We start from the raw sequence: 129,355 nt of genomic DNA on the forward strand, positions 1-129,355 counted from the left end.
ATGTCATTTGGGGAATGAAGGTACAGGAAGCCAAGGAAGAGAACCAAGGACCATCCATATTTGAGAAGCAACATCTTAAGACAGGTCTGAGTGAAGGGCTCTGGGCACTGATCAGGAAACGAGGCCGAGAGCTGATCGGATGACGTGCGCTGGACAAGAGGGTGGATTCAGGGCAAAGAAGGCTCTGAAGGGTTTTAGGCTCCAAAGAGAGCCAGACCGCTTCACACCCTGATGCCCGCTGACACAGCTCAGTACCTCCTAAAACCCCGTCCTTACACCAGACATACTCACCTATCTGGGACTCCCACCAATTCTGCCGAAACGAAAAAGCTTCTGGAACATGTACAGGGTTAAAAAGGAGACAGCAGGCAAATGGAGGTTCACAAGAGCACTTCGAACTTCACGAACAATAAGATTAATCAGTGGAAGTAGGAACTTTTAAAGAAAAGAATCAGAACTTCTTCTCTTACAAACAAAGCTTGAACCTCTTAGCAATTACAACTCTGATTGTAATGATCTTACTCAAGTGCTTGAAGAGTCATTTACTGCCAAGAACCAGCGAACCACACTTCAAATGGTGAAATTACACAGAATTCAGCTCAGGTCTAAATCGGCCCCGACAAATGCCACACACAATTTTCAGACTGAAGTCAGAATCAGGTTTTTTGTTTCTTAGGGGGGGCTGCATGTTTTTATTAAGATGTAAAATTAATTCCTAGTCAGTGAAGAAAATCTGCCAAACACACAAAGTGTAAAGAATAAAACAAATATCCATATTGCGTAACCCAGAGATGGTTTACATTTGAAATATTTTTAGAACTTGTTTTTCAGTGGATACCTTTTTTTCCCTCACAATTCAAGATTATGTTAAATTAAAAATTGTTTCCAGCTTTTTCCATTTACTACATCAGGAACAGGTCTCCATTGCCTTCATTATTCCGTAAAACAGACTTCTTAATGTTATTTCATAATGCTACATTTTATGGATATGCCATCGTTTATCTTAATCATTGTTTAACTGATGCTCAGTTAGGTTGTTTCAATAGTTTGTCCTTTTAAATCCAATTCCAGTAAATATCTGGAGCTGTAATCCTTGTGCTTCTCTCTGATTATTTCCTTGGGAGAAATTCTCAGAATACTAAGATTTGAGAGCTGCTCCATACTCACTTTCAAATTACTTTTCAAAATGGTCACACTTCTTTTTACTCACAGGAACAATGTGTGAGCCCAGCACTGCACCGCACTACCATTAAAAAAGAGAGAAAACAAAAAACCTTTGTCCATTCGTTAATTGAAAAATGGGATCCAGCTGTTTGGTTTTGTATTTCTTTCCTTTTTAGTTGGACATTTCTTCATATGTGTATCGGATGTTTTTCTTCTATGAATTATCTTTTTGTGCCATTTACTGCTTTGCATATTTGGGGTAAGCAACTCGCTTTAATTTTGATGCAGTTTTGCCCTAGCAGGATCCACAGGGAATTCTAAAAAGAAGCTCAGGATGTTTAAAAAGCCTTTTGATTTTGAGGTCCAAGCTTTCCAAAGATCCCACTGAGGCAAAATGTGAAAGAAATAGGAGGGCTCTCTAGAGCACAGGCTCTCAAGGCATGGCCCTTGGACTCTGCACATCAGAACGAAGGGATGGGAGACAGGGGACCACATATTTGCAGATTCCAAAACCCCACCCCAGACAGACAGGGCATCTCTGACACTTAGACCCAAGGACCCACATTTCTGTAATCTCCGTGTATGTTTTATTGTTCTTGAACTTGATTAATGGATTATCATTCATCTACTCAGTCCCCCAAGTTAGAAAAATTATTGCCATCCCATTTCTTGCATCCCTTACCTCTTGTCATGAATACAGTAACTTAATTTTACCAACAAATGTCTTTAAATCTCTTTTCCTCTCCTCACCACCTTTTAGTTTAGTCCTTCATTATCTTCCTCTCTTCTTTCCCTTTTTCCTGTTTATTCTACCGGTAATCTCTATCATTCCACCCTCAGAGTGCACCAGATAAGGATAAGCATACATTCTAAGCAGTCCTGTGCCTGGGGGTTTCTGCTTTCTGTGCAAAAGGTTCTAGATAAAAGCCTCCCACTGCTCCCTTTCCCATTGTTTGCAGCCCCTGAACTGTACCTTGTTCTAGTAGAGGGGTGAGAAACTGGGGGTTTAAGAGGAGACTGGAGAACTCTAGGGAAGTTCAGACAAAACTGAGTAAATAGGCTTGAAAGTGCATGAGATAGCTGTGGCCAGTATAAGATCCTGGAGGTCAACCAAATGTGAGTGACAAGCCTAAGGGTGGAATGCTGAAGTGACTGAGAAGACAGGGCATGTGAGACCAATGTTGTTGAATGGGTCATCATCTGCAGGACCCTCAAACTGCTCACGTGTATGCTGTTATTCACAAGCAGAGAGCTAGGAATACCAGCGAAAAGCTCAAAGCTCGAGTAACCTTTCTCAGTCCCTGGAAAAACAACTTAGAGCAAAGAACAAAGGGTTACTGTGTTGTTCCTCCTATGTAAAAGGAAACAATAATTTTGATGGATTTGGTGGGACATTTTGGAGCCAAGTCAAACTGTGTGTGTGAGATTGTTTTGTAAAGGTGCTAGGACTTAATTTTCAGATCTGGAATAAGAACAGGTGGTGGCTGATGGCAGGAGTCACAATGGTTGCCATGACAACGGGATTGGGTTTTAGTCATCCTCCCATCCTCCACAAAACCTTCTGCAGCTTTTCTCATAAGGTGCTTATTAAATATTTGTTAAATGAATGATGAATCACGGAATGGTGTATGCACTTTGCAATTAAGGCTGCCGTTCTCTAGCTAGCTAAAAGCTTTTAAAGCAACCCTAATTACTGTATTTACACATGATATTTTGCATAATTTGCATATTAACTTAACCTGAAAATAATAAATTACAGATTCCCATCCCTACTGAACAATCCTATCCCATGTCTGTTCCCTATGGTGGAAAAGTAGTCCAGATGTTTAAAACACTCTTAAGGCGGTGGTGGGGTGATGGGGGGGTTGGTGTGTGTGTGTGTGTGTGTGTGCGCGCGCGCGCGCGCCCAGTACCGTATTTGTTTCACTACATCACTTGTTTTCCATATCACCACCACTATCCCCTCCCCACTTCGAGCCCCTCCCCCACTCGGATATCTGCGCAGCTGTCCTAGCGCAGGAGCCAGTCTACCCCTCCCCCGCGCCCCTCTTCCCGCGCTAACGCTGGAGCGGTTGGAGCCCTGCAAAGAGCACGAAAGGCCTCGGCCGCCAGCGTCTGGCGTTGCCCTTGGCAACCATTGAGCCGAATCTCGCTCTACGGTGACCTTACGAAGAAGTAGTAAACCCGGCTTGCATTGGCTGGCCGGGGACGGCTGACCAATGGGAGAAGAGTTTGTAGGGAGGCGGCTGAGCGAAGTAGTAGGGGGTAGGAAGCTAGGGTTAGAGGCAACTGGTGAGGCTAGAAACCCTGAGCGTGGTCGTTTGGAGCAAATATGTCTGTCCGGAGGCACATTGGGAATCCAGAGGTGAGGGTCAGGTCCGGATCGGAGAGGCGGAGGGGGCGGGCGCACCGGAAAAGGCTCCACGTGGGAAGGGAAGAGCAGCCGGCGACTTCCGCCGCCCGGAAGGCGGGAAGCGGCCGGCGTGAGGAGGGGTCTGGAGGGAGGCGGGGCTGGCTTGGGGGATGCCGGGGCCTTGTGCGACCTCCTACGCGGAGGGGGCCACCATCCAAAACGTGCGTAGTGAACACAGGTATTTGTCGCTCAGAGGAGCGAAGTGCATAAAGACACAGCCCCTTCCCTCAAAGGGCTTATAGTCTAGGAGCAGCAGATACAAAATAAGTTACATACGATGAAAGCCCTGGAACACTAAAGGAGCAAAATTAAACAGCCATCATTTCTTAGTATGAGGGTTCAGAAAGAACAGGAATACGCAGGCCAAGCCTTTGGTTAAGGATGCAAAATATGACATGTTTTACTCCCACCCCATAGGACTGTTTGCTTTGTTGTCTGTTCCATTCCTAGTGCCCTGCCGCATTTGTGTTCATTTAATTTCCACTAGTGCTTACTGCCCACCCGCCACCTTGCCATAGGTGCTAGAAACACAAAGAAAGTAAGTCAAGACTTTTGTCCTTAAGTAAATTCAGTCCAGTGGGGAAAGCTTGTAAACAGAATTTGAATGCAGTGTGCTTGAGGAACAAGGCATTGAGAGGCACAGATGAACAAGAACCCAGTTTGGGGGGGTGGGGGGTGGGGGGCGGTCCTGGAGATGGCCTGAAATGGCACAATTAGGAGCCACACGTTGTCCACGCTACAGACAGGACAACGTGAATCAAGTTGAGGCGTGAGCCATGGGAGGGGCAGTGCCCTGTGCAGCAGGCGGTGGGAGTGAAGTCTGCAAGGGCCTCCTGTGCCTTGTGAAAACTCCTAGCCGTTCTACAGAACAGGAGTTGCAAGCTGTTTCAGTCATGATGGATGCCTGTGAGCTCTGTTGAGAAAGTCGTGATGCCGAGTTTGGGATCTGCCGGAGAGTGCCATGATAGATTGTAATCTCTACCATGGAGGTGGGGGAGGCAGGTGCGGAGAGCGACAAACTGCCAAATATTTATCTTGTCTGCTGTTCAGAATTCGAAGCTTTTGAAGGGATTTAAGTAAAGAGCGATGTGGTCAGATTTGCCTTTTAGGCGCGTGGTTTTGACACGTTGTGGAGAACGGATTTGAGGAGCCCCAGACTGGAGATAGGGAAATGGATCTGGCGGTTATTATGTTACAAACCTAAAGGAAGGCCACAGAAGAAGGAACAGAATTGAGAAATATTTAGGAGGTAAAATCATCAGGACTTCATGATCAGCTTGGAGAATTGAAAGAGGGATGGATGACTTAGGTTCTCAGCGTGGGCCACGAGTCATTGGTGCTGATACCATGCTCATGAAATAAGGAATATGGGTGAAAGAGAACTGTAGGGAGGAGCAGGGATGTGTGATTATACATTTGCTTCCGAATGAAGATGTCCAGCTTACTGTCTTCATTTATTGGAGCCCGGTTTCCTGTAGTCTTGAGAAAGAGTGCATTAAAAATAAGTATTTTTATATATGTCTAAAAATATTACTCTACCTTCGTATTTATTTGCCTGAGAGTTTGGTTGAGGATAGAATTCTTGGTTGGAAATCATCAGCATTCTGAACAGTGTGGTCTTTTAGCATCCAGGGTTCTGTGGAGAAGTCCAAAGCCATTCTCTTCCTTTGTATGTGACTTGAGGCTTCCTTTCTGGAAGCTTGTAGAATCTTCTCTTTGTCCTAAGTGTTAGGATCTTTCATGAAGATATTCCTTGCTTTGGGTCTATTTTCACACCCTGTCGGTGGGCCCCAGAAACTCAAGTTTTTTTGTTCTCTGGTATTTTTTTGAATTACTGTTGAGTTTTCTCCCTCTCATTTTCTTCATCTTATCTCTCTTGAACTCATCATCCTGATGTTGCTTCTACATAACTGGCTCTCTGAGTTTTTAAAATCTTTTCCACATTCTGTTTTCCACATCTTTGTCATTTTGCCCTTTTTGGGATAGTTGTTTAACTTTATCTTCCAGTCCTTTTATTGAGTTTTTAATTTCCGCCATCAAGTTTTTCATTTGTAAGAGCTCTGTGTTTTAGACTCTGATGTCCTTTTTAGAAACTTTTATTTTGAAATAAATATAGATTCTCAGAAATTGACAAAAATAGTACAAAGTCATCCCATATGCCCTTTATCCAGATTCTCCCAGTCATAATTTTTTACATAAGTATAATACAATATCACACCAGAAAATTGGCATTTATACATTGCATGTATAGTTCTAGGCCTTTTTATCATGTGTAGTTTTAATATAATCAAGATTTGCATATGTGGAGATTTTGCAATCAAGATAGAGAACTATTCTGTCACTACAGTATCTCCTGGCAACCACTAATGTGTTCTCCATTTCTGCAGTTTTGTCATTCTGAGAATATTACATAAATGGAATCAAACAGTATGTGACCTTTTAAGACTGGCTTTTTCTCACCAGGATAATGCATCCAAGTTGTTGCCTGTAGCAACGGTTCATTCCTCTTTATTGCTGATTAGGATTCTGTGGTGTGCACGCATAACAGCTTGTTTAACCATTCAATGATTGTGGGACATTTGGTTGCTTTCAGTTTGGGGCTATTACAAATAAAGGTATGAACTTTGGGGTACCATTATTTGTGTGATGTTAATTTTCATTTCTCTGGGATAGATGCCTAGGAAAACAGTTGCTGGGTTGAATGGTAAGTTTACCTTTAGTTTTTTTAGAAATTGTCTGAATATCTACAACAATGGTATATACCGCATACCATGGTGTAGATAGGGAGTGGGCATCTAGTTTTGTGTAAGTACATTTTGCGATCAATGTCTACACAGTGCTAAAACCACCTAACTGCATTTCTCAGAACATACACTTGCCTTATAAGTGGCACACACCTGTACAAGGTTTTATATGGACATGTGTTTCCTTTTCTCTAATAGTGTTTTTAAATGTTTTTTCCCCTACATAGTCTGTTTTCCCCAAACTGCTGTTTTTCTTTGTTTTGTTGGAGATGTTTGTATTAGTAAGCTTGAGCTGTCATAGCAAAATACCACAGATTGGGTGGCTTACACAACAGACAGTTTTCTCTCATACTTTGGGCTGCTGGAAAGGTCAAGGTCAAAGTGCTTGCCTGTTTGGTTTCTGGCCAGAGCTCTCCCCTGGCTTACACGTGTGCTCACATAATGTTTCTGCACACGTGTGGAAAAGGAACAGGCTGTCTGATGTCTCTTTTTATAAGAACATCAACCCTGTTGGACTTGGGCCCCACCCGTGTGACCTCATTTAGAGGTCATTCAAGTTGCCTTTAAAGGCCCTGTCTCCAAATACAGTTCCATTGGGGACTGAGGCTTCAATGTATGACTTTGGGGGGCACAATTCAGTTTATCGCAATGTTCTTAGACTCCTTTTATTCCTCAATTGTTCATTTATGTTTTCATGTAGGAGACTTAAAAATGGGGTTGGGATCTTCATATTCTTGGGAGGGGCTTGGTGCTGATGAGCTTAATTGCAGGAAGATCTCACTGAGCCGTGATTGGGGGACTCCCTCTCCCAGTGTTCCTTCTCTGCATCTCTCCTCTCAGGCTATTCGTGTACCTCAGAGCACCCTACTCTCCTGAGAGTAAAAGCCTAGTTGAATTCCTGGAGGAATTAGGGCTGGGGCTAAATCTCAACACTGGTATGCATCGTTTACTTAATCCCCCTGTTTTCAGTAATGTATCTCCGCCTTTCCCTGAGTCTGGAGACCTCCCAGTCCAGAAATCCTTTTCAGGGGATAAAGCCCCAGATATGTGCTATGGTGGGGGAGAGGCAGCCACCCCATGGCACTGAGGGGAGGAGGTTTTGGAGATGCAGTTGCTTCTCAATCAGTCTTTGACCAGTCTCTCTCATTTCAGCTACTCCTTTTATGCCGTCCTTTGGAGGAGTCTGGTGCTCTCAATTCCTAAGCTTTTTAAGAAGTGTTCTTGGCTTTCCCTTTAAGTCCATCGAGCCATTTTCACTTGTTAGTGTGTTTAGTTCTAGATTTCAGGAATCTATCGCTATCACTTCTCCTGTTCTCTGTGTTTGGAGCATTATGTCCCTAAAATAATGTCCTTCCAATGGGGTTTTACTGAGGTTTTGAAAGGAAGTAAAATCAGATGCACTTGTTCAGTGTGCTGTCTTCAGTCAGTAGGTCATGGTCTGTAATTCTTTTTATTTGCTAATTTATTTCTGGCGCACTTACAGGAACAAAAGGTAGGGCCCTTGTCTGCATTGTCCCACTGCCTGGCACACGACAGTTGTTCCTCAAATATTTGTTGAATGAGTAAATGAATATATGTCCAAGCTGGGGGATGTCAAAGCTGGTGTTCTCTATGGAGAAATCAAAAGCTTATAAATGGAATTAAACCTAGATGTTTGGTCTGCAGAGAACCTATAGATTGTGAAGATAGAATCCAGGCAACCAAGAATCATGGGTCAACGGTATTATTTGAAATCAGTAGAATTGGACCAGATTAAAATTCCCATTAAAGAAAAATGTTCTCTTTTAAAAGACCTATTTTAAATGTGAGATTGCCTTACATGAAACTTTCAAAATTGACACCTACTCCCTTCATTTTATGGACTTCCTCTCTACAAAGGAAGTGAGTAGAAAAATTCTGAACAAAAATGTATAATGATATTTTTAAAATGTTTTAAGTGTAAATCTCCCATCCAAGTACTAACAAGGCCCGACCCTGCTTAGCTTCTGCGATCAGACGAGATTGGGCGCATTCAGGGTGGTATGGCCGTAGACTGTAAATCTTACTACATATGTTGTGATGGAGACGTGAACAACCTTGTGATGTCCATTTTAAGAGAGGTGGGAAGTCAGAAAATCACTTTCATTTTTTAGTAATTTGTGATTCAGACAGTCTCACTCAATTTTTTGGTGATTTTCTTTCAGAAAAATTCCCTTGTCAGCTTCCCGTTTTCTTTCTTCTTCTCCAGCATCCACGTATTTCACAAAACCCAGTTTTATTTGAGTATGTCAGTGATCTGCCAAACACTCCCGACTGTGTGGCCCACAGCTCAGTGTGTTTAGTTCCATCCATTGTCTTCAGGGCTTCGTCCATTCAGGGTTCTCCACTGGGGAGTCTTTCTATCCATGTCCAACCTTACACCACAGGATTCCATACACCCGTGGTTTTGAGGGGGTGGGGGGCGGAGGTTATAAACTCCTTTAAAACCTGCTGAAAGCCAAGGACACTTTCCCCAGAAGCTTGCATGACAGTTTCATGGGACTCATGAACCTCCTAAAACCCATCAGTGGACCCCCTATTCAGAACTCGTGCCACAATGGGGCTGCAGCAGGGTGTGGAAGTGCTGGGGCTCTAGGGCCAGACCGCCCAGCTCAAATCCAGCTTCCGCCCCTCCTAGAAGCGCAGTGAGCTCCGTGAGCCACTCTACCTCTCCGTTGCTCTGTGTCCTACTATGTAAGGTGAGGATAATAACATTCACCTCACGGGTGGTTGTTAAGAGTAAGTAAGACAATGAGGGTAGATGCTTAGGGAGTGCCCGACAACACAGTGGAGTGCTCGGCAAACGTTGGCAGCGATTACCTTTGCTGTTGTTGCTGTTGTTCTTGGACCTTCTCCAGCGAATCAAACAGCAAGTGTGCCGTTCTCCACCCGTGCTTTTAAAGATGGTTTGCTGTTAAAATTTTCTCCATGCGGAATACTTTTCCCATCCTTTTCCCCCTTCTTTTTATCCATAGAAGTTCAACCCTTAAAACACAGTCCCAGTGCCATTTCTTTCACAAACTTTCCCTTTCACCCTCAGTGTGGGAGCTGTTTCTTTGTTTCACACGCCAAGAGGCCTCGATGTCTGTGTTGCCCACGTGGCGTGAGCATGCGCACTGCATGTGGCTCAGGTCTCTGAACCGTCTCCTCATTTGGCAGTCCTTACTGCTGTCACACTAGGGCCAGGCCTTGTAACAGCCACAGAGATCTACAAGGTGGAGCTCAGGGCCCAAGTCCAAGGAGTGAGGAGTGCAAATGGTACCGGGCAAATAGTCGGGGCCAAGAAGAGACTTCTATAGGACCGCAGCCCCCAGAGTGGTCTTCCTGGAAGATGCGTTTGTGCTGGCTCTTGAAAGCTGAATGGAACTTAAGTAGCTAGGGTGGCACTGGTGGTCAGAGCATTATCTTTGACCATTCTAAAGTGTAAGCTAAGCTCTCAGAAGGGTCTCTGGCGGCCTGCAGTGATACCACCAACATGAACTCGCTCAGTGTCTCCTGATGAGAACTTCATCATGACTCCCTAGCTTCTGTCTTTATCTTAAATATCGTGTTTCCACAGCTGAGCCTTCCACCTGGGCTCTGGACCTCATCCTCTTCCCTGTTTCCATCCCTACCTTCCTGCTTCATTTTCAAACCTTTCTTATCTAGTCCATTAGCTGATAAATAATCATCAAATCTCTCCTTTCTTCCAAAACAAAATAACAGCAAAAACCATTCCCTGGCAACTCTCAAGGGGGGAAAAAAGACCATCTGGCTACTATTGACTTCTTCCCTGCCACGTCCCTTCTCCTACACCCAGCCTGCTGTTTTCGACTCTGCTCCCGTCAGTTTATCATCACCGCAGCCGGCAGGGTCGTCAGCAATGTCCCGGTTTACCCAATCCAAATCCACTTTCCTGTTGTTCTCTTATTTGACTAGCGTTCTCGTTTGCTGACTAGACAGTGCTTATCTCTCATGACCACTCCTTTCTTCTCGAAACTCGAATTTTCATGACCCACTTTCCTCTGGCCTCTTGTGAGTCTCATCCACGATGCTTTTCTCCACCTGGCCTTAAGTGGCGGGGTTTTTCTTCTCTAGCTACACACTCTCTGAAAGCGACCTGTTCGTCCCAATGGCTTCCCCTGCTGCCTCTATGCTGACAACCCCCAATTCTTGTGTTTTTGTTGCCCAGACCTCTCCTGACCTCCAGACTCAAACAGCCAGCTCGCCACTTCCATTTGGGATAACCCACAGACATCTGCTGTTCAACACGCCCCAAGTGGGACACATCGTGGTTTTCAGTGTTTGCTTCTTCCTGAAGTCCCTTGTTGGGGGAATGGTGTCACCGTCCTCCCCCAGTTGTGCCAGTGAGTTTTAAGTAATTTATTTTACATCTTAAACATTTCTTGACAGTGTCTCTTCCCCCTCATCTCTGCTGCGACTTCCTTAGGACACAGATCCTCTTAGCGCAACGCCTCTTAACTCATCTTTGTGTATCCATTTTTTAAACTCATTTGAGAGAGAGAGAGAGAGAGAAACATCAGTTCATTGCTCCACTTATTTGTGCATTTAGGCATTCATTGGTTGATTCTCATATGTGCCCTGACCCGTGATCAATCCAGTCTTGGCATATGGGAAGGACACTCCAAGCAATGAAGCTACGCAGCCAGGATGCGTGCGTTCGTCTTGACTGTGACCCGAAAAGCTCTCCAGAGTGCTGCCAGAGGGGTCCTTCTCAAACAGGAACATAATCCCATCACTCCTCAAACTGTCTTCCTCGACATCCCATCGTGCACACTAGGGTTTTTCAACCTCAGCGCAATTGACATTTGGGGCCAGCTACCTCCTTGTTAGGAGGACTTTCCTGTCATTGTAAGATGTGGAGTAGCATCCCTGGCCTCTGCTCACTAGGTGCCAGTGGCCCACCCACCACCCAGTTCTGACAACCCAAAATGTCTCCAAACATTGACAACTGCCCTTTGGGGAGGGGAGGGGGAAGACAGCCCCCGTTTGAGAACCAGGTATCTATAGGATAAAATCCAGAGTTCTTAGCATGGATACAACACTCTTAGGAGTTGCTCCTGTCGGTCTCTCCAAGCTCATTTGACCCCACGTTGCCCTCTTTGGGGGCAACTCAAAGAGCCTGCAGTGGTACCATAGACACGCCCCTTCTCAGCATCTCCGTCCACCAGTTCCCAGGAACGTGGTAGCTCCCACCCACCACACCTTTAGCTTGGCTGGCTAACCTGGCCCTCGATTTCAGCTGAGAAGTCACCCTCAGGGAATGGTCCTTGCCTCCTTGGGTCTGACTTAGGGGCCAATCTTACAGGCTCCTGTGGTGTCCCCTGCTTCCCTCTCTGTTTATCGATGTGTCACCTCTGTTCACTTGACTTTCTTTTCAGCATCAGCAAGAGCTAGACGGCTAAGACTTTTGTACCTCTGTGCCCTCAGCACGGTGGCCTGCTCCTAGAAGACACCAGTAAATGTCCCCTGAGTGAACAGTTGGCGCCCAGGAGGGCTTTGCTGAATGAACAGCTTTCCTTGAAATAGCTTCTTTCTCAGTTCTTTCACTTTCCACCATCCCATCCTGTTTATGTAATTGAAAAAAAAGAAAGCCAGTTGGTCAGTAGGTCAAGAAACAGTCACCCGAAAGCAAGAATTTTAATGAAAAAAGTATGGCAGCTCTATAAAACCTCCAGGGCTCTGCTTAGAGTGGAATACGAGTAATTTCACTTCACGGCTGGTACAGGAAAGTCAGGAATGAGAAGTTGAACCGAAACGGGAAAGAAACCCTCCATTTTCCTACGGCAGCATATGGATTTCTCGTTAGTCTGTGTAAGGGAAAACCAGGGGCGGGGTGGGCTCAGCGGCCGCAGCTGTCGGCACTCCCTCCCCCGCCCNGGCACCCCCCCCCCCCCCCCCCCCCCCCGAGGTTCTGCCGCCGCCACACCTGGTCCCCAGGGACACCCTCACTCCAGCTGTGTTGGCGTAGGTGCGGACAAATCCCCTCGGTTCAGCAGAGACTGGCCTGGAATTTCTCAAAAGAAGCTTTGCTAGGCAACTCTGAGAAAAACAAAACAAAAGTAAAAACAGGAAATAGCATATAGAAATGGTAAAAATACAGAGAGCAAAATAGAAAAGAGAACATTCCTAGTCTAAGATAACTGAATTCTAGTATTAGCTTCTCTTGACTCAATTTGCCAGGAACCTGTTTTTCCTGGTTTTTTTGTGTGTGCTTTTTGTTTTTTGTTTGATTTTTGCTGTGATATTGCCTTCCTCTGGGATATTTGAATATTTGAATATTGAATATTTTCTTTAATCTTTGAATATTTTCTTTCACTTAAGAATCTTCACCTACATCTAGGAAGGAGCTGAAATTGGCATTGGAGGCACTTCCCTGCTAGACGGCAGGTTGCTGATCAGGCAGAGAAACCCCTCTCTCAGGGTAGAACCGCCCCAGCCCCAGGTCCACCACCCCCCCGCACACACACACACATCTGAGGACCGGTGCTAAGTGTCCATGGCCAAGTTTTACTTACCTGGCATGAAATTAAAAAAACATCGGTAATGTCAGTGAGTTTTTAAACAATACTAAAGGGCCAACCTTTTTATTTTGAGATTTTTTTTCCTTTCATTTTAAACACTAAAATAGCAGATGGCAGTTGTGAACAGTTAACTAAATGCCACAGTTACCTGTGTTTTCCATGGCCAAGTAATGCGGGGTTCAAGTTTGACAGGCTCGTCTAAGGGGCCACCTGAGATGGCTGTGGCTGTAATGCAGTCCTCGTCCGAGGTATCCGCTTAATGATCGAATAGCAGTCCAGTGACCTACCCAGTGCTAAGTCCAGGGCGCATACAAATGATACAGATTTGAGTGAGCTATCGTTCCTGCCTTCGAGGAAATCCTAGACTAGAGAAGAAGGTTGAGATGTGAACACTGGTACGGGGTGTCCATATTCTGGAACCAAGCAAAAAAAGACAGTACCCAGTTCCACCTGGACAGTTACAGAGGAAGCGAAGTTTTGCCCAAGGACAGGTTGAGAAAAGGCACACGTTTTACTGTGACTGGTGGTCTGAATACATGTGGTACATTTGTGGGAACATCCGGGCAACTTGGACTTGGGAACCTGTGGGTGAGTGGCAGAAGATGAGGCTGGGAAGTGGTTACCCAGTTTTAATTTCATATTCCACAGCTACCTGTCACCGAACATAAGGTTTTCATACTTATAGGCCAGAAGAAGGCCTAACAAGAAATCTGTATTTTGTAATGTCTTTATTCATTAGCTTTCCCTCACTTAATGGCTTTTGAAAACGCCACTAAAATTGAATATGGGTAAATGTCCTGAGCTTGGATTCAGAGCTCATTGGGAGAGTCCAGGACAAGGAAGACCTAGATAGGCATTTTTGCTGACCATAAACTTACCCCAAGGAGCCCGTGATGTGCCCCAGCGGCCCCTTGAGCAGATGCCGTCCCGCCAACATCTGGGGGAGCCTTAGGCTTCAGGCGGCAGGAGAGGCCTGCCTCCGGGTCTCGGCCTCACATCACCTGCGCCCTGTGCTCAGGTCGGGCTGGATCACGTGCTACTTTTTTAGGGGAGACGTGGATAAAACCTAGAGGAGCTCTCGAGGAGATGGCCCGTAAACCGTCAAACAAAGCAAACCTGAAAGGGAGGATGAGAGAGCCACCCTAGTTGTCTCAGCTGGTTTCTTGAGGCAGCGTCGGGGGCGTATTCTGGGTTGCAGCCGTGGACTGGATGGAAACGAGTGCCCAGTTTTGGCTCAGTGTCAGCAATAATTCTTAGGAGCTTTCTTCCTAGTCCTTTTTTAACATACTGCTATGAGAGTATTTTGACAAACAAGATAACGCACTTTACCCGTAGAGATGGTGTGGCAAGCAGTCCTGTAGTCCTGTGTTGAAGGGGTTGCTGGACCTCCTGCGCTCTTCGCAGCTTTAAATTCATTGAAACTTTAGCATTTGTTCTACTTTTTTTAAGCATCTGACTCTTTCCCTACTTTGCTACCCTTATTCTTACATTAACCCAATTTATTGTGAATTTTTAAATTTTTTTTAGTATCTGACCAAAAGGATACCACAAAACCCAAAGTATCAGCATATCAAGTCAAGACTGGACACAGGTGAGTAAAGATTAGAATGTTAAAACTTTTTTAAAAATCCAGTAACTAATATTGATAAGAAGCAGCATGTCATAAGTGGTACAGCTCACAGGTGAAAGTTTTTCACTGTCTTGGGTGATGTTTTTCTGGGCTCAGAGACTAATCTTTGAAACCTGTTTCTCAGATTATTAGTTAAAGTATCCATTCACAGAATTAGCTTATTATAAATTGATAAATTGGCTAAATCATTGTTCAATAAGTTGCAGGACTAAAGCTAATAAGTAATAGGTGGTCAACTCTGTTTGGGGACACCTTGAGTATCGTCCTTTAAACAGGGACTAATAGATTATGGTTGTGTATCTTTGTTCAATTCGGTATTTGCCGAGCTCTGGCTACATGCAAAGTTATGGCCTGTGGGACTATAAAGATGAGTGTGACTCGTGATTTTTGCAATCAAAGTGCTTAGATTCAAGTGGAGGCAGACAGACTTGAATGAGTAACTGGAATACCAGACAAAATTAAATTAGTGCTGCAATTCAGGTAAAATGAAATTTGAGTGCTCACCGCTGATTTCCATGCTGTTAACATTTTTCACCAGGCCCCTAGTGTATTTGCAGCCTTATGAGGTTTGGGTTATTTATTTGTTCAGTTTTTTTTAAACTTTCAAAGCCTGCTGCGGAAAATCCATCCTGTTAAGATGGTTTCACTGGTAGATTGGGGTACGGCATGCCTTTAGCAATACTGAATAATCCACCAGTAACCTGAACACAACTGAGAAAATAAATTGGGATGTTGACTTTGTTTAAATCTCACTCATTTTGTCTTTGTCTTTCTCCAGGCTTCTTCAAAATCATAAGCTTCCACTCTACATGTTGTAAGACTATACTATAAAGTAGTCTTACAAATGTTTTAAATGCACCATATTTGCAGATACTGTTTCTGGGGACCTTTCTCTCAAACATTTCCATGCTGTTCAGAAATGTCCTGACAAATGTCCTGTTTAATGGCAGGTAAAAATATTATCTGTTTTGGAGGAGGAGGAAACTATGGCACAGAGAGAATAGGATTTACTTGAAATTCAGTAAAGGAGATAGAAGCAGGATTGGGATGGAGGATGAGCACGTCGATGTCAGAGACTTGGTACGAAGTCTTGTGTACGCGCATCTCTTACTTAGTGCTGTGTCCCGTCTCTCAGTCCTGTGTGGTGTCCTGACGCTTCCCAGCCCCAGCAACCACAAAAGCCTTCAACCCGTCCGACTCTACCTGTGCCCTCGCGACCATCACCCCCCCTTCTGAAATAAGCCGTTCTGTGAGGGAAGCACTTTGATGAAAAATGCCGTGTTTTCTCTGAGGAGTCCAGAGAGCATTTTTAGAACTATTAGAAAGGAGTACATTTCTTTGGGAACCTTCTGAATTTTTTTTAAAATATATAGATTTGTCTATAGCTTCATAGTTTTGTCTCCTGGAAGTTGAATTGGGATTTGTGAATGAAATTCCATTTCTCTTCAGTTTCTCAATTCATGAGCAAAGTTTGACTCAATATAATAGAACCTGAAATTAATTCCAGTTTTTCGAATTGAAATACCTATATCTTTTTTAACATAATCAGAGCAATAACCTGTATCCTTTTATATACTGAGGTTTTTAAGGTAGTATTTTGCTAATTACATTTTTTATTATTTTCATTTCATTTATTTTTTTAAAGATTTCATTTATTTATTTTTAGAGGGGAAGGGAGGTAGAGAGAATGAGAAACTTCAATGTGTAGGAGAAATATCGATCAGCTGTCTCTTGCCTGGACAAGGGACCAAACCCACACCCCAGTCATGTGCCCTGACTGGGAATCGGACCGGCGACCTTTCACTTTGTAGGATGACCCCCAGGCAGCTGAACCACACTGGCCAGAGCTAAACTTTTTATTTTGAGATAATTATAGATTCCTGTGGAATTGTAAGAAATGATACAGAGAGATTCCATGCACACTTCACCCAGTTTCCCACAGGAACATCTTACAAAACGATACTGCAAAAATCGCAGCCAGGCCGTGGACATTAATGCATGTGGTCTAAATACAGAACGTTTCCATCATCACAAGGACGTCCACTGCTGCGCTTCTAAAGCCACATCCTCTTTCCACCCTCACCCCTCCTAAACCCCGGCAACCACGAATCCGTTCTCCATTTCTATCACGGTGTCGTTTGGCAAATGCTGTATAAACGGAATCAGTCAGACAGTATGCAACTTTCTGGGTTGACTCTTCCCCTCAGCATAATTCTCTGGAGATCACCCCAAGTTGTCGCGTGTACTAGCGGCCTGTCCTTTGCGTTCCCGAGTGGTTATACCGCGGTGGGTACACTGCAGGTGCGCTCCGGTGGAACCAGTTGCCCGTTGAAGGACATCGGGATTGTTTCCACCTTTCCTTGGCTCTTACAAGTAAAACTGCTATATATACATTCGTGTACAGATTTGTGTGTGACTATAAGTCTTCATCTCTCTGGGATAAATGCCCAGAAGTACAATTGCTGGGTGGTGTGGTAGTTGTATTTGTGTTGTTTTAAGAAATTGCCGGACTCTTTCCCAGCGAGGCTGGAGCACATTGTGGTCCCACCAGCAACGGACCAGCGGTCCAGGGTCTCCACGTCCTCTCCAGCATCTGCTTGGTGGCGCGGCCACTTTTTATTTTAGCCACTCCGATAAATACCTAGTAGCATATCATGGCAACTGCGATTTGCGTTTCCCTGGGGCCAGTGATCTCCACTGTCTCTTCATGTGTTTATTTGCTGTGTGTGTCTTCAGTGAAATAACCTGTTCTTACCTTTTGCCTGTGTTCTAATAGAATTGTTTGCTTTTTTAAGTGTTGAGTGTTGAGCATTCCTTATATATCCCAGCCACTAGTCCTTTGTCGGATACGTGGCTTGCAAATATTTTCTCTCTCTCTATTCGTCCTCCTAGCAGGGTCTTTCTTAAAGCAAAACATTTTAATTTTGATTAAGTCCAGTGTTAGTGCTTCCTTTAATGGATTGTGCTTTGTCATCGGGTCTAAGAACTTCTTGCCTAGCCTGTGTCCCAAAGACTTTCTATCGTGATTTTTTCTAAAAGTTTTAAGTTTTACCTTTCAACCCATGATACATTTTGAAGTAGTTTCTGTGTAAGATGTGCGACTTAGGTTGAGATTAACTTTTTGCTTATGGGAGTTCAGTTGCTCCGGCCCCGTTGGGTACGGAAATGGTCTTTCCTCCACTGAACTGCTTATTCATCTTTGTCAGAAAGCAGCTGGGCATGTTTATGTGGGTCTGTTTCTGGGTTCTCCATTCCGTCCCATTCATCTGTGTGTCTGTCCCTCCGCCAGCACCACGCAGTCTTGATTACTGTAGCTATGTGGTGGATTCAATACTTGAACTTGGTTAGACTGGTAACTCCCACTGCACTTTTTTATCCATTTGGGGAGCAGTGACATCTTACTATGTTGACAACAGTCTTCTCATTCATTGACATACTGTGTCTCTCCATTTATTTAGATCTTCTTTGGTTTGTTTCATCAGCACTGTAGAGTTTTCAGGATAAAAGAACTGTACCTGTTCTGTTAGATTTACACCTAAGTATTTCAGTTTTTTGAGCAATTACAAATGGCACTATATTTTAAGTTTTGATGTCTATGTGTTTTTGCTGTTATATAGAAATTCAGCTTATTTTTCTATATTTTGTATCACAGACCTTGCCAAACTCACTCTGGAGACAAACATGCCATCTACAAAAAGGAACAGTTTATTTCTTCCTTTCCAGCCTGTATGCTTTTTCTTTTCTTCCACTGCCTTATTGCACTGGTTAGAACTGCCAGAAAATGATGTCAAATGAAAGTAGAGAGAGTGAACATCCTTATCTTTTTCCAGGCCTCAAGGGGAAAGTTTTTAGTCTTTCATCATTAAGTATAATGTTAGCTATTCTATCAGGTTGAGGAAGTTCCCTCCTTTTGCTATTTTCCTGAGCATTTCTAACACGAATAACTTTTGAATTTTATTAAATGCTTTTAATGCCTCAAAGAAAATAACCATGTGGTTTTTTTCTTTAACTTGTTAATATAGTGGATTTTCAAATATTGTACTAGTTTTGTATCTGTGGAATAAACCTCACTTAGTTATGGTATATAGTTCTTATTATATATCACTAAATTCCATTTATTTTTTATTTTTTGTTAAAGATTTTTGTGTCTGTATTCATGAGGGTCATTGGTTTGAGGGGTGTCCAACCTGGGGCCCACAGGCAGCTTGCGGCCCAGGAGGACTGTGAATGCGGCCCAACACAAAATCGTAAATTTACTTAAAACAGTATGAGATGTTTTTGTGATTACGTGTCGCAATGTATTTAACACGTGGCCCAAGACAACTCTCCTTCTTCCAGGGTGGCGCAGAGACACCAAAAGGCCCGACCGCCTGGGTAGTTTTTTTGTTTTGTTTTGTTTGTTTGATTGTCTTTGTCTGGTTTTTGTATTAGGGTAATACTGGCCTCGTAAAATTAGTTGGGAAGTGATTTTTCCTGTCGTGTTTTTTTCTGGAAGAGTTGTGTATTATTAGTGTTAATTCTTTCTTAAACACTTGGAAGAATTCTCCATTAAACCTACCTGAGCATGGAGAGCTCTTTTTTGAGAGTTTTGAAAGTTTGAATTCAATGTTTTAATAGTTATGGGGATAGTCTCATTATTTGTTTCATAATTGGGCAAGTTGTCATAGTTTGCGTCTTTTGAGGAATTAGTACATTTATGCAAGCTTTCAAATTTATGTGTGTAGTTTTTAGTGTTCTCTCGTTACCTTTCTGACGGCTGTAGTGTCCGAAGTGGCAGGCCCTTTCCTCCCTGATTTTGGTCATTTGTGCCCTTTCTCTCTCTTTTTTTTTTTCCCCTTCACTTCAGGTTTGTCCAGTTTATTGACCTTTTCAAAGAACCAGCTGTTTGTTTCATCAACTTTCTCTATTGCTTTTCTGTGTTAAATTTCATTGATTTTTGCTTTTATCTTTATTATTTCCTTCCTTCTGCTTACTTTGGTTTTATTTTGCTCTTCTGTTTCTAGATTCTTGGGGTGGGAGCTTAGATTATGGGATCAAAACTTTTCCTGTTGTTTTAATCCATGTAGTTATAAATTTCTTTCTGCACCGCTTAAGCAAATCCCACAAATTTTGACATGTCGTATTTTTATTTTCGTTCATGTGTCTTTATTTTCCTAAGACTTCTGTGGCCTATGGCTATTTAAAAGTATGTTATTTAGTTTGCAAGAATTTGGAGATTTTTCCTGTTAAGTTTCTGTTGTTGCTAAATTTCTATTATTGATTTCAAGTCTGATTTCATTGTGGTTGGAGAATGCACTCTGTGCATTTCAGTTTTAAAAATGTATTGATACTCATTTTATTATGCAAGACCGTATCTTGCGTAAGACCGTATCTTGGTATATGTTCAATGGGCATTTGAAAGAATGTATATACCCATACTTTTGATTACTGTGTCTTTCTTCCTTCCTAATGTTCTGAGGTTCCTTTTCTTTCTTTCCATTTCTAATTAGAGAACTTCTTTTAGGCTTGCTTTCTTTAGCTGATGACAGATTCTCTTATTTTTCCCTCATGGGAGAATGTCTTGATTGCCCTTCATTCCTGAAGGGCGTTTTCTCTGGGTGTAGGGTTCTGCGCTGGTCGTTCTTCCCTTTCAGCCCTCAAAAAGTATTGTGCCCACTCCCTCCCCGCCACCATGGTTTCTGATAAGAAATTTGCTGTTGCTCAGACTGTTTTTCCCACATGGGGAGGGTGTCAGTTTCTCCTCCTGCTGCTGTCAAGGTTTTTGTTATTGTTGTTGTTTAGTTTTCAGAAGTTTAATTTTGATGTGTCTTGGTTTGGGTTTCTTTGGGTTTGTGCTGTTGGCATTTACTCAGTTGCTATATAAATCAGTTAGGTTTGTATCAGCAGATTTGGGGAGTTCTCAGCCATTTTATCTTGGGGTGCTCTTCAGCCCCACCCTCCTTCCTCTCTTTCTGGTCCTTCCACGGCATCTCACCGTGGCCCAGCGAAGAGGCAGACCGAAGCTTCCCACTTGGGCTTTGCTGGGAGGCTGGGCTGCAGCAGCGTTCAGGTGGGATTTGGCTGAATGAGGCCATGAAAGGCCCACGGTCCTCTGTCTTTCCAGGTTGCTCCTTTCTTGGTTCTTTGGCTCGAGACAGTAGTAGGCCTTCATTGGGGATGTTTTTCTGTGTATTTATTGTTATTTGGGGCTGCTAGCTTCTTCAGCTCCAAGTCTAGGGTATATGAGGCTAAATAAACAAACAAACCGAAACCTAGGTAGCTCTGCTGTCCCCTCATTGGTTCCTCCGTCCCCACAGTTTCCAGCCCGTCTGTCTTCCTCCACCTGTCAGAGTCTCCTTATGGTTTTTTTTTTTTTTTACTATATAATGTTCAGGGTTTTTTCATTCAACCTTTCTTCTAACTGGTGTGTTATTTTCTTAAATTAAGATACAATGTGTATACCATAAAATTTACCCTTTACATTGTACAATTCAGAGTTTTTTACTCCATTCACTAGGCTGTGAAAACACCACCACTCTCTAATTGCAGAACATTTTTATCACCCCAGAAAGAAACTCCTTACCCAGTGACAAATCACTTCCCCTTCCTTCGTTTTATAAGTCCCTGATAGCCATTAATCCACTTCCAGGACCTACGAATGTACTGGAGATTTCCCCCAAATAGGATCGTACAGTGTGAGGTCTTTCTTGCCTGGCTTCTTTCACTCAGCGCAGGCTTTCCCGGCCCATTGTTGTAGGGGCCTGAGTCCCTGCTTCGTTACTTTCCACTGCCACATGGCATTCTTTTGTATGGATACTGCTCCTGTTGTTCATCCACTCGTGAGTTAGTGGACACGGGTTGTTTACACTGTTGGCCGTAGTGCTGCGATAAACATTAGTGTGCAAGTTTCCTGTGAACGTTCGCTTTCCGTCCTCTTGGTTGCATACAAGGAGTGGAATAGTCGTTCATATGTTAACTCTGTTTGGTTTTCGGAGGAACTGCCGAGCTGTTTTCTGCAGCTGCCACCGTGCATTCCCACCAGCAGGGAGAAGGGCTCCATTTCCTCCATGTCCTCACTGATACTTTTTATTGTCCATCATTTTGATTGTAGCCGTCTTTGTGGGTGTGAAGTGGTGTCTCAGTGCGGTTTGGGTTTGCATTTTCCTAATGCCTAACGATGCTGAGCGCCTTTTATGTGCTCGTTGGCATCTGTGTGTCTCCTCTGGAGAAGTGGCTTTTCAAACCTTTGGATTGTTTTTCTAATTGGGTTATTTTTCTCTTTATTGTTGAGTTATAAGGGTTCTTTTATATACTCCACATACTAGACACTTTTACCAGAAATATGATTTGCAACAGTTCCTCCCATTCTGTGGGTTTTCCGGGGTTTGTGTTGTACTTAGCTGGAGGAGTAGAGAAAACCACATCTACTCACCTTCCTGGAAGTAGGTGTCTTCCAACCTGATTTTTATTTGCTTTGGAAGAGCCAAAGTGTGGCGCGTTGTTTAAAGCGCAAAGTTTATTTTAAACTCATTGTGGGAGAGAAATCTTATTCTAGTGTTCAGTTTCTTTTGTTGTTTCAAATTAAATTCTTTTAAAGCCAATTTAGAGGAAAGATTTTACCTTAATTTTTCTGTGCGTTTTTATGACTCGCCTTCCTGTGTGTTCAGTCTGGTGGCCTGTGTGCCGTGTGCCAAGATACCAGTCCCCTCAGCCCTCTGGGCAGCCCCCAGGGCCCGAGACAGTGCAGGCCCGTGTTCTGTCCGGATATTATTGGTTGTACATGTGCCACCAGGTGAAAAGGGTGAGGAGTCCTGGTAAAAAAACGCAAGAGCAGTTTTACAGCCCGAGTGATGGTAAAGAGCTCCCGTATGTGGTGTGTTTTAAGCTCTGCTGTCAGAGCGGTGCAGGTAGGAACGGGGATCAGTGAGCAGTTCTCATTTCTACGCTACATAGATGGGTCTTAACCTCTTCCCTCTACACAGTGAGTAAGTCAGAGTTAACCTCAGAAAAATCAGAATTTCATGGTATCTCCTGTCTTCACCCAAGTCACCCTCTACTGGGTTCTTCAAAGGCCAAAGCCTTCTTCCTGGATAAAGATTATTTTTTATTTCTTTACTTCTGATTCTGCTTCTCTTACGAACTTCTCTTCTCAAATACCAATGCATAGCCATGACTGGAAATGCCGGAATTATTTGGATCTCCACGTATTTGTTTTGTTCCACAGGTGCCTGGGTGTGTCTCCCCAGCCCCGCAGCGTCGCCAGACTGTGCCCCGAAGGGATCACGCTGCCCGTGAAACCCTGGCGGCGTTTGGTTCGGGTCCCACCACAGGGTTCTCGCACTCCCTGCACCCTCTCTGGGTTTCTGTTCTGCTGCGACACAGGCTGATTAAGGAGCACTTTCCACACCACGCTCTCCCTTTGTTAGTCTCCCGCACTCTTTCATTGCCTGTATTATCCTCTCATTTCATTCTATTTTCAGTCTAATTTCAAATTTCTTTAGCTTTCTGAAATCCTGTAGACTCGCTCCCCTCAGTCTTTTCTAGCCTTATTTTTTTAATTCACCTTACTTTGATTGTCTCGACACAAACTAGTCATTTTCTTTTTTCTTTAGTCTTTACTTTCTCTGAATTTTTGTTAATAGCCTTGATCTTTAGCAGTCAAACTCATTACAGACTAGGTACTCTTCATCTTTTTTCAGTATTTAATTCTGTTTCTTATGTCAAAGGAAGAAATGTATGTGAAAGCCTTTTACAAACCAGAAAGCACTATACACTCGTATAACTTATTGAGATTAACAAAGGACCACTGTGCCTCTTTTCACGCTTTCTGCTCCTTCTGAGCCAAAAGAACTTCTCCATACAGGAGGGGAATATTGAAGAAAAATAAAGCAATGGAGCTGTCTCTTAGCAACCGAGTCCGTGCCTTATAAATCTCACGTTAGATTACTGCTGTTCAAAATCACTTGCTTTTCTTACTGGCTTAGTGCAAATAATGTTATTAAATTATAGGAAAACAAAGGGAAAATCTACTGAGTGAGTCTCTCAATTCATCAACTGTACTCTATCTTCGCGTAACACCATTTTTATAGTTGGGTTGTTGCTGTCTCTTCATTCAAATTGTAAAACTTTTCTTTCTATTTTTTTGTGGCAACTTGAGTTATAAACTAAGCCAAAGCTAATTACCACCTTATACATTTCAAGGTCACCCGACTCCTAAACAAAGTGTCCTAATGCTAATATATAAGATACACTTTATTGAATCAGGTTGTGCATAGCCTAAAGAAAGTCAGGTGTACAAAAACTTGTATCAGATTGGGGTTTGGTTATTTGTATTATAAAAATAACTCATTATGAGGATTCTTCAAATAGCAGACCGACACTGAGCGAATATTCCTGAGTACCTACTGTGCTAGATAATGGGAGGGATAGAGATATTCTGTGTGTGTGTAAATAATCGTGGGCTTGCCAAATAATGAAGTAGGTAATAATGCTTGCACGCAAATAAGGCAGACTGACCATAAATGCATTGTGAGTGGTAAGCCCAGCGCTGTAGAAGGTCAGAGGACAGAAAGGTCACTCCAGCTGGGTCAACTATGATTACGCGAACAAGATGACAGTTAGACAACCCAAGACTAACAGATTTTGTCAAGTTTAGTAATTAAGCAAGTCTGAAGAGGTAGGTGAGATGTTGGTGTCTTCAAGCACTAGAGCAAGGGGTTTAAATTTTAGCTGTTAAGTGATGGGAGCCACTGACTTTAAAAAAAATTATTATCCAAAGTCTTGCCTAGGAAAATTTATGTCATAAGAATGTGTAGTTTTAATTTTTTAAAAAAATGTTGGTTCGCTGCTGATCCTTTAGTCTCCTTACTTCTGTATAAAACAAAGATGTGTTTATAAATTAGCCAATTATAGAATTGCTTCATTTCCGGTCTCTTTGAGAGGTAGTAAAAAAATGATTTTCAGGTGAAATTAGATCTAGTAAGATAAGTTGCTAAGATATAAGCATTACATAAAGTGGGGCAAAAATACTACTTTTCATACTTTCTAAAATCACTTTTAGGGGACTTGGTGTTGATTGGTCAGCCAGGCTGCTATTTCATTTCTTCCATTGAATCAATGCGGAAATCCTCCATGTTCTTTTTTTCTCCCTACTTGGATAGAATGAATGTCTTTAGTGAAAAGAGCTTCTTGTCTATAGTCCTCTTAAGTTTGTTCTTAATTTTGCCAAATATTTGTATACCTGTGCAAAAGACTCTGTTTCCCTGCCTTCTCCATCGGTGGAAAAAACAAACCGTGGGCGCCACACCCTGCAGGCTTGTGAGGCGCCGCAGGGCAAAGATGCATTGCCCAGTGAATACTCTGAAAATGTTGGTAATTGATTGGGACGTGAATAGTATACCCTTTGTTCGTGGAAATGCAGTGTTTTAATACTAAAGACTATATAATAAGGTTGGCTATTGTTTTCCACGCAGCAGGTGCCTCGGGGAGTTTAGAGCGTAAAATGCTTCCCACCTGCTACCATTAAGGAAGTTGCACTTCCTACGTGTTTACCTCACAGTGAAGTCGTGTTTTTAAAACACGAGACAAGCAATGTGTTTTTGTGAGCCGTATTAGATCTAGGCGGTTGAGAATACCAATCCCGGCTTAGCGATTACTCACTTGCTGCGTTGCTGGGCGAGTCAGTAATCTTGTTTCTGTACCTCAGTTTCCTGATGAGACTGTCTGAAGCTGCCCCAGCCACAAGAAGCTGCCATGTGGGCCACATGCGGCTGCTGGGGACTGGGAAACGGGTGACTGAAAGCTGTTACGTAGAAGAAGAATGAGCCCGTGGGCTGCTAACCAGCGCCCTCTTTGCCTCGCCCCACACTGCACTGGCCGCAGAGTTCCCACCTGAGTTCAGGGCTGCTGGGGAGAGGGAGGGGTATGTGTCTCGGGAGAAGCCATGCTTTCCACTCTGGAGATCCGGTCGCGTCTCGAGTCCACTCCAGCCTGGAGAACCTAGAAAAGATCGTGTTTGCTTCTAATCTTGGTCTTGGAGGCTATGTGAATCTCTTCTAAGACATTCTCAGCGTCTCTTTTGAGAAGGCTCAGGCAGAGGACAGATTCTGGCTCTGGGACTACACACTGATCCTGATCCCAGAGAATGTTTGTCTTCAGAGGAAAAAAAAAAATTAACTCAGTGGATTTCATTCCATGATGAATTCATGGTAAAGATGCAATGATAACAAATGACATAAGTTGTTTTTAAAATGTATTTTGGGTTTCAGAGCTAGACTATTCCATTCTCTGCTTCTGACTTAAACATGAAGAAAAATTCAGAATAATTATTAAAAACAGCAGTTGCTGCCATTAATTGAAAGCATTTCTTTTATTTGAAGCTGGAACTGAATCTGATTAGCTCCTCTCAAGGCTTCAAAGTTAGGCACACAATTTTAGAAAGGAGAGATTATTTTGAATGTTTAGGTGCCAGCTAGGGCTTGCTGTGTTGACTTGAATCAAACTGAAGCATGTCCAGTGAAAAATAATCACCACTGGCATGAGAACTAGACTGTAGTTCATTCAGAAACCAGAATGATCCTGGCCCAGTTTTAAGCACAAAGACTCTCCAACCCACCTTGGCTGGAACCTAGTATTGTAGAACCAGCCTATAAAACATGGGGGCTGGGGACTCTCCACAGTGTGGGAATCGGCTGTTATTTCAGCAAATCAAATCCACGGTGAATGCTTGTGGACAGACTGTGTGGTCTAGTGCCGGCTGCAACATCAGCATGAATAGTAGAAGGCCAAGTTTAGGAATGGGGAAACCACAGGACTAAGTGGAGAGGAAAGGTTTGCTTGGGTAGCCACAATAGCACATGTTAGACATTTGAGGACCATTGCTTCTTTCTTTCTCTTTCTCGGCCTATCTTTTCTGCAAAAAGATTATGGGGATAAAAGGAGGAGAAAAGCCTTTACTCAAAAAAGGGGAAAAAATTACATGAAATTATTATCTGTACTGCCTGGGGCTTCTTAATGTTTATTGTGTGAGCACCCCAACTTAAAACACATTTGACCAAAACATGTCCCATGATTCCTCGTCTTTTCATGATGCCGTATAATCCAAAAGATTCTTACTATGTGTGACCCATCTGCCTCCTGTGATTCTCTAAACACAGGATAGGAAGGCTTAGGGAACACTTGTACTCCATTCTGTTTTCACAGTGTTACAAATTTCCTTCCATGACAAACATCTAAAACCCTTATCTTTTTTTTAGGTAACAGTATGACTAAATACATTGAGAAGCTAGAAGAGATCAAAAAAAGTGAGTAACAATGTTGATGGGTTGGCCTAATGGAGTAGTAGCTTTCTAAACTGGTTATTAACGGCCCTAACCATACTCCACAGCGACACACACACGGAGAGCTGTGGGAGTGTGCTGAGCCTGGCAGGTGCCTAGAAAGATGTGGAAAACGCTGTAGCAGCCTGGTTAGCTGCTCGGGTTGCAGCTCGTGGGTCAAGTTGTGCCTGACTTAGCCCCATAGGAGATGTTGATTTTGGAACGTAGAACGAGCAGCGAGAATCTGAGCTTCTGGTCTCATTCTGCCACGGTCTTTGCGGCCTTTTTCAAGATACTTAATCTTTTCAATTTTCTTATTTTCTCTATACCTGAGGTAGGAGTAATAATATCTCTCTTATTTCATAACATTCTTTTGAGTATAAATTAGACGGTATTCATGAAAGACTTAGAGATATGAGGAAGCTTATTCTTAAAGTGACATTATGCATTATAAATTCATTGCAGTCTGCCTCCTTTTAATTAAAAATCATATTTCATGCACATTCTTTTTAAAACCTAATCTTCTGCAAAGATATGCAACTACTAGTCATTGAGTGTATTGCTCTTGCACAAAATCATAATTTTTCAATCTGTGTCCAAAACAGATGTAAAATGTGTGCACCAAGGCCAGAATTAAAGAAGCAGCAGAAATACCTGTTTTCCAAGGTGGATTTGTTTTTGTCGTCAGCAGGAGAACACGGTACTAGGGGAGTATGAGCTCATGGCGGTAAAGAGGTACTTAGGTAACAGCTTGGAATTGAGCTCTGCTAATATAGATCTTCTGGGAAGAAATGAGCACAAACCCAGAATTCATGTGAACTTTTGTTTATACACAGAAGGCCTTCTACTGTAAATGATAAGGTTTCTGTTCCTTTTGAGTTGCTGAGAAACCCCAGATAGTAGATGTGGACTCTGGGGCCGCTTTCTGCTGACTCTGGCATCTGCCTCGTTGAGCTGTGAGGGCAAACACTATAGATGTTTTGTTTTTTAATGTGTGATGTCACGGTAGCCTTTTCTTCTCATATATTTATACACACACACACACACATATATATATAATGGTATATATGAAAAGAATGTCTATTTTAGACATTGTATTGCATTTTGTAGCTTATGCTTTAAGAAGATATTAAAATTTTAAGCCATGAAAAAAACTCTTGTTTACTCACCTGGGCCACATTATTGTCCTGTTTCATCCATGGCAGGAAAATTCAGCTGGCCTGCTCCAAATTCTGTTTGTGGTCTCTTTCACCTCCTGGCCTTCTGCAACTGAGTCTAAACGCCCGCGTACCCACACCAAAATGGGCCTCATGGAAGTGGCTCGTTCTGCCCAGGTTGCTGAAACCTGTTTAAAATATCTCTTAAACACACAACGTGGTTTCTTTAATGTGTCCACCCTAAATGGAGCTGTGTCCCCAAAGAAACACCTCTCTCTGGAACAGAGTCCTGACAGTGCTCTCCTCTGTAGAAGCCCCAGGCTTCCTTTCAGTCGGACAGAAGGCTCCTCTCACCCGGTTTCACACGCTTTGTGCTGGGCCCCTGACTACAATCGCTTCAGATTCTGGCTTGAGATCTACCTTTCGGAGGTTATTTCCTTCTCTTTTCCCATTTTCTGTTGCAGGTTTTCTTTTGGGTCAAAGGGAGGAGGAGAATATTGCCTCATTTCGCGACACCCTAGACTCACCGCTTTTCTCGGATTACCTTAGATGCCACGTCTTTTCTGTGAAATCACAAACCTCGTTCTGTTCCTTCCTTTGATTTGTCTTCCACTGTGAGCCCAACTTCCCTTTGCTAGTAACTTGTTTTAACAGAACCCTGAAAATGCAGAATTCCTTTGTAATCTGAATATTCTTTCAACCCTGCCTGGGGAAAGGAGACACTCTGTCTATTGACCATTTACAAAGCCTATTCTTGGCTTCTGCTGGTTAGACGACACTAGTTGGACCCAGTGTGAAACATCCTAGATAGTCAGGTCTCTGTCCTTCCAGTAACTCGAGAGAGACGGACTGAGACTCCAGACTTACTGGAGAAGCAACACTCGATAGTGTATCTGAAACTGGGGGCGATTGTCTTCATCGCGGAGTCCGGGGGAAGCGCGGCAGCAGACGCTCCATTCTTAAAGCTCTGTTCGCCCTTGCAGGGACGGCTGACCGAGCGTTCCAAGTCGTCCTTTTCTATAAACTTTAAAACTTACTGTCAGACGTCTGGTTTGATCTTTGTGATCTCTGAGTAAGAATGTCAGAAAGTCCTAGTGATGGCTGTCCTTCCAAACCAGAACCAGGTACGTAGAGTTCAGGCTCAAGTGTGCAGTGGGTTTGTGGTCCTCATGCGAGGGCACTGGAAACGTCAGTCATTTGGATTTGTCAGAGCCGGGTTTCGTTTGAGGTAATTGCCACTTAGTCAAAGGGGAATTTAATGTGCGCGTTTTGTACTCAGAATGTGAAGCACTGAAGAAGTATTTCAAACTCTGAACTATAGCAAAGGAATATCAATGGGTAAACGGCACAGTGCAAACTACTCGAAAACTATTGACTGTTTTCACTGGCTGATGTATTGCCATTTTGATTTAAATAAGTGAGTTTTGGTGGCAATTGAGGGGAATACATTAGTTATTCGGTTGCACTTTTTATAGCTTGTACGCAGCCTATTCGGGTCTGTATTCTGGTGGGTTTTAGGAGCGCCTTTGCATCTAGGCTGGTCTCCTTGTTCTAAGAATTTTCCTAGAATAAGCCCTTCTAAAAATTTTCTAGAAGTAATGGTCTCTTGCTAGCCAAATTGCTCTCTTTAAGACATTTTAGAACAAAGAAGCTCTAATTCCCTGTAAGAAAGAGTCTTGATGTATTTACAAAGGCTACTTTTTAAGGTAATATCGTTTCCTGACTCTGAGTCATAAGGTGTTCAGTAAATCAAGCAAACATTGTCCTCCAAAAGTAACTATCCGGTCTGTACTGGTTTTTAAGGAAAATTCATGGAAATGATTAGAACGCCAGGTAAACAGCCTTAAATACCTTAATCCTTTCCTTTGTTGCTAGGAGTCTTGGCTCAGGAGACACTTAGGCTGTGAGGTTCAGCAGGAATTATCCAGCCCACCTTTAGTAATTCTGAAATAATGAAATAGTCTTAAGCAGCCCTGGGCTCCACGCTAAGAACCGAGGAGGGGGAGGGGAGGATAAGACCGGGAGGGAGCCACAGGCTGGAAACTTCGGAATTGGTGGTTGTCTTCAGAAAAGTGTAGGGAAGCTGACATCTAAGGTGCCACTGTGGGACAGGGATTAAAGTGAGATTGGCTCCATTTATAAAAAACAGTTTAATGTGATGTGAAGTATTATTAACACAAACAATTGCAGAAATCCCCTCATTGGTGAAGTGATGTATGTCTCAGAACTGTAAAGACAGCGCAGAACAAATATTGATGTTTTAGGTCGATTTCTATTTTGTTTAACTATAAAAAACACATACCAGACAATGTATTACCTGAACCACTTTAAGTGTGTGGTTCGGTAGTGTTAAGTGTATCCACGTTGTTGTGCAGTGGAGTAGAACTCCAGGACTTTCTCACCTGGCAAAACTGAGTAGGTTGCTTTTCATTGAAGTGAATGTGAAGAGAAGCTGACACAAAAGATGGTCACGACCAGTCACAACTTTGTGCCCAGCAGAGCACCCATGGGGGAAAAGTGCGGTCCCGCGTCTCCGACATGGATCATACCCTCAGGAATATCACTGTTCTCTTTCCAGGGCAGGGTTGGAGTGGAGGTGGGGTGTTGTCATCTTATAGGCTGGCCACTCAGCTTCTGGGCCTCTGTCCTTGTTTATGAAATGCAGACATTTTTCTCTCCTTTGTTCTGAAAAGGATTTAAAGCAGCCTGTAAAAATGTGGTACAACATCGTCAAAGTACAGATAGCATAGTAGAAGGAATATGGTGGACTAATAAAGTACAGGCACAGGATAAAGTCTCTAGGCACGAAGAGGTGGCTATACATCCAACTGTAGGCTTTCTGCTAGCCAAAGCAGAGGGGAGATGAAGCGCTGATACAGTACCGGCCACTTTGAATCTTGAGGATCTCATGAGGCTCAAATGACATAATGCATGTAAAAGCATATAAATAACTTGAAAAATATACCATATAACTTGATGAGTAGAAAGAAGGAATACCTCTAAGAAAGCAAAATAAACCTAGAAAAATATTTGTCCTATCCTGCTTTTCAGATTATAGATACAAAAAAGATGAACTTTTCAAGAGACTGAAAGTTACGACGTTTGCCCAGCTGGTAAGTTGAAAGACCTCCCGTTGGCGTGCGCAGTGTCTAATCCGTGCTGCTCTCTGTGAGCCTCTGAACTGCACTCTGGGTGATGTGCGCAGAAGGGGTCCTTCTGGTTCTTTCTGTTTCACCTGGGGGAGAATTCATGGGTGCGTGGTGTGTTCATTTGAAGGTGGGGTGAAAATTTCCTTTTTTTCTGTAATAAGAATTCCACAAAGTAAAATGTCCATTCTACTTTTAAATTATCACATTTGTGGTTTAGGTTTTTATTTCCCCATTCATTTAATTTAACATTTAGAATCTAGAGTTCTGGACTCTGGGTTGCTTGGACTCTTTCTCTGTGTAGATCAGGCAATCTCCCTTCTCTGACTGGGCTCTTCTTCCAAGTCTTTCTTGGGCTATTTTGTTATTTGGGGAAGGTCATTTTCTTCTTTCATTTGAAAATTATGGACCAAGCATCTCTCTGGTCCCCAAACAGGAGTTCCATTGATATAACTCAAGATGAATATTGGCTCTTAGGAGCCAAGTTGTAAAAAGTGCTTTAAAAACTATATGTATTATATAAAAACTATACAGTATTATAATCAATATACTCATAATTTCATGTATATGTTCCTTACATAAAGAATTGCTGATACAATTCTGTTATTGTAAGTATTACATTTCCAAGAAATAGTGTGTTATGTTGGGACTCGAGTATATGTGGGTGCAGTTTTAGACTCATGTTTCTTGTCCTAAATTATCCTTTTGGCCTTTAAGTTTATTGTGCAATGTTTTAAAGGAGTCTGTTCTTCTTGAATGATTGTCTGCAGTGAGGAGACCTGAGATTTAGTCCCTAGTTGGGGACACTGCCAGTTTCTTGAAACAAGAGATCTTTGATGTTCCCTGTCTTTGGGAAAAAGACAGGCTTGCCTCTGTTGAAACACAAACAAACATACCCACAGCTACACATTTCATTCTCTTTTCTCTCAGGTCATCCAAGTTGCCTCTTTATCCGATCAGACACTGGAAGTGACGGCTGAGGAGATTCAGAGGCTGGAAGGTAATGAGAGCTGAGGACGCGGGAGTCACAGCACGACAGTCCGACTGGAGGGCGGCCCTCCCAGCTGTGGCACTCGGGCTGGGCTGTGTCTGTTTGTGACGAGAGTTGCTCTCTGAGAAAGGCTGTCCGGTGCTTTAATTGTTAATTCCTGTCTCTTCAAAAAAGCCATCTGCGTTTGTGGTTCTAGCATTTCTGGTTTTAAAGGTTTTAGATGTGTTTAATATACTGACTACTTTTTTAACAACAAATATTTTTAGTGCTTTCTATGTATGTCCTGGCCACAGAATTGGGTGCTAGGAGCGACAGTGATGCATAGAACACAGCTCTGGAGTTCGTGGAGTTTGTCGTCACGTGTGTGCACGTGCACACGTGTTTGTGTGTTGGATGAGGAGAATGGTAACAGAAACACAAAGTTAATAATGTGGCAGAAAGTCATAACGGAGCACAGAAAGGAAGCCATCATTTGTTGAATATTTGCAAATACTAGGTACTTCACGTGGGTTCTCTCATTTAATTTTCTCACAAACTCTAGAAGGAAGGTGTACTTTACAGATGAGAAGCCCTCGCCCAGAGAGAGGTTCGCTGGCCTGCTGGAGGCGATGCAGCCAGTAAGGGATGGACCTAGAATACAGCTCTCTGTGTCTCCCATAGCAACCGGCGTCTTTGCTGTGGGGGTTGGGAGGAAGGGAAGGTGTTTTCCAGTTAGAAGACAGACTGTCCTAAAGCTTTCAAACCAGACTCTCCAGGTGAGGCATTTGCTGGCTGAGGAGCAGGCAGAGGCATGGAAAAGCAGCAGCTCCCAGCGTGCCTGGGGAGTCACGTAATCCAGGCTGGCTGTGGACTGAGGGGGAAATAAATAGGTGCCTGGTAGGAGATAAGGCCAGAAAGATAGGTAGGCTCCAGAGTTCTGTTCTTAAATTCCGAGTTGTTAAAATAAACCCTCTTAGTTGTACACAAAGTTAAGGTCTTTATTTTATCCCAAAGCACTCACCAGTCAATGTGTGGCTGTGTATTGAAGGGGGATGATGTAGGCCAGTAATTCGACTTCTGATTTCAAGACAAGTTTCTCAGGAAGTCTGAACACTGGGTTTGTGCAACTCAACTGTCATTTCCCTGGGCTTGTTTTTGTTAGCAAGGATAAAGAGAATCTGAAAAAGCCAGGAATTTATCTTTGACAGATGCCTCTCACACAGCAGAGAAAGAAGGGCTCTTTGTAACGGAGATAATTGAATCTCCTCGTACAAATACCCCCAATTTTAACCTGGTTATGCAAGTACCTGGCCTGGGCCTTTTCATTCATTATAGAGCTTGCAGCATCAGGACATATGGGCACATGCAATTTTCTCTTCGGAGATAAATTTGCACAGCAAAATAGACTCTTGTAAAATAGGACACCATAATGTGTGAGTAATATTAGTGTTTTTCTGGTGCTCCACACAGAATAATAACTCACTCAGGAATGCCTGTAGAACAGATTGTATCTGTTTGCATATTGGCTATCTTTGAAGATTACAAAATCTTGTTTTATACTGTTTATTGTTTTTCCCTGACTTAAAAGTATATTTTTAGAAAATTAGGAAACTGCAAAAAATAAAGAAAGAAGAAAACTCAAAAAACTAATAATTCTGCTAACATTTTGGTCTATTTTCCCCCTATCTAACTCCCACTGAAATCCATACTCTGTATATAGCTTTGCATGACAGTGTTCTCAATGGCCATTTTGTCATACATACTTTCCTGTGTCATTCAACAGACTTCCAAAGCTTCCGTGTAAAGGTCACGTGGTCATATAATATCTATTGTCTGGACGTACCATAATTTACTTAATTATTCTCTTACTGCTGGAGTATTCCAGTTTTGCTAATTTTCCATTCTTATAAAACCGTACTGCATATAAACACATAAGTGTGTGCGCAGTTCTGATTGTTTCCTGAAGATGAATCGTTGCAGACGGACAAAGGGGAGAGCCATTCTGAGACGCTCAGAGCGGATTCCACATTCTCTCCTGCACGGTTCTGCCCTCGGCATCCCCACCGAGTGAAGGAAGACATGGTTCTCCCCATCCTAGCCAGTGCTGAGCAATTATCTCCTTTGTAAATAGTGGCCAGTTTGGTAGGTGAAGAATGGTATGTAATGGTTTTCCTTTGAACGCCTCTGATACTGAGAGTGAGCTTGGGGGTGGGTGGTGGGGGTGTGTGTGTGTGTGTGTGTGTGTGTGTGTGTGTGTGTGTACTGGTCACGTGCATTTCTTTTGAGGATGTTCCACGCCCTTTCCCATTTTTTTTCTAATGGAATCTTCATCTTTTACATCCTGATTTATGAAAGCTCTGTGTAATTATGATATCTCTACTTTGGAAATCAATACAGCCATGGAAATAAGTGAGAAAAAATTTTATTTGATGATTTGGGACAATTTCCAAGCTGTCTTATTAAGTAAAAATAAAACAACAAAACAAAGGGTAGAGCAGTGTGAATGGCATTCTTCTAGACATGTAAGAAGGGGAAGAAATAAAACACATGCAAAAGTATGTAGTTGTTCTATTTCTGGAGGAGACACAAATCAGTCGAGTTGGTTCCCCTGGGGGAGGGGGCCTGGGGGCCGTGGGTCTGGAATCAGAAAAAGGCTCTTTTTCCATATTATCTTGTTTGCATTTTTAACTGGTATACATTATTCTTTTTCAATTAAAGAGTTAATTAAACAAAAAACTATGTAAATTAAGTATGTTAACTTTTCCTTATCCATATATGTTACAGATATTTTTTCCTAATTTGTTATTCACCTTTTCATTGTCCTTGTGCTGGTTTTTGACATATATGAGGTTTGCATTTTTATATCATTACATCTTTTAGCCTTTCTTGTTGTGTTTTGTTTTATTGCTTTAGACTCATAAATTCCAAAATAAGAGAAATTATTTACCTCTATTTTCTTCTATGAGCTTGATTGATTGTTTTGTTTGTTTGTTTGTTTTTAATACCAACCCATCTGTTACATATTCTGGTGTGTGATATGAGGATGAAAAATTTGGTTTTTCTAAACAGTTGACAGATGAGTCCAACACTATTTATTCAGTAGCTCTCCCTTTACCAACTGATTTGCAATGCCACCTTTAACATATATTAGCCTTTTATGTACATTCTAAGATTTGCTTCTCTTTCTCTATTGTTCTAATTGTAGTTCTGCATTGCTTTGATTATTTACCTTTTCAGTATATGCTACTATTTGATGAGTCAAGTTTTCCAAATTTTTATATGTGTATAATTTTCTTTTGCTTTTTTAATAGTTAAAATCCTTTTAAACTTTTTTTTAAAAAGTCCATTGGGATTTATATTAAGGCTAAAAATTAAATTTAAGTTTGGAAAAGATTAACATCATTTAACTTTTAGTCACCCAGTCAGGGCTATGCAAGGTATGTCACACTCCTTATTTAGGTCTTTAATATCCCTAAGTAAGACTTTTATAAAACCTCTAAAGAACATTAAAGTTTTTATAGGACCTTTGCATTTCTTAATAGGTTTATTTTCTAGGAGAGTATACTGTATATCTGTAATTGTTACTGTAAACGAGATCTTCATATTATTTTCTAATTGGTATATAGGAAAAATATTTTGTTAGTTTTTTTAATGTAACTACATACTTATTTTCTTTGTGGGGTTTTTCCAAAACTTCTCAGTATATTATATTATATGCAAATTAAGACCTCATTCTTCTTTCTTCTCTAATCATACTGGTTAGAAGAGCAAACTCATACTTTTTTGTATCAGTCTCCCTCCACACTATAAAATTTATTAAAAATATAACATGTATAATACATACAAATTTTTGAGGACCTCAAGGAGTTTTGGCATATGTAAATTATACCTATTAATATTTAGGATATTAAAAATTTACAGAGAACTTAAAAAATATTTACTTACTATTTCACTTAAAAATAACAAGACTAAACCTATTGCAAATAGAAATAGCATATTTGCATGCAAAATAGCTACATTTCTAAAACAAAGAAGTTAGAATGGAATTGTATTACTATAAATCTCAATATCTGATTTAATAGAAGACAGCCGATTCTCCAGTTGTCTGCATTCAGTGTGTTGCAGAATGCTCTTTGGGTTGAAATAGATAAAAATCTGGCCTCACGCAGACCTGTAGTCATAAAAGGGTAGAGTATTTTAATAGTCCTTTCAGTTACTGTGGATATTTTTCTTTGATACCACACCGAAACTTGACACTGATAGTTTCTTAAAGGTTAGTTGTAATGTGGAATCTGAAATTGTATCAATGAACCTTTCATACTCTGCTGCATTAAAACCCACTGTTCTGTCTTGCACTTTAAATGTACCTTTTAGCCTTGTGTGATTTTATACCATCATACGTTGCCTGTGTGAAAATTATCGGTTCACTGAGTTATGAAGATCTTCCAAAGGCTGACAAATTTCATTACACAGTATCGAAAAATTGCATTTATCAATTTCACCGCCTATCTTATCAGCAAAGGCATTAAGTCTGGGGAAACAGTCAAGCTTCTGATGGCACAAAGTGTCCGAACTTATCATTTTTGTTCCAAATTTAACCATTGCAACAAATGCCATCAGTTGCTTTCCTTCAAATGACAGGTTCCCTCTTACACTCAGACCGTTTTGGGGAGAATGTCTGCCAACCGTACAAGCCGAGGTAGCCACAGTGTCCCCAGCTTTTCTTCCCAGTGAAAATGGTGTTCCTGGCGGAAGCAGTAGTGGTCACGCTCATGCGTTCTCCTGGGGTAGCGGCGGTGCGTGGCGTGCGGCAGACTGGCCGCGTGCCGCTCCCACCACGTCACACAGAGTATTGAAGAGATGTGTACTTAAGGGTGAGATGTAATGAAGTGATTAACTGTCGCTGCAGCATCAGGGACGCCTCTTAGTGACACTGTGGTTGCAGCCGGTGAAAATAGAGTGATTGCTAATGAACTTGATGCCTCTGTTCAGGCTCTTGCTCAGGCACTAGCAGTCTTACCCACCATTTCATTTGCACCGTCAGGGCAAACATCAACGCAGTGAAAAAGACAAATACATGTTTCACCTTGCACATCCCCTGAAGGGGCCCTGGGGACCCTTGGGGTCCATTTTAAGAACCTACCTACCAATTAGGTCAAGTGAGTTCCTTGTCTTGACCTAATTTCAGTGGCACTGCCTGACAAACACAGAGTCGACAGTTAAATAATGTACTTATTTCTTCATTTGCAATTTGTAGACAATGATTCTGCGACTTCAGACCCTGATGCTGAAATCACAGCCAGGACCAACGGGAAGGGGAGCCCCGGCGGGCAGTCGCCGAGCCCTGTCCAGTTCATCAACAGCGTGGGAGCCGGAGACAGCAGCCGCTCGACACTCCAGAGGTACTCGGGTCGGGTCTGTCCTTCCACCACACCTTGCCTTCCTAATTAGTCGAGAGAGCGATCTCAGAGAGACTTAATTACCTTAGAACCAGACTGGCAACGGGAGAGTCCCACATTTCTGCCTATCCAAATGGCACCTCCTGATTCTTTTCACAGCATTCCTGGTCAGTGAATGTAAGAATCTATTGACAGGACGGCCTCATTTTCACTCCTCACTTCCACCCTCCTCAGCCTTCCTGTGGGCACGATTACTGTGGGGACCCAGCTTCACAGCCACTGGCTTTTCACACAGAGAGCATGGTTTTCTCCACCTCTTCTGTCTGCTGCAGCTTATAATTATCCCGCCTGGAATTGGAAGAAAAATCGAGTGTCGCACACAGTGCTCTGATATTAAGTGGGTGCAAAGGGGAGTGACAGCAGCCCTTGGGGTCGATTGTCCAGCAGCTGGTCCTTATTCCATGCGCTGCGACGCAACCCTTCCTTACAGACGCTCACTGTCGGTTATGAGGCACTGCTGATTATCGGCACATACCCACCCCCGCTCCTCGGTGAAATAGTTCCATTAGGGAAGAATCGCTATCATCTGTACCACCCTTATTATTTTTACAGCTACTTTTGTGTGAGGACTCTGAAGTTGCGTTCAAAGCAAGATAGAGCAACAGAACTTAAATTGAAGATAGAATTTCTTCTCCTTTGGTTCAACAAATGTGCACTATGTAGTTATAGTGTTTATCACATTTAAACGCAGAATTTGACTTGCTCTGATGGGAGAGGAACTGTACTGTGTGCCAGGCTGTGGTTTGGCGTCTGTGTCTTCATTTTTGCCTGGGAGAGTAATCTTCTTCTTCTAAGAGAGACACTGCACTACTCGCCGTTTTATTTATAACACCTCGTCTTCTCACTTCTTTGATTCAGGTTTTAGCCCCGCTTTGCCTACGATATTGCTATGGTGACCAGTTTCAGTGATTTTTTGACCTTAGAAATAGAAGGGTCTCATTTTCATCCTAGCTTTCCCTGTGTCTGATTGCATGAGTGTCTCCACACCTAAAAGCCTCTTCAGCCTCGACATTGTAACCTGAAAAATGGAAGTAAGTGCAGATAACTGCTGGAGACAGTCCGGTTCAAACCCATATTGGACAGGTCGCTGTGAACGTATTAGCACGTTGTCAGTGCTTTACGTAACACGTAACACAGAGAAACGCCTTCCCTTTTCCTGTCAACTCGAGTCTTTCCCCTTTGCTCTGCTTTCTTACACCCCTCAAAATCCCACCAGATTAACGGTTCACCTCTTTCTCTCTCTGAATGCCGCCCCACAGTTTCTGCCCCTCAGCCATGCCATTGACCGAACATACATTGTCTAAAGGTGAGTAAGGACCTGTGGACCCTCTCCTTGGGGTCCAGTGAGATAGAATAGGAACCCGTAGGGTCCTGTATGCAGAGGCAGGACTGAGACCCGCTCTCCATTCTCCTTTGTCTTTGAGGAACCTTTTGAAAAGACACTGAACACTCTCTCGCTCTTCTGAAGAAACGCGCAGGACCTTTAGCTGCCAACCCTGACTAGTGTCTGCTGACCTACTCTTCTGCCCGCAGCGTCATCAGTGGTGTCGGGGAACTGGATCTGGACAAAGGGCTAGTGAAGAAAGCAGAGCCCAGCACCGGAGACAAACCGTACCCCGACTGCCCCTTCCTGCTGCTAGATGTGCGGGACAGAGACTCGTACCAGCAGGGCCACGTTGTTGGAGGTAAGAGACAGGCGGCTCTATAGCGTCTCACTGCCGAGAGCAGAGCCCGTTTCTGCGGCCCAGCAGCCGGAACCTCGTCCCGCGATCAGCAGCAGCGGGAGGTGGCCTTTCCATAAGGCCCTGAGACAGGCTGGTGACATTCTCGGGTGGCTCAGGGGCCCGGTGCTGAATGTCGGAAACCGTCACGGGAAGCTTCCGATGTTGCTTATGGTGCCCTGTTTCTTTTCTTCCACAAAAGTATTCTTGATTTTGAAAATATATATCTTTTAGTTAGACTTTAAACCAACTGGAGATCGGAGCCTAGGTGTACTAGGAGGGCTACAAACTTTCTAATTTTCTTTTCTTTGCAGCTTACAGTTACCCAATTGCAACTCTGTCTAGAACAATGAACCCTTATTCAAATGATATTCTTGAATATGTATCCTTTGTTGCACTCGAAGGAGTTGGGCGATAGTGAGGATTGTAAGAAGCAAACTTACAGTGAGTCATAGTAAGAAAACTCTGGGAAGGACTTTTGATAATAATTAGCTTACTTAGCAGGCTTTAGGATTTGGATTCTTAGCTGTTGCTAAGTGTGCCGACTGTGACGGCAGACGCTTCCAAGTCACGCCACACTGGGCCAAAGAACTTTGGGTTGGAGGCTATGACCCATCAGGGTTCGTCCTGAGCCTTTTTCCCCCAGAAAGTTTTCCCAAGTAAAACTTATGAAGTGAATTTTTTCTTCTATTTTAACTTTGTTCTTCTTAAAATGTTAAGTGTTTTGATGATAAAAATCATACAAGAAGGAAACAATTTAAATACTGAAATATCTAAGAAAGAGAAATTGAAATCTTCAGTAATCACCCATTTGAACAATTCTTATTGCATTTTCGTGTATTTTATTACATTCCATCTTCTACGTATTTTTGAACAAAGAAATTATAGTGTACGAAATCAAGATACTATACTACATATAGTTTAGTATCTTGCTTTTCTCCACATGATATTACAATGTATTTTCTCATAGTAACACAAGCTATTTATAAACTCCACTTTTGATACATTGTAAAATATCTTCAGATTTACTCTAATGTACTCAACTTTTTATCTCTATTATTCTTTTAGGTGATCCCTTTTTTTTTTTTTACCATGATAAACAAGGCTGCATTAGAACACGTTGGACATAGAAGTTTTCGGTCTCCTTGCCTGCGGCATGGAGCTTACAGTACTTCTCAGGGTTGTGGCAATGGCAGGGCCGAAGCGCATGCGTGGTACGACAGTGCTGTCTCGGGCCGCGGTGATGCTAGTCTGTAAAAGAAAATACCGGCTTGTGTGGGTTCCATGGCGGGAAGCCAGCTGGCAACTGCTGGTGTGCTGGGTAAAGAGAGAACGCCCCTGGATGCAGACAGGTGAACTGGGACAGTTCTGTGTTCCCGGGGGGTTTCTTACAGTCTAGGAGCATTACCTCGGCGTGGGCGAACCTTAACTCCTCCAACTCTTAGAAAAACGCCCACGGCAAGATCATCATTCTTTACGACGACGACGAGAGGCTGGCCAGCCAGGCAGCCACCACCATGTGCGAGCGAGGGTTTGAAAACCTCTTCATGCTTTCTGGAGGTGAGCGGGGCTGTGTTCTGCTTAGGACTTTAAAGACTGATGTTTAGGTTTGGATTCACAATCGTACAAGTCCACCCCCTTGCTCCTCGGAGTAGTCAGAGGAAGTACCCCCGAGATACGGCAGACCACCACGACAAAGCAAGCCTTGCCGTGAACCAAGGCATAATCTTTTTGCTGGTGGAGGGTCTTGCCTTCAATTTGACACACACACACACAAAAAAAAAAAAACACCAAAAAACATCTGCGAGATGCAGTGAAGCGCAGTGCAATAAAACCAGGTCTGCTGGTGTTTTGGAAAAACAGACAGCCTTGCTGGCTGAAAGGAGGCTGGAGTTGTGTGAAACTTTTGTTATCTTTATCAGCACATGTTTTAAATTCCTGAGATACCGGCAGGGCATCAGGGCTCTGTAAGAAAGCCTGGATGTTGAAGACTTAAGCAAAAGGATTTCTGGCAGAATTCTTACAATCCCACATAACAAGCAGCATTTTCTGGTGTAATTTACTTGACAGCCGGAGCAGTTAGGAAACATTGTACATCCCTGTGTCAGCCTCTACTTGAGACCAAAGATTAGGAGCCATGCGGGTTCCTTGTCAGGTGTTGCCTTGGCCTCCCAATGTTGATGCTGCCTTTTCCATGATCTCCCACACCTAGGTCTGAAAGTCTTAGCTCAGAAATTTCCAGAAGGACTGATTACGGGTTCCCTGCCAGCATCTTGCCAGCAAGCCCTTCCTCCTGGTTCTGCCCGGAAGCGATTGAGCCCCAAGATGCCACCCCCACCCGCTGAGAATAAATGGAGATTTACCCCAGAGGACCTGAAAAAGATAGAATACTACCTGGAAGAGGATCAGGGTCCTGCGGACAATCCCAGTAAGATATTTTGACCTTTAGAGAGAATGTTTTCTGTAGAGCTTGAGATTTGTAGTTTCGAACATCACCTCATCATATGAAAAGTTTGATCCCTTGTAATATACTCAAAGTCTTAAAGAATTGGTTGGGGGGGTGCAGGTGTGGTGGAGGGAGAGGGGGCCAGCGGAAGTGATCCCAGACTGTGGCGAGAGTTAGGCATTGTGCACACAGGTAGAAGAGAAGAGAATTTATCAAAGTGTATGTGTCTCAGGCAGAGTTGAGAGGCTAAGCTAAAGCAGTCAGATTTCTTCTTGGAAGGTTTTCATTTCCTTCTCTTGCCTAGGGGCACATGTAAACCACTTCTGGTCTTTCCTTTGCACACCGCTTCCTCTTCCCAGGCCACTAATCGCTCCTGCCCCCTTCTCTATGGGTGTAGCTCAGTGGATTGAGTGCAACCCACATGACCTGGGTTGCGGGCCAGGTGCCCATAAGGGGCCCATGACAGAACCACACATTAATGTTTCTGTCCCTCTTTCTCCCTCCCCTCCCCTCTCTCTAAAAATAAATAAATAAAATCTTAAAAAAAAAAAGGAGGAAGATGGGACAGGCTAGGTTGAGTGGGAACAATGGAGAAGAAGAACGAAAAGCTATCTAGGTCTTCTTTCATCCCTGCCCTTTTCCTCACCTTTAAGTTGGTCTCAAGGATAAACAGGTTTTAGCCTTAAGTATTCAATAAATGCTAAATGGGACTTTATTAGTTTAAAAGTGGTTGTAGCATAAGGCTTCATTAGCTTAAAAATGTACTTGGCACCTTGTCCCTGGATCATTCTTGCAGCTCAGCTGCCTGCTTCCTTGCTCCCTCAGGCCGGCTGAGTCCAGCTAACGTCTCCGGAAGAGACTGCAAGGTTCCAAGCGCCCGCAGCGGCCAGAACCCGCCCGCTGGGGGCCCCACCAGCCACCCGAACCCCCGCGGCCACCCGCCAGGCAAACCCTGGAAGTAAAGACTCTGTCTGTCTTGGTCAAATAAATTTTTTTTCTCCTTTCAGAACCCCTGAGCAGTTCCCCAGTTGGTCATTTCCAGGAACTGCTGCAGAGGAGAGACTGTGACATGTGTGACAGGCCCTCTTCCCGTCCCCAGTTCCCCTCTACATCCAGCTCCGGAAGGGTCTGTACACAAACCAGAGGCAGAACGGGCTCTGGTCCCCTCCCTGTTATTTACAAAACATTTACGTCTCTGAAACTGAGTAGGAAAAGAGAGTCTTGTTTTGAGGGGCTCTCATGTTTTTTAATAAGGTCCGGCTTGTTTTGGCCTGTATCCCGGGTTGTTTTGTAAATACTTCAGTCACATCTGGACGTTCCTCCCAACCAGTTCTTGTTCACCCACGTTCTAGGTTTAATGAAGGTTCTCCAGGTGGGCTTTGCCACCTGACAAGCTGGGCCTGGGGTGCGGGTTGTTCTTCGCTCTCAGCCTCCACGGAGCCCCCCAGCGTGGGCCCACCGGCTGAGGTGCGCTTCCCAGTACACGATACAGGCCTGGCGGAGTTTGGAGGCTGGTAAGACTCGGTAGCAGGGCTCTCACGCTTCCCGAGGGTTCCCCCTCCCCAGCTGTCTTGTGGAGCTTCACCGGTGATGGCGTGCACCCAGCTGCGCAGAAAAGCCCCATCCCTCGTCCAGGGCTGCGGGGAGCCGTTGGGGCCCCCCGGAGCTGGCCCTCCCCCGCGTGTCAGCTGTGAATTGCCACTACCCAGCTCAGGTCCATCCACCTTCGGTGGGTAGACATCATGGCCACTTAGAAACATCGGCTTCAGGGGGGCCAAGGAAGACACAGGTGAGGACGGCTCCACTTGCCCTGACAGAGCCGACGGCCCCTTCAGCCCTTGCTTAAAATGCAGTATTAGTCTAACTGAGTAATTAGTGCAATTTCCTGCTTACTTTCCATTCTCATGACTGAGCTGTGATTACGAGGCTGTGATTAGAGATTCTGGTTTGGGCCAGAATTTTGAATCAGCATTAATTGAATTGCGAGATGACTGACATTCGTTCCATTTAATTGGGGGAACAAAAGACCTCAGGTAAGGATGAGGAACTCTGAAATCCTGGGGAAAAGGAGAAGAGCCTTGTTAATTTTTATGGTCTGTGATCTGTAGCTGTGATAAGGAACTGAGGAATAAATTGTCCTCTTCGTCATGGCAACCAGCATCTGAAAAGCCAAGTGAAAATTGCCTGTCCTTAGGTGGTTCCCGCTGCCGGGTGAGGCTCGCCTTAACGGCGCTCCTCTCTCACCGTCAGAGGAAGAAAAAGCACCACAGTATTTCTAGCGCGGGGGGCTGTGTTTTTAAGAGAAGTAAAGGTAATAAATATCTCGTAGAGACAAATGGAAAAATAACTTTCAGATTCAGCCCAGTTCTGATTTAGTATGTTTATTCCTCTCTACTTGATTTCCAAAGTACAACATTTTCCGATGCTTTAGAAATCAAACAGACCAGCGACATTGTTCCGATGTCAAGCCGTGCCCAGTTTTCCACAAGATTCCAGAATCGTGCATAAAATTCAGCCAATGTACACATAGCTTTAATGAGGAGCCTGTCATGTTCCCCCATAAATTTATTGCCTGAGAACTTAGTTCAGCCTTTGCAAATGCCAAAATGCTCTGGCTTTTTATTTTCTTTACAACATACATTTTTTAAAATGCAAATTTTTCCACACTCAACTTTCCCCTAGCATGGACAGGACGTTCAGCCATTTTGACACACAAGCATTTTTAAGAAAACAAAAACGTTTTCTCTGTGACACAGTTCGGGTTGTGCCATTTTCAAGTTGACTGGCCAGGAGTTGAGATTTCCTCACGTGATTGTGTTTGGAGAGTAAATGGTGGGCCCCCTTTCCTTCTCCTCTGCATCGCCCCCGAGCGCCCCCCGAGTGTTAGAGACCACCGCCCATGCGTGGAGCGCCCCGTGGGCCGGGCCCACCGGGACCGCTGTGCAGTCCGAGGGGCGCTCGGGCACCTTGAGTGTATTTGCATATCTTTGTCCACAGTGCTCTGTCCTGTCTGTGAGGATTGTCAGTAACGGCTCCTCAAAGGCCTGTTCGGATTCCACACTGTGGGTGTTAAACGTCGTTCGCCGAGTTTTTCCATCGCTTTGAATGTTCAACCTGACTCGTTTCTTCGTTAGGTTAACTGACGTGTGTTATTGAAGCCATCAGTGATACTCTGTGCTGTCATGAATGTCGAAGATGAAAGCACATGGTTATTCACTTGTTGTTTGCCATTAATATGCCGAGATCCGCCAACCCCCGCCTTCCTGCCTGTTGATTTGGGTGAGCTCAGTGAGGCTGGGGAGTGGAAAGAGTCTCTCTTTGCTGCATCCCCCAGGAAAGCAGCATACATTCTTTTCATAAATAAGTCAGGAAATCACTCCAATTGGGCAAGGGACCCTAGCTCTCCAGGCAGAAGGCCTGGGTGTCGTGCCCAGGTGGGGACTCATCGCCACCTTAAACACAGTGCAGCAGGACCTTGTTGACAGTGTTTCAGGGGCTGACGCGGTGCCTCATGACCCCTTAAATGGAAGGTGCCTTATCAGTGTACAGCTCCAGCTCCATCTGCTCAGCAGCGACGGCCAAGTCTAAATAATATGCTCGGTGCGCTGAAGGAGCACGGATTGAAGCGGGGACGGGGGAGAGGGAGGGGAGAGGCAAGAAGTGGGGAGAGAGGCAAAAGCTACGTTACTCATTCGAAAACAAAAAGAACATCTTGGCTGTAATAATGGCAGGTTTAATCTATTGAAAGGTAAGGAATGATTCCAATGGCCTTCAAGTCATTTTATTCTTTGCCTGGAGTGGGAAACCGGAACCGACACAGTCATATTGGACTTGGTGTAAATCAGAATGAAAAGCAAACAAACACTGCTCATTGGTTGCCGAGGGATTTGTCCTGCGGTGCTATTGAGCCCAAAACATTCTTAAGACTTTAGGCTACTCACCAGAACACAGAACAAAACAAAAAGTATTTTTTCTCTAATTCCCTTGTGGAATATAAGTGAAATCGGAGTCCTAGACTAGGAAGAAATATGTTGGTAATTTTTCTTGTTTGATTTTGGTTTCTGTCATGTTATATAGGGGTTATAGATTCTGCCTTTTATGTTATCTGACTCTTTTAAGAGGGATAATTAATTTCCGTCCACCTAGATTTAAATCCACAACTCCCTTTTTGCTCTACTCTGAAGATAATCACTAAGAACTTTTCTTTCCACGGTTCCAAAATGTTCTCAGTGTCATTAATGTGCCTTTATTTGCTTCACAATTCTTTCCAAGAATTAACTCCCATAATACTCTTCTTTTTTTTTCCAAGAAACATCAGAAACATGAATTTTGTGGTAATTCATCAGTTTAATTATGTGAGCATGATGACATGCTTACTTGCAATTCAATTACTTTTTTGATTAACAAATATATTTTCCCTGTAAAAACAGTAAATAAGACATGCTGTGTTTCCAAAGTGTTCAGAATGCATTTCGCTGGTAACACTTTCCCACAATCGTAGTAATTATTGAAAGCGTCTATTGTGGTGTTTGTTCTTAAATTGGTACACAAGTCAATTACAGTGTGAAGTGTGTAATGGAAATTTCTCGGCACTGACTTGTGACAGAGCAGGCTTCAGTGTGCGGCATCCGCGCATTTACAGGACGACGTCGGTCACACCACGGTTCCCTGCCCCTGAAGGTCTGACTCTCCCATGCCGATCCTCTCCGTTCCGGGGGCAGGAGCAGAGTCCCTTCAAGTGCCGGACACCCCGAGGCCCTGGGTAAAAGGTGGGGCGGACAGGGGTCCCTTCCCAAATGCCCTCACCTGATGGGCTCTGTTTTTCTTCATTGTTCGAAATTTTATTTTGCCTGTAAGCCCCTAGAAGGTGAAGCTCACCAGCGATATGACAGTGGCCTCATAAGGGTATGGGACTAGAGGAATTGAAACTGGAGCCCGAAGTCGGGATGGAATGCCCATGGTGGGGCCACTCGGTGCTGGTCAGCCATTCTGGACACCCGGAAAGCGCTTTATCGTTCATCCCCGTGGGCCTGTCCTGCTTTTGTGGGAGAGGCACTCACACCCCTGAGGTTTTTAGATCACCCTCCGCAGGGGGCACCTGAGAGCCTCAGGGCGTGGTTGTGATCCTGCCGTCTGCACTCCCCCTGGGCCTGTTTGCTGTCCTCGGAGGGCTGAAAGTGGCTTTCAGGATTCACCACACGCTTTCCCACCAACCCATCGGGAGAGTGGGTTATTGCCTGTCTCTTGTTTGCAGTTGTGCCGATTTCCAGATAACACTACCACGCATTTATGGAGAGCTTCCTGTGTGTTGGGCAGTGTTTCCAGATTCTTTGTTTTATGTTCTTACTCATTTAATTCCCACAGCAGTCCTAGGAGGCAGGCGCCTTCATTTTCAGGAAAGGAGACGGAGGGTCGAGTGGCTATTCAGCACCTTGCCCCCAGTCACTGGGTCGGAAGGTCGAGAGGCCGGGATCCAGCTCGAGGGTCACAACCCTGCAGAAAGTTCCATCCTCCACTCTGCTCTGTGGTTCCCACTCCTGGTGGGCTCGGGGTGGGCATGGCCATGGCCTCCCTCGGGGACGCCTTCAGTCCACCCACGGAAATGTGACTCTCCCTGGCTGTTGGCTTTCCTCCTCGTCCCTGAGATGCCACGGGAAGCTGTCCTCCCCTGCTGCACAAAAGGCGATGGACGTGCAGGGACTGAAACGTCTGCTCCCGGGGCTGTGTCCTTGCACACTTCTGCCGTCTGTGCCTGGGGACCTGGCTTGAAGACAGGTATCCGAGGTGTCCACGGTTTGTTTTGCTTCTCAGTGAACTCCTACTGGAGCATCGCTTAAGGAATGAGTTACAAACTTTTCATTCGATCCTAGGGGGAAAAGTGGGCTGTTTTCCCAAGAGGTTGAACTATTCATTCAATAAACCATATTGATATGATTTGTGTCAGGCCTTTTCTCTCCTTTGTGGTGATGTTTCTGATTTAGGCTGAGGCACAGATTTCGTGGATTGGCTCGTGGCCTCAGGCGTGGGTGGGAGGAAGGTCGGCAACCCCCTGTGCCTGGAGGGCGCTAGCAGCGGTCTGGTTCCACCACACCCGGCTGAGATGCAGCCGAATGCCACGGCTGTGGTTAGGGCCAGGACTTTTCATTTTCCCTTTCAGTTTGGCAAGAAACACTTGGCAGTCTCAGTCTCCGGGGCTGGTGGGTGATGCTCAGTTTGAGTTCCCAGTTTAATGTGGATCCCGAAAGCTTTAGGGAGAATTCCTTCCCCTTTGACAGGCTTTCCAGAGCTGACGGGTGCTCTGTGATTTCTTCTCAGGGGTCTTCCTTCCCCTGGCCAATTTGGATGTTGTAGTCGGTCTTACCAGTTTCCTGATACCTGAGTCTTAGTGTGTTCACAGAGTGATGTCTGTCCTCAGAGGCCCCAGAGCCAGAGTCCACCTGCATCTTCAAATCCGCCGAGTCCCCTCACCCTCGCAAACCAGTTGCTGAGATGATGAATAGCCCTGCTCTGGATGAGGGACCAGTGAGGTCACAGCTGGACCGCATTCAGCCGCATTTCAATTTTAACTTCAGGCCAAAGGCAGAAAGCTCGACGTGGAAGGGACCACCCGATGGATTCTCATGGACCACTGGTGGCCCGCAGGGCCATATGTAATGGTCTAAGAAAAAAGTAAAATTGGTTCATTGAAAAGTAAGGATTTTTTTAAAGCCCTGGAGGCTAGACATAGTCTATTAGCACAGTCAATTCTCCAGACTGCTTTTGGGAACAGAAGGGGCACTGGGGAATTTTCATCTGCGTCCGGCAGAGTGCTTAGGGGGTGGTCCCCCCAAAGGACAGGAGTAACCCCTTTTCTTGGTAGAAACACTGCTGCTTCCAGCCCTATCTGGAGTGTAATTTTTTTCCAAAGGTAAGACAATTACATTGTTCTGGGCAATGGATGGTGAAATATAATTCCAGAGCAGGAGAAATGACAAGCGATAAAAAAGAAATTAAAATGGCTGATGTCTGGTGTTGATAATGAGTTGATACTAAATAACTTTACCCACGGGTTATATGGCATGTTAGAAACAGCTTCTCCCCTCCTCCCGATTACCGAAGTTCATCGAAAGAAATTCAGAAAAATATAGAGGGGAAAATCATCGCCGCTACCCTGAGCAACCGTAATTATTGCTGGGGAATATATCCTCCCAGGCAGCATGCGTGAGTGTGCGCGTTTCAGACAAAACTGCGATCCGTGTTCAACATACTGCTTGTAACCAGCCTCGTTTTTTCCAACAACTGTGTGGAAGCATGGACGGGCACAAAGTTCACCCAGTTTGAATACACAGGGTCCCGGTAAAGCTGCAGAGCTGTGTGACCAGCGCCACAGTCCTGCGTTAGAACCTCTGCCTCGCACAGCCAGCTTCTTTCGCTGAGGACACCGTGGCCGTGTTTCCATGTCGGTGCACGATGTTCCCGGGTGTGAGCAGGTCCCATCGGCAGGAACACTGGCGTCTACTTAAGTGCTTGTCCTGTCTATTCGAATTCTGATTATAACCAGGTATATGCATAGATTTGAACTCATCTGAATATTTTAAATTCTTCCGAGTGGACTTTCTGGGTCAAAGGGATAATACATTGAAATGTTCCTGTGCGTTTCCAAACTGCCCTCCGGGAAGGCGGTATAAACCCCTCCCCCTCCCGCAGCAGAAACGACAGGTCTCATTTCATTGTGCCCTTGCCTGTCTTTTTGTTCTTTGTTCATCCGATGGGAGAAAAATTATACATTTGTTTTTTTTTAAATCCTCATCCGAGGATATGTTCATTGATTTTTTTAGAGAGAAACATCGATCGGTTGCTCCTGTACACCCACAACTTCTCGGTGTACAGAATGATGCTCCCCCAAACTGAGCCGCTGGGGCCAGGGCTTGTTTTTCTTTAGCGAACAAAAAGATTACTCAGAGGATCAGTATGTTTCATACGTTTATTGGCTTTTTGTGTTTCTTCTTTGGGGAATTACCTGTTTTTCTTTTGAAATGTTAGTCTGTTTTTCAAGCCCCTTTTCCTCATAGGAGGTCTTTTTCCCCGCAAAGTTTTTCATATGCTTTTTCGTGTATGCTCCAGTACTTTCTAAAATTATTGTGCTTATTAACTTCTGTTTTTATAAAATAAAGTTTTTACCAGTAGATTTTTAAAAAATATGTCTGCAAACAAAATGCCATGCCCTTCCTACACTGACCATACAAAATAAAAGCATCAACAACTTCCATGCCAACATTTAAAAGGCATTTGCTAAGTGCCTACTGGGTGCCATGTGCTTGGCCACCCAGTGGGGATTATGTGTTGAAGAGAACAGAGCAAAACCTGCCCTCTGGACTCTTATTTGTTCAGAGCCTTACTTCCTGAATTACAACTTGGAGAATTCAGAATAGCGTGCAAGCCTGTGACGTGCAGATTATAATGCTCACGAGCCCATTAGTGGAAACCGAGAGCATCCCTTCCACATGTACTGCACGTGTGTGCTACCGATGGTTTCGGAGACTGAATGTCAAACTCCCTGCCATCACGGAGTGAGGTTTATTTTAAATCAGGTGATTTAATTACTTAAAATTACTAAGAGTATCATTTTTTATTCATCAGTCTTTATTAAACAACAAAGATCACCTGTTTCCTTGCCCAAACTGAGCTGTTAAAATGGGTTTCAGCTTTACCCTCACAGATTGGAGGGAAATACTTTTCCAAAAATGACTCCAAGGAAATGTTTTACAATCCTCAGGTCACATTTCTGCACAGCCGGAAACAGTGTTACCTTGCCTTACCTTCGTGTATGCTGTATGTACAGTCAGTTTCATTCTTTTTGTTTTTTAGAAAGTTTTGTAGCCAAAATACATATATTTAAAAAACGTCAAGATGAAAATTCCCCAAGGGTCCCTTAAAAAAAACCACATTTGAACTTCAGCCCACTTTGTGTGGCAAAGACGAGACCTTTGAATCCGTGGAGCGGCAGGCATTGCGACGTCCCAACCAGGCTGATGCTGGAAGAGGCTGCCGCCCCCACCCCGTGCCCCTCTGGGGAGCTGCCGGTCCACCCCCAACTCCCCAGTGAGCTCTGTGGGAATCCATCTTCAGCAGGTAGAAATCACGCCACGTGGAAGCATTAGCTTCACTCGGAATATGGGAGTAATTCACTGCTCTACAGGCACATCCTAAGAGATTTGGGAGAAAGGTAAATTCTCGCTTTGAAAAATGTTGAGCTGCCCCAGCTATGATGGCTGTGCCGGCCACTAATGGAGTGTCACAGCCATGAGAATCACCGAGCCAGAAAGGAGGGAAGACAAGTTCTAGGCTCTGTGGAGGAGAGGGGAGGAGAGGCTTAGGTGTGAGAAATTTCGTGAGTGATGAGTGGTGGTGGCGGGACAGGAGAGGGAGCAGAGATGGTGGATCAGAAACGCTGGAAAAGGCCCTGGCTGGTGTGGCTCAGTGGACTGAGCGCCGACCTGCGGACCAGAAGGTCGCTGGGTTGATTCCCAGTCAGGGCACGTGCCTGGGTTGTGGGCCAGGTTCCCAGTTGTGGGTATGTGAGTCACAACCACAACTAATGTTTCCCTCTCTTTTCCCCACCCTTCCCCTCTCTCTAGAAAATAAATAAATAAAATCTTTTTTTAAAAAAAGAAAGAAAGATGCTAGAAAGGATGGGCAAATGTAAAGGAAACTACTTTTGTCCTCAAGGCAAACTCTGTGTGGTACATACACTACAATTAAGAAATTGTCCTGAAATTGGCATTCTTCATCTTCCAAAGATGCTTCCATTTAACCTACTTGCTCTCTTCCAGTTCCATTCAAGAGTGGGAGACCACTCTTGCTGTAAAGCAAAATATGGGAGACCATATGGCTTTCTAGAAGTTTCCTTGCCAGGCTGCAGCATCTACCTGGGACCTCAGTGGCCACCATGATTACTCTACCTCATCTCAAAGCCGTAGCTGCTGTAGACAAATGGGTTCGACCTGCGAGACTATTGTGTGAGTAGAATTCCTCGCCACAGTGGGGTGCCAGGCATTTGGTTAACAGCTGTGACTGCTGCTTGCTACCACGGTCTGAACAAATCACCCCACTGACGAGCTGAGCTCAGGGTGGTCTAATTAAAACAGATGCCACTTGGACACAACTTCACAGGACCTTGGAATGCAGGGGGATTTAGGGGTCAACTAGTGGAACCGCCCACACATTTGCAGTGAGGCCTGCAGGGACTAAATCACTCCTGCCCCCGCTCGAAAAGACAGGGGCGTCGCATACATTCCCACACGCACCTTCCAGATTCTGTTCTGTGTACGCTCTGACTTTATTTGGTGCTCAGGGAGGCTGAGGAGGAGAGGGATGAAGGGTGGGCTCAGTAGGGGTGATTCAGGGTGTGCTCCATGATGGTCCGGAGTGCCAGCCAGGTCTCCCGGGCCGTGGGGATGATCTGGGAGGCTGGCAGCAGGAAGCCGTAGCTCCCGGTGTCCCGGAGCTCCAAGGTGTAGGAGTACTTGATGCCCTGGTTGTACGCCCAGTCAATGCTGCTTCCACTGGCTCGGTCTGGGGCAGGGACAGAAATGGGAGAGCAAAGGTCGAGCACTTCAGAATGTTTGCACAGGCCAGGCTGAGAGCCCAAAGCCCTGGGCCCCTGCAGTGTTGACTGGAGTCAGCGTCTACTCAGCACCTACTGTTGACCGAGCGGCCTGACTTCCTCCCGAGAAACCCCCTGAAGAGGCTCGGAGAAGTGGATCGGCAATGGCTCTCCTCTCCCCAAGGGTGCGAGAAGGTTCCTGCGATTGCAAAAGTCCCACTGAAAACTGCCTCCACCCTGCAGGAGCCTTTGGTCAAGCCTCCAAACACACCAGGACTTGGGTCCCAGGGCTGTGGCCTGCAAGCACCAGCGCAGAGGGCCAGAGTCAAAGCAAGAGTTCCCTGTCTGTCTTTTCAGAAGAAACTTTGTCCAGATGTGCAGTTACCAAGCAGTCAGGAAGACAGCTGCATATCGGAATTTAACTTGATAACATTGAATGAAGCAAAAACATTGACTCGGGGTTGAAAGAGTTTCCAAGGAAGGCCTGGAGTCCCAAAGCAAGGCCAGCCCCGGGGCAGACTGCGGCCCACCCAAACCTGGGCACCCCAGGTGGGAGGTGTGTGAGAAGTGTGTGCCGCCCTCCCACCTCGGTCTCCATGCCCCGCTTTTTCTGTGTTCCTGCCCCCTGTCCACTGGTGAACTTGGTGCATTCCCTCAGGGCCGCAAGGATCTGCCTGCACCCCAACTGTTTCTACAATTCTGTGCTCTCGCTCAGCTGCAGCCATGAGGGTGCCTGGGTATTTCTGCCATTCCCACAACCCTGGGCCAAACCACACAGTAGGGCCTTTGCTCTAGAAGCTTCCTCTGTCTGACAGCACCTCTTGGCTCCCTCATTTCCTTCAACACTTGTCCAAATTTCCCTCTCGCAGTGAGGCCTCCGCCTCAGTGCGCCTGTCCACCCCCAGCCCCGGGGTTCCTGGGTGCTCTCACCCTGCCCTAGTTCTCCTTTCTCTCCCCAGCACTTGTCACCTGATGTACTGTACCACCTACCCCTGTTTATCATCAGTCTCCCTGGCTAGAATGTCCATTTTTTGACCTGTGCTTATTTTATTCCCAAGCACGTTAAAGCAAGGCCCCATGCATAGTAGGTGCACAACAAATAAACGTTTGTTGGCTTGGTTCCGTTCTGTGTGGCAGTGCTCCCCCCACGGGCGCCGCATGGCTGAGTAGGCTGGGGAAAGGAGGGCAGCGTCTCCAACCAACGGCCACTGCAGGAGGGGTGCTTTTAAAGCTGAATTTCCTGGTGATCTACAAATGCCAGCAGAACATTCCACCTTCTCTGTGTAGGAAGCTAGACTTAACCCCTAGACAAGGGGACAAGCGTTCTGAGAGGAACTGGCATGTTGGCTGGAAGGTGTCAAGGCAGAGAAAGGGCGGCACTGCCCACGGGGGCCGCAGTTCTCAGGCAGGACAGGGGCCGTTCTCCCTGCGCATGTCCCTAGATCTGGGCCCTCTTGGCTACTTCCTCCAGGAGGGACAGTCCCTGGGGTAGGAAAAGCCAGCTGAGCTTCCTCCCAGGGCCCTCCCACAGAGACCATGCACCCACTTACAAATGGCTTTGATGATGCTGCCATACTTGAACTTGGTCCCATACAGAGAGGACAAGGCCTTCACAGCAGACACAGCCAGCTGATCCTGGAGAAAACACAAGGCAAGATCACCTGTATGGCCAGCCACACCAGGCCCCCAGAACAGTAGGGCCAGGGAAGCCCAGGGGCTGGCAGGGTGACCCCGGAACCTGCACTCTGCAGATGCAGGTCCCTGGCAGAGAACATGGGGCCTGCTAGGTCCTGCAGGGTCAGCCTCAGAGCTTCGACCCCGAAGGACGTCCAGCGGGCACTTGGCTGCCCCTCGGCCACACTGCAGCTCCAAGTGTGAGCTTGAGGTACCAGCTCAAAGTCTAGCCCCTCCCCTCCCCCTGTCACGTGACAGGAGAGACTCAACCGCTGTATGCCTCAGCTTCCCACACCAAAGGTAAGGCTAGTCTGTCTTGCCAGTCTTCCCAAGCCACCAGGGGTCCAGGGAGAAACAGGGTGCTGGGCATTGGGTAGGCCCTTGGTGCCTTAAGCAGTTCTGATGGGTGAAACTCGTCAGATGGGTGAAACTCATCAGCAGCCCAACGCGGTCTCTGGGACGGAGGGCATCAGGGGTCAGCACATACCAGCTCCGCATGGTCAGCGGCTGACTCTGTTGTGTAGCCATAGGGGTAGAGAAGGAGCTGGGAGTAGCTGTGGATGGAGATGAAGGCCTTGATGTTCCCATGGTTCTTCACAAAGTCCACAATGGACTTGACCTCCACTTCAGAGTTGGCAAACTTGCCGTGGTACGTCTCCGAGCAGGGGTTGTTGCTGGCTCCAGCCACTACAGGTGGGGAGGAGGGGTAGCTGGCTTCTTTACAGCAAAGCAGAGTGTCCTTGCATAGAGTTGGGGGTGGGGGGGATACAGGAGGGCTCACCCCCACCCGTGGATTAAGGAAGGACGAGAGGCCTTGTATAGCCTGGGTGTCCTGCCTCCCTCACAGCCAGGCTTGGGCAGACTCCACAGACCAGGGAGGGGCAAAGGGATCCTCAAGCCAGACTTCACTTGGTGAAGCGGCCGCAGAGGGAAGGAGCTGAAAACCCCGAGGCAGTTGTCAGATCTTGGGTCCATTGGGAGGAATTGTCATGTTACAGATAAGGGACAGCAGGCCTCAGAGTGACACCCTCCTCACTGGGAGCCCCATAAGAGGGGCTGAAATTGCCGCTACCCCCCACCCCCAAGCCCCCTCTGTGGGGGCAGGACCAGAAAGCAGGTGGGGGGGTGGAGAGGGGCAACAGGACAGAGGAACAGAAGGCATTCCCGGTGTCCCATCCCTGCTCCCTGGGTCACACAGGGCCTTACGCCCAAAGCCAGCATCCCAGTTCCGGTTGGCGTCCGCCCCAACACAGAAGGAGCCTGCCGTGATCGAGCGAGTCTTGCGCCACAAGCGGTTCTGAGGAAGAAATGAGACACTTGGCCATCACCATCCCCGCACTAGCCTGGGGTTCGGAGCCCGCAGGGGGTTAACCGTGTGGGCTGGAGAGCCTCAGTCAACACACAGCACCGGATCCGGAGCTTGGGTGGGACGCAGCGTGGGAGCAGAGAGCACTTTTGACTGGTTATTGGGGAGGGAGATCTGCAAAGGGGGCCCTTGATGGCAGGAGGATGGAGGAGACTGTGGATGACATTTGGCCAGAGGTTTCTACCGGCAGAAAGTGAAAAGGGCACACAGTGCACCTGCCCATACACGCTGGATTGGTGGCGCGCCATGCCTGCCCGCGAGATAAAAGCAGGAAGTAAGGGCTGGGGCAGTGGGTCTCCACTGGGGACAGTTTTGTCCCCCCATGCCCAGACATGTGTCACGTCTGAAGACATTTTTTGGTGGTCTCAACTGGTGGATTGCTACTGGCGTCCCGTGAGTGCTCGTCGGGATGCGCTAAACCCCCTGCATGTGCAGGACAGCCCCACGGAGAACTACCTGCCCCAAATGTCAAGACTGCCGGGGCTTTGAACCCTGGTCTGGGGGCAGGTCTGTTTGCCCTTCACTTGACTTCTGGGGGTTGAGAGTAGGGGTGAGGAACTTGTCAGGCTTGGAGGCCGGAGGCCCACCCTGCTTCCCCCAAGAACAGGAGAAGGCACATGGTGTACCTTGCTGTGGGTGAAGGCAAACCCGTCAGGGTTGGTGACGATCTCCAGGAAGATGTCCATGTTGTCGAGAATGGAGGTGAAAGCTGGGTCTTGGCCGTAGTCTTGTGTGATCTGGAGTGGGTTTGGGGGGCAGGGGGGCAGAGCCGGCCAGGTCGGGCATGGGCTGTGCCGGAGCAATGCACAGACACCCGCCCGTGGCCTCCCTGGGCGGGCTCCGTCCCCGGGTGCGAGTCGTCTCTGGGGGCCTCAGTCTCCCGTGCCCCCTCAGCTCCCCAGGCCTACCTTCTTTGCAAACCAGACCCCACTGGCCTGCGTGACCCACTCGCGGGAATGGATGCCCGTGTCAATCCAGATGGCGGGACGGTTGTTTCCCCCAGTGCTAAACTGCATGAGAAGAGCAGACAAATGGGCCAGCTGGGCCTGGTCCCGCCTCCTAGAAGGGAAACGCACCCCGGGACAGAGGCCACCTGCCTCTGGCTATCTCAGGTCGAGGCTCTGTTTGTGGGGCCGTCACTCAGGTTGGGGGTCTGGGGGCTGGACAGGGACCCTGTAGAACTTGGCCTTCTGCCCTTAGCCCAAGGTTGGGGCAAATATAATTCAGCCGGGCCCCACCCTGTTCTTCTGTTGGAGTTCACAAATAAAACCTTTTATCTGGGTTACCCCAACCCAGGATACTTTCCACAAAGTGACGCTGGATTGGAAACATTTGAGTAACTTGAATGTTTAAATTGTTTAAACACCAGATCACACAAGACTCTGGCCAAGGGAGGGCATACGGGGAGGCACACACCTGCCCCAGCGTGGAAACTCAGACCTCCCCAAGCGTCGGCACGGGGAGCCAGTGAACAGTGTGTTCCCAGTGACCGTGGGCTCACCAGGCACACAGATGTGGGGTGTCCATGTCTGCATATGCGCCCATGTACACCCATGTGTAAGGCACCCGTTACCTTCAGCACGTAGATGGGTCGGCCTTCGTAGCTGTTGCCGATCCGGAGCTTGCTGACAAGCCGGGGGTGCTCGGCCACCAGCATGTCTATGAAGCCATAAATCTGGGGAGGCAGAGGGTGGCAGGGCAGTTTTAATGGTTTCCAGGAGCCCAGATGCCTATCTTAATGGCTCCCTTAGTGGGCCAGCTGTCAGCCCTGCAGTGTGGAAGAGCCACAGCCCAGAGCCCCCAGGCCACGAGGAGACACAGCCGGTGTCACGTACACCCTGTCTCTGGCTGAATTCGGCCAGCCTGTTGCGGGGGAGGGGGGCTGTGGGCATGGCCCGAGAGGCCCCTCACCTCCTCCAGGGTGTGGTAGGCGCCATAGTTAAAGGTGTCCGTGGAGGCAGCCCGGGCCTGGAAGGCAAGCATCTGCTCCTGCTCCTCGTCCAGCAGCGACTGCACGTCCTCGATCATGGTCGTGTGCTCAATGCCATGGGCCTCCAAGAAGACTTTGACAGCCTGGACGCTGGTGAAGGGCACTCGGACATCGATGGGGGAGCCAGGCTGGGCAGGGCCGCGCCAGAAGTCCAGCTGGGGAAGACAAGAACCGGCACCATCTCAGCAGGCTGGGGAGGGGCCAGCCTGGGAGCAAGTGCTGGTGCCAGAACTTCCCGCATAATTGGGAACATTAGGGGCCGAGGACAAAGGGAACCCCTGGGCACAGGACAAAGACCACTACAGTCAGAGGAATGGCCCAGGAGGCAGAGTGGGGTGGGGAGACTTTGAGACAGCAAGGGAGGGAAGAGTACTAGTATAGGGGTCACCCCACCTCTGCTCAGATGTTCAAGTGCACCAAGATCCAGGAACTGGGGCGGGGGCAAGGTTGAGCCCTTCCTAAAAGGGATGGGTCCCATGTCTCCTTTCTGGGTGGCTCAGGAGAGAGAGCCCAGGCTGCAGGGATGGGTGAGGGGGCAGGGTGAGCCCAGCTGGCCTGAGAGGTGTCCCGGGGCCTTAGAGAGGGCTCCTTTGTCCTCTGACCTGCAGGTGCTCCAGATCCTCCAGCTCCGTCACCTTCTGGACCTGGGCTTCATCGGCCACAGAGATTCGGAGCACCTGGTGCCTGGGCAGAGTGGGGGTGGGAAGGCTGAGGGTCTGAGGAGGCCCTGCTGGCCACTTACACTCCCAGGTAGGAGGAGGGCGGGAGGCGGCCTAGAAACCCCAGTCCTCTGGGCTGAGCAGGGGGCAGCACAAGGCGTCTAAGCAGTCGATGGTCTGAGCTCTTTAGAACCTTCTGGACACTGCTGCCGCCGCCCTGGTCCCAGTTCAGACTCTGTCTCTCTCCAAAGCCAGCCAGGCCTCCTCCCGCCTCCCTTCCTGGAAAGTCCTCCCCAGAGCTCAGCTGTCTCCAGGGCGCAGGAGGCTGTCCTGAGAGACGGGCCCCTTCGAAGTCCTGGTCCCCGGTCAGCCTGCCTCCCTCCAGTGCCAGCTCCTCGCTGGCGTGTTCCTGCGCATCTGTCTGCTCATCTCCTCCAGGCAGCACCGGAGGCCGAGCCCTCCCTGGCTCCCCTGTACGCACCGCCTGCTCCCTTCCACGCCCTTACCCCACAAAGTTCTCTTTGGCCAGGACGGCCCCCAGCAGGACACTCAGAATCAGCAGCCCCTTCATGCTGCGCCCACTTGGGAAGGTCAACTGAGACTGAGAAAATATGGCGGGGCCTTTTAAACTCTCCGAGGACAGAAGTCGCCTAACTGTGCCTAGGAGTTGTCCTCCCCACTTGCACCTGGGTGCTGTCCCACGGCGAGGGCGGGTGGGAGTTCTGAGCTCCGACACCTTCTCGCCCTCTCTGATAAGGTGGCAGGGAACTGGGCAGCTGGAAAGATAAGCTGGGTCTCAATCTCTCAGCCATGAAGGACCAGTCTGGGCCTGAAGGTCAGCTGGGGCTTAAGGCCTCCCAGCCGGAACCCCCCAACCACAGGGCTGAACCCTGCAACCCCAGGCACCTACAGCTGGCCTGGGCGGTGGAGAAGAATCCAGGGCCCTGGAGTAACCACACCAGCTGGGGCCTCTCACAAAGCATCTCCTTCTCCCACGTCCCTGGGCACCGGCTATTTAGTCCTTGTAACAGAGCAAGCCGGTACCCGCTGCTCCATCCAGCTTCTGTACCCACTGGCTCGCCACACTGGCTTTGTCCAAGACTCTCCGTACCGTGTGCCCCACCCTGGGGCACGGCCTTCTGAAGGGCACTTCCCAGCCCCACTGCTAGCAGCCTCCATGGCTCTGTGGGAGTCGGGCAGGGGCAGGAGCCCAATTTTTGCCAACATTTCCCTCCACCCCCGCTGGCCGAGACCAGGCTCTGGGGTCAGGGTTGGCCTTGTTGGGAACTGGAAACTGATGTCACCGGAGTAGACAGTGTGATGGTGGGAGCTGGACCGGGCCCCTCTGGGGCTGCACAGAGCACAGGAGAGACTGGACCTCACCCATGGGCGTTCGCTGTGGCTCTGCATGCCAACCTCCTGGTGGAGACGTCTTACGAAAATACGCCCTGACTCACAGGGGTGCCCAGGGCTTTCTGGTACCATCTGGGGCCCTGCTCTGGGTCAGAGCCTTGGGCTTGGGTGCGGAGGACAGTGGAGGAGGCCCTTTCTGGTTCCCATCTGCCTGCCCCACCTCCCTGCCCCATCCCTACCTGGCCAACCCTCCCACACCGAGGCGGGGTGACCCCATCATCGTCACCCACAGCTCTCCCCTGACTCCAGCTCCAGGAATACGATAAAACGCTAAGTCCATCCTCCGTAGATGCTGAGCCTCTGTGAAGATGGTTGCTCTCCACACCCACAGCCTCCAGGCCGGGCAAGGCTCACTTGCCCCCTGAAGCTTCCTCTGGTTTCTTTCTCTCACTCCTCTGCCCCTTCTCTCGAGTCTCATCCCTTTGTTCATTCATCCTGCTGGGCCGGGTGCTGTGTGCCGCTGAGGGACGATGCCCAAGACACACTGGCCCCCAGTCTCAGGGAGCGCACCATCTCGCAGGAAGACAGAAGCAACCACCTGGTCTCTCGGGTCCTCCATGCAGCTGTCACCGAGACAAGATTAGACATGCAGGACATGCTCAGGGAGAAATGCCCGCGAAGGGCAAAGAGCAGGGATTGGGCGAGGGCAGGAGAGCCTTCCCCCGGCGCCAGATCTCACACCTGGGAACTGAACGGGGAAGGAAGGAAGGGGGGCGGGAAGAGCTCAGACAGCTGCGCTGATGCTCCGTCTCAGAGCCGACACCGTGATCGGGGGTCCTGTGTCCACACGACCACCGGCCCCAGTGCGTGCTGTGCTCAGTCGCCAGCTGGGAACAGCCCGTGGGAAGTGTGGCCTCATCACCACATGGCGATGGGATGGACAGTCAGGTCCCCCGCCACCTGGTCCCTGATCTCAGAGACCCTGTGGTCCTGGTGGGAGAGACAGAAATAACCAACCAGCATGCGGCTTCTCTGACAGGTGTCACCAGACACGGTCACCAGCATAGAATTAGACAGGCGAGAGACTTGCCGGGGCTGCTCTCCTTGCTGCGGAGGGCCCGAGCGGCACGTCTTCTGGGCTGCGGCATGACAAGTGCCAGTAGGGCACCCTGGCTCCGTTCGCTGGAGCGTCGTCCTGCACACCAAAAGGTGGCAGGTTCAATCCCTGGTCAGGGCACACACTAGGATGCAGGCTCTATCCCCAGTCGGGGCTGGTATGGGAAGCATCCAATCTGTGTGTGTGTGTGTGTGTGTGTGTGTGTGTGTGTGTCCCAGATCAATAAACATATTCTTGGGTAAGGATTAATAAGAAACAAAAGCAGGACCCAAAGGACTATGGACTCAGCAGTGTGGGTCCATACAGGAGGGTCCAGGGAAGACTTGACTGAGAAGGTGACATTTCGTCCGCGGCTTCAGGTCAGGATTTTGCCAGGTAGGGAAAGGAAGGGGTGCTTCCCACACTATTCGATGCTTGACCACAAATTCACACCGCTCCCTCCTTAATGGTGGCTGGAGTCTTCCCCCGCCCCCCCGCCGCCCGTCTCCCCAGGAGACCATACTGCTCCTCAGATGGACAACCGTCTTCCCCATTCCTCACAGTCCTGCGGGCTCCTCAGGCTTTCTATTCTGTCCCCCTCTCCCCGCTGCCAGCAAAGTTGGTTTTGTACAGCCCTCTTCGGTCTGCATTATAAAAACAAGATTTATTTTTCTATGTCTAAATCTAAAGCTGTCCTATAATCTGGACTCTCTCTCACGTACAGCACACATGTTCGGGGTGGTGGCTCATTCTTGGGCCTTCTCCGAATTCCAGAAAAGACAAGCCCATGGGAGAGGGGGGAGGGGTGGGAAAGGCACCGTCCCCGAAACAGGGCCCCTTGCAGCCTCCAGCCAGCAATCCCAGTTATCCAAGAGTCTTGCGAAGTTAGAAAAGATGAATTCCATGCTGTAAACTGAAATGAGAGCCTGCACTGGCAGGAAGCTGAGGAATCGGATCCCAGGTGGACGCAAAGCCCAGTTCCCCAGGTTTTTTTTTTCCAAAGCGGCCCAGGAAGCTGAACGTTGCCTCCTGGTGAAGACCAGTTTGCTAGAACAGAGCCTGGGGCAGAGGGCCACAGCTCTGCCCTCCCACCCCTGGGCTTGCCTTGCGTGGGTCCAAAGCAAAGGAGAAGGTGGAGGCTGAGAGACCGAAAGCCAGGGGAACAGGCAGGGAACCAAGATCTACGAGCATGAGAGAGCAACCACCAGGCTGCCGGCTGTATTCAAGGGCAGGTGACCAGGCAAGTGCCTGAAGGCAAACAAAGGCCTGCTGTAGCCACACTGATTCCGGTTCGCAGGGCCCCCGCCTCCCTGCTGACCAAGCCCAGGGTGCAAGAACCTTACCCCATTCCCAGTTCAGGGACTACGTCTAAGATCAGCCTCAGACGACTGAGGAATCCCATTCTCTTTTGCAAGTGACTGGTTTAGAGCGGGCACGTGACCTAGTTTCACCAACGAGATGGGAGGGGAAGCCAGCGAGGAAGTTTCTAGAAAATGTTTTCTCACTCTTGAGAAAGGGACATCTTTCTCTGGATATTGTCGAGTCCATTGCCGCTCCTTTGGACTATACAATACAAACGGATACAGCTTTCCTTTGTACTAATTGGGATTTCTGTTGTTGCTGTAAAAAAAAAAACCATTCCAACTGATGCACTTATTCAGCTTTTAAGTGGCTGTATTGTCAGAAGACAACACAATTTTAAGCCTCGAGAAACTTTATGTGCGATGGGAAAAGGGGCCCCTCCGGCTCTGGGCAGACGTCGTCCCGCCTCCTCTCAGCAGGAGGCCTCTGTTGGGGGCACGTCCTGGACCACTGTGCACGACAGCCCTGCCGCCAGGGAACCAGAGAATGCTCGAGCGCGGGGACAGAGGCCCTACGACATCCAGAGACCCTCCAAGCAAAACCTAGAGAACAAATAGGTTGTTACAGAGGCAGAAGAAGAACCAGCGCGCGCAGATTAAGGATCAAAGGGGACCGTGGACACGGGAGACTCCCACAGAGAGCCCAAATGGGCGCGCCAGAATGGCTGGCCCCCGCAGCTGGTGGCACGTAGCAGCCTCCCTCGGCAAATGTGTCTAAGCCTGTGTGTGCACAGCTGTGCAGGGCGGAAAGTCTAGGAGAATGTGTGGCAGCCGAAAGGTGGGCTGCAGCAGACCCCACACCTCCCCCTCCGGTATTCGCCTCCGCCCATAGCAGCGCCTCCTTCCTCCCAGGCCCTGCGACTGAGGTTGACCTACGCACCCCTCCCAACCCAGCTCCAGGCATGAGCCAACAAATTCCTTTTTCTTCCCATTAGGCATTTTCAAGTTGGTTTTCTGTCACATGTGACTAAAGAAATTACACAACTAACACAAAGGCATTATCTAACTTCAGAAGAGAGCAAAATGGAAGAAGGGGTGCCTTCTAAAAGTGGATGCCCACAAAACCATTACAGGATTTCGGGCAGGGCCCTGCAGGCCCCGGGCCTCGGCTTCTTCGTCTGTGAAAGACGAAGTTGGTCAGAATGATCTCCATGGTTCCTTCCTGCTGTGACACTTTAGATTCCAGGACACTTGTACTTTTTACCCCCCCCCCCCCCCAAATCACAGCAGTGGTGACTAGTCGGGGCAGGGCAGGGAGAGGCATTCCACATTTGGGGGAGATCAGAGGAGAGCCACGGGGCCCCACGTGCTGGCGGGGTGAGTGTTCCCAGGGCCCTGCAGGTCAAGAGGGGCCACATCCTGAGGAGGCTTGGTGGGGAGGTCACTGGGTTTGCAGGGCAGCTTGGAAGGCTGGGAGAAGGAAGTTCTGACAGTTTTGCTTTCAAGGAGGAGGGCCCAGAGCCCATTTGCGCCTTTGCTGTGAAGCTGCAAAGCTGCCACTTGGACGTGGCCAGGGGTGCCGTCTCCCCGGGGCGGGGGAGCCAGCATTTTTCCATGGAGGGACAGCCACCCAAAGAGAGAAGCACTCCTCAGGTGGCTCTTTAGGAGATGTCAGGTCAGAGCCCAAATCCCAGGACAGAGATCTGGACGAGAGAGGAGCTAAGCAGGAATGTCCCACACTGTAAAAGGAAGAATGGGGGAGGGAGGTTTGCTGCTTACTGCGCCTGAGAGAGAAACTGGGGAGGGACGGTAGGGGACTGGGGCGAGGGGGGGTGCTGCCCCCAGGATGGGGGAGCAGGCTGAGGGTCCAGGAGAGTGAAAGCAGTCGGAGGGCGTGCCTCATGAAAGATCAGGAACCAATTCCAACACCAGTGTCTAGTTCAGGCATTTTATTTTCGACATTGTCTTTCCCTTCTGTATTCCCAAGTAAAATGTTCTGGAATGTTACCCCATGGTCTTAGCTATGATTTGGGGGATCCAGGGAGGTGAGCTGAGGGGCAGGAGCGTGGATGGAGAGCCACAGGGGCTTAATGAAGCTCGTTAGGGAAGAGCAAGAGGCCAACTCCAGACCCTGCGGGGCAAGAGGCCAAGAAGGACAAGCCAAAAAAATGGATCTGCAAACACTCCTCACTCCGGAGGATTGTCCCAAGTACAATGGGGGGAAAGGAGAACCTCCCATGGCCCAACAGGCTGGAGGTATCCTTCAGGACACCCCCGACAGAAGACAATTAATTGCCCCCCAAGCTCGTGGTGTGGAGCCTTGGTGTGGTTTCGCCAGTTAGTGAGGCGCTGAGCAGCCGGGTGTTTGCTGCACTCCCTCGCAGCTCGTCCTGAATGGCTGCCTGGGCCTTCTTAGGTTTCTAAAGAAGCTTTTTTTTTTTTAAAGGAGCTTTTTTAAATTAAAAAAAATTTTTTTGGTAAAGTCATTTTCTCTCTGGCCCCCTCTGGGGCTGTCAGTGGGGAGACAGAAAAGTGGGGGGGGCGCCCCTCACTGGACTCCTGGCCCCCCACCCTGAGCCCATCGCCCTGGGCCCCCGCGCCCACCCTGCCCTCACACAGGACTCTTTCACCCTCCAAACTGCCGCCTGGTTTGTTTTTTTAAGAAAGCAATAACCGCAGCACATTCACTGTGGTTCTTTATGACTTTCCATATGTATAATCGCTCTTTCTCCCTTCAGTTTTTCCAGTGTTTTTTTTTCTTTTAAATAAATGCTCATAAATTTTACTGAAAAGGATGAAAAAAACATACCTAAAAAGAGCAGTTTGTTGGGCGAAAAAAATAAAAATAAAAACTAAACTGAATGTACAAAAACTGAACTCCTGGTTAGCATTCTATACCTAAGAAATAAATTTTGTTAAAGTTAAGGTTTTATGAAAAAGAGATTATTCTGCAGTATCTCTAAAATGGGAGCTTTTATTCGATGAATTTAACCACCCAGCCACCCCCTCCCTTGGTTTGCTGAGAAGACCCCTCAGTCCTAGGAGGAAGACCCCTGGCTTTAGTCCTCTCAGCCGTTCACTTCCTGTCGAGCCTTGAGTGAGTCGGCCCCCAGTCTTTATAACCACAAAATGAGGGGGCTGGACTAGAAGCTTTTAAAGGACGCTTTCATCTGCAGAGTTCAACGGCTTTGTAATTAAGTCAGTCACCTGATAAACTAGAGCAAAGAAACTGATTTGGAGACCCCCTCAGAGAGACAGCAGCAGGCTCTGCTGGCTGCCTTCCCCACGGCCATTGTCCCCTTCCTCCTGACCAATGGGAACTCCGATTTTTGTGTGGGCAGCACGGTGCCCAGCTATGAATGATCTGCCAGCCTCCCTTGCACTTGGGCGTGGCCACCGGAGGCAGCCCCAGCCAATAAGATGCAAGTGTGGAGCCTTGCAGGGGCCAACGCAGCTGGTTCCCATTTCTTGCCCCTTGCCTTCCTGCCTGGAGTTCAGTCATATGGTGGAGCTAGACCAGGGGTCAAAAGGTCAGCAGAGGGGCAGAACAGAACAGGCCAGACGGGTCTGGGTCCCAATGTGTAAAGGAGTCACTGAACTGGCCTGAAACTGCCCCACCTCAGATGACTTCTTGTTCTCTGACAAAAGGAAACCCTTGGTCTGGTTAACCCACTGCGAAGTGGGTTTCTGTCACATAACGCTAAACCCAGTCCTAGTCTGTACCAGGCTGAGGAGGAGAAACAATCCTTCAACAGATATTGAGTGCCTACTGTGTGCCGGGCAGAACAGAGGGTGAATAACCCAGACATGCTCCCTGACCTCTTAGAGATCTCAACAGGTGGTGGAGACAAACAGTACACACAACCAAAGATGTCGATTAATTACTATCACTGCTATGGAAGAAATGAGGCAGGCCTTGGAAAAGAGAATAATAGAAGGTTTGCTTCCAGTGCGTGGGTCTGGAAGGACGAGTGAGGAAATGATATTGGAGGCAAATTTAAGGAGTGGTCTGTTTGAAGGAAAATGAGAAGACAGAATATTCCAGACCAGAAGAACAGGCCACGCAAAGGCCTCTAGCTGGGAAGGAGCAGAAGGAACCAAGAAGAAGCTGGTGAGTTTGGAGCTGGTGAATGAGGGATTGAATGAGAGAGGTAGGCAGGGCTGGCCATGCAGGCCCCAGGGCGGATTTTATTTGACATCATTGAAGGATTTTTAAAGAGAAAGTTGCCTTTTAGGTTGCACTCATCTGAAAAGCAATGTCAGCCCCAACTTTTGTGGGCCATTGGCTGCATAGAGATCTTGCCAACATGGCCCATTGTCCTCGGGGGTTTTGGGGGTATGACTGGGGTTCATCTGAAGGCTGGTCCCAGGCTTGCCACGCAGTAGTTGCGAGCCCTTTCGTGACTATCCCCTCTCGGCTTCTTCGTCTCAACACAAGGACAGCGACAGTCCTACCTCTATGAGGAGGCAATGTGTTTAGTCCAATAACCTGTTCAGAACAATGCTTAACACAGTAAGTTGCTAGAACAGGGTTCATTATTTTCAGTTACTCAGAAACCCACTGGGGTCCAGATCCTCCTGCCTCTAGGGCAGTGCGTCTACAACTTAGCATTAGCATCACCTGGGGCCCATCCCCAAAGACTCTGATTCAGCAGGTCTGGGGTGGCCCAAGAATTTGCATTTCCATCGAGCTTGGGGGAGGGGGGATGCTAATGCCCGAGGCCTGAAGACCACACTGCTTTAGCCCAGGACCCGCACAGCCCTTTGGGGATATCTTGGAGGAGGATAACTACCCACACACGTTGGAGCCATCTTCGGCCCTGGCAGACCAGGGCAGAGGGTGGAAGACCCAGAGCCCCAACTCCCCATGGAAGATTCAAAGGCATTCCCTCCGGGAGTCAGAGAGCAGAGTGCAGTGGCCCTTGGCCTTTAGGAGACCTCAGAACTCCTGGCTCAGATGGCAAGAATGCAGATTTGAGGAGTCCACCCCACAGACCCTGTTTCAACGGGGTGGTTGAGCCCAAAAACATTCATGTTAAATGACTCTCCTTGAATTCTGCTGCAGGGGTGGCCCAGTGGCGGTTTCGTGACAGTGGTTTTGTTTTCAGACAAACCCGAGTTCAAATGTCCTCCAACAACTTTCCATCCTTGCGTGGCTTTTAAAACTTCTCCAAGTTGTGCTTTCCTTATCTGAAAAATGAGCTTATTAATACCAATCATATCCCCCCATGAGGCTGAAATAACAATATTTATGCAGAGGGCAAAAAAAGTTATAATCACAGGCTCCAGTGTGCACAGGTATAACTTGCTTTATTTATCTACAGTTTATATTAACTTAGCTCCTGACCTCATATTTCCTGCTAATAGCAGAAAACTAGCTTTGGAATACTAGATCACTCACACAGCTTCTAGCTTTAAAAAAAGTCTCAAGTCTCTTTTGGGGACTTGAGAAACCTTGCATTAGGTTTCTCTCCTCCTCTGTTGCTGGCTCACACTCTGGAGAGGATCTGGGTTCTTCAGGGGCTCATCACCCTAACTTCCTCAGGCCTCCCCCCATGGCCCCGCTGGTCCTGAGCACAGGCATCATCTCCCTTGGTCTCTGTACCTGGTCCTTCTCATTTCTTTTTTCAGAGCTCTCCGCTGAGGCGGACCCAGCCACACAGCGGCCTCTGATCACCAGCCCAGACGCCTGGCTCAACCATTGTTAAACTGCTGCCCAGAAGCCAGGTTGGAATGGGCCTTACCTAGAGTTTCAATCATTACCGATCACCTCCTTCTACTAACTGGTCCAACATCTGTGTTCTTTTTACAGGTCGGGTGGAAAGCAGGACTGCTTCTGATTTCACCCTGCTTTCGTCCTCGTGATTTATAGTAAAACCCTGGGCTTTGCGTCCTGCGGGGGTCGACCCACAGGTACCCACAATCCTGTTCTTTTACAGCAGCAACAACAAAAGTCTAGTCTGGTGAGTACGAGACTTGCTTTCTGCTTCCGGCTTACACAAATCCATTCGGACCTCCAGCCGACCTCTTGCTTCTTGGGGGTAACTGCCCTCCCACTGAGCACAGGGCAAACAGCCCCATGACACTGCCCCCCAGTGGTAGGGGAAGTCAAAAGGTACAAAGAAGCCTGAGGATGAGGGAAGACACTGTATTTGTATCTCAGAACATTAGCCCTTTCTCTCCCTCAGGCGAAGCGCTTACCGAGCACACCGCCCGGCCTGAACTCACTGCTCAGTGCGTGACCGCCATGATGACTTGGGGGAAGGGGAGGGGAAGGAGGATTCCTTCTCCCCGACTATGTGGTGCTTCGCTGGGCTGGCTCCGCCTGGCTGTGCCTCTGGGCTCCTAAGACTAGGGAAGCCTATGAGGGGGACCAGGAGGAGCAGGTCCCAAGCCGTGACTTGTTCACTTTCACTTACCGGGTGAGTGGGATCTGCTGAGTGGGAGCCTCGGACGTGTGCCATGGGAAGGGAAGCAAGAAGGCAAGGAGGCTGCCGCTCTCTGCCCACCTCCCCCTCCAGGTGCTGGAAATGCCACCCCTGGAGATCCATGCCTGCGTCAAACAGTGTCCCTGCCAGAGTCATCTTTAAGATGGAGGTGCCACCAAGGGTCGATGTGTATGCATGTTAATAGTTCCCGGGGGGTGCACTGTCTGTTCTGGGCCCTGAGGACACTGCAAGAGGAGAAAGGGTAAGGCCCGCCAGCCCCTCATCCTCCCGAATACCTGGAGAGAAAAGGGGCGTTTGGAGCTGCCTCTGTCCCCTCCTCAGTGCTGAGCTCGGGGGAGGGGGGGTGGCTGCCAGTGCAAGGGGCCACCAGGCCTGTTCAAACTTGCTTTTATTTTCTAAGGAGTCGGAGTTTGAGGAAGGAGGGGGTATCTGACTCTGGGTTCAGGAGGAGGCCTAGGCCTCGTGGAATAGGATGAGCGCTCCTGCTCTGCATGCGGTGGCCGTGCTGCTAGTAGGGGTGATTCAGGGTGTGCTCCATGATGGTCCGGACGGCCATCCACGTCTCCTGGGCCGTGGGGATGATCTGGGAGGCTGGCAGCAGGAAGCCGTAGCGCCCGGTGTCCCGGAGCTCGAAGCTGAAGGCATACTTGATGCCATTGTCATAGGCCCAGTCGAGGGTGATCCCACTGGCCACATCTGAATACGAAAGGGCAGGAAAACGCCCCTGAGTGGAAGAACAGAGTGTGGCCGCAAGGTACGAGGATATCCTGAGTGGAAAGCGGGCCCTGGAGGCCCGACCCCCACCCACCCGGACCACATCCAGCCTCCCAACTCAGGCCTTAACCTGGGCCACCACCTGCTCATTCTCTGCCCTAGCAAAAGGAACGCTCCTTGAGGCCACTAGGCGGAGGACCTTTGCCCTCCAGGAATGCCACCGAAAGCTGGGCACTGGGCGCCGGGAGCTATGAATGCTGCAAAGTAACAGCTCCCCAGTGCGGAAATCAGCTCTGGCCCAGGCCGGCCGGCCGTGTGGCACTGCGCTGTGGCCAGCCAGGCCTGCCAGTCAGCAAAGGGCCTGCACCTGCCCACTCCAGGTGGATGTGGTGCCCGAAGAAGCGGCCAGGGGAAGGCTCACTCACAGAGGGTGGTGCTGATGCTGCCGTAGGTGTACTTGATCCCATGGACCTCGTACAGGGCCTGCACCGAGCTCTTGGCCAGATCGTACTGCAAGATGACATCCGGAGGGTGAGAGGCTGAGAGTCTCCAAACCCCTACACCCTCACCAGCTGCCAAGAAGGAGGGAGCTAGGAGTCTTGGACGTTGACTGTATAGGTGGGTCTCATGGGAAGGGAACACCGCACTTCCAGCTTTGGACTTAATCACACGTGAAACCAAGCTCCCCCTCCTCCCTACCCTGGCATGGCTTGGTCCAGACTCTTGTTTCAGAGTGAGGGCCTGAACCCCCTCGGAGTCTGCCAGATGCCTCCCCCAAGCCCTGTGCGGCCAGTCTCACCAACTCCCTCTGGTCTGAAACAGGCTCCAGCGAGTGGCCGTACGGGTACATGAGCATCTGAGAGTAGCTGTGGATGGAGATCAGAGCTTTGACATTCCCATGGGCCGTGATGAAGTCGGCAGCGGCAGCCACCTCTGGCTCAGAGTGAGGGTAGGGCCCATGATAAGTCTCTGAGCATGGGTTGCCATTCGAACCGTTTCCTGGAAATAAAATAAAAGCATCTAGAGGGTTCAAATGTCCAGGCTTGGGAAAGACACTTAATGCACAAAAAACAGCCATCTACTCCTCTATATTTCCCAGCTTCCTTTGCAGGTTGGTTGAGGCCATGTGACTACTCGTGACCAATGAGAATGTGTGCAGTAATGACGTGTCACCTCTAGTTTGAGGCTGTAAGAGCAAGTATGATGTCTCCACACTCTCTTCTGTCTCTGTGGTTGGAAGCAAAACACTTCAGATGGAGGAGACATCCTGGATCCCTCCGTCACCATTGGAAGAGACCTGCCAAGGACAGCCACCTGCCCACGTTGGATTTTGTGTGCATCAAAAGCAAATTTTTATTGTGTTGAGCCCCTGAGATGAGGAGGGGTATTTGTTACAGCCGCATACCCTAGTCTAGCACATCAGAGGGTTGTAGCCGTACTGGGACTGAGCGGCTCTGCGAGCCTGTAAGGAGCTCCCTGGACTTGTCTTTGGTTAAGTCCCGACTGTGGCTCCACTGCAGAGGTGGGTCTGCCTTAGCAGTTGCCTCCAGAGGAAACTCTAGGTCTCCAACCCCGGCTTCCCCTATGAGCTGACCCTTCATTGCTGATCCCCGACGGCCATGGGGAAGACTTGGGTCAGCTGAATGCTCCAACTCAGTGTCTGCTCAAACTGTGCCACAGCCACCACCCCACAAGCAGCGTGGACAGGGGCGCGTGACCAGGAAAAGAGGAAGTAGAGCTCCATGGTTGCCCAAGGCTGGTCTGCAAACCACAGATACATCAAGTCTCTGAAAATTCTTTCTGGGAACCTGATAGGGGGGAAGAGAGCAAAGAGGAGCTATGTCTCTGTTTTGGTCACGAATTTAATTTGTTCCCATCTCCTCCTAGACTCTTTGCTTCCCATCTCTCTCCCTCCTGTTCCGTTTTCCTCCCTCCCCAGGGGCCACACTGTAGAGGACTGGGCTGAGCTGGTCAAGATTTGTGGGTTTGAGACACACTTGAAAAGAGTCATCCCCGTGCCTCCTCTTGCTCCTCCTGCCTGAAATGACCACACGCAAGGCTGCTCCAGAGGCCAGGGATCACCCCGATTCCTGAAGCCTCCCGAGGGTGCCACAGCACCCCTCTCGCCCCCCAGGGCAGTGGGCTGGCTGGAGAGCTGGGCACCGGCCCATGGCCCAGTTCAGACGATGCCCTGGGGCTTCAGCAAGTGAGGGCTTCCTGGGTGGGAGGGACAACCGACAAATGACTCATTACGTAGCAATTACATTGAGGCAATAATAAAACCATGAACAAAACCTTCCTGCCTGAGTCACCAACCTCCGCACACCTTGTTGTTCCTGTCCAGAGGCAATTCTGTCACCTGGAAGCACCTCCCCTCTTGGGCTGCAGGTCCTCACCTGGGGTGGCGACCTGCAGACCGGGTTAGAAGGGGATGTGCCTGCAGGGAACTGAGGGGTGCTGAGCAGCCCCTTAGGAGGGAGTCAGCCCAGCGAACAGCGGCCGGGATTGTTGCCTCTGCCGGGAGCTTCTGCACCTGCTACACTTGATGAATGACAAATAGCAACAGATGAGCAGCGCAGGGGAGGCTGAAAGCTTTGTCCGCATCGGCAGCCGTTGCTTAGAAAGTGGTTCCCTGCCAACGACCAGGTGGCTTTGCCCAAATATGGAGGAACACTTCAGGCCATTAGTTCTGGTTTGAGCTAAGCAGAATAAACTAATCTCCCCCGACCAAATGGGAATTAGCTGCCTGCTTCTCTCCGCCCGTTCACAAAGTCCTCTGAGCCTGCCTGCTTCACGAGTACCTGCTAATGGATTCATTAGCTATTTATTTTTCCTACTCTAAAAATGTAATTTGTAGCAAGGGGAAATCTCTGGAAGGGCATGGTAAATTATTAAAAGCAGTAATCTTTGGGTAGTGGGATTATGGGAGCTTTTTGTCCCCGCTGGGCTTTTCCCCCCATATATATTTTTACATTGTTTGTATACTGATTTTTTTTCTTGCAGTGAAACCGCAAACGTTATTTTCTTTGAGAAGTAATTCGTCTCCCTGCTAGCTAGCCCATCTCCGGGTCTGTGGGTACTCACTTCAGCCAGTTCTGAGGGGCCCGCGTGGATGACCCCTCAGGGCCGGTGTCCGGCCATCGGGAGGTGGAAATGTCTCATTTTACACAGCTGTGTTTCCTTACACAAGCAGTTACACACACACAGCCTCCAAACCTCAGGAAACCCCCACACTGTGGCCTGGGGGGCTTCTCTCCAGATGCTTTGGAGCTGTCTTTGTTTTTCAATGAGCACAGACTGAAAAAAGCCCGAATTTCAAAGCGACAGGCATCCAGATCTAGAATGTTCCATCTCTTTGGTTTAGCCACCCATCTGTGGATCTGCTCTTCAGCAGCAACAGCACTGCCTCCTGTGGAGCCAAAGCTCGGTGCCCCAGCCCCCTGTGGGTGCCACATCCGGGGGCCAAGGACGGCACGCATGCAACCCTCTCCTCTGGGCACTGCCCTGATCGGACCCAGCATCCCACCCTTCAAAGTGCCGCATGCCCAGGTGCACACACTCGTCTCTGGGCGTTTAGGGGGCCTCGGTTTCCTCATCTAATCCCCGTGCCCCTGGGGTGGTAAAGGAGACCATCTGGAAAGACACCAAGGAACTTGGGAGGAAGCTGCCCATCCCTCCCTGGGAATCATACACCTCAGCCCCCCACCCCGCAGCCCAGGGTTACAAAGTAATTGGGTCAAAACTAAAAACCAGGCTCAAGGGGTGCCGATGGTAAGGAATCGACTTATTTTATATTTGAAGTATTGTTCTGGCCTCCCCAGGGGGCGAATAGCAGGTCACCGCTCTCAGGAAATGAGTTCGGAGGCCTTGCCTTGTGGCCTGCTCCCTTCCGGGCAGGGCTAGAGGGGCATCGCAGGCTCCAGACCGTGACCACATCAGCAAGATCGGCTCGCACCTCGCCCGCCCTCCTCTGCCCTCTTTCGGCTTTGACCCTTGCAGTCGGTCTCCATGCAAGATGCTGTTTCCACGTTTCTTTTGAAGGCTTAGCCTATGTATATGTTTTACACACATGTGCAACCTGTCCCCACATCCCAGTCCTAGGCACACGCCTGCCTGTCCCTGGCCATGACTTGCAGCCGCTAACTGTGTCGCCTCCCAAGTTATGGGTCAGCATAATGGGACAGTGGGAGACGGGTCAAGGCCCAAGTCCTTCTCCAGCCCTACCCTCGGGCCCAGCAGACCGCCATACCTCCAAAGCCTGACCTCCAGTTCCTGTTAAGATCCACACCAATGCAGGAGATTCCGGGTCGGCTGGACTTGTTCTTCCGCCACAAGCGGTTCTGAGAAAGCCGAGGACGGAGGACCTCGTGACTGGGCCCATTCCCAGGCCCGGGAACCCCTGAGTTCCTGGCCTAGGAAGGGGGCTCTGGTGGGACAAGGAGGGGCAAAGAGAAGGAGTCTCTAGGGCAGGTTGCGGCTGGCGTGGGGCTGGACCAAGGCCGCAGATCAGACTTTGTGGTCAAAGCCGGGGTCTGGTCAAGGGCCCAGGCACAGGCTGCTAGCTGTGGCCTTCCTTGGGCAGCAGGAGGGAAGTCAGAGGACAAGATCCACAGCTTCAGGACCGAGCAGCCCACCCGCCTCAGTGAGACTTGGCAAGGAACCCGAGGGACCAGCTTCCCAAAGCCGAAGCGACCTTTCCTCCATCACCCCTGGCCCCTGACCCCTGATCCCTTCCCTCCCAGGGGCCCTCACCATGCTGTGGGTAAAAGCAAACCCATCGGGGTTAGAGACAATCTCCAGGAAGATGTCCATGGCATTCAGTATGTTCGTCAGGATGTCGTCTTTGCCATATTCACTGACAATCTGCAAGAGAGGACACAGCAGGGACACGGTGAGGGACACGGTGAGGGAGGCCCTCCTCCGAGGCTGAACAGAACGTCTGCTCAGCCAGTGGCTGCAGACAGAGGGGACATCGGGCCATTAGGTACCTCCTTTGCCCAAAACCAAAAGCTTGGATTTTAAGCAATCAGAAGGCAGAGGCCAGATGTGCGCTCTGAGATGGGAAAGGCCAGCTGGCAGCTACTCCAGAGGGCGGGAGAGTAGAAGCACCCTGAGTTTAAAAACCAAGTGTGGTATTTCAACTGGAGGCACCCTGACACAGTCAAGCAGCCCCCTCCCCTGCCCCAGCCCCCATCGCCCATGCCGACCTGCTTGGCCGTCCAGATGCCTGTGGCGTGGGTGATCCACTCCCGGGAGTGAATTCCAGTGTCAATCCAGATGGCCTGGCGCGGAGAGCCTCCAGTGCTGAACTGGGGAAGAGCACCCGGACCCAGACAAGTTTGAACCGAGATGGCTACATCACTGTCCCTGGGCTGCCTGGAAGGAGGCCCCGGATGGATCCTCACCACCCGGGGTGGCCCTAGGGGCCCCGGATGGGGGCTGTATGCACAGGGACCTACACATGCGCCCACAAAGTACACAAGAGTTGGAGCCCTGGAGAGCAAAGTGATCCAGCCAGACACAGAACTTCCCAGGTCTGAAAGTATCTCAGATTCTTCTAGTGCTTCTCACACTTCAGAGGGCACCAGACTCCTCTGGAGAGCTTACTAGAATGGGGATTCTGATTCAGTAGGTCTGAGGAGGGCACTGAGGCTGGGCATTGCTAACAAGCTCCTGGGGATGCTGCTCCTGCGGCTCGAGGACCACACTCTGAGCAGCAGGATCTCAGACAACATTCAATCGCCGCAGAGGCAAGCAAGTCAGGTCCCGAGTCTACTGAGATATCCCTGGCCCTTCGGAAGCGTCCCCCGGGGGACTGTCCAGGGCACTGCCGAGAACAGCAGCGCCTCTCTTCTCTGACGGCTGGATGCCCTGCGTGGCCCACGCTCCTGGGTGCCCTTCGTTTGCCGGTGAGCTCCACATTCTATCCTGCCTCCCACCTGACCAAGGGCACTGCCACCGCCAAGTTCATGCCAACTCTGTTCGCAGGGGTCCTGTGAAGGTCTAGGTAGCCCCCACTGACTCGGGCCCATCTGTGGGGCTGCCTGAGCCAGATGACCTCAGTCATCTGTAAATGAGGCCTCTATGCACCTCTCTCCCACTTAACAGATGAAGCAACTGAGGAAACAGGAAGCAGGTGGAGTCACCCACTCTCGTACCCCAAGTTCAAGGTGACGACTGCCACTCTACTATTCCATCTCCATAGCAACCCTCCCACCTGCTTCCTGACCCAGGACATGCCAGGCCAACACACTGTCACCTGTCCATGCCTACAAGGGTGGGTCCCTGATTACCACAACCCCAAAGTTTACGGGTCACCTCAGGACAGGCATGTACACCTCTTCTCTTCCTCTAAAATCCCCACCGGCCATGACCATGCAAGAGCTCCACCTCATGCCAGAGGCCCTCCCTGAAGAGTCCAGTCCTCGCACTGCTTGCTCTTACCTTCAGGACAAGAATGGACCGATTTTCAAAGCTGTTGCCAATCCAGATTTTTGAGACAATATCTGCATTCTCAGTTACAAAGCTGTCGATCCAGCTATAGATCTGAAAGGAACGGAGTTCATCAGACAGGCAGTGGAGCGAGGAAAGCGTGAACCCCAGGACCTCTCTGAATGGTCTGCTCCTCCCATCCTCCCCTCCTTAAGGATTTCCCGCCTTCCGTGAAGATCTGAAGGAACCCACATCAAAAGCTACAAGACAACGACCTCCGGGCTTTAGGAAGCAAGCTGTGGTCGGCCTGGGTCCCCAGGCTTCTCACCACCACGCAGAGCTAAGCCTTCGCCTGGAAGGACGGCAGGTGCTGAGCCTGCTCAGTGCCCGGGGTCAGCCTGCAAGGCTGTCTGTCTCAGGATGGGAGTTTCTTTACTTCCATTCAATGCATTTGACAGATTTCACAGCCCTTGCAGTGTCGGTTTTGGTCTTTCTCCTTTTAGGTTCTTTCTTTTTTAAAAAAAATAATATTTTATTTATTTTTCGACGAAAAGGGAGGAAGGAAGAGAGGGAGAGAAACATCAGTGTGTGAGAGACACATCAATCAGCTGCCTCTCACACACCCCCAACCAGGGACCTGGCCCACAGCCCAGGCATGTGCCCTGACTGGGGATTGAATTGGCAAACTTCTGGTTCGTAGGCCGGCACTCAGTGCACTGAGCCACACCAGCCAGGGCTCCTTTTGGATTCTAAGCCACTTGAAAGCAGGGTCGTTGATCTCTGACATCAGCAAGTGCTAACAGGCTATATTGATTCATTCTCTTATTCTTTCAATACATATTATTGCATTAACAATTATATGGAAGAAAATGGACCCTTGGGAGGGGAGAGTGGAGGTAACAACCAAGTGGGCAACACCAGGAACGTCCCACCTTCCACACGGGGTGGGAGCTGTGCCTTGAGTTTCTTCCTGGACCGGGTGTCTCTCTGCTCCCCTTGTGTGTTGGCCTTTATGAACAAGTCACAGGCAGCACGGCTGCCCTAACCGGCTGTGCCTGTGATCGTGAACTTTCTCCAACTGAAGGCAGCTACGTTTGCTCTACAAAATGGCTCTCTAGCATGCCTGGCTTCCTGCCCTTTCTACGCTGTAGTGCCCACAGCCCGGGCCACTTAACCCCAGGGGCAGCTGTGGAGAGGTCAAGACCCCCAGATCACTAGCCAGAGAGTTAGAAATGAACGTACCTCCACCTGCTCTGTTCTGGGGGGTCCCACCTACTAGACTCATTTCTCCACCACAGACCTTCACCCAACACCTGCTCCACACTCCCCAAGTGTCAGATCACGGTCTCCCGCAGACCCCAGAGTCCTTCGCTAGTCTCTGCCTGAATCTGGAGACCCTGTGGTCGCAAACGGAAAACGGAGGCCAGAGCTTGACCGAGCAGACCTACCTCCTCCAGGGTATGGTAAGAGGAATAACTGAAGCTGTTGGCGCTGCGTTCCAGCCGGCGGGACTTGGCCATGGCCTCTCTCTCCTCATCCAGCAGCACCTGGGCAATGGAAGCACAAGTCGGCAGGGGAGCGGCGGACGAGACGGGCATGTCGCTTCTGAGCCCTGCCTCAGCTGGCGGGTGCACAGACACGACACCCACACAGGAGAGTGTGCCCCCGTGAGTGTGAGCTGCAGAGCAAGAGGAGACGCCAGGTCCCCCGTGGTTCGCCTGCTTGACAAGCTGGCATTCATGGTGCTGTTCCCAGATGAGCACAGGGCGAGGGGTCGGAGAGCCGAGCTCTGCATCTGAGTCAGAACAACTTGCTGTATGACCTTCGCCTTTTCCCCCTCAGCTGGGAGACTGGGGTGGTCATACCTGCCTTGGCCCCTCTTACAGGACGAAATTCATCATGGATAGGAAGGCGTTTTGGAAACGATGCTCGAGGCCTGCAGCCAACACTGCTTTTGTCCCCTGCAAACACTCTGCTACGGCCCATGCTGAGCCACGAACACTGACCCTCTCGGGGAGCACAGGGCTCCCCAACCCACAACATCCCACCTGCCTGCAGGAAGTGGCCCAGACAACTGGTGTGCAAGCCATTTGGAAAGTCTGTCCCAATCCCTGTGATTAAAGTGCTAGCAGACTTTCGCTTACAGACGTCCTAACTGCCCTGTAAGCACAAGCACAGGTGAGCCAGTCCTTGGGTGTCAGTTTGGAGGTGGCACTCAATCTTCATGTGGCACTTCCCACTGCCCCAGAGGGGGCGGTAGAGTTGACCTCCCAAATGGGCCCGGGGCATTTTTTCCCACCTCGGACTCAGGGAGGTGGGTGGGCGCGCTTCCCTCCAAGCTTACATACTCTCACATTGGACTCCAGGGCCCCAGGCAGCTGAGCACACAGCACTGACTGTGCAGCGTGGGAGGTGCCAGGAACCCCTCTGCCACAAAGGGTGCTGGGAAAACAGGGCCTCAACGCAAAGTTGCCCTGATTGGCAGCTCACAAGTAAATCTTGATGAGGCCTTGCTTCAGCGCCTTTTGGCTTACCAGGCATCTTTAATCTCACTATATCATTTGATCTGCTCATATGACCAGATAAGAGAGCAAGAATCAACTCTTCATGTTTTAGAGATAAAGCAGATTAAAGAACTAAAGGGATTTAATGAAAAAATTAACAAGGGGCAGAGTTGAGATAAGAAACCAAACCTCCTAGTTCACAGCCTTGGATTCCTTAAGGCTAGCTAGCTATGAAAACTAACAAGAATTATTTTGAATATTTAGCCCTTAAAAGTGTGGCTCAGTTGGTTGAGTGTCATCTTGCAAAGCGAAAGGTTGCCAGTTCGATTCCCAGTCAGGGAGCATGCCTGGGTTTCGGTCCCGTCCCCAGTCTGGGCACACTCGCTGTTTCTCCCACACATCCATGTTTCTCTCCCTCTCTTTTTCCCCCCTTCCCTACCTCTAAATAAATAGGTAAGTGTTTTTAAAGAATTATAGCTACAGAGATATATCTAGAGATATAGATTTTCGTAGGTATGTATGTATATAGGTACATCTGTGTGGCAACGCGCATGCGTGCGCAGAGAGAGGGCAAGCAAGTGAATACGTGACAGTTAACAGGTGAAAAGTCCATCCTACTATTCTTGCAATTTAAAAAGTGTTTTAAAATAATGAAAAAACAATACCCTGAGCCAAGGACAACAAGACACTACAATGCCAAAAAATATACCAAGATGTCTGTGAGGATAGAAGGATTATGATTTGACACAGTTTTCTTTTTTTCTGCTTTTACACTTTGACAACATCCTTATACTACCCCAATCAGTAAAATCTTCTAAATGAATAAACAATACCAAGGCAAAAAAAAAAAAAAAAACACCCTAAAGGCGAAAATACAGCCACAGCCGAGGAGTCTCGAGGCCCCGGGCTGGAAGGGCGCCCTCCCAGGCCCACCCACCTGCAGCCCCAGTGCGCTTGCTCACAGTCTTGCTCAAGTTCATGGGCTTTGAAACAGGACTGGAACTCCATGTTTGGGGTTCACTGTATTTTCGTTTGAGCATCAGCTACAAGCTAGACCATCACCCCTACAGTGTTTTCTGGCGGAACTGGCCAGGCTGAGGACGGCCGCACCAGGGCACAGCCGGCTTGCTGGCCGAGTTAGGTGGCAGGAGGAGGCCGGATGCTCCCTGGCCCAGCACCACCCTTGGAAGTGCCGACAAAAGGAATTTGTCTTTTTCCCAGTGGAAATCTCAGTGGCGCCCCGGGTGATCGATGTGTCTTGCAGTTGGGCAGCACCAGCTGAGGCCACGGGCAGCTGTCAGGGGGACAGCAGGCGGGCCCACTGCACCTGGAGTTAGGGCCCATCTATCGGGCTCTGGCCCTGACACAGTGATGTTAAAGGGCCCATCATCGAACTGCTGGGGACAGGGGAGGGCCCGAGGCGGTGGGTGAAGGTGTCCCACAAGGAGGAGAAATTGGGGAGGAAGGAGGCCCCCGTGACCCCACACCGCCCAGGGACGCCCACAGGAAGACGGCCCCCAGAAGGCTGCCCTTTGCTCCACACAGCAGCGTGGAGGCAAACGGGAAGTCGGCACCAAACTGCAAATATCTTTCCAAACACCCTCACAGCCTTGTGAATGGATGCGACACCCGCTCACAGATTGGGAATGCTCAGCCTCACAGCTGGGCCCCAGTTCCAGGAACATTAATCCACCCTGGCCTGGAAAAGACACAGATGTTCGCTCCCTCGCAGGGCCCCTGGGCCTCAGGGCCGGGGGAAGGGAAGGGAGGACCAGGAATGCAGTCTTGCCACAGGCTCAGGAATGCCTAATTACAGCCCTGTCAGGCTCCTCCGAGAAGAGAAGGAAGAAAAAAAAAACCTCAGGAGTCAGCCATTTGCCTCCCTGGAAGCCATAACCTGACAGGGAAAGTAATACCTTGGTGTGAATTAATTTATGACAGGAGTGAGGAAGCATGGGGACATGAGGCAAAGAACAGCGCCTCCAGGAAGGGGGAGGGAAGGAGACTGAGGGCCCCTGAAAGAGAAGGTGACACCTGGCACTGGCACCGGGCGCAGCAACCACAGAATACAAAACGGACACAGCTCATAGAAACTGCGGGCGGGCGGGCGGGGAGCGGGAGCCGGCTCCAACCCCCCCTCCCTGCGGCCCCCTCTCCTCACTCGTCCCCCACCTTCTCTCCCAGGCCCAACGTTTGCAAGGCAGCTACGCGGCTGGTGGCAGCCATGGTCCATGTTTACTTGGAAGGGGGGCTGCAGATCTGGGGTGTAGAACAGACCCCCAAGAGATCAAGGCCGAACTGCGGAGTCCCTGCCCCAAAGGCGGACTTAACCCAGCACACAAACAACAGTGACCGCCTCTGAGGGGGCACACGGCACAGAGGCAAGGGCGAGGCCTGGAGCCAGGTTGTCTCCGATGAAATCCCGATGCTGTCACGAACTCAGGCAAATTCCTAATTTCTCTGTGTCTTCGGAAAATGGGGGTCGTGTTATCACACACTCTAGCACGTGTTCTCATGAAAATTAGAAGGGTTAATGCATGTAAAATGCTTAGAACGTGGCCTACCATGTAGTAAATACCAGCTCTGATGATGACGATGATGACGGTGCCAATGACGGGACAACACTAGTCACTCTTGGGGTGACTCCAGCACTCTGTGACGGGACAGGCACGGCCAGGCGCGACTGGCAAATCTGGATGCCTCTGCCTCTGCCTCTGGCGGGAGGTGGGGCATTCAGGACCTGGGATGGCAGAGCGCCCTCCTCATAAATGGTCACGTGGGTGAGTCAGCGAGCCCCTGTTCCTGCTGAGGACCCGCAGAGGGGCGGTCCCTCTTCTGTCCCTGTCCCCTTGGTACAGGCAGACTCGGCCTTTCCCTCAGGGCTTTGCCCATGATTGCGCCCTCCTTCCCTCCTCTTCTGCTCTCATCCCTGCCCGCCCCTGCCTGCCCTCCTCTGCTCTTTAGACCTGCCATCCACCTTAGCCAACGGCATTTCCACTCCTGAATCTCTTTCCCACTAGTGTTTGTTAAGCCCACACTGGGCGCTAAAGAAAAGGCAGCCAACAAACAAAACCACCTGCCCTCATGGAGCTCACCATCTAGTAGGAGAGACAGGCAATNGTCCCTCTTCTGTCCCTGTCCCCTTGGTACAGGCAGACTCGGCCTTTCCCTCAGGGCTTTGCCCATGATTGCGCCCTCCTTCCCTCCTCTTCTGCTCTCATCCCTGCCCGCCCCTGCCTGCCCTCCTCTGCTCTTTAGACCTGCCATCCACCTCAGCCAACGGCATTTCCACTCCTGAATCTCTTTCCCACCAGTGTTTGTTGAGCCCACACTGGGCGCTAGAGAAAAGGCAGCCAACAAACAAAACCACCTGCCCTCATGGAGCTCACCGTCTAGTAGGAGAGACAGGCAATAAACAAGATAAATAAGAAAATGATATCGGAGTGTAGGCGGTAAGTGTCCAGGAGAGAAGTGCTGCGGAAGAAGGAGGGAATGGGGGAGCGTGAGGCAGAAGGGTGCAATTTAAAATAAGGTGAAAAGGCAACAGGTGAATAAGGCGAAAGCAGTGAAGGAATTAGCCCTGCAGATATCTGCAGAAACAGCATTCCAGCCACCGGCCCCACCCGTGCAAAGGCCCTGAGGTACAAATCTAGTCAACAGCCCTGAGGCAGCAATGGCTCAGGCAGGTTTCAGGAACAAGAAGCTGCAGGCACTGGAAGCAGAGGGAATGAGGGGGAAACAGTCATACGGCCATTGTGAGAGTTTGGTTTTTGCTCAGAGTGCTTGGGAAGGAATGCAGGGTTTTAAGCAGAGGCGTGATAGAATCACTCAGAACCTCTCTGGCTGCGGTTTTAAAACTAGGTAATAGGGAGGCAGGGGTGGGAGCAAAGAGGGCAGTTAGAAAACTCCTGGAACAGTCCAGGGGAAGGCCGATGAAGTGTTGGCCCAGTGGTGGCATAGGGACAGGAGAGCTGATGGGATTTGCTGATTGGATATGGGCTGTGGGAAAGGAGTCAAGGTTTCTTGTCTGATGTTGCCATTTCCTGAGACGAGGAGACTTTTGGGAGCCCAGGAAGCTCAGTGTAGCCCTGGGAAGTCTGAGATGCCCACAGGCAGGAAGGTAGATGAGTCTGGAGTTCAAGGTCGGATACATGACTCGGTTGCAGCTGTAAATGTGGGAGCAGCAGGAGGCTGAAGGTATTCGGTGCCGTGATCCTGGCTGAGGAGGGGTCAGAGGACAGGGCTGGGAAACATGCGAAGGAGCAGCCGGCACAATGGCACAGCCAGGAGTGTGAATTTCCAGGCTGGGTCTCCGGGAAGAGGAGAAGTGGGTGCTGGCTGGAGCGGGGCGGGGCGAGGGATCAAGAGAGGGTATTTTGTAAGGTGGGAGAAATAGCTCTGCATTTGAACGCTAATGGAAGAGATTCCGTAGAGAGGGAGAAATTGGTTGAGCGATATTTACACTAAATTGTATTTTGCTCTGGATGCTCAGAGTCTGGGTGATTCTGTTTTCTCCTTTGTGCTTTCCCCCTATTTTCCAAATTACCTAACATGAATATTTATTAATTTTGTAATCAGAAAAAAAAGGCCATTAAAATCCACAGAGCTGATTGCTCAAGTGAATCTTTTCCACGGTGACTCATCCTAGGGGAGGAAGAAAAAAAAAACCGAAGGGCTGAAAAGAACGAGGAGGTGAAGAAAAATTAAATGCAAATAGAGCTCACTCGAGATCAGATAATTTCTTGCCTGGCCCACCGCAATTTCCTCACCAGCCTCCCTCCTGTCAGCCTCTCCCCTGATCCTGGCCCCAACACAACACTGTCACCCTCGGAGAGGTAGTTCTTAAATGCAAATCGGACCCTGTCAGAGACCTGTGCTAGCTCCCCCACAGTTTTCAGGATAAAATCTTGACCCTTTCCCCCGGCAGAGGATGCATGCCCTTGGCCATCCGGATCAGCTGCATCGCCAATCGCCAATCGGGGGCCCCCTTCCCCTCCCAGGCCCCCCTCTCCGCTCTTCAGCCACACCGTAATTACTGCCTCTGCAGAGCGACTTGTGGGCCTCTTGTACTCGCTCCCATAGCAACCTGCTTCACTCCCTCCGAGCGCTCATCCACTCCATTGTAATCACTGATTCACTCCGTCTGCTCCCCGCCCCCACCACACTCCGCTCCCCTGGATACGAGATGGATCTCCAGCACCTTGCCCAGCACACAGCAGACCTCTCTGTATCTGGGGGCGGAGCGAATGAATGCGCCTCTTCCATCTCGAGCATCCCTGTGATCATGAGGAATTCGGGGGGCGGTGCAGGGGGGGCGCTTCCCTCCTCAAAACTCTCCAGTGCCTCTGGCCCAAGTGAAAGCCGGCACCAAGGCGTTTCACGCCTGTCCCGGCCTCGTACTACTGAACCAGCACACCTTCCCTTTCCTTCTCACGCCGTGCTGAGCGGCGGGTCTGTAGCCAGTGTTGGGGTGTGAAGATGGAAACAGGGCATGATCCTGGGCCTTGAGGGGCTCAGAAAAAGAGGTGTCTCTCTGGGCATGCTCTTCCCAAACCTATCAATTGAGTATTTCTGCCCAATGGAGTAATTTTAGCAGACAGCTGCTGAGGGCCCACCATGCGGGGAAACACTCTGTGCCAAAACCCGGGGCTGAGAAGATCCAGAAGACAGGGAGAAATCAGGCCTGTGTGTTAATAGCTAACACATCAGACTGGAGGCCAAAAACCTGAGTGGTGCAAAGCCTTGCCCCTCTTGTTGGCGCCTCTGAGCCTTCCTCCTCCTGGACACCACAAATCAGCGCCATACAGCAGCCTCCCGACCCCCAAAGCCAAAACCTGATCTCAAATCTGACCATCAGAGCTCCGTGCGTTGCAGAGGGTCTCCATGAAAATCCTGCCTGCCTGGGTTAGGGCTGAGAGTCCAGGGCATTTTGCTGAGAGGGAAAAATAAGGCTCCCCCATCAACCCTCCACCTCCTGAGGACCACAGGGGAGGACAGGCTGAGAGAATGGGGCCGGCCAGCCCCAAAGGAGCCGGGGAGGCTCAGAGGTGCCTCTGGAGCCATCCCTGATGCGCCAAAACCAACCAAAACTTTTTAGAGATCTCTTCCTATCTGCTCGCCAAATGCTGTGGGCCCCGGGCGGGGTGGGGGGTGGGGGTTTCAGGATGGAGCAGGAGTGGGGAAATGCAGACCTCAAAATGCAGGCACAGGCTTCAGTGAGAAATGAGCGCCATTTCTTTTGATGTGGTGGTCTCTCTCGTCTGTGGGACTTTCCCCATTTTTGTTTGTGGGGATTTAATTAGAGAAATAGCCCACCCCCCACATGCGGAGCGGGAAACAGATGTGCCTGATGAGGATAAAAGTCTTTGAATGGACCTAAGTGCCCCAGCCCTGTGCTCGCATGGGAAAGGAATGCCGCCTGATGCATTTATCCTCTGGCATGTGGTGTCAAGTGTGTGCGCTCCGGGAGACTGAGTTCCCACACTCCGAGCCCCCAAGGAGGTCAGCTGCAGCACAGCGTGGTGGGGAATGGACCGCGGCGGGTGGACCGCGGCGGGTACAGTGCTGCAGGTACACTACGGCATCTGCAGAGGGGTGCCCCAAAAGTCGCTGGGGGAAGGAGGCTCCTGGGGATATCCTTGAAGATAAAACAATGGAAATCAAATTCCACAGTGTTCAGAAAGGACACTGTAAGGGGCAGCAACATTGGGGCACGGGGAGGAGGGGTGTCCAAGGTGGAGGAGCCTTTCTGCCTACCCAAGGGCGGGTCTGCAGCCAACTCTCCCGAAGCTGTTGCTCTGGGAGCATTCTGCCTGGGAGAGGGGTTTGGTACTGCGAGCCCTGCGTTGGAGGTCAAGGGCAGGGAAGCCACAGCGGGACTCACCCTCAACGTCTCTGGAATGAAGGAATCCCCGTGTGCGCATGGCTGAGACACAGCGGGGACAGGACGGACGGAGCAATCAGAAAGGTAAAGGCAGCCGCACGCTGCCTTAGAAAGCCCCTGGGGTCTCCTCCTGTGTCCCTCCTCTGCTGTCAGCCCGGGACCTTGTTCCTCCACGTTGAGCCCAGACCAGAAAAGCAGCGCAGGGGTGGGACCTCACCTGGATGTCCTTTATCATGATGCTGTAAGCAAGGCCGTGAGACTCCAGGTAAGATTTGACATCTCTCAGTTCAGAGAAAGCAACTCTCATGTCCACAGGGAGGCTGGGCCGGGCCGGGCCACGCCAGAAGTCCACCTCGTTTACGAAGCAAAGAAAAATGGGTGTGTTTATCACATGCCCTTACACATGGACAAACAGGTCACCTTCCCTTACAGAGATATGCGCTGGCCCTGGTTCCATAATGAAAACCCTCAGGCCAGGCAGGAAGATGGGCAAAAGCAAAAGAATCCCCAAGTCACTGAGTTCTCGTCCCTTATTTCAAGCAGCTTCACCCCCCACGCTCATACTGCTACTTTGCCCACATCCAAAGAGCCCCAGACTTGCTGAAGGTGAGACACCTCACCATCTGGGACAAGGACATGGACAAGAGCCCTGGTCGGAAAGGAGAGACGTTGCCATCCCCAGACCTCAAGAAGTAGGAGAGGCCTAATTTGGGTTCCCGGGTCATTTAAATGTTCCATTCATTTTTCTATTTATAAAATGGAAAGCATTATTGCATGGGGTTATGAGTCCTGGTTGGTAGGGGCACTCATGCAAATAGGAACGAGGACTTTAGGCCACGGCCAGAAGTATTGGGTTATTTCGACAGCCCTTAAACAAGGCTTTTCTATTGTGGTAGTTGAGGAAAATGCTTTCCATTGTGGAACCCTTGCAGAGGACAGATGTCCTCAGAAGCAAACACTGAGGCCAACCGGGATGAGCAGAAATGCAACACAGGTTTGCCAGCTAAGTTCTTTCAATTGGCAAACAGATGTGGCCTGTCTGTGTGCTACAAGGCTTCCCACATGTGTCGTCCCTCCTGCCCCCCAGGGCTTTAGGACATTTCAGCTGTTCTCTGAGCAGCCTCCCCACCCTGCCCCCCACCCAGAACAGAAAGCTGGAGCCATCCAAACCTCTGGGCAAATGTCCCCAACCCTTCCTGAAGAGGAGCCCTCATTGATTTTTCCACAGTTCTGGGTTCTTTAGCAGAGCCATCAGAGAGCAGGTTGGTTTGGGGTGGGGCGGGCGGCAGGATGGGGCGCCAAAAGTGCAAGCCACTGTGAGGGAGGCGAGAACGTGTCTCCAAGCCCTGGGGAGTCCTCACCTTTTGGGGCTTCAGGCTCTCCAGATCCCTGAGAAGAGAAAGCTGCTTCTCATTCTTAGCCAGGATTCGAAGAACCTGGTCTCTGGGAAGACACAGGGCGGGGAGAGGGAGCTGTCGGAGGGCTTCCTGCAAGGCTGTGCTGCCTGGAGGAGGCAGCGTGGAGAAGAGACCAAGCTGAGGGGACCTGGTTGGAAGGCTGGGAGGCACCTGGTCATGGGGAGGCTGAAGGACACCCGAGCAGAAGGACTTGTAGCTCTGGGTATCCATCCTTCTCCTGGGGGCAGCAATCTCTCCAGCCCCAAGAACAGACAACCCCATGGACTAAATAAAAACTGCCAGTGCCGCTAATGAACCAAGGGCAAGACAGGGAGAGAAAGATGGAGAAGGAAGGTGGGGGTTGGAGACGGGTACGAGAACAAGAGGAATGAAGGAGAGAAAGGAATAGATACTGGGGTGACAGGGACGAACAGCGGTCTCAGGCGTTCCTTACACAACATTCCCAAGACCAGGCTCTGTCCGAACCTCATGTCCCCACCTGCTTTCTCCCAAGACCCTGAGGATATGGAAGGGGACATCAGCCTCCCTCTGATCTCACTTCTGGGGAAGCTGAGCTCCTTCCTGTCCCACTGGAGGGAGTGGGAGGCCGAGTGACTGAGCAGCCTGCAGGGCCGCCTGTGGGGTCTGATGCCTGGGGTGGCACGGGTTCCGTCTCTGCCTGCCTGTGAGGCCATGGACGATGAGGAGCCTGCTCTCTAGGCCGGTGTCTCTTTCCTCCCACGGGATCTTTGGGAGACTGAGGAAACACATCCACAGCTGACCTGGTGTGTCAGACCAGTGCTTCTTGCCACTTGAGCGAGTGCAACACCACATCCATCTGTGGTGGGGCACTTAGTCTTGGGAGGTCGCTAACTTCTTCAAGAATCTGAGGAAAGCTATGAACCGTTCCCCCAGAAAAAAAGTGCATACGCACAAAATTTATGTATGATTTCTGGGCATTCTTGGAGCCCAGATTAAGAAATTTGGGTTTGGGGAGGGAAAATAACACGGCTGTGTGTCCTACCCATGAGAGTGAGAGTGGGGGGATTATGAGTTGGGAGTGGGTTCAGCTTGACCAGGTCCCAGCAGGACGGCCACCTCCCCACTGGGACACCCAGTCCCTGAGCTCCTGTTGGTCCTTCCTTCTGCTCTGAAGCGGCCACTCACCCTGTGAAATTCATCTGGCCCAAAGCGGATGCCAGGATAAAGCAGCAGACCAGGAGCGTCCGCCTGGCCACAGCAGACGGCCCAGGGCCCGAGCCTCCTCCGAGGGTGCCCGGCATGCTTCTTCCTCCAGGCGAGCTTCAGGGGGTGTCCTCGCGCACAGGCATGGCCCAGGCCTCAGGACGGCTCAGCACCTAAATGCCGGCAGACCTGGCCTGAGAATGGGTGCCGGGCTCTCTCTGGGGAGACCCAGACTGGGACTCCCACATTCTGGCCTTGGGAGAACCAGGGCCCCGCTCCGCCCTTCCAGGCTAATCCTCTCCTGGAAAAGGCAGAGGAAAGAGGGAAAGAAGAAGAGGAGGTCCCTAACTTTCTCCCCCCACCCCCCTTTTTAATTGCATTTATTGGGGTGACCCTGGTTAACAAAATTGTGCAGGTTTCAGGGGACCAATTCTTCAACACAGCCTCTGCACACTGCACTGCGGGCCCTTAGCTTGCTTTCTTCCCCAGATGCTTCCTGGACCAGCGTCTTGTGAGCATCAAACCTGCCACCCTGGGAGACAGATGAGAGTAACTAGACACCCAAGGAAATCCTTTAGTTCTCTCCTTTCTTCTCTCCTCCTGCCTCCCCGCCCACTCACACTTTCCTTAGGCCACAGCCTCCGTATTACGCATGAGAGTGTGGGTGCCATTGAAAGACCTCGGGGTTGAGAAAGCTTCTGGTAAAAGATCTGGGGTAATTGACCTAACCTCTCTAAATCTCAGTTTACTCATCAGTGTAATGGGGTATTAGATGAGACAACTTGGATGAATTGGCTTGGCAAAGCCTCAAGAATGTAATGTGTTATTCTTTCAGAGGCACTGACTCGTAGTGACAACTGCATCTGAGGTCAGTATTCCAGTTGCAACAGAGAAGGGGAAGAGAAGAGAATGGAGAGGGGAACAAAAGAAATGTATTCTGTGAGACAGGATTCAGCGAAGAGTCCCCTTTCTCTGCCTTCAGGTGGTCGCCATTATGCTGGGGAAGGCGGTGAGTTTTCCGCTGGACAGGAAGGTCCCTGCGGTCATTATTATAGTTCTCAATGGACAGCGGAGTGCATTGCTCGGGCCTGCCACAGCCCTGCACAGCCCCCTTTATGGTCTGGAAATAGCAGGGATAAAGCAGAGGCCAGCACACAAAGCAGTCATATTGGAAGCAGGGACTGAATGGGAAATGATGAATCTAACAGAAAAGCCACGGGAGGCAGAGGAGAGGCAGAGACTAAATCCAACAAAGTTGTTCAGCAGAGGATGTCAACAAAAGGCCACTTAACTGTCACGGGCGATTCTCTGAAGGACCCCTCCCCCGTCCGTACCTTCCCAGAATGGCCAATTAGCTGGCCATGTGTGCAGAAGAAGGAGGTCTTTTATTGACCGAGGGCCACGCTCCCGCACCCCGCTGGCCCTACTCCATTATTCCGTGGGCCAGCCCCTCAGACCTGCCGAACTCCCCCAGAGCCCGGGCTTCGGGAACTCCCAGACAGAAACATTAGCTGAGGGACCGAGGACCTCAAAAAAGAAGCAATTATGCTTTCCACCCAAGTAACATTCAGCGTTAGTAGGAATCAGAAAGAAAGAATGTATTAGTAAACAATAACTCTGGGATTTCAAAGAAGAAAGTGGGGATGGTGCTAATTGGCAAAAGTACCCAGCATCTTCTTGTTTGAAAGCATCATTTTTAAGTCACTAACGAAAGACAATGATCCCTGTTGCTGGGGCTGGGGGTGGGCGAGGGAGAGCGAGATCAAGAGCAAAAGAGAAAGAGAGAGGAACAGTTAAGAATTCTCGAGAATTCTATGGCAGGACTTCCAAAAGAATTTTCTGTGATAATGGAAATGTTCTATGTCCTCACTGACCAATAGGATAGCCACCAGCCACCTGAAGTGTGGCCGGGGCAACTGAGGAGTTGAATTTTTTATTTTATGTAGTTTCGATTCGTTTTCCTAGCCAGAGGTGGTAAACGGGCACCATATCCACAGCACAGTTCTGTGGGGCTTCACCAGCCTGAACCCTGCTGCCCATGGCTGGGGTTGAAGTGGAGCCCGAGGGTTGGATCCGGAACCTAATACTGGCATCTCCCTTGAAATTAATTACTCTAATCATGTATTCAGTAAATGCCCACTGAATACCTACTATGTGCCAGGCACTTGCTAAAATCTGGGAATAAAACAGTGATACAGACCTGGCCCTTAGATTTCTAAGGGGGTAAGTAGAAAATTAACTTATAGAGTATACACATCAATATTGTAGCTGGTGTGCAGGCTACAAGGGGAAGGGCCAATGTGCCGTGAGGACAGGTGACATGGATTCTTTTTTTTTAATATAATTTTTATTTAATTCTTGTTCAAGTACAGGTTTCTGTCTTATATTCCCAACCCTGCCCGCTCCCCCCCCCCTTTTTTTTTTTGACATGGATTCTTCGTAGACCGAAGCAACAGAGAGTTTCTTTCCCTAGAGAAGTTTTGTCAGGGGATTTTATCTCCTGCAAGTGGGTGGATTAGATACCTAAACGCTCCCGCTCAACCGGAATGATGAAAATGCTGGACAAAATGGTTTAAATAACTGTTTTATTTTTATTTATTTATTTTTTAAATATTTTATTTATTTATCTTTAGAGAGGAAGGGAAGGAGAGAAGGAGAGAAATATCAATGTATGGTTGCCTCTCATGAGTCCCCTGCTGGGAACTGGCCTGCAACCCAGGCATGTGCCCTGACTGGGAATCGAACCGCGATCGTGTGGTTCGCAGGCCCGCGCTCAATCCACTGAGCTACACCAGCCAGGGCTAAATAACTGTTTTAATATACCAGTTGCATGCAAGTAGGCCTGCACATTCCAAAAAGAGGTAAAAACCAGACACCAGAGAAGTAAGCACATTTTCTCCCTAAAGTTCACTGAACCCTAGAAGGGTTTGGGTTTTTTGTGTTTTTTTTTTTGAAAATTCTTTTTTTAACCCTCTATCCTCACTGAGCAAATGTTTATTGACATTAGAGAGAGTGTGTAACATCAGTGCCCTGTATGTGCCCCAGCCAGGGATCCAACAAGCAACCTGGGCGTGGCCCTGCCTGGGAATCGAACTCGCAGCGTCTGGTGCAGGGAACCACGCCCCACCCAACCGAGCCACCTGGCCCAGGCAACCCTAGAGTTCTTGGTCTGCCCCCTAGAAAAATAAGCCTTGTATCTAGGATCATTGCCTTCTGCATGAAGTGCGCCTTTTAAAATATTACTTGAGTGAAGTTCCCTGTTTTTATTTGTCTGAAAATTCTTTATTTTTCTCGGTTTCAATTCTAAAGGTTGATTATTATTTTTCTCTCAGCATGTTGAAAACATCCTATGGTCTTCTGGCTTTCTTTTTTTTTTTTCTGTTAAAAAGTAATCATCAGTCCATTTACTGTTCTTTCATAATTTACCTTTTCTTACCCCTGTTACTTCGCACATCTTTTTCTCTTTGATGTTGCGTGGTTTTATCTCCATGTACCCTTCAGGTAGAGAGAGTCTAGGCAGAGATTTCTTTGAGTTTATTCTGCTTGAGATTTATTTGGATTCCTGTATCTGGGGACAGTCTGTCCACTGTCTTCACAAATTTCTCAGTCATTGTGTTTTAAAACTTTGCCTCTTTTTCATTCTAAATACCTTCTGGAACTTTTGATTAGGTAGATAGAGTAGGCCTTCTCATTCAACCCTCTAAATCTCTGAATCATTCTATTTCCATTTCATTGTTTCTCGCAGCTACATTCTGGAGAATTTATTTGTATTAAATATTTGTTTCTTTATTCCAATTAACTGATTCTCCCATCAGCTGACTTTAATCTGTGATTTCATCAATCTGCTAAGTTTCCTATTTTCGAGTCTACAGTTCATTAACTCTGAAACAATTTTTTCCTCACGCTTTAATACCTCTGGAATCAGGAGGCGTCACGTAGTCCGTGGCATCTTGCAGCGAGGGTTGGCAGAGCAGGTGCGCAGAGCCGGGGTGCATCTTACAGTCGGCTGTGTTTCACCATCAACACAGTATGGCATTCATTTTTACCAGTTTTATCAGGTTCTTTTCCAAGCTGAGCGACTCAAATTTCTTATCTACGTCAGAGCTCCTTGTTGTTTCCTTAAATTCATAAAATCCGATTGTTTTATATTCTATGGCAGATCATTGCAATATCCGAAAATTTTGTATGTCTTTCTGTTTCCTATTGTTTCTGCTGGTTCTCACTTGTGGTGCTCTGTTTTCTTGTGCCTTTGAGCCGTGAGCCAATCAATCATTTTCTTGGGACCTTTAGCATAGAAACCCTTGAGGCCTGGGTCGAAGTTGAGTTCTTCCAGAGAATGCTTGCATTTACTTTTGTGAGTTGTTGGGGATGGGGGGCAGGGGTGGCTACCCCAAGACCAATCTAAATTAAATGATTTTTGCTTGTGGAGTTTTTTTTTTGGGGGGGGCAAATTTAGATCACAAACGCATGTCCGGGCTTCCTTGTTGTTATGAATTCTCAGGGGGTAGTTTCTTCCCAATCACCTAACGTCAATATTTTAAATCCTGGACAATAACAGCATGTATTTGCAAGTAGGTATCAGAGCGAGTGTTTTAAGGTGCTGGAACTGTTGGGAGAAAAGATAGGTATTGATCATTTTCTAGACTTCGGTGAGTTTGCCGTGTTCGAATTGCTAAACTAAGAACTAGAAGACCCCAAACATGTAGAAAAGGTAAAGATGAAATGAGAAAGAGGGAGGAAAATAAAGCAAAAGAAAATGAGAAAGGAAGGTTTCAAAAAGAACATTTTAAATGTACGACAAGTAGAAAGGTCGTAAAAAGAAGAAACTCACTTAAATCTATTTTCAATCATATCGAATGTAAAAGCATTTAGTTCTCCAGTGAAAAACAAAAATTATCAGACTGGACTTTTTTAAAACCTAGCTATATGTATTTATAAGAGCTATGCTTAAAGAATAAGAACAAAGAGGAACTTAAAGTCAAAGTCGGAACAACTATATTCCAGGCGAATGCTAACCAAAAGAAAGCATCTATAGTTTATTCATATAAAATAAACTTTAAGGCAAAAAGCATGATCAGAAGTAAGGGTATCATATATAACTCTACCGCTTTCAACTTCCTGAGAATATTTAACGTGGAAAAGTATTCTAGAATAACTCTAACAAATAATGTACAATCCTTGCAGGAGACGATTACAAAACTTTATTGAAAAATGCTAAAGTCCTAAGCAAACCTAAAAATATTCCATATTTTTGGATGAGAAAACTCAATGTCATAAAATTACCCATTTTCCCCAAATAGAGACAGAGATTCAATGAAATGCCAGTCAACAGCCCAGTGGTGCCACAAGACTCCGCAAACTGATAAAAACACAGGCGCAGACATAAGATCCTAAGAAGTGTCAAGACGACCCTGAGGAACAACTAAGCGAGAGGACTTCCTCTACCGGACATTAAGACGTATCATAAAGCATTGGTAACCGAGACAGCAGCGTATGGGCACAGACAGACCGACAGACAGAGCCCAGGACAGAAACCAACCCAAGCCTGCTGGAAATTCTGTTTTGTGCAAACTCGACCCAGCAGGTCTTTGTGGAGCCGAGAGACAATTCAATAAGTGTTGCTGGGACGATTGTAGCGCTATTTGGAAAAAATGGAATTAACTATCACACAACGTACCAGAATCAATTCTAGGTAGGTTAAGATATTTAAATATAAAAGGTGAAAAACTATCACACACTTAGAAGACAATATAATGTCTGTATGACACTGGGATAGGGAATATGTTTTTCTAAATAAGACACAAAAGAAAAAAAAAGAAAACAACAACAAAGTTTCCCATAAAGGGAAAAAGGGATTAAATCAACGACATTAAAATTAAGAACTTCTGTTCTGAAGACCTCTGACAGAGAGAGAAAAGCAGACCTCAAACGGAGAGGGCAGATTCACGACACATTAAACTGGTCAACAATTAATGTGCATGAAATACAAAGAACATCTGTGAATTAATTTTTCAATGGGCAAAAAACATGAAAGGCCATTTCACAGAAGAGGACTCACAAGTGATCTATAAATGCACAAAAATGAATAACTAATAATAAGGGAAAAACAAATTCAAACCACAATGAAATGACCACATCACACCACCAAACTGGCAAAAGTTAAAAAGTTCGTCTATGTATCCCCAGTGTTGGCAAGGACAGAGGGCAATAGAATTTCTCATCCACCCCCGTGGGGGGCTTTATAAATTGATGAGATCACTTAGGAAAAGAGTTTTTACCTAGTAAAGTTTAAAATGGACCACACGCCCCACTCCCCGCGATGCATTCTGGAGGGAGCTCTGCGCGTGCGCACCAAGGTATTGCTGCATGGACAAGGCTGGATAAATGCGAGAGGAGTTGTAGTCATATAATGTGTAACAGAGTAGAGAAGGCGAATCGACCGCAGCTGCGTGCCTCCAGTAAGACGAACCCCAAACCCATAAGGTTGAGTCAAGGAAACAAAATCAGAACAGGTGTGTTTCCACTTACGTATGTTCAGAGACAGGTAAGGGTAAACAATATATTGTTTAGGAATACGTTCACACGTGATAAGTATGAGGAAAAGGGAATTATTAGCACCGGTTAGTGTCACCTGGGAAAGGGAAGGACGTGCAATTAGGGGCAGGTTCTAAGGTTGTGCCACATTCTTGTTCTCAAGCCGAATGGTAGGTACAGAGTGTTCATTTTATTGTCAACGGGATACGGAAGTTTCATACAGGCTCTTGTGTGTTTGATACACTTCACAATAAGACATATTTTAAAGGAAATATGGGAAAGCTAAGTTCTTCTCTTTCAGAATGAAAAACCAGTAGAAAATGCCTAGACCTGTAGCAATAGAAGCATCTTATCCAGGTTTATGGATGTGAATGTCAAAGCCAAAAGAATTCAGTGTGGTCACTGCCGGGGAGCAAGAGCTAGGAGGAGAGAAGGCGAGCGGGACTCTGCGGCTTTTTGCAACATCTTCTAGAAACGTATGACTCTTTAAGTAATTTATTTACCTGTACAACGGATTAAATTAAATGTGGAGTTAAACAGTGGCATTTGAGGCCTACAGCAGCAGTCAAGTCCACAGAGACAGAGCGCAGAACGGTGGCGGCCGCAGCCGGGAGCGTGAGGGAGAAGCATGAAAGGCCATCTCCCAGGAGTATTAGTGGCTAATGGGGCCGGCGTCTCAGTCGGGGGAATGGAAAAGGTCGGCAGCTGAATGGCGCTGACGGCTGAACAACGAGGCAAATGCAATTAACATCACTAAACTGTACGCTGAAGACGATTAAAGTAGTAAAGTTGATGCTACATATACTTCACCGCACAAAAAAATTAAAGCTCAGGAAAAAAGAGTGACATTTGAGCAGAGTTAGGTGAAGTATGAAGTAGTTAATTAGCTGAAGCAGGGTGAGGAGGGAAATCTGATTCTTGCCCCGAATCCCTTCTTTATTAAAGATATTAATTCCCAGTGCGGGTTGGGAACCACCCCGAGGGTCTCCAGAGATGGCATTAGGTGCTCCAATATTTGTAAATAAAACTCCCAAACTAAATTATGTTTAATTTCCGCTAGTCCCCTTTGGGTGCTCCATGGAAATAAATATATCAAGTGTAATCTTTTTTAAAAAAAAATAGAAAAAGAGGAGTGTCGTCATTCAAAGTGCAAAGGGATTCTCTGATTAACAAGGAGATTTACTCTTTTCCTAACATGGCCAGCTCCCACGGTACACTCAAAACGTGATTGAATTACAAAGGTACAGCCTTCTCCCACCTTCCAGAAACATGCCAAACAGGTACTTTCAAAGGAAAATAAGTACTGAAAATCCAAGAAAACAGTGACCCACAAAAAGGTGCATTAATGATGCTCTAGACTAAAGTTTGTAGATCCGTTTCACCATTCAAACTCATGCTTCCAAAACCCCTCCCGCCAGCAGCCCTACTAACCGTGTCTCAGCTCACCACACTCTGTGCCTCCCTCGGCCACAGCACAGTATACAGAACCCAAGTCTACGCCAGCATCCGTCTCACGCACAAGGAACGCCCCGTGGGCTGCAGCCGGGCTGTACTCATCTGGGTGAGCCCAGGAACCCTGCACACAGCCCAGGCCACTGCCCAGGACCTCCTTAGTGGTGCACTCATTCAGATGCATGCCTAACAGCCTAGGGAACAGACCCCTGCTTCCGAGGCCTTCACCTTCACTGTTTCCACTCAGCTCAGAGCCCCTAAATCTTTGCTCTGTCCCACTCCCCATTTTTAGTCACTGGGCCTCATTCTCACCGCCCACACCCCTCACCTTGTATCTTCTCTACCTGTAGCCCTCCAACACCAAGTCTTGCCTTCCCCTCCGGAAGACTGGTGTCTAATCGTAAGCCTTGGCCCAGCAGTGGATGACAGGCTCCTCGGCCACCCTCTGCAATGCAGCTACCTCCCCCTAGGCACCCAGCTGGCCTCCTCCACCTGCAGTACACCCACCCTCAGCCCCGCTGGTCCAGCTACCTACTAAGGGGGCCCTAGCTCCAGCCCACCTCTACCCAGGCTCAGAGGAGAAGAGAGCCTGCCCAGTGGCATGCCCTGGCCCTCAGCTCTCACTGCCCTGTGGTAAAGGTCTGGCTACTCGGGCCCACCAGATAATGACCTTGGTGAGGTGCCCACAACCAGGACCCAAGAGCCTGCTGTCGGCAGGGCAGAGGGTCAGCAGCTACCATCAAAGAGGCCACTCCCTACTCTTGGAAAGAAGAGTGCCTATAGGCCAAAGGGTGTCGCCAAGGCCAAGGCCAGCCCTGTGAGGGGGAGAGCCACCTATACTGCTCTGTGAGGTGCCCATGGAGTCCCTGCTGTGTGGACTCCAGGTGACCCAGACACAAAGGTTTCCCAGGAGCCAGCAAATTCTTTCTGGAAAGGGCCAAAGAGCACATATTTGAGGCTTTGGGTGTCCACACAGTGAGATAGAGTAAGCATTCCCACCAAATAGTCTGTCTAACTTAGAAAAACAGAAAAGTTTTTCTTAGCTTTCAGGCAGTACGGAGCTAGGGGCAGGCTGCAGTCTGCCCGCCCACAGTCTAGCGCTCCCGCGGTGAGTCCGAGGCCGGGTCCGACGCGCCCTGCACTCCAGTCTCACTACCTCCAGGGCAAGGGGTAAAGGAAGAAATTATTAACAGTGCTACTGTATATTTTTATCTCACCTTTTTTTAACTTTCAATTTTTGATTATGTTTTATAAAATGCAAAATGTGAGTACAATTTTTAAAAAGATTTTACTTACTTATTTTCAGAGAGAGCAGAAGGGAGGGAGAGAGAGAGAGAAAAGGGGAAACATTGATGTGAGAGAGAAACATTGATCAATTGCCTCTCACACACACCGCAGCCAGGGACTGAACCTGCAACCCAGGCCTGTGCCCTGACTGGGAATTGAACTGGCAACGCTTCACTTCGCAAGACGATGCCCAACCAGCTGAGCCACACCAGTCAGGGCAGTGTATAGTGATACGTAGGCAGAATTTATAAATATGTAATTACATGTGTTGGATGTGGTATGCTAATTTTTTTTAAATGACAGGGTTGCAGTGTAAAAAAAATTTTGAAGAATGCTGGCCTCCTGATCTGGCACCAGTTGACTTTTTTTTTATTCTCACCCAAGGGTATGTTTGTTCATTTTAGAGAGTGGTGGGGGGTGGGGTGGGGAGAGAGACACTGGTTGCCTCTTGTATGTACCCTGGCTGGGGATCAAACCCTCAACCTAAGTACGTGCCCTGACAGGGGATCAAACCCGAAACCTTTCGGTGTCCGTGGGGACAAGGCTCCACCCCACTGAGACACGGGGCCGGGGCAGCACCAATTGATTTGGATAAGCTGACACTGTGCTGCCTTCGTCTCAATAAGTACCTCTTCTCTCACGCAGTGTTGGGTGACAAGATCTGACTTTTTAAATTAAAATTTATTTAAATCAGTATTGACAGGCACTGGGGGCGGGGCAGAGCTACGTGAGCCCCACCATACACACTGCCTTTGGAAGCTGATGTCCGATTGGGATTTTGAAACTTTGCTGCTCCTTTTTGTCACATAGAGTCAGAACCGTCTTCCCCCCTGGCAGATGTCTGGGGTCAAGAACCTTAAGGCTGCCTTGCTGGGGACATGTTTACTTCAAGCTGTCCTTGACACACTTCAGTGACGCAGTAACGCTCCCTGCATGGCCGACCCCAGTCTCTTGTGCACCCGTGGAAGCTTCGGGAGTGCATGGGGCTGGGGGACCGCCTGCCAGTTGGTTTCCTGACCTTGTCTGGTTTCATCCGGCAGCAGCTCTTGTGCATTTCCCCCACCTCTTGTCAAAATGAAAAGCCGAAATTACTAGTGCCGGTGATTAAACAATTGAGATAAGTTTGATGCCACTGAGATAAAGATGGAAGTACAACTTTCTGGAAGCAAATGGGTATCCTTGCTTGGACATTCATTGGCTTATTCTAGGTAGCTAGGTATTGATCTGGTCTGGAAAAGAATAAAACTATAAACGATGTTGTCCCCTTGGCTGGGTGGTTCAGTTGGTTGGAACACTGTCCCATACACCAAAAGGTTGCAGGTTCAAATCCTGGTCAGGGCACAGACCTAGGTTTCAGGTTTGGTCCCTGGTTGGTGTATATACAAGAGGCAACCAATCAAAGTTTCTCTCTCTCTTGCTCTCACTCTCTCTCTCTCTCTGTCTCTCTCTCTTCAATAAAAACATATCCTCAGAATTTAAAAAACGAAGATGTCGAGAACTCCAAAAGGTCGAGGATTTCACCCTGACTTTGAGCTAACACATGAGCTTGCCCCAGTTCCATGGGCACCAGCAGAAGACACAGAACTCCTGTGTCGCAGACAAAGGACTTCACTGCTCCAGACAAGGTCAGCGTTCCTGCCGGTCCCCGGACCCCGTTGCCCACAGAGGAGGCCAGGTGACACCCAGGGAACCTCAAACCTTTTCTGATTTCCATCCCTTTTAAATTGGTTAAGATGCTTTTTATGGCCCAGAATGCAGTCTATCGTAGCAAAGTTCCATGAGAGCTGGAGAAGAACGTGTATTCTGCAGCGTTGGATGGGGGTGCCATGAAGGTCCATTAGTCAGGTTGAGTGATGGCGCTGTCCAGGTCGACTATATTCTCGCTGATTTTCTGACTGCTCGACCTATAAATTACTAAAAGGAGGGTGTGAAAAGTCCTTGGCCAGATAGTGGATTTGTCTATCTCTCCCTGCATTTCTGTTAGTTTTTCCCTCATGTGTCGTGACATTCTGTTGTTAAATGGGTATGTGTTAAGAATTGTTGTATCTTCTTAGAGAATTAAATTCTTTATTGCCTCTCTTTATCCCTAATAATTTCCCTTTTTCCAAGGTCTGTTTGTCTGAAATTAAGACAGCTACTACAATTTTCTTTGCCCCCACCCTCATCCAAGGACATTTTTTTGTTGCTTTTGGGGGAGAGAGGAAGGGAGAAAGAGAAACAGCCATTGGCCGCCTCCCTTATGTACCTGGACCAGGGATTGAATCTGCGACCTAGGCATGTGCCCTGATCGGGAGTCAAACCCAGAACCCTTTAGCTACTGGACGGCACTCCAACCAACTGAGCTACACCAGGAGGGTTACAATTTTCCTTTTAATTAGTGTTAGCATGAAATAGCTTTCCCCATCCCTTCTCTTTTAACATATCTGAATCTTTATGTTTAAAGTAGGTTTCTGGTAAACAACTTAATAAATTGGGTCTTGTTTCTTTCTCCAGTCTAACATTCTCTGTCTTCTACTTACATATTTAGGCCATCCACATTTAAGTTTATTAGTGATACAGTGGAATGCTATCCATTGTAATTTGTAACTGTCTTCTGTTTGTTACACTTGTTCTTTATTTCTTTGTTTCCTCCTCTTTTCCTGCCTTCTCTAATTTTGATTGAGTATTTCCTACAATTACATTTTAATCTTCTCTCTAGCCGTATCAAGCATACTTTTTTTTATTTTAAGATTTTTATTTATTTTTAGAGAGAGGGGAAGGGAGGGAGAAAGAGAGGGAGAGAAACATCACTCAATTGCTTCCCACCCACCCAGCTGGGGTCCCGGCCCACAACCCAGGCATGTGCCCCCGGACTGAGCCAGTGACACGCTGCAGGTTCACAGGCTGGTGTTCAATCCCCTGAGCCACACCAGCCTACTTCTTTTAAAAGTTGTTTTATTGTCCTAGAGTTTGCAATGTACACTTTTAACTACATCCACCTTCAAAAAACATTTATCACTTCACAGGTAGTTTTATAACAGAGTATTCCCAATTCCTTCTGCCTTATGACATTGCTGAAATATATTTCACTGATTCATAAGCTATAATCACACAATACGTTGTTACTGTTATAATTTGACAGTTATCTCTTAGATCACTGAAGAAAAAGAGAAATATTTTATCTTCATTTATTTCTTCTCCTCCCCTTTTTTAATGCAGATACAAATTTCTGACCCATAGCATTCTTCTACTCTCTAAATAACTTTTTTTAAATGCTGGTGATTAATTTCCTCAGTTTTTATTTGTCTGAGAGAGTTTTTCTCCTTTACTTTTGAAGAATAATCTCACTGGATGAGAAGTCTAGGTTGGTGGTTTTGTCTTCCAGTTCTTTTTTTTTTTAAGATTTTATTTATTTAAAGCCCTGGCTGGTGTAGCTCAGTGGATTGAGCGCGGGCCTGGGAACCACAGGATCCAGGTTCGATTCCCAGCCAGGGCACATGCCTGGGTTGCAGGCCAGTTCCCGGCAGGGGACTCATGAGAGGCAACCATACATTGATATTTCTCTCCTTCTCTCCTTCCCTTCCCCTCTAAAGATAAATAAATAAAATTTAAAAAAAAAGATTTTATTTATTTATCTTTCAAGGGGAAGGGAAGGAGAGAGGGAGAGAAATATCAATGTATGGTTGCCTCTCATGAGTCCCCTGCCGGGAACTGGCCTGCAACCCAGGCATGTGCCCTGGCTGGGAATCGAACAGCGATCATGTGGTTCGCAGGCCCGTGCTCAATCCACTGAGCTACACCAGCCAGGGCTGTCTTCCAGTTCTTTAATATTTCACTCCACTCTCTTCCTGCTCACCTGGTGTCTGACGAGAAGTCCTCTATAATTCTTATCCCTGTTTCTCTGTAGATAAGGTGGTCTTTCCCCACCTCTGGCTTCTTTCAAGTTGTTCTCTTCGTCTTTATTTTTCTGCATTTTGAATATAATGATAATTTTTATTATACTGGACAGTAAACAAATCTGCCCTTCACTACAGAGGAAAACATTACCTCTGTCTTCCAAGGCTGTTTGTTCTCCTAACATACTTGAAAAGATCATCTGGAATACTCTGGATTATTCCAGAAATGTAGAAACGTAAGAGGTCCGTGGAGAGGTGTCCCCAGCTGGTGTACAAAGCATTGGGAAAAGTGCAGGAAATTGGGTTTAAAACACTGGTCCTCAGCCTTGGTGGCCCAGTGGCATCACCTGAGCAGGTGCTTATAAAACCAATGTCTAGAGATTCTGTTGTAACTGGTCTGGGATGGAGCCTCCAGGTGGCTCTAACGGATAGCCTGGGTGGAGAACCCGTCTTAAAGATAACGAGGTAAATGCTTCCCCAACTTCTCTGGGCACGTGAATTACCTGGGAATCACGTGCCCTGCAGATCCTGATTCTGTAGGTCTGGAGCAAGGCCACAGACTCGTTTCTGGTGAGCTCCCGGGTTATTCTGATATTGTCATTCGACTTTGAATAGAAAGGTTTTCGCTCACTGGGAATGCACGTCTCTTTCTACCTCGGCCGTTGCTAGACTTCATACTCCAGGCTTTATAAACACACACACATTTATTCCACATAAAAGGCGAAGGCAGCCTGACTCCAGACGACAGTTGCAGTAAGAATGAAGGCCATCCTTTCCTGGGAGCCTGGGTTTTGAGATCAGGAGAAATGGGAGCGACACTTCACTGCGATGAAAAACAGAGACTTAGAAGGCAGGGCCGTTAAGTCCTAAGCAACGACTTTCCTCTGAACCTCAAATGGCTCAAAGACGGATGATGGTAGCAGTTGGGGGAGTGTCCATGAATTTGGATCCAAGCGTCAGAGAAATAAAAAGTAAAATCCTGATATTGTTGGAGCAAAAGTTCCCCCAGGTTTGGGCAACTCAGGAAAAGGTCTCTCAGCTCGTTATTGTTTCTCCTTCTATTGGAATTAGGGAGATCATCCCTGGACCCCCTCTCCCCAATCTCCTGGCCTAATTTCCAAAGGTCATGGTGCCACTGGCCTCTGAGCCCGTGGCGCTGGCGCCAGCAGGCTTCCGACTGCCTGGAGCCCCGGTGGGAGTAGAGAGGAACACCTCCTCTGGGCCAGTGCTGGTCATCACCGGGTCCTCCCCAGCACAGCGGTTTGTCCACTTTCCAGCTTGAACAAATACCTTTCTGGCTCCACGAGTCCCGTATTTGTTTCCCAGAGTAATGAGAAGGCTCCTAGACCTCCCGCCAGGCACCAGGGAGCCGGGAGGACTTTGAGAAATGTGTCTGTTAAATATTAATCCTATCGATAACCCTGGAGCGGAAGGGAGGGGGAGGCAGGAAGATCAGAGGCCTTCTTTGACTCGCCTCCTAAACAAGTTCACACCTGTCCACCACCAGCGGCATCTGGAAGCGTTTTAGAAAGACTGCTTCGCAAGGAGGAGACAGGGCATCATGGGGCCTGGCATCCTGAGCTTTTTAATACAGATTTGCTGAAATTGGAGTGGGAGGTCTCTGCTTCCCCTGACCTCTGTTTCTCACGTCCATTAGAGAAGAAGAGCACCCAGGCCAGGCGCTCGGAGCTGAGGAAGGAGGCTGCTTCGGCCAGTTGGCTAAGTGGAAAGAGGACACCGGGCTCTTTTGGGGTCCGGGGAGAAACTGATGCCACATTCCAGGCCTGGCAATGTGGGGTTTGGGCAACGTTGTGAGCTCAGGTGTTGGGGGATCCAGAACAAAGAGAACCCGGGCTCTGCCCTCAAGGGAATTAGAGGCCCAAACCCTGGGTTAATGGTTTTCTAAGGTGAGGCCAAGCTGCTTAAACTTGCAAACAGAATCTATTTGTTTGTCGAGAGAACTGGGCATCGAAGGTTTCAGGAGGCTAATAGTTAACGGTGGGGGTTTGTGGTTTTATGGGTTGCCTAATCCATGTGAAAGGGCCTAAAGCCCCTAAAGGATAGAAATAGTGTCTTTGGTCCATTTTGAATGTTTCAAAATCATTAAAATACCCTCCCAAATTATCCCTGGATGACAATCTCAAGAGCAGGCATGAGAGGAGGCGAACCCCTGAGACTCACACAATACCCCTCAACTGGCAGCTGGCCTCGACACCAGAGAGGGTGACCTGTCTCTTGTTTTTCCCCTAAACTCACTCTCATCACTGCAAAACTGAAAGATAAAAGGCTTCGGAAGCCGGATAAATAAAACGGGGCTATAAAACCAGAGGAACTGGAGGAATTCCGGGCATTTTAAAGGCACTCAAATTCAAAACCAGTGCCCACAAAATAGCGGGACCCTTGCTTTGTCAGCAGCAGTCCACGGAGCAGGGTGAGAGGCCGCCCCGCCGGGCCCACGGGGCCAGGCGCTTCCCTTTAAGACTTCAATTCCTCATCAGTTCAGAAGGGATGAGAATCCCCAGCCGGCACGGATCATCAGGTGGTTGTGATCATTTAATTATCCAATATCTACCAAAGCATTTCGAAACTATAAATCATTCCAGAAACGCAAGCAATTTCACAAATATCGAGTCTTCCTTATCTCTGAAGGTTTAATTTATGCTCCATTTCTCTTAGGATTTAGGGACATGCATTCTAATCTATTTTGCAGAAATCCCCCTGATAATATTTGTTGGAAAAAGGACTCTTTTCCTGCTGCCCTAACTTGTTGAGACTACAGCTTACGCAACTGTTAATTTGCTCCCTGCAGCAAATTGAATCAACAAATATTTACTGCTGTGGGGCTTGGCCTTGTAAGAGTTCGGGAAAATGATGAGACTCACTTTCTGCATTAAGGGAGCAAATTGCCCATCTGCACCACAATACCCGTATATCCTAGAGGAGGAAACAAACTCGCGGTGCTCTCTGGATGTCCCTGATACACCTGGAGCCTTCCTTCAAATACCAAAAACAGCTGGTGTGCATGATTTAAGGCTGAGTACAAATAGCAGAGAGAATCTCTTTTTACAAGCTGTCTGGTTTGGCAAAATTCCAGAATTCATCAAACAGAAAGATAAGGATGATGATGATAAAAAATGATTCTGCCTCGTTGGTCTTAATATAGCGACATAAAAGAAGTGTGACTTACATAGGACATTCCACAGCTGGAACATACATGGCCTCAACTCCACCCAGAAGGGACTCATAGCAGGGCCTTCCCAGCACCTGTAAAAATCAGTCGACCCCACAGGACCCTGCGTGGAAGCTGGACCTGTGACGGTTTCGAGCAACGATGCTTTGTTTTACGCCAGGGGAGGGGCATCTGTTTCTAGCTAATGCGGGGAAGCTTCCGGGGAAAGGGCCCCAGTATTTCCAAACCCCAAAACTAAAAATGACTTAACATCCAACTAGGGACTTCTGTGAACAGTTGAGATCTTTGTCGCTAAGTCTCATGAAAAGTTATTGAAAAACGTAAGTCTTCCAATTAGGGGAAATGCCAATGGCCTAACCCATGAATGAATGTCTGTCACTCGGTGACAGTAATAATCCCAGCTGACATGCACTGAGTGCCTTTACTGACAGTATGGTGCTGAGCACTGTAGCTCACTGCATTCTCTTGATAAGCCATTGTACATTATATCATCCTTCTCATTTTAAAGATGAGGAGCCTGGGGCTCCCAGAGGTTATGTCATAGCCCAAGGTCACATGGCTAAGTAAAGGAGTTGGGCTATTCCGCTGTCCTCACCATCTGTCACCCAGAAGACAGAAGTGGAGGTAGCCTGCCTTTCGGTAGGTTGGCAGGTCAATGAATGGCTCCAGTTTTAAGGGGGGCAGCACATGCATGACACCTAGTCCCACCCATTGCCATGGACCGTATCCTTCACCCTGGCAGCTACGTCCTGAAGGTCGCTTCTGGTCCTCAGCAGGCCTGGTGTAAGGAAGGCTTGGTGACAGCTCAGCAACCCCCCACCCTAGCACTGCAGGGGGAAAAAAAGAACTGAAAACACTTTTCATCATCATCAATGCTCACTGGCTCCGTAATAGTGGAAAATTCCATAGAGGCTGATTTCATGCAAGAGCCTCTTGAATTTGAATGTATTTCAGAGATTTAAGTCCTGTTCATGAATGTTTATGGCTCCCGTTTTCTTTTTGCCAGTGGGACCTTCGCTTAGAAAACAGAACATATTAATTATTTGTCTTGGGCAAGAAACATATTGCTCTTGAAATTTTCCACCCGTCAAGCGTGGGTGATAACATCTAGCCCACCTTTTCCGTGTGCCGTGGGCAAGCAGAAACAGAATACAGAGAAGAGAGTTCAGAACGGTTTTAGAATACAAGCCCAAATACCATCTTTTGTAACTCTCCCGACCCGGAGGTCTCACCACTGCCGTCACAGGTACCCATTTTCTTTGATTCGGAGCAGTTCTCATCACCCGAATTCAATTTTTTTATTTCATTGTTTCCTTGAGTATTTCCTGTCTCTCCAAATACAATGAAATGCTGTGCAAGAAGAGATTTTATCTTCTCTTTGGCCACTGCATTGCTAGCATCTGAGACTTTCCCTGGCACATGCTAGACACGCGATAAAGGAATGTGGAAGAGTAACACCATTTTGTGTGAAAAATCATCTCTATAAACATTCTTTTATTTTGAATCCTCACCCAAGGTTATGTGTACTGATTTTAGAGAGTGAAGAAGGGAGAGAGAAAGAGAAATATCAATAGGAGAGAGAAACATTGATTGGTTGTCTCCCATTCTTCCCCTGACCAAGGACCCAACCTGAAACCTAGACATGTGCCCTGATGGGGAATCGAACCCGCAACCTCCCAGTGCATGGGATGACACTCCAACCCACTGAGCCACACCAACCAGAGTGGTGGTGGCTTTTAATAAATGGAAGTTATTTGTTTCATTACACTCACAGGTATTCTATCTTGACTTTTGACGTTCTTGTTTAAGGAATATTTCCCATAAGGAACCCAAAGGACAATCTCAGTCTTGGGGCGGGGGACACAGTGGAGCCAGGTTACAGGTGAGTGCCAGAGGCGAGCGCCGCCTTGCCTGCAGAAGCACCGTCTGGTTCCGGGCAGCTCTGACCAGCACAAGCAACCAGCTGGCTGGCTGACAGGTGTGTTCTGGTTATAGAATTGAGTATTTCATGTATTAGAGCTGGATACCATTAAAAATTCTAATCATAGACTGTAATTAACTTTCCTTGCTCTGGTGCCCCACTCACTAAACAACCTTCTGATTATAATTTGGCTTTCCATGTATCTTGCCTACAGGGAAAGAATGTACTGTTCAGGCTGACGTGAGGATCCAATTCACTAAATAGTTACATGCAATAATGTAAATTAATAAATTCGTATTCTGGCTTTATCAGCTGCCTCCTCGGAGCTCTGTAGGCGTGAGTCAGCATCCCCGAGTCTAATCAATGTGGACGGTGAGAATATCACGCTTCTGAGCTGAAAAACTAAGAGCCAGACCCCAGACCAGAACACAGTCACCAAGGTAACACTGCCCCGGAGGCCCCTCGGCCTGCTGGCGAAGGTCTTCTTGCATGTCACACAATACGAACGGGGATTAAAATTAGCTTCTGACGTTATAAAGAGCTGCCTATTCAAAACCATGGCTTGGTTCTATCCAGGTGAAGGCAAAGAACAGGAGACAATCATAAGACCAACACTGAATATTTATTGGCTTTTGAGCACACACCAGATGCTGCTCAAATCCTAGGCAGAAGGGTAAGATTTACAGACACGTTTGATAAAAGCAAAAAAAAAAGAGGGGATGAGGGGTACACGGTACCTGCTGAGGCCAAATGGAACCGGAGCCTGGCTGATGAAGCCTTGCTTCACCTTAGTACTCAGGGTCCAGGGCGCAAATAGAAGATGATGACTTTAAAGACCAAAAAGAGAGAGGGAGAGAAGCAAACGCCAGGTACAGACCGGAATGTGCCCAGGCAGTGAGACTACCCAGGCCAGGGGAGTGATTTAGGACTTGTAGGGTGAAGACGAGATCTTTGAAGTTCAAAGGCAGAGTGGAGGTGAGCCCATGGAACAGGTGGAGATAATTTAGCCATCCCGCTATGAGGTCACCACTTTGTGGAGGGTTTCTGGGTGAGGAGCACCTATAGCGTGACACAGATTTTCTCCTGGGATCCCAGTGACACTGAGTAATAAAAGGAAGGATGTGATTAGAACTGCGGTACCTTGGAATTTGGGGCCCATCGATGACAAGTGATCCTCTACTTGGTATTCAGACCAAACATACACAAAAACGAAATAGGGGCGGGGCAGGGATGACCTCTACTGATGACCCTGCAGGAATTGCTTTTCAAAGAAAAACATGTTTAAGAAGGAGTGAGATAAATGAAAGGAAGTTCCTTCTGCATCAACTTTGAGGCCACTGGCTTTGTTTCCCACGGCACCTGCCAGCCCCGCCCCCCCCCACACACCCCACAGAGCAGGGTCACCAAGCGTGGCAAGATTGGGTGAGGCTCGAGCACCACCGCAGACACCCTGTTGTTCTGAAAACGAGGCAGAGCCAGCCACCAGGACGGGGCGGTCCTACATGTGCCCTGCCTAACCTGTGGCGTGTGCGGAGGGGCAAGCAACGAAAGGGCTCTCCACATCAGCAGGACAAGAGCAGGGTGGGTGACAGGAGCCCTTCCCTCGGGTGCACCATGACGTCGAGGAAGCTCAGGGAGCGGGGCTGGAGAGGGGCTGGCCTGTGCCTTCTGCAAAGCCACAGTGCTGCGACTCACAGGTGAAGGAGCAAGCTCCCTTTAACAGTGGCTCCCGCGTATACACATACATAGGGGTCAAGAAGCGTAGATGGAGCAGGCTCCTCCTCTAGTAGAGGTGGTCCCGCACATACTCCATGATGGTCTTCAGCCCCAGCCAGGTCTCCTTTGCGGTGGGAATGATCTGGTTGGCTGGCAGGAGGAAGCCATAGTGCCCAGTATCTCTTAACTCAAAAGTGAACGCATACTTGATGCCATTTTCGTACGCCCAGTCGGTGCTGCTGCCGCTGGCCTTATCTGCAAACCGGAAGAGAAGACGCCTTTCAAGCCCAGTTCCTCTCCAGGTTAGGGGAGAAGGGGCTGGGAGGGGTCCAGAGTTCTTTCTGCAAATCATTAAGCTGGTGACGCAGGTCACTGGCCTCACCCGTGTGTCTCAGACGGTCCTGCACCACAAGGGTCTCCACTAGTGTCACATGGAGAGATTTCAAATCTTCATGCCCACCTGGCCACTAAGTCACTCTGAAGACCCCTGCAGGTCCCTCGAAACCATTCCTTACAGAAACAGAATACGGTGGACAGCCTCCAAGAATATGAGACATAGCCCCATGAGCCTTGTCCCTTGGCATTCACGTCCTTGCGCAGTGCCCCTTTACTCTGACTGGGGCTTACCTGGCCGCGAAACTAACAAGAGAGTGCGGAAATGCAGGTGTGTCACCTTCAAGGCCGGGCCACAAAGGACGCTGTGGCTTCCACCTTGCCCTCTCTCAGATCACTTGCTCTGGGGACAGCCAGCTGTCCTGTTGTAAGGCACTCCCACAGCCTTAAGAGGAGCTTCATGTGGTGAAGAAGAGAGACCCCCCACCAATAATCAGCACTCACTCACCAGGCACCTGTGGGAGCCACAGTGGACGCAGACCCTCCGGCCCCATGCAGCCTTGAGGTGGCTGTAGCCAACCTCGAGAGACCCTGAGCCAGAGCCACCCAGCGAAGCCAGGGGTTAAGAAAATAACTGCCTATTGTTTTAAGCTGCAAGGAGTTAGGGTAACTTTCACAAGGCAAAAGGTGGCGCACATGGAAAGAAAGCAGCACGGCCCCCGGACCTCCCCTTTGCCAAAGCGCTGGGGAAAGGCAACAGCCTCTGTTTCTGCCTCTCCTCAAACTACGCTCGAGCAGGAATTGGGTCAGGGTGCAGAGTGTAGATGATATTGATTAATAAAATGATGATGTCGATAGCAGCTATCATTTATTTTACACCTCCCATGAGCCACTCATGATCCTGGGAAGTTTACATTTATGACCCCATTTAACCTTGAAAAACCCACTGAGGGTAGGTACTGTTGTCCCCGTTTTCCAGTTGAGGAAATTCAGGCTGAGGATGAGTAATTTACCTAAGGAAGTGTAGATGGAAAGTATCGAGGGTGAAATTCAAACCCAAGTCCGTCTGATGATGAAGCCCCTGCTTCCTTCAGCCTCCTTCTAGTCCATTTGGTGTATTACATGTCAGTTAAACACGTATACAGGTCCTTTTGTTTCTCCATTGTTCTGAGGGCTGGTTCTCATACCGTCTGTGATTTTTCTAGAGATGCAGGTTCCACAGAGATGACCTGCTCCCTGGACCAGGGAACACACTCTCCTACGCTAAGATCCTTGTGTGGTTCCCATGGCCGCTCTCTATTCTGAGAAAAGGCTGAATTAGAAGCAGGCCGAGGTACCAGAGGTTTCTAGAGGTTACAAAAACAGCAGGCTTAAGTATTGGCTTAAGTATTTCAGGACACATTTAAAGTTCAGGAAGGAGGCAAGAAGACCTCCACTGAGCAAAGTGATCAAGGTCATGGAGTTCAGTTTATTTGGGTCCCTGCTCAAAGTCTACCCTTTTTTTACTTAAAAAAAAAAAACCCACAAAGGGAACATACTATTTACGCTGTTCTGCATACTGTATCTTTTAACTAACATCTGAAGGTCACTCCCTGTTAGCACATAGGGGCGCACCTCATTCATTTAAGGGCTGTTTCCCTGATGAATGCACCAAATGCGTTTCAGCCAGCACTCGCCAGATGAACATGTGATGCTTGGCGGTCTTTCATGGGTTACCAGTCATTTGAGACCATAGACAATGCTGTCAGACCATCCGTAATATACACAGTCTAATGAGCCAAACCAGCCCAAAGAACTTGTTTCCAAGCCTCTAGTAGACCAAAGTCAGTAAGAGGAAAGGAGAGGTTGCTGGAGGCAGAAAGCCTAAAAGCAGTATAGTTTGACCAGAGGAAAAAGACAAGGAAACTCTAAAAAGCAGACACAAGAATTAAAGAAGCAAAACAGGCCGGAGCTTGTTAGCACAGGAATTACCCAGTCCAACAGGGCACATTCAGCCTTCAAGACATGACAGCTGACATTCAGGAGGCCACTGAGTCTTAAAGAAAGGAGTTTATGTTTCCTCTATATGCTCTGGTTTATTTTATTTTCTGCTCTGTTTTATTTTATTTTCTTTTTTACTTATTTATTTTTAGAGGGGAAAGGAGGGAGAAAGAAAGGAAGAGAAACATTAGTGTGTGGTTGCCTCTCACATGGCCCCCACCGAGGACCTGGCCCACAACCCAGGCATGTGCCCTGACTGGGAGTCGAACCAGTGGCCCTTTGAGTGCTGGTTCACAGGCCAGCACTCAATCCACTGAGCCACACTAGCCAGGGCAACATGCTCTGTCTTAAAAGGCAGGAAAATTGAAATCCATTGGAATGAGTTTCATTGATTTTAGAATGACATTCATCTAAAATGGCAAAGCTAAGAAAAGGCCCAGCACTGGAAGAAGAAACAGCAACTACTTGTGCAGCCTATTCCATAACCCACGGGGTTGCAGTGTCACTATACAAAAATTGATTATGTTTTGGGAAAGCAAGGAGGGCAGACAAAGCTTGCAGGAGTATCCAGCCTTTTGGCATCTCTGGGCCACACTGGAAGAGGAAGAGTCGTCTCGGGCCACACAGTAAATACACAAACACTAACGAAAACTGATGAGCAAAAAACCAGTTTTAAGTAAATTTACGATTTGTGTTGGGCTGCATTCACAGCCATCCCGGGCTGCATGTGGCCCACGGGCTGGACACCCCGCAAGAACACAGAGGACAGGCTCTTGAAAGAGGTAGGGAGCCAAATACAGTAGTATTATGGCTTCTGGGCACTCTCAAAAGAGCCTTCCTCTTCTTCTGGAGGAGGAATTTGATGAGTGTTTCTTGATTTGGAGGAGAAGAACGCGTTGGATGGGAGAGGACAAGGTCATGTTTTCAACTGTGTCTGACCTGAAAGCCAGGATCCTTTTGAGAGGCGCTCCTCAGAGGGCTCCTACCAAGTCTGTTTAGCTCTCTTTGGTCTGGGACTCGGTTCTGATTAATTAAGCGGAGGGTGGAGAAACTCTCCTGATGTGCTTGTTCTCTGAGGAGTTCCCATTTAACAACACTAATAATAATAAACCATGAATAATTAATGGATTATTGCTGCAATTAGCAACACAAACACTAGCATCATGCTGACTGCCTCGTGCACATGGTGGCTTCTGAAACACAGGCAAGTGCCGAGATCACAGGACCCCGGAGGCGAGATGGAGAGTCTTCCCAGAAGAGGACGACTGAAGGGAACAGGTAGTGGGAGGTAAAGCAGGTCAGGGGGAGAGCGAGGCGCAGTGAGGGAGAGGAGGGGGACCCAGTGTCACCAAGTCAGCTGGGGTCCCAGGGAGGGCCAACTGTTGCCGAGTACAGGGAGGCACTAGCGAGGAAAAGAAGGGCATGAGCTTAACTAGGGTCAGCGCCAGCTGCCCACATTGGTAGGTACATTTCTCATTGGTAGGAAGGGCCTGGAGAATGATCATCTTTGGTCTTTACATTTAGAGATCAGAGACTGGAAGGATCTCCACAGGAACCGTGTGAATTGCTCCAATGGAACATTTCACAGAGAAACCAAAACAAAGGTTATTTCCTCAAAATGAGGTTGAGGTTTTAGATAATGAGCCTCAAGACGACCTTCAGATTTGGGGTCTTGACAGAGTTTTGGTGGGTTTGGTTTTGGTTTGGGCTTGATGCTAAGCATTGTTGGGAAGACTCCCTAACGCAGCTCCCAGCCTGCAGGGCCTGACATATGTTCATTTCTGATAGCACGTGAGGGAATCTCGGCCACCCCACCGCCACCACCACTGGCGTCTGCCAATCCACAGGTGGGTTTTCAGTGCAATGGAATGATGGGCTGGAGGAGTTGCTGATAAACTGTGTCAGGATCGTTAATGGGAGATAAGGAACACTGACTCCACCGAGCTGGTGTGACAAGTCATCACGGGCACATGATAAACGGCATGATGGCAGTGATGATGACGATGAGGATGACTGCCTGCAACAGCTATTACCACACAGGCTTGACATAACTCCAGTCTGTCACTAACAATGAAAACAATCCACTAACAACGAAAACAACCAGACTGCAGCGTAGGACGTCTAACCTGCAGCTCTCCTCCCGCTCCGTGGCAAGGTCCCCCTCAAAGCTTTCCTGCATAATGAATGAGTACTTACAGACAGTGGCGCAGATGGAGCCCACGTGGTACTGAGTGCCCGACAGGGAGGCCAGAGCCTTGGCCGCATGCTTCGCCACCTTGTCCTAGGACAGGGAGTCAGCGGAGTGAGAAAGACGGGGTGCCACGTCCTGACATGCCTCAGCCCTTCTGCACTGCAGTGGTTTGGAAGGTTCTCGGCCCCTTCCCTGACTTTCCCTTCTGGTCTCCTCTTCTTTCCCCTCCAACTATGCCGAGGCCTAATTCCAAAGTGAGGGGAACTCCTTCTCCCACCACATCCCCAGTTCTTTACTTCCAGTTCGGGGAAGGGAATAAAGAGAGGCGAGAGAAGACACACATGTGTCCTGAAAGTGTATCTTACACACTCAAGCTCTCCAAAGACCTGGAAGGCTGATCACAGCCCATTAGGAATCTAGTACAGGCAACATCATCTCCACCTGTCCTAAGGAGAGGAAGTGTCAGGTTCATGACTGTGAGGGAAGGCCGAGTGTGTTCAAGAGAAAACCTTAGAGTTGGGTATTCCAGAGTGGAGTAGAGACAGGGCTGCCCTTGTCTTGTCCTATGCAGAGCGCCTACTTGAGGCGAGAATCCAGCCCACACCCCACCACGAGCCCCGTATGTGCTGGGAAGTTTATGGGCTGGCTGTGGCCCTGGGCAGCCGACCAGCACAGAGGGGGAGGCTTGCAGTCACTCGGCAGATGCCAGCCCAGCTCGGTCAGTCCACTCTCGGTGCCTGTTCACATCCTAGGGTGAGCCACTGTATGTGGCGAAGAGCACCGCCAGGCGGAGGCTGACACACTACTCAAACTCTACCCCAGCTGGAGTGAGGAGCACCTCCCCCTCTCCCAACACAATGCCACTCCCAGCTCTTGGCAGCCAGTGGGTCTGCAATGGGTTTTGGGCAGAAACACAAGTGAGAAGGGAAGGCAGGGATCAGAAGAGGATCACAAGTGAGAAACACAAGTGAGAAGGGATCAGGCAGGGTTCTTGGAAGTCACAGCAAATGCAGAAATAAGGGCACATCTTCTTCCTATTCCCAGTAGGCCTGATAAGGCAGGGAAAGAAGACGGGTCTCTTAATGAAATAAGCCCAGGCTCCTGGACTTTCCGTGTAAACCTGCAGAATGACCACCTTGGCTGCAGGCGAGGGCAAAGTAGGCCTGGGGGCCAGCTTGGGGGTGGCTGGGGGCCAGCCCATCACTCACCAGCTCATCAGCGTCAGCGGCCTTTCTGTCTGTGTACCCATACGGATACATCAGCAGCTGCGAGTAGCTGTGCAGGTCGATGAAGCTTTTGAAATTCCCATGCTCTTGAATGAAACCTACCACCGACTTCACCTCCACTTCAGAATTGGCATGGGGTCCGTGGTACACTTCGGAGCAAGGGTTGTTGCTGGCTCCCCCTCCTGGGGGGGTGGGGAGGGGGGCCCAAGCACAAATGTTAATTAACCCATAGGCCAAGAAAACAAATGCAGAACCCACAATCCAGAGGAGGGGCAATGGGCAGGCCACCACTCCGTGCCCCCTGGGGAACCTAGGTCACGGCGGGGGGGTGGGGGTGGGGGGGGCGGATGTTGAGGGGAGGGTGCAGGAATGGAAAGTCAAGTTGCCGCAATAGCTGAGAAAGAAAACTGGCAGGAATCCTTGAAAAGGGTAAAGTTGACCTTATATTGTATCACTAACAACTGTCATAAATCATTAATATCACACCTGACAATGAGATGTAATTAATAAGTAGTCTAGATAATTAATATGAATACCAATTAATAATGAAAATGACTCCATTTATTCTGGTGTCAACTCGTTCTCTTGGTTCAGATCCTAATGGCAGTGTGCTGCCAAAAATAATCTATTGTTGTGGCGAAAATCTCTTGATTATTTGACAGGTGTTCAGAAATACTGTCTTCGATATTACTTCACCGTGTAGTTCCCCAAGGTATCTGGTGTGTGCAAAACCAGCCCAGGTGTGGAATATCTGACCTAACTTTGTATCAGCTCCTTTCCCACGGTCACATTATTTCCACCCCCCACCCATGGTTTGCAAGCTCTTCCTGTGCAAGTGAAAGAACAAAACATCTGTAGAGCAGTGAGGGAGAACCATTCGGAGTTGGAATTGCAAGGGGAGCTCAGATTCCCACTTTTAACCATAAACTCTTGAGATTGTCTCTGAGCTTCCATGGTCTCATTTCAGATAATAAAATTCCCTCTAAGTCAGAAGAATCGTAAATAAGATAAGCATGGGAAGTGCCTGTTGGCACGATTATGAGGATGATTTTTAAATACAGGGAACTCAGAACCCAAGTCTCCTCATTTCCTTGTCTTTCCATCACACCAAAGAGTGAGGCTCACATTTATACATCTAAGGGTAAACTGCTGGAGTTTAATTCGTACCACATGCGATCTTGCCTGTCACAGGCACAGTGCTAACTGCTCCCTCTGGGTCGCCTCAGGAGCCCTCCCACCCACAAGCCGCATGAGCAGTGTATAAGGAAGAGGCATGGATGTACATGTCTAAGACTATGGCGGTTTTTTGAAAGGTTGCTGGTTCGATTCCCAGTCAGGGCACATGCCTGGGTTGTGGGCCAGGTCCCCAGTTGGGGGCATGTGAGAGGCAACCAATCCATGCATCTCTCGGACACTGATGTTTCTCTCCCTTTCTTCCTCCCTTTCCCTCTCTCTAAAAGTAGATAAATAAAATATTTTTTAAAAGACTATGATGGTTTTTCAATATTAGCATTCTCTCAGGAGAATAGGGATTACTGAGATGTTCTCTTTCAAAACTATAAAACAAAAAAATTCTTAAACAAGACATGGAGGGCATAAGGGACTCACCAAGTCTCTCAGAGAATCAGCAATGGGGCCATTTGGAGCAGTGGGGCCATTTGGAGCCCCGTGGCCCAGGTGGCCCAGGGGCAGAGGGTGTGAGAAGCAGCCCTCCGACCTACCGGCAAAACTGGCGTTCCAATTTCTATTCGGATCCACACCGATGCAGGAGCTGCCAGGATGTGTGGACCGTGTCTTCCTCCAAAGTCGGTTCTGCAAAATCCACCAAGGAAGGAGCAAAACACCCAGAGGTGGGTCAGGGCACAAGAGAGGCAAAGGTTTTCTTTTGGGGGCCAAAGATGGGGATGGGCAGTGTGGGTGGGGTGAGCTGCTTAACAGTTCTGCCTGGAGGATCACAGGGGCTCCCGTCCTCTCCCCTCAGGGCCCTTCTGGCTCTGAGACAGGGACGCCCTCAAAATGCCGCGGTGAGAACTCTATAATGCAAGAACCAGGCTGGTGGCACCTGAACCCACTGAGGAATTTCTGGCTTTGGGAAAAGTGGGACAAATATCCATTACACACCTGAATGATCACCGATATGTTTGGAAGCGTGCAACTATTGTGATCTTGCCTAAAAAAGTCATGTGAATCCAACCAAGCCTCTAGATCTGATTTACCAGCACATGGGGTACATAGGGCGGAGAGAATACATTAAACGGCACGCAACAGAGGCGCCATCGGCCAAATTCAGAATGCCAGACGTGCCACAGGACAGTCTACTTGGTCTCCCCCAAAATGAATATTTTTAAAAGACGTGTGTGGGATGGCACTCACTATTATAGAATGAAAATGTCTGCAGAGCCACAACAGCCCAATGCAGGCACAGATCCTTCTTTGGATCCCGATTTCAACAAATGGACTTAAAGAATGTCCATCACCTTTTCAAAGGTGATAGTGGTACGGTGTTTGTTTCTTTGTTTTAACTACCATTAGCTAGAGATGTGTACAAGAGAAATCTTGGGTGAAATCACTTGATGTCTGGGATTTGCTTTAAAATGTCAGGAAAAAATATGTGTGGGAAGGAAAGGAATGAAAAGAAGATGGGCAGCTCGCTGATAATCATTCAAGATCCATGTAGGAAGTTTATTAGACTAGAGTCTCTTAAGAAAATACTCCCTGGTAATTCCCAGCTGAGAGAATGACTGGAGAACGAGACCCCTGGCCCGCCCCCCCCTNCCCCCCCCCCCCCCCCCCCCCCCCCCGCCCCAAGGAAGCTCATGCCCATACCCATTGTGGAAGTTTACATACCCATTGTGGAAGTTTTCCCCAAGGTCATGCAAATATTTAGTGGCAAAGCAAGGAATTCAACAAGTTCTAACTCCAAGCAGCCCATTTGGTATTGCTCACTTGAGTGTGCGTGTATACATATCCATCGGGATTGGCTACTGGCAACAAGAAAATATCCATTTTCTCCAAGATGGAGGTGACGCCTGGATCCTTCCCGTAATCGGATACAATCTAAGCAGAGATAACGAGATTGTCAGCTATGCCCTTGAGGGATGGATGGTTAGGTCCCCACACACCCAGCTGCTGGAAGAGCACCCTCCGCAGCCTCCCGCCACCACCAAAGACACAGCTCTCTGCAAAGTCCTTAGAGCACTTGAACCTGGGGGAACAGGGCTGCAGGATGACCTCAGCTGCAGCGGACCCTGGGCCTTCTGGTTTATTCATTCCTTCCAGGGGTGGGAACAGGGGAGTGGAGGGCCACACATCATAGCAGTTATTAGGAACCTGAGCCCCCATGCTAGGCGTAGGAAGATGGGTCCTCCATGAGCACTACCCTTCCTCTCCCAGGCTGGCTTAGAGCAGGCTTCCCAGGGGCACACTGAGATAGCATGAGGTCCCTGAGGGCCTGGGGGGCTGGGAAGGGGCTAAAGGCAAAGCTCAGCTGAGTTTGGCTGCTGACAAGGCTCCACTCCCTTTCTGCAGGGCTGACTGTGGGTTGGTGTTTCGGGGCCACCCCTGCAGCTCATTAGCTTGCTGGCGGCCATGAATGCACTCTGTTATTTAGCCACAGTGGCTTGACCAAGGAGCTCTGACCTTTTGCTTCTCTGAAATGAAAAGGCCTCCAGCCTACCGTGTCTTCCCACCTCATCCCCTGGGCCCTGCCTCATGGGGGGCCCCCAGAGTTCTGGCCTAATACCAGGCGACATAACCTTCCTCGCGGTCCACATGGCCGTGGCCTGTGAGATCCACTCCCGGGAATGAATGCCTGCGTTCAGCCAAATGGCCGGCCGCTTACTGCCCTTTCCAGTGCTGAACTGTGGAAGGAAAAAGAGACCAGAAAATGACCCTCCGGCCCCCGTTCTCAGCTCCCCTCTCCCCTCTCCAGCGCGCCCCTATTCATTTAATCTATTTAAGACAATTCAGAGACCAAATGTTCCTGAGGTCACCATCTATTTATCAGTTTATCCGTGACTAGGGAGCTTAATTGGCCGGCTGGCTGGCAGGCCCAGCCACTGCTCCAGGGTTGGAAGCGAATAGGAAGGGGAAACAATTGCTATTGTGAATGATAATGCCAGTGTGATTAGAAATAATATTGTGTCCCTGGGAAAACCTCAAATGGTATCCCAACAGAGAGAGACAAGAGTGCACAAACCAGCCTGTTCTGGTGGCTGCAATAAATGAATTTGATCTTTAAAAAGAAGACGAGGAGGTTCACTATAGCTCTTTGTAAATGGCATTAAGTGAATTCTGGCTCTGCTTTCTAGTGGGTCCCCCTCCCACCTGGGGCAGAGCTTGGTGGTAATGATGCCAGGGTCTCCGTCAGACTGGCAAATTTATAAAGATTACTTGAGAGCAAGCAGCTCAGTGGCAGGTCTCCTCCCACTGGTAGTTTAACCACTTCCCTGAGCCTGTGTTCTTCAGGAGTGAGAGGAAGCTAAGGGCGTGACCAACTCTCAGCATCGTAAGTCGTTCCATGGTTCATATCTCCAAGTTCTTTTTCATTCATTCACCAGATTATGTATGTGATTTCTGTTATTGCCATAAATTTTCTACCTCCTTTGCCAATATAGACCTGAACCTGTTAGAACTATCTGGAAATTAGGCTTTGTGCAGCCAAGAATCACAGGCTGGGCTTAAAATTACATCAGCCCTAAAATTAGCTTCCTAGATTGCTTTTCAAATAAGTACCCCTAGAAGCAGAATAGAATTTGTAGAATTCTCCCAATTTGTCATGCTATTTACAGAAGGCGGGAATGAAAGCAAAGGACTGTGCCCTGAGTGCTTTCTGGAACACTCATCCCGTAGGCATCCCCTGATCCGGCCCTTCTGGCCAGACCCAGAGTGAGATGCGCAAGCAGGGGACCGTCTGTGTCTGTCAGACCCAACCCAGACCCTGGCAGTCTCTCAACCTCACCTTCCTCCCTGAAGTCTAAGAGCTGCCCCTGGGGGAGGACAGAAGCTGAGTCTCAGACACAAGGACCGGGGAGCCGCCGTGCAGCCCGGCCCTCCAAAGGGCGTGGGGCCTCACCTTCAGTACATACATTGGCCTGTTTTCAAATGAATGTCCGATCTTCACCCTGCTCGCCAGATCGGGAAAGTCTCCGGCAATGCTGTCCATCTCCCGGTAAATCTGAAGCGTGAAAAAGTGAACCCAGAGGGATTTTTAGAATTTGTTCAACTCTGGGTAGGTATCTGTGAGTTTGATGTTGTTGATCTTAATGATATCTTCCAGCCTGTAACCTTGGGGTTGACAACATAATCAGCTCGGAATGCTTATTCTTGAAGAACTGCCTAAAGAGCCCCTTTTCTACAAATTTTCTAGAGAAGAATACATTTGTATCCATCCACAAAACTACAGTCCACTAAATTAATCCTCACTTCCAGCAGGGTGGCCCACAGAACCATCCCAGACTGTCTCTATGGCCCCAGTTAGCCCAGGTACTCGAAATCAATGCACTCCAAACTTTTTTGATCACTTTCTCCATCAGTTAAAAAGATTAGCATTTACATATACAAATATATTTAGTACATTATAAAACAAAACAGTTCCATGGTCACATTAATAAATATACATGTAGAAGCTGCAATGGTGTCTCCCCATGCCAGTGGACAGGCCTCCCGTCGGAGGCGGCTCCTCCGGGCCTTACGAGAGCAAGTGGAGAGCTGCCCGCCGTGGCTACAGATGACTAGGCTAGAGTTCACCTATGTTGCTCAAACCTTCTGAGGGTCACAAGAAGGAAGTAAACAGATTTATATTTAGACCTAAAGCTGGAGGGAGGGCCTTTACAGAGGAGAAAAATGTGCAATCCATACACAGAATAATACCAAGCTCAACGGGTTTATTAGAGTTGCAATCAATATGGCAAATTGAAGCAAGAAACCACTCCCCAAACACATAGGCAAGCCAGATAAAATACAGTGAAGATTATGCACAGCCAAGTTAAAAGCTGAAAGGGGGAAATTGTAGGTGCCAGAGAAGGAGAGGGAACAAGCCGGCCAAGTGGAGGGCCCAGGATGAAGCCGCATAGCTGCCTTGGGGCCGAGGGTTCACAGCAAGCCAGGAACAGGGACAGAGGGCACAGGACCCCGTTTGGGGCGAGGAGCTGGCACTTGAGAGCTGGGAAGTGGCAAACAAGCCATGAAAGGGGCCTGGGAATTCTATCCACTGACCCTAGAAAATGGCGCAAAAGCCAGATGCCTGCCCTGAACCCTGAGAGGAAAGAGAGTCACCCAGGAAAGGCTAAAGCACCCAGCTAAGTCTAGGGAGGGGGTCCGATTCACACAGCCAACATCTGGGGGAAACTTACCTGAGAAACCAACCGAAATAACAGCAACCGCAACACACGAAGCCCTGAAACTAGAAACCCTAGTAGAAACAAACACAAAATTCCAACTAGAGAACTAAGAGCTAAGTGGTTGTAGGATATGAGCTCTTAAAAGGTGTTTTTAAAAAAACTGAATATGATCAAGCCAAAGGGAAAGGATGGTACACCAATCCACAGCAAAAAGGCCCCTCAGGGAAAAAGAGATAGGTGTAAACCAGATGACAGTGGCACCTAAGGCCAGAGGACGAGAGCCGAAAAGCAGTGGATAAGAAAGTGAAGCTGCCTGGGCAGGCAAATAAGACAGACAATGGAGTTTCCAGGATCTTGGGTAACATTTGCAACCTGTTAGCCAGCCGGGGAGTGCCCAGTGTTAATGAAGCTAACATCCTGGGTTTAATCCCTATTGGGGCCCTGAGCGCTGCTTGGACCCCAAACTCTGCTTTTGCCCGTGGCCGTGGTCTGAACTCCTGACTTGGTCCAGCTGTTTTGCAGATGTATGTCACTGGTCACAAGAAGGATCGAAGGGCAATGCAGCTGGAAGTGTACAAAATAAACAAAGCTACTGATGATCATGAGAAAAAAGTGCAAGCAGTCCGTCAGACTTGGAAGTAATCCCTCACTCACTAGAAGAAAAACAACTCAGAGTATATGCCTCACGAAGAAGCACGCCAGGACCACCACCTCGGGATGTGAAGAACAACGTGCACTGGATATAGCAAGGAGAATACCAACTTGGATTTGGGGTGTGTTCCTAAACTTGCAGTTCCAGATTAACGAAGAAGACACTGAGGGACCTAAGAGAACTGTAACGTACTTGATGCGGTTCATTCTATTAGTTCCTCTTGGTTCCTCAAATTCCAATATCATATTAAATTATTCTGCTCCAAGTTTTTCATTTGAAGGGTTGGCTTACCTTGAAAGTCAGTCATCTATATAAAGTGGTTTCTAACTAAATACAGCACCAAAATGCATTATGGAACAAATATATGTTATAAGTAGTCGTGATAAATGAGTGGAAATACTTGGTTAACCTTGAAATAACCACTTGTCTATTTGCCTGGAATAAGAAATATTCTAACTTGCAGAAATGCAATACAAGGATTATGGTGGGGTACAAGGAGGTTAAATTCCAAGCACCAGAAATGACTGCAGTTATTTCATGGCCTCCTTTAAGGGGTTGTTTAAGAAAAGAATGAAACGTGGAAGAAAATGTTCAGTTTGTCTCTTCACTATGTTCTTGGGTGCTGGTGGGAGTTAAGCAACCCAAGAACTAGAAAGGAACCCAAGTGCGCACATTTTAGCCCCTCAGTGAAGGGATTTCATGCTAAAGACAAATCCCTCCTGGAAGGAAGGAAATGGAGTCACAAAACCCAGGACACCCATAACCTTGATCTTAACTTGCTCCAAAACACTTACAGCTTCCAAGGAATGGTAGGCCCCATAGTTGAAGTTATTACTACTCCGTTCTTGCTCTTCATTTTGTTGCATTTCTTCATTTTCTTCATCTAAAAGGTCCTAAAACAGACACGGCAACACTGTGAGGTGGTCCATTGGAGATAGAGATCCATGCTGTTTCTGCCACATCTTGGCCCATGGTCCAACCAGGATGACGGCACCCTCAGCGCACATGTCAGACAACACACATGCCAAGGTGTGAAAGGTCAGACATCTTCCACATATGTATAAAATCTTACCCCTTGGTGCCCATTGTACGTTACCCCATTCAAAACCTCCTTACTCCCTGGAAGTAGTACATGTGCTATTTTGTTATTCTATACTATGAATCCTATAGACCTCGGCCTGCATCTGGTATCCAGTGCCTCTGAAATATACAGCTTGGGAAACCATTCAGAAACAAAGAAATTCTTACAACCACCCATACTTTGAAGGCTCCTGGCAGATGTCTACGACATGTGAGGATGATTAATAAGCTCACAGCTGCTCACGCCATCAGGAAACTCCTGGGCCAGATCACCAATTAGTTCATAACCCACCTCGATGAAGGGGGGAAAATGAGCCAGACACTGTCCTGCTGTTCAGATACAGGTCGTGAGGCTGGTGCCTGGCTAGGGTGGTGATGTTCCCTCTTCTGAGGGTGCTGGTGACATCCCCTCTTTCTCAAAGGCTGCTTTTTATGGCTGGTCTCCAACACCCACCCCACTCTGTTCTTCCCTCCTGACTTCAAGTAGCGAAATGGAGAGACTTAATGCTTGTGGGTATCTCTGAAACACCAATCACTGGTAGACATTTTACGTACACTTAATTGCTCTTCTCAATAAATCACATGAAGTAGTTATCACTATTATCATTCTACCAATGAAGAAACAGAGGCTCAAGAGGTTAAAAGCTTGCCCTGGTCAGGTAGCTCAGTTGGTTAGAGCATCATCCCAATGGGCCAAGGTTTCAAGTTCAATCCCCAGTCAGGGCACATACAAGAATCAACCAATGAATGCATAAATAAGTGGGATAACAAATCAATGTCTCTCTCTCTCTCAAATTTTAGAAAAAGATTTTTTTAAAGAAAGAAAGAGATTAAAAGCATGTCCAAAGTCACACAGCTAGTAATTAACAAAATCAAGATTTTGATCTGCCTGGTTCCCTACCCTACACACACCCTTTCTACCACAACACGCCTCTCACAGGCCGTTGCACCTCACTTCCACACTCCTCGACGTCTTCATCTGTAAAATGGAGAAACGCAAGACCAGAACCTCAAAATGTTCCACTCTGACTGCTGCGTCCTGTGCAGGCCAAGTGAGGGGCCTTGTTCTACCCACCTGCAGGTCTTCGATTGTCACGGAGTAATCTAAGCCTTGGGACTGGAGGAAGAATTTGACTGGCTGCAGACTGACAGATGGGACCAGGACATCCACAGGGCGGCCCGTGGTAGAGGCAGACTTCCAGAGGTTGAGCTGAAGATACCAGCAAGAAAACCAGGTTAAAGGACAGTTCAGGTAACAGGTATAATGAGCCCATTCTTCTGAAACTGCCAAAAGTCAGGGTGAGCTCTGAGGAGCTGGGCGCAGGCCCGTCCCCTAGACAATGCCTAGCAAACCCCAGGAAATGCTAAGTCAGCGGCAAATGGGAAGATCTTCCCACTGCTGAGGCCTCCCGTCTCCCGGGCCCTGCTATGATATATGGCCCTTCTGCCCCACCAACCCTCACGGCGAGAGGGAGGCGTGTTGACCAGTACAAGGTTACACACAAAAACTCTTCAGAAATAATGTCAGGGTGCAAATCTTCTCCCACCAAAATTAAAAGACACCCAAGAGGTCCAGGTACCTTAAAGTTGTCTGAATTCACTAGCTCATTTAGCTTGCTGATCTCGTCTCCATTTCTGACATTAATCCTAAAAACTTGATCCCTGGAGAAAGAGAGAGAGAGAGAAAAAAAGAAAGAAAGAAAGCAAAAGATAATGGTGAGCTTTTGGCTGGCCAATAAACCCCAAACCTACTATCCCAGACATAACTTCGCCAAATGAGAGGAAATGGTCTAGTCTTTGGTTATAACGTATAGCCATTAAAAACAAGAGTACGTGGCAAATGCAAAAAAGTGCTTATGGTATAACTTTAAGGGAAAGATGAAGTGAAAGAGCAGGACACAGAGTTGTACGGATGCCACGATCCCTGTATGGAAAAAGCAGATGTACTGGAAGAAAGACAGAAACGGAAACGCAGCAAACGCTGACAGTGCTCGTGTCCGGGTCGCCGGGTTATGGATGACTGGCTTCTCCCCCTTGTATCTGTTTTCTGTAATGTGGTCGGATTACTTTATAATGAAAAACATATATATTTTGCAGAAAGGAATGTTCCTGAGTTACACGCAAAGCTAACTCGAGACACAGAGAAGGCACTTCTTCACTGTCAGGGGCTGCGGCTGAACCTCTGGCTCCAGGTCCGCGCTGGGAAGAGGCTGGGCAGAACAACAGACCTCCCACCCCTGAAGAGCTCGCTGTTTTCCTCTTAGTGAACAGGGGAGAGGCTGGGTGCCCTATAAAAATTCGAAGGAGATAAGGGCCAAGGGGCTGAGGCTGAACTTGGGATTCAGTCCTCCCAAGGGGTGCCTGTCGGGGCCCAGAGGGAGCCGGTGGTCCCGAGCTCCCCTTTGTCGTTCGTCCTGCACTTGTTCAAACACACTGTTTAGCATCCGCGGCCACGGCAGGGGTAGAGGCCCCCCGAAGTCCTGTGTGTGGGTGGGAGAAGGCCAAGCCTGAAAAGCCGTCTTTGTGCTCTGGCAGGCTCAAGTAGCCAGGGGAGCCATTAAGCCGTTGCTAGGTGACAGGCCGAAAAAATCCGCACTCGACGCTGTCACATGCGTCATCCCTTTGACATGAATGAATGCAGGAAGAGCTGGTGGAGAGGGCTGTGGGCTGAAGGACCTGTTGACAGAGAAAATGGTTCTGTCACAGGGAGCTAAACGTGCAGCCTCACGTGGCAGATCAGCATCTCCTCATCAGAAAGCCAGCTCGATCTGGATGCACTCTCGGGGTGTAACCCTGTTCTGGAAGCTTCTCCAGGATCTCTGGGGGGGGGGGGGACGTCTAAGTCCANATGGGGGGGGGGGGGAGGTCTAGTCCAGCCCCAAGGAGGCAAGGACCCCTGAAGAGTTGCTTCCGCCACAGGTGGCAGGTCTGGAGAAAGTGCCTGTGCCAAAGGCTCGCTTTCTCCCAACTCGCCTGCCCTCCACAGGGTCCCTGGAGGTGGGCAGCTAACTGCACGCCCAATGCTGCTGGGGCTATTGTGGAGAAGCCACTGGCTGGGCAGGTCCCAGTCTGAACCCTGCAGGCTTGCAAGGAGTTGGACTGCAGCCCTGGGAAGATGAGGAGTCAAACCACCATTTCTCTGACACAGGCAGGCAGCCTCACAAAAAAGGGAAGAGTTTAAAGCAGAAGGGAAATCCTTACTCCTGGCTGAGCACCAGGGCCCATCTGCCAAACTCACGCGCTGTCACAACCCACCCCCAACCCCGCAGAAAAAGAACGTCTTAGGAGTGGTGTTCTAGAAAGCGCCAGTGCGCTGATATTGGCAAAATTAGGCGTTTGTGAAAGACAGCAGTGACAAGAGCAATCACAGAGAAGCAGGAGAGGGGGCAAGGACAGGAAGAGAGAAAAAGAGGAGCCTAAGAATGAGGAGCTCTCGGAAGTACACAAATCATGTTGCACATTCACGCAGAGCATTCGCTTTACTTTTTCCAAAGTGGTTACTTCACAACAGAACTCCCCAACTCCTGGGAGTCCCCGCCAGTGAGGGGTCCCAGGGAATCTCATGGCCCTGTGATGACCGAGTCCACAGCCCACAGCCCACTTGATCACACTCGAATCTGCCCAGCTACAGAGATGCAGCTGTAGTATTCAGACAGGTGGTGGGGAAGACGTGGCCCCAAAAGGGGCCCTGTAATGTGACCAAAAGTAACCTCACAGAGTAATCTGATTATAAATTCCTGACTGGGCAGGTCACCCTGTAGTCACGTCCCAGGTCTACAAAAGGTTTATCTGCACCTTAAGCAAAGCCTGTCCACTTTTCAAACGCCTTTTTTTCAGACCCCTCAAGGGAGCACATAATCTTGTTAACCACCCTGACATCCCCACCTTCGTGGAATCTTCCTTACTGGCCCTCCTTAATTCCAAAGGGATAAAAGAAGCCCCCAAACTGTCCTTTTCCAGAGCACTTGGGATCTTGCTTCCCTGGCACATTGTCGTCGTCTCTTTGGCTCCGATAAACACCCCCCCCCCCCCACCGTCAACTCTTACAAAAAGTCTCTACGGATCTGGACGATTTTACATCACAAAGGGCTGGTGCAGTGGGGAGTCCTTGCCCATCTGCCCCTTATTCCTGCACCTTCTTGGCTCCAGCCTCAACAAAATCCCCAATTTACCACGTGCTTTGCCTTTGTGTGCCTTCGCACATGCTGTTCCTTCTGCCTGGACACCCAGCCCTTTTCCTTAGTTGCCTGGCAACCTCCACCCAGGCTTTAGGACCAACTCCCATCGCACATGAGGTTTTCCCTACCCAGAGGCACACTGAGGGACACTGAAACTGGGGAGAAGGGGTTGTCCCACGTTATACACACGAACATACGTCCATTAAAACCTGTAAGCGAGAGAACGTAAGTGGGTGCCAAGTGAAAGTCAGCCTTTTCCTCGTCCTCGTTGTCCTTGTCTATTGGGGAAATGTCCTTCCCAGTGTGGAGAACTGAACACAGCCTAGCTCCACCATCTGGAAATCCATTTAAAGACCTTACGCTCGTTCTGATTATGGAAGGTTGGCCTGGGAGGGGGTACATGATGGGATTTGCAGGTTGTCATGCTCACCCCCTACTCCACACAGGTATTATTACAGCTCTTCCTAACTCTGGCCTCTCCGATACCCAGGCTGTCCTGCCTCTGCGTGGTCCCTGATCCCACGTTCCAGACGAGTCACCTCGGTGCTGCGCTTCTCTCCCAAGTGGCCGGTCTTTGTGCCTTTCTCAGCTGCATCCCCAGCCAGGCAGAGCATCCGCCACGAGTGCTGAGAGAGGTCTGCGCTGAACTCTTTGATGCCCGCCCGCTACTGCTGATGCTGCGCCCGGTTCTGCAGCCACTTCCTGTCCTCTGCCTGCCCCTCACCTCGAGGCATCCTGGCCACCACCCGGTCCTTACAGTGACTGAAGACCAGCGTGGCAGACACCCGCAGAGTGAGAGAGACTAGGGAAGTGAGTGAGTGGAGTAGAAAGAACAGGGACTAGAACTGGAGAGGGTTTTCGGTGGGGGGAAGGGGCCATCATCTCCATCTCATTGGCACTGTATCCCCTCCAAGCCAACCTGTGTCCTGGCTTCCCAACCACCTGAGTGCTTAGAGGCCAGTTTCCACTTGCTCTAAACGTTCAAAAAAACATACAAATAAAAATAAAATAAACGTTTACCTTCTGGGACATGTCTCTGGACCCCAGGAAGGATTCCACCACCTTTGCTAGGTCCCCCACTCTGGGATGAGACCAGATTTGGGAGCAGGGGTGAGGATGGTACCGATGGTTAGAACCGTCTGCCATTAGCCCAGGCACGAAGCCCTTTCTGTGCCTATCCCATGGTAAGGACTCCAGCGCCCGGCCCACCTGTCTTGACCCAGGTGCCCCGTTGCATTATCAGAGAAGTCTGTATCCTAAGAAATGAAGATTTTTCAGCCGAGCGAATAGCTGCAGTGGAGCCTAACAGCTCCACGCGGCAGCCTGTACGGCAGCGAGCGCGGCTGGTACGCTGAGCTGTCTGCGGGGCTGCCTCCCTCCCTGGCCACCTGCCATGCCTAATGCCTCTGAGCTCCTTGGCAGTAGATGCCAGGTGTGAACAAAAACCATCACCATAAAAATTACTCAGTTTCCTGGAAGTACATGGATCCCCCCTTATCCACAATTTGGCTTCCCATGGTTTCAGTTACCCGAGAATGTGGACCGAAAATATTAGCTGAAAGGTTCCAGAAATAAACAATCCTAAGTTTTCAATTACACACCGTGCTGAACACCTCACTCCATCTCATCACACGCCTTCAGATCATCCCAAGACAAAGGGTGAGTACAGTACAATGAAATATTTTGAGAGGGAAAGATCATGCGCATATAACTTTTATTACAGTATATTGTTTTCATTGTTTTACTTTATTATTAGTTATTATTGTCCATCTCTCACTGTGCCTAATATATGAAGTAAGCTTTATCGTGAGTATGTATGTATAGAAAGAAACATATAGTGTGTATGCAGTTCGGTACTATCCATGGTTTCAGGCATCCACTGGGGGTCTTGGAATGCATCCCCCAGAGATAAGGGGAAACTACTGTGATCACCTCAGTAGCAAACAGCTCCGAAGTCCCTCTGGCCGGACAGCACAACAGCGCAGACTAGTAGACATAGATGGATCAGTGAGATACAGGATTCCATCTGGAGATGGCCTTGTGTCACGGCAAAAGGGGATGGGCTTCGCATTTGGACTTCCAGCTCCACTGCTTCCCAGCTGCGTGGCCTTGGGCTGGTTTCTTAATCTTTCTAAGGCTGAGTTGTTGTTTTTTTTTCCATGTTTAAATTAAGGAAAATAACACTCCTGCCTGGCAGAGCTGTGTGATCCCAAAGATAAAGCACACGAAAGCTTTCTGCCAACGGCAAAGCGTTTATGCAGTAATGAGTTATTAGAATTCAGCCTGCCAGCAGGGTACCATGGCACCCTTTCATCTCTCCTACCCCGGTGCCCTCTCTCCTCAAACCACAGAGCATGTGTGTACACAGTGCACAGGTGTATCCTCCCAAACCTCCGCGGCCCAGACAAGACAGCACTGGTTCACCACTAACAGGGAGGTGGAACCAAAAGGCCCAAGATCCAAGTTTTCCCTTAAGCAGGATGGAAATCAGAAACGATTTCCGGTCCTTCTGGGTAACCTATGTTATGAATTACCCAGAATGACCAGAAATTGTTTCTGACTTCCATCCTGCTTAAGGGAAAGAGGAGATGCTTAAGTAAGAAAGAAGATGTCTGCTTAAGTAAGAAAGAGAAGATGCCTGGAACTGATCTTTCAAATAAGAACTAGGAAGAAAAAGAACTGGCAGGAGGTTAGGGAGCAAGGGGGGACCAAGAGGCCACCTAGTCCTGATTTCACAGGTCCCACTGAGCCTGAGAGGCAAGTAACTTGTCCAGGATGACACAGAGCAGGGCTGGGATAGGCCCAGGCCTTCTTTCTCAGCGCCACACCACCTGAAGTATCACCAGCCCTTCATTTCCAAACCTATCTGACTTCCGTATTGCTGAACTAACCGAGTAATAAGAAGTCTAAAAGGAACTTACCCACAAAACTTTTCTCGGCCACAGACACTGGGCACAAGAAGGGCCCCAAAGAGCAGTATCCACTTCATGTCCCAGGGTGTCAGTTACACCATGGCTGAGTCAAGCTGTATTTATAAGGAGTCTGAGGCAGACTCAGGTGCTCAGAAATGCTAGTGAGATTCCCAAGCAGCCTTGCATGACTCTCCCATTCCTTTGGGGTGACAAGGGCCAACTCCTGATTCACAGGATCAGGAACTCGCTCCTCAGGCTAGAAAACTCTGTGCCAAAGGTGCCATAGAGATTGCTCAACACTGTATTTAAATAGTGTTTTTCGACTAAATAGGAAGCCCCACAGTGCTGAATGGAATTCCAACTAATAGGAGAGGCCAGGTTGTAAACTTCATACAGAGCTGCCTCTGGAGTTAAAAAAAAAAGTGGGACTTTCGGCCAAGATGGAGGCGTAGGTGGAAACACTGTGCCTCCTTGCACAACCAAGTTTAAAGACAACAAAGTATTAGTAACAAAAAGGCAACCAAAACACAGGAAATTGAACTGTATGAAAGTCCGACAACAAGGAACCATTCAGCCAGACGGGTAAGAGGAGGGGAGTCAGCAGCTGGTGGAGTGGAGTCGCGCAGGACCAACCCAGGTGCACAGGCGGCAGTTGGCAGATCCCAGGTGCGAAGTGGCAACAGGCAGACCCAGTGAGGGCACAAGGCGGCTGGCTGACTGCGGTCACACATTCACACTCAGATAAACCAGGCGAAAGAGTGAGCAGTAAGATAGACCACGCAGACTAGGGCCTCGGTGCCAATAATTATAGCCTAAAAGTGCCGGAAGAAGCTCCCAGGCTCACAGAGAGTTTGTTGGAGAGACCCACAGGGTCCTGGAGGGTGCACAGGCCCACAGAGCCAGGAGCCAGCACCAGGGGGCCAGGTTTGCTTGCGGGAAGCAACAGAAGGGACCGAAATCCAAGAGAAAGTGGCACAAACGTCATTGCCCCTCTCTGACCCCGCCCCCACACACAGCATCACAACCCAGCAACCTGGGTTGCCCAGCCATGGTGAACACCTAAGGCTCCGCCCCTCATACATAACAGGCATGAACAGACCAAAACATTATGGCTCAAGAACAGCTCAAAGCCCCAGAGCCAATAATTCTAAGAGACCATGAGATAGCTAACCTATTGGATGTACAGTTCAAAATACTGGTGATCAGGATGC

General features: G+C 48.4%; 4 protein-coding genes across 9 annotated transcripts; 1 reads left to right on the plus strand and 3 right to left on the minus strand.

The window, feature by feature from the left end:
• Window positions 1-3,397: 3,397 nt before the first annotated feature.
• Window positions 3,398-44,902, plus strand: CEP41 (centrosomal protein 41). 4 transcript variants are annotated; one of them, XM_037049189.1, is made up of 13 exons: window positions 3,441-3,529; window positions 10,511-10,679; window positions 11,792-11,797; window positions 14,391-14,454; window positions 26,727-26,774; window positions 30,998-31,059; window positions 32,023-32,092; window positions 37,320-37,464; window positions 39,055-39,206; window positions 39,557-39,624; window positions 40,688-40,802; window positions 41,455-41,670; window positions 42,514-44,902. In XM_037049189.1, exons 5-13 carry the CDS (start codon window positions 26,735-26,737, stop codon window positions 42,648-42,650), a joined length of 1,005 nt encoding a protein of 334 aa, XP_036905084.1. In that variant the 5' UTR covers window positions 3,441-3,529; window positions 10,511-10,679; window positions 11,792-11,797; window positions 14,391-14,454; window positions 26,727-26,734; the 3' UTR covers window positions 42,651-44,902. The 4 variants fall into 4 exon arrangements, with proteins under 4 accessions (XP_036905081.1, XP_036905082.1, XP_036905084.1 ...); XM_037049188.1 differs by lacking the exon at window positions 11,792-11,797 and having other exon boundaries at window positions 10,511-10,685; XM_037049186.1 differs by lacking the exons at window positions 10,511-10,679; window positions 11,792-11,797 and having other exon boundaries at window positions 3,398-3,529.
• Window positions 44,903-51,998: 7,096 nt separating this feature from the next.
• On the minus strand, window positions 51,999-58,787 carry CPA1 (carboxypeptidase A1). Its single transcript, XM_037049311.1, has 10 exons — window positions 58,469-58,787; window positions 57,906-57,987; window positions 57,225-57,458; window positions 56,887-56,988; window positions 56,222-56,323; window positions 55,940-56,050; window positions 55,154-55,244; window positions 54,435-54,634; window positions 53,824-53,908; window positions 51,999-52,242 (listed from the first exon to the last, which is right to left on the minus strand). Exons 1-10 carry the CDS (start codon window positions 58,531-58,533, stop codon window positions 52,055-52,057), a joined length of 1,260 nt encoding a protein of 419 aa, XP_036905206.1. The 5' UTR covers window positions 58,534-58,787; the 3' UTR covers window positions 51,999-52,054.
• A 7,807-nt stretch (window positions 58,788-66,594) lies between these two features.
• CPA5 (carboxypeptidase A5) lies at window positions 66,595-87,536 on the minus strand. 2 transcript variants are annotated; one of them, XM_037049190.1, is made up of 11 exons: window positions 87,259-87,536; window positions 86,056-86,137; window positions 84,912-85,046; window positions 76,756-76,854; window positions 75,320-75,421; window positions 74,083-74,184; window positions 73,628-73,738; window positions 73,125-73,215; window positions 69,675-69,874; window positions 69,301-69,385; window positions 66,595-68,857 (listed from the first exon to the last, which is right to left on the minus strand). In XM_037049190.1, exons 1-11 carry the CDS (start codon window positions 87,372-87,374, stop codon window positions 68,670-68,672), a joined length of 1,311 nt encoding a protein of 436 aa, XP_036905085.1. In that variant the 5' UTR covers window positions 87,375-87,536; the 3' UTR covers window positions 66,595-68,669. The 2 variants fall into 2 exon arrangements, with proteins under 2 accessions (XP_036905085.1, XP_036905086.1); XM_037049191.1 differs by lacking the exon at window positions 69,301-69,385.
• Window positions 87,537-106,127: 18,591 nt separating this feature from the next.
• Window positions 106,128-128,319, minus strand: CPA4 (carboxypeptidase A4). 2 transcript variants are annotated; one of them, XM_037049194.1, is made up of 12 exons: window positions 128,154-128,319; window positions 122,635-122,716; window positions 122,130-122,264; window positions 120,769-120,867; window positions 118,056-118,157; window positions 116,737-116,841; window positions 115,928-116,038; window positions 114,703-114,793; window positions 112,964-113,163; window positions 111,761-111,845; window positions 107,281-107,506; window positions 106,129-106,635 (listed from the first exon to the last, which is right to left on the minus strand). In XM_037049194.1, exons 1-11 carry the CDS (start codon window positions 128,219-128,221, stop codon window positions 107,319-107,321), a joined length of 1,266 nt encoding a protein of 421 aa, XP_036905089.1. In that variant the 5' UTR covers window positions 128,222-128,319; the 3' UTR covers window positions 106,129-106,635; window positions 107,281-107,318. The 2 variants fall into 2 exon arrangements, with proteins under 2 accessions (XP_036905087.1, XP_036905089.1); XM_037049192.1 differs by having other exon boundaries at window positions 106,128-107,506.
• Window positions 128,320-129,355: the final 1,036 nt, after the last annotated feature.

This window comes from Sturnira hondurensis, unplaced genomic scaffold (assembly GCF_014824575.4).
Source record: "Sturnira hondurensis isolate 20B ecotype Veracruz unplaced genomic scaffold, ASM1482457v3 Scaffold0006437, whole genome shotgun sequence".
NCBI classification, from domain to species: Eukaryota; Metazoa; Chordata; class Mammalia; order Chiroptera; family Phyllostomidae; genus Sturnira; species Sturnira hondurensis.

Excerpts from the sequence above, each read along its gene's own strand:
- CPA5 (XM_037049190.1), bottom strand. The coding sequence starts at position 87,374 with ATGCCGGGCACCCTCGGAGGAGGCTCGGGCCCTGGGCCGTCTGCTGTG. Across the intron at positions 86,138-87,258 it reads GGCCAGATGAATTTCACAGG|AGACCAGGTTCTTCGAATCC; the intron begins GTGAGTGGCCGC and ends GTGTCTTCCCAG. Across the intron at positions 69,875-73,124 it reads CTGGAGGTCAGGCTTTGGAG|GAAACGGTTCGAATGGCAAC; the intron begins GTATGGCGGTCT and ends TTTTATTTCCAG.
- CEP41 (XM_037049186.1), top strand. The coding sequence starts at position 3,497 with ATGTCTGTCCGGAGGCACATTGGGAATCCAGAG. Across the intron at positions 31,060-32,022 it reads TTACGACGTTTGCCCAGCTG|GTCATCCAAGTTGCCTCTTT; the intron begins GTAAGTTGAAAG and ends CTTTTCTCTCAG. Across the intron at positions 40,803-41,454 it reads CCTCTTCATGCTTTCTGGAG|GTCTGAAAGTCTTAGCTCAG; the intron begins GTGAGCGGGGCT and ends TCCCACACCTAG.
- CPA1 (XM_037049311.1), bottom strand. The coding sequence starts at position 58,533 with ATGAAGGGGCTGCTGATTCTGAGTGTCCTGCTGGGGGCCGTCCTGGCC. Across the intron at positions 56,324-56,886 it reads GACCCATCTACGTGCTGAAG|TTTAGCACTGGGGGAAACAA; the intron begins GTAACGGGTGCC and ends CTTCTCATGCAG. Across the intron at positions 55,245-55,939 it reads TTGCCTTCACCCACAGCAAG|AACCGCTTGTGGCGCAAGAC; the intron begins GTACACCATGTG and ends TTTCTTCCTCAG.
- CPA4 (XM_037049192.1), bottom strand. The coding sequence starts at position 128,221 with ATGAAGTGGATACTGCTCTTTGGGGCCCTTCTTGTGCCCAGTGTCTGT. Across the intron at positions 122,717-128,153 it reads GGCCGAGAAAAGTTTTGTGG|GGATCAAGTTTTTAGGATTA; the intron begins GTAAGTTCCTTT and ends CTCTTTCTCCAG. Across the intron at positions 111,846-112,963 it reads CCGCTGACGCTGATGAGCTG|GACAAGGTGGCGAAGCATGC; the intron begins GTGAGTGATGGG and ends TCCCTGTCCTAG.